At 41.3% G+C, this 144,179-nt stretch overlaps 1 protein-coding gene across 2 annotated transcripts; it reads right to left on the bottom strand.

The window, feature by feature from the left end:
• Nucleotides 1–30,567: 30,567 nt before the first annotated feature.
• On the bottom strand, nucleotides 30,568–118,082 carry SLC27A6 (solute carrier family 27 member 6). Of its 2 annotated transcripts, XM_075543097.1 has the most exons (11): nucleotides 117,872–118,082; nucleotides 117,111–117,713; nucleotides 90,515–90,718; nucleotides 83,459–83,617; nucleotides 78,645–78,769; nucleotides 45,786–45,980; nucleotides 39,829–39,919; nucleotides 38,037–38,232; nucleotides 36,960–37,057; nucleotides 34,793–34,923; nucleotides 30,568–30,996 (listed from the first exon to the last, which is right to left on the bottom strand). In XM_075543097.1, the coding sequence occupies exons 2-11, from the start codon at nucleotides 117,589–117,591 to the stop codon at nucleotides 30,820–30,822; spliced, it is 1,857 nt and encodes a 618-aa protein (XP_075399212.1). In that variant the 5' UTR covers nucleotides 117,592–117,713; nucleotides 117,872–118,082; the 3' UTR covers nucleotides 30,568–30,819. The 2 variants fall into 2 exon arrangements, with proteins under 2 accessions (XP_075399212.1, XP_075399213.1); XM_075543098.1 differs by lacking the exon at nucleotides 117,872–118,082 and having other exon boundaries at nucleotides 117,111–117,756.
• Between the last annotated feature and the right edge of the window lie 26,097 nt (nucleotides 118,083–144,179).

The raw sequence follows: 144,179 nt of genomic DNA, 5'->3' as shown, positions 1-144,179 counted from the left end.
TTCTCAGCTATATGCCACTTGTTTATTTTCAAGCCTTTAAGACCCGAGATGCTATATCTTTTGATAGCCGGGCACCATCAGCTTTCTTCACCACATTTGCTTATGCACACATTTTTCTTCAGCAATCACGTCGGGAAGGTGTACATCATGGAATGCCAATTTAATAGAACAACGTGTTCTTGCACTGAGTAAGTGCTTGAGTGGAGGCCCAATGTCCATCTGCTGCCTTAATACTAAACCTATAAATATATGCACAGAGATATGTTTCCCCACTCTCGTATAAAAATGTTTACATATATACATTACAGTCTTTAGACCTCTGTAAATACCCTCTGTCACCTAGTTCTTTCCTCTATTTCCTTTTACTTTCCTCTTGTCCCCCTATCATGCTCAGCCTTCATTTGGGTTTCAGTAATTTCTCTCGGTTACCTTGACCTTGCTGAATCTCTACTAGGCCTCTCACACCCTCCTTGGCACTGATTTTGGATCACTTGTTGCTCCCCTGTCCCTGGGTTGCTCAGCACCACCTCCTTCCCCCCCTCCTCCCCCTCTCCCATGCCCTCCCAGAACCATTGGTCCCATTGTTTTCTCCTCCAGACTATTCATCCAGTCTATCTTATCTAGATAGATCTGTAGAGATAATAATATGCACCAAAAATCAAGCCGTAGCAAGATAGCCGATGAGTGAGAACACAGTGATGACAACAAAAAAGGAAATCTATTACCCATAGAAGAATAAATTAATTAAAAGAAAAAATATTAAAAAGAAAGAAAAACCTGTAAATAGATCAAGGTCTGATTTTTGATCTCTAGGCATGTCCTCCAGTCAGGTCCAATGGGGCACCATGCTTTGGCCCCAGAGTCTGTTCTTTGTACTCCCTCAGGGGCTCCCTGCTCTGCTCCCATGGTTGCTCTGCCACATGCTTTTAGTGGTTTGCCTCGGTGTCACTGGGTCAGTCTGGGCCAGTCCCGACACTGAGTCTCCAGTGTTGTCCCCCTTAGGGCCCTGGGCCATCAAGGGACAGCGTGTCTCATAGTGGGATCACCCATATTGTCCACTCTGTCCACTGGATGTTCAGAGTGGGGATATCATCCTCCAGACCTGATGGGCCAGAATGTGCTCCACTCTCTCTTCCTCCCCATTCATTTGCTCCCATTGGCTCTGATGAGACATGCCCCTCTCCCCTAGCTGCAGCTTCAGTGCTGTCCTCTCAAGTAAATTCTTCTGGGGTGAGGGGCAGTTGCCCATGGTTGGTATTGGGGGCTGAGCCCTCAGGCCCCTCCACTGGCTCCCCACTCCTTTCTGGCACACTGCATTCGTCTGGCACTGGCTTTAAGTCTGGTCCCTCTTTCCCTGTAGAGACACAAACAATACCCTCCCCTTGGGTGGGTCAGTGCCCTAATTCCCCATCACACATCTTTTTTTTCCTTTCCCCTTTCCTCCCTCCACTCCCTTTTTAGTTGGCTACCATATGTATCCCTGGATTTAGTCTGGCCTCTGTCATACTACCTGGAACTCACCCCTGGAGAGTTTGTATACAGTAGCTTTTCCCCTGTGCCCCTTTTGCACTTTCCTTTCTGTTCTTTCATATATATATATAAATATAAATATAAACTTACCTTAGTGGAATCATATTATACTTATCCTTTTATGCATGGCTTACTTCACTTAGCATAATTTCCTCCAGTTCTTTCCATGAGGCGATATGCTTCAGGTGTTCATCACTGCTTTTTAGCAATGCATAGCACTCCATTTTATATATGTACCACAGTTTTTTAATCCATTCATCTATTGATGGGAATTTGGGTTGTTTCCAACTCCTTGTGATTGTGAACTGTGCCGCAATGAACATTGGAGCACAGGTGACTGGCCATGGTTTGTTTCTCGCCTCTTCTGGATATATGCCCAGTAGAGGGATTGCTGGGTCATATGGTAACTCAATTTCCATCTCTTTGAGAAATCGCCAAATTGATTTCCATAGTGGCTGTACATACCTACATGTCCACCAGCAGTGGATAAGAGTTCCTATCTCACCACAGCCCCTCCAACACTTGTTGAAAAAGCAGTACTTAACAGTGTCTGACAAAGTGATTTGTAATGCTTAATTATTTTTATTTTCAAACCTCTAACTTTATTTTAAATATTTTCTTTAATACTTCTTTTTCAGCATCAAATATCATTGCTTAAAAAATGTGTGTGTAGACAAGAAAATTTTCATTCAAATATTTAGATATCACTGCACATGTACACTCATTTAGATATCATTGCACATGTACACTGCACATGTGTATAAATATATAAAGTGTAAGATAGAGAAAATGTAGCCTTATTTACTTATGAAAAAACAGACTCAGAAGTTAAGTATAAGGTAATAAAACTTGTAAGTGGAAGTCTAGTTCCCTTGACCATAATCTCACATTATATTTAATAATGTTGAGGCTAAAATCTTTAAAAAAATAATTTTGATAGTGTTCCTTAATAAGTTTCAAATAAGAATCAGTTAGCAGCTTGAATGGTACGGTTTTTATGCTCCTGTGCTTGTGGCATCTTTAAACTGATCCATGACATGCTCATCTTGTGAACCCTTGGTGGTGCTGTTTGGTCAGGAACTGGACTCCTACCCATGAGGCCATCAATTGAAACTCACTCTCTACTGGTGGAAGAAAGAGTTCCCATAACATTTTGCAGCCTTGGAAACCCTGCATGGAGCTGCTATGAGTTGAAATAGATTTGATGCCAGTGAGTTGGTATACTATGTAATCCTATACAGAGGACACCTAATGGCTCCACTTTCAACCAAAGGCCAGTGGTTCAAATCTGCCAGCCTCTCCACAGGAAAAGATATGATAGTCTGCTTCTGTGAATATTTTCAGCCTTTGGAATTCCTACAAGGCAGTTCTGTTCTACCATTTAGGTTATCTATAGTGAGAATTTGGTGATAGTGTGTATTTTTAATGTTTTATAACCATGGATACCCTCTTTCTAGAAAGGAGATGAAACTTAATTTACACATACAGATTTCCACTCCAGGAAATTTTTATTTTACCTAAAGTTATGACAAAGTTTAAAAACTTGAAAGCCATTCTCATATTTGATTGTCTATAATCTACTACATTGTTATGATGGAAATCATAATATATATAACATGTGATTTTGCACACTCTTTTTACTAAAAGTCAGAATAACTGTAAAATCAATCATCAAAATTACATTTATTATTTATAAGTTGAGATTTCAATAAATTAAATTGATATTGTTCCAATATCAATTCCATCAATATTGAAATGACCAAAAGTCTCATGTAGGCATGATTAATGTAAACATCCCTTAACATAGCTATTTTGAAGAAACCACAGTAACAATAGATTTAATATTAGAGATACAGGGACTCCAAATGTTTGAAAAGAAGTGAGAAATCAAGGTAAGTATGTGCAGAGGACAGACTTTACCTTTTCAAGTTTTCTAGGATCTGCTAGAACTCTCTGGAGATGTTCTAGAGTAGCTGACAGTTTTCCTAGTATACAAATAATTTTGATTTGAGAAGCAAAGTGAATATTCTTCTTTACCCACTTCATAATTGTTATTCTTGATAATGAACACAGAATCATATGACCCAGCCAAGTTAGGGTCACTATGAATCAAAATCAACTTGATGGCAGAGGTTTGAGAGTGAAGAGCCAAAGACTAAAACTTAGGTGGGAAGTAGTCTTAAATATCTTAGAGACTTTCGACTGCTTTTGTGTGGACGTGAAAATGTGCAGCCATTTTTCGCTTACTTTATTTTGCCCCGTCAGGCAGTGTTTGATGCAGAAACTACTGACACAGGGAGGAATACTTCCTGGTGAAGACAAGGGTTCTGATTGCCCTTGAATAAGGACATATTTCAGAAAGGTACAAAAAAATCCATGAGTGGAGAGTAAATAAGATCAATATTTAGGAGATATATTTTAAGATCATATCATATGAGAAGGAGAGGTAGGACAGCAATTTCTGCCTTAAGTCAGATAAAAGGTTCTATTTGAGTAATTGGGTGGGCAAGTGATAGTGTTATTCAATGTCTCCAGAAATGAAATTGATTGGGAAACAAAAAGGGGGGGTGGTGGTGGTAAAGGATACTGAAACAAAACAAAGGAGAAAATTGTATTCTAGAAGTCAAGATATTAGAGAATTTCAAGAGTAGTTAGAGCAAAGAATCTGTCTTGGAAGAAGCACAGCCAGCATGTTCCTTAGAGGCAAAGATGGTGTGACTTCATCTCCCGTACGTTGTCAGGAGAGATCGGCACCTGGAGAATGACATCGCGTTTGGTACAGCTAGGGAAGTGCAAAAGAGGAAGGCCCTCCTTAAATTGGATTGACCCAGTGGCTGCAAAAATGGGCCCAACCTAAGAACAAATGTGGGGAAGGTGCAGGAGCAGGTAATATTTCATCTTGTTGTACTTAGAGTCCCTAGGAGTGGAACTGACTTGACAGCAACTGACAGCAACAAGAAGAAACGAGTGCTCAATGATGTCAGATCAAGCTTAGACATCTAAAAAACTACTGAAAAGCCATTGGATTTAGCAAACTATTCCTCATTAAAGACTTAAAGTAGTGGAGTGAAACACAAAGTAAGTAGAACGCTAAAAGCATAAAGGATGTAGAACATGAAATAACAAGAGCATCAAACGCAATCTCCCACTCACTGCCATTGAATCAATTCCAGCTCATAGCGACCCCGTGGGGCGGAGGGGAACTGCCTCTTTGGGTTTCAGACACTGTAAATCTTTCCGGCTCCTTCTCTACTCTGCTAACCAGGGCAGAGTAGACTTTTAGTCATATTGGTTCTAGAGAGATGAAATGTTTGCTATGAAGGGATGCAGAGCCCAAATGAGTTTTGGCTTGTTTTCTATAAAGGAGTTTAAACTTAGAAACTAATAAAAACCCAGGATGACTGGTAGGAAAATGTTGGAGAAAATGAACATAATTCATGAGAAAAGTATCTGGTAGGAATAAGGAATAGGGGTGGGAAAGAATGTGAAGTGTTTGACACAGTGGGGCATTTGAAACATCAGAGGCAAGCAACAGTTGGCTAACAAAGGTACATCTTCAATACGTTTGTAGAGCATTAGATGTGGACATGATCTAGTATCAGACCTGCTCTATGTAAGAAACACTGATTAAACTACACTGTTAACTGAATTGGAGCTGATTTTTACTGCAAATGTTATCATTTCTATTAGACACTTTGTAACAATAATCCACAAAGCAAAGCCTCTAAATAAGCTGAATTAATAATGAACAAGTCTAACAAGAATAATAAGAGATCCTTGAGTTCATGCCTGAACTTGAATTATGATTATCACAAGGAAGAATTTTGTTGATGTTTCACAACCTATTGATCAGCTTGCTTTTAGACTATTCCTCGGATATCCATTCTGTCAACCAATTAAATGGCAATAGTCAAGATAGGTTGAAGAATTGGGATGGCAGGCGATGGCAAAGAGAAGCATATACCTCCTATGCGACCATGTTTCAGAAATTGGTCAATGTAATTATGATACAAAATAGGAACCGAGAAAGGGGTTGATGCATTTTCAATAGTTTATTGTACCTCATATGTTTTGAAAATTTACATGGATCAAGATGCAGTTGTGTGAACAGAATAAGGGAGTACTGCACAGTTCAATATCAGGAGAGGTGTGTATCACAGTTATGTCTTATCATCATTCTAATTCAATCGGTAGGCTTAACAAATCATCAGAGAATCTGCATTATATGAAGAGGGATGTGGCATCAGGTTTGGAAGAAGGCTTATTAACAACCTGTGCTACGAAGATAACATAACTTTGAAAGTGAGGAGGACTTGAGGTATTTGCTGATGAAGATCAGGAATTTCAGCCTTCAGTCTGGATGCCAACTCAAAGTTAAGAAGATCAAAATCCTCCTGACTGGGCAGATAGGTAACATCATGGTAAATGGAGAAAATATTGAAGTTACGAAGAGTTTTGTCTTACTTGTATCCCCAATCAATGCTCATGGAAGCAGCAGTCAAGAGATCAGAGGATACATTGCACTGGGTAAATCTGCTGCACAGAGTTCTTTTAAAAGGGTTGAAAAACAAGGATATTACTTTACAGATCAAGCTGTGCCTGACCCAAGCCATGGATTTTCCATCGCCTTATATGCATGTGAAAATTGGACATTGAATAAAGAAGACTGAAGAAGAATTGATGCATTTGAATTATGGGGCTGACAAAGGATATTGAAAATACCATGGGCTGCCCAAGAAACAAATAAATCTGTCTTGAAAAAAGTACAGCCAATGTGCTATTCAGCCACAAAGATGGAGCGACTTTATTTCAAGTACTTTGGACGTGTTGTCAGAAGAAGGTCACCATGCTTGATAAAGAAGAGAGGCAGACAAATAGAGGAGGACCTCTGACAAGATGGATTGACACAGGGACTGCATCAGTGGCTCAGTCTTAAAAATTGTGTGAATGGCACAAAGCCAGGCAATGCTCAGTTCTGCTGTACACGGGGCTGCTCTGAACTAGAATGGACTTGACCGCACCTACAGACAATGATGACCATCTCCAATTGACCTTTAGATTTCAGATACAGATCATACTTTCCTGTTGGTCAGGTTTTCACAGCACTTGGGCCCATTTAGCATTTGATCTATGATGATTCCATGTTTCACCACTCCAGATTGAACATTAAACGGAGAAAGGCCATGCCAGAGTTTCAGTGGGTATGTCAAGTGATTATGGCTAAGAAATTTTATAATCAGAGTGATGTGCCCATTGGTGTTTGCCCTAAATTACTGCCTCGGGTGCACTTTGCTGTAATCTAATTTGACGATGATGAACATCCTCGGTATTGTAAGCTTAGCTGTTTAGACTACAGGTCATTAGCCAAGGCTGAACTATTGTTCCAATGGTTACCATCTAATCACAGGAAAACATGCTTAAGAGGCTCCTAATCCTCTGGAAGCTTTGTCAGACTTCCCCAGTGCTCCCTAGGTTAAGACCCAGGCCTTAGAAAGAAACCACTCTTAGACATCATGAGTGAGCTGCACAGGATTATACTAATTTTTTAAAAGAGAAGGCAAAACAAAAAAAATTACAATTAATTTCTCTCCCCCACCTCTGTCGATTTGTTTTCCTTTCCTTCCTTTACCTTTGTGTCCTTCTCGCATGGCAAACAGCCTAATTTATAATCTGAATATTGTTTCATGTGTACAGCATCAGTACCATACATTGTAGACAGATAAGTATTTCTCCCTTTTTGGCATCAGAACTACATGGACAGCTGATTAAAAGCCAGTTTACTGTGTCCTGCTGTCAGAGTTTCTAATTCCGTCGGTCTGGTGTGGAACGTACGGACTGCAGTTCTAACAAGTTCCCAGGTGATGCTGATGCAATGGGCTGGCAGCATATTTGAGGATCACTGCGGACCTGCAACATGGTTGTACAAGAAAGCCTCTTCTTTGTGTGGTGCTTAAGAAATCTCGATCCAGATAGCTTCCTAGACGCATGAAAATAATGGCTATCATTGAAACCCCAAGCTCACTCATTTGCCATGTGTCTCAGGAGACTCTGGCCCTCAGCAGACTTTTGTGAGAATTAAATGAGAACATAATAAGTTAAATGGACACTATAGAGCCTGATTACACATCCAAAAGCTTACTGTATACTAACATGGCTGACTCTGGGAGTCAGGAAAATAATGGAAGTGAGAGGATTCCCATTTGTCAGTGTGCACAGCCTGGACACCACAGAGGCTGAAACGAACTCATCTGCAATCTCAAATTGGAGGGCCTCCAGTTTTCCACCTGCAGATATGTTGTTAGATGCCATCAGGTCAATCTAAACCCATAATAACCCACGTGATAGACTACAATCGCCTTAGAGGGCTTGTTTTTCTAGGCTGTAATCTATACAGAAGCAATTCCCAGGCCTTTCTTCTGAGGCGCTGCTCAGAGGATTTGAACTGGAAACTTTCAAGTTAGCAGGCAGGCACTTAACCATTGTGCCAGGATGGCTTCATCTGGATACGTAAGCATATACTTCATTCTGTTTGTCACCGTAGCAAAAATTCCTATTTTTTGCATAAATTGCAATTGTCACTATAATATTCAATTCTACAGATTAATTTTTAAAAAGAAGTCCTGATGGCACAGTGGATTGTAGCAGATAAGTTAATGGTTTGAGCCCACCAGCCCTTCTGTGGGATAAAGATAAGATCAATCTAGTTCCGTAAAGATTTACAGTCCTGGAAACTCCGCCGAGCAATTCCACTCTTTCTACAGGGTTGCTATGAGTTAGAATTGACGGATAGGCAACTATTTAAAAAAAATAAGTAAACTGGGTATAAACCATCATCTTGATCTAACTTAAAGTTCTTTTAGATCACAGACTAACATTGGAAATCTGGCAACCCGTGATATTTCCCTTGGATAAAATGCACACAATTTATTGAAGGAACAGCTGTATGACTCAATTCAAGAACTCTCTGCTCTAGGTGCTTCATGTTGATTGCTTCCCGATAAGTGCAAAGCCACAATCTTAAAACAAAGGATTCCTTCTAGGGGGAAGGGACAACTAGCATGAGCAAAGGAACGCTTGACCTGACCCACCCTCTGTACTTGCCTAGCCTTCTTTCGTCCCGTCTGTCTATTCATTGCTGCTGTGTCAATGACAACACATGCGGTGGCGAAAAGCAACCTATTGTATTTTGGGAGGCCATGAGTTCAAAACGTCTCTCACTAAACTAAGATCAGCGTGTCAGCAAGACTGCATTCTCCCTACAGTCTCTAGGGGAGAAGGCCTTGCCATTTTCCGCTTCCGGAGACCGCTTGCAGTCCTTGACTTCTGCCCTCCTCATCCAGCCTCTGAAGCCTTCGGCCTAACATTTTCACATCTCTCTCTTGGTTTCCATCACCCTTTCAGGAGGTAGCAATGGGGCTGAATGGAGAAGTTTAAGCTACAGTGAAAGAATTAGCCCCAAACAAGGCTCCGGGAATTGATGAAATACCGATCCAAAAGTTTCAACAAGCTGACAAAGCACTGGAAGCACTTAATATGCCAGGAAATTTGGAAGAGAGCTACTTGGCCAACTGACTGGAAGACAGCTACACAGCCAAAACTATGGGCCCTATTTGTGCCCATTCCAAAGAACGATGACCCGGCAGAAGACACAGATTGGAAAACAACCTCATTGATCTAACATGCAAGTAAAATTTTGTTGAAGATCATCCAACGCTGGTTGTAGCAGTACCTTGAGAGGAAGCTGCCAGAGGTTCAGGCCCGATTCAGAAGAGGACATGGACAAGAGATGTCCTTGCTGATGTCACCCACAGTTCTCTAGCTTTCCTCTGAGGTTCAGGGGTCCAGCATGACCATCCTTGTGTGCTTCACGTTGTCTCTCATGACTTGGTTAGAGAGGTCATGGGCAGTGTGCCTCCTTTTCTCATTGTGCTATCATCATCTAAAGCAGCCTTTTCAAGATAAGGAGGCTATCCTGGAGTACTCAAGGGAACCCTATTTAATCTTAGTTTCCTTAGAGGTGAGTGAGCGTGGTAGGAGTGACAGAGTCACAGAAGGTGCTGCATTGTTGGAAGTGTTGCTTACTTTATACTCAATATGAACTTTATAGACACTGTAATTTTAAACTGCAAAAATAGCATAATATTAAGAAAAGAAAGTGATATTTTATTTTTTTAAAAACCTTGTTTTTGATAATGTGTTAGAGACTATGTTAGTCAATGAAGAAACTCTGCACTCTTTATTATTTCCTTCTGTGTCCTCGTTTTTAAGAAAATTTAGGTTCATGTGACCCTCAGGCAGGGAGAGGTTTCACTTTACTGTTTTAGATAAGCTTTTAATTCAATAAAACATTTGTACAGCAATTTTTGGAATTATTTTATCTGATTATGCAAATGTATTAGCAAAAATGTATTTTAAAAACTGGTTCATTACTATCATCTATTCTAGACCAGGCCTTTGAAGAAGAGTCAGAACCATCTACTCTTTAAAATGTTCAATGAAACATCACCTTTAATAACACTGAAAGTCATTTATTATCTTCTTTGAAATTTGCTTATATTCCTTCAGGATTTCTCTCATTAGGAATTATAATTATTCACAAAATTTGTGTACTGTTATTATGTTAAAATAACTACTCAAGACACTGATTTTAAGCTGCAGTAAGAGTAGCCGAAGCATTATTTAAAATAATTATTTGCTATGGAAATGATACTCTAAATTATCTTTAAAATTTCCACAAGGTAGACTGGGATCCCTGTTTCAGTATTATATTTTACATGTGTATATATGAGGGAGCATCAAAAAGTCCAAGGGAGATTTCCATTATCTTTTATATCTATCTTCCCATGAAATTTTAAGTCCTTTCATATTCCTAAAATCTTGCTCTACATACATAAACTGATGATATTCATATAAAAAGTTTTCTTGAAAATGCAGTAATGAATTCGTGTCCTTCAGCACAGTATGAGAGATGGTGGGGACACTGCGCTGTGGCTGGTGAGTACATCATTGACTCAGGCTAACAGGCCATTCAACATGGTCATCCTACGCCAGCACACCGAAAACTCACTGCTGTCAAGTAGATTCTGACTCACAGAGACCCTGCGTCGGTTTCCAAAGCTGTAACTCTTTACAGAAGCAGTTAGCCTGGTCCTTCTCCCACAGAGTGGCTCTTGATGCTGAACCACTGACGGCACAGTTAGCAAGCGATGCTTACTTGACAGTGCTGCCAGGCCTTTGCTGCAAAAACGATCAGTCTACAGTCATTCACTGCCAACTCATTCTCTGCAGTCTCAAAGCGTTTCTTGTTTCATTTCTTTTTTACCACCATGCCCCTCTAGATAGCTTGAAGAAGACTTGCCTTTGATCCCATGCTATGCCAGCACAAAGAACTCCCTCAGCTGGCTCAGACAGCCTGCAACATGCCTCAGTCCTTTACTACAGTCCCACCCCCACGTGACACCAGGCTGGTCCCAGGAGGTCCTGGGAACTTGCTTTTACCAGAACCCGATACTGTTCCAATTAGGGTTTCTCTTTCTCGGTATTTAGTCTCTGACATCAGCAAAGCTGGAACCCCCTTTCTGGAAATTATTCCACCAACTAACGCTTTGTATCTTCCGTAGAGTTTCGCAAACTCGCATGTTGTCTCCTGAGACAAGATCCAAAGCCTCTTAGTTTTGACTTTGCAGTTTAAGCTTCTGAAGCTCAGAAAGTAAGCTTGGGCCATTTCACTTGCATACAGCCTATAGTCACAAACTATAAGCCTATTATATTAATTTTTCAAGGCAAGTACAAAGCTTCTTAATAACAAATGCTACTTTGTGATGTGCATCCAAACTGGTAATAATAATATCACTGCATTATGATGTTAAAGGTATTTGGAGTGTATGTGGAAGCGTTTCATTGTTTTAGATAAAGATACACTGTATCCTAAATGCTTAGACTAACATTTGGCTAAGTGGTATTAGATACAAACAGCATCTAACTATTCCAATTTGCCATACATATTCAGTTTAAAGACCGATTTAGGAATGGCCTGCCTGTACTAATGTATTTGCTCTCTCTACTGCTGCAATTAACAAGCAGCATAATGATGTAATGAACGTCCCTTGTCTCAGCTAGCTACGACCGCATGGAAAGACACAGAGAGGGGAGTGGAAAGGATGGTTCCTTTGGGTCCCCGGGTTTCTCAAGTGCACGGTGCTAGTAGAGAAGAAATCCCACACGTGGGTTGCTTAATAAAAAGTAATTTATTTTCTCACAGATATGTGTAAGATTACATACAGACCACCTCTAATCTTATAATATGAACAGGTTCAAGAAGGGTCCCTATCTGCAATGAGAAAACTTATATACAAAAGGGATAGCCAGAAGTTAGGGTGCAGGGATCCCTGCAGGATAGACACTCCGGGGCCCTAAACTTTATTAGGGGTGGGCTGAAATGCATTCCCTGCACGCAGCCTGCAGCCAGGGACAGGGTTCCACACAAAGGGACAGTTCACATTTTGAAGGTTTGCAAAGAAGCACGAACACATCTGCCACGTTATTCACAGACAGGAGGGAAGGACGAGGCTGCAGACCATTGCCTTCTCCAGCCGCAGCCAGGACACTGAGGGCAAGTGTCCGTTTATTGCAGGCAGGGAGACAGGCCAGCCACTCCTTCCCCAGCTCCCGTGGTTGAGCCACCAGCATTCTCCCTCGGACCAGGAACCGTGGAAGCTGGTGGTCCCCTGCTGCTTGCCTAAGGAGGAAGCAGCTATTCCCCACACAGATATGGAGCTAAAAATCCTAATCAGGGTCTTATCTGTTCTTTTTAATGATTGTTGTTTGTTGGTTGCCATCCAGTTGATTTCAAGTCACTCTGACCCCCTTTGTGTAGAGGGTAGTGGCTCCACGAGGTTTTCAAGGCTGCGCTCTTTCAAAAACAAATTTTCCAAGCTGCCTGGAAAGGTTCCACTGAATAAGGTTGAACCGTCAACCTTTCTACTAGTAGTCTAGCACTAAACGATTATGCCACACAGTCCCTGTGACAGTCTGGATTGACTAGAGAAACAAATTCATAGATACTCATATGTGTATAAGAAAGAACTTTATATTAAAGAGTAATTGAATATTAACATCCCAGTCCAGATCAAGTCCATAAGTCTGATATTAGCCATGCATTTGATACCAGTGTATACATTTCTCTTCAGACTCATGCAACACATGCAATGATGCCCAATGCAGTACGATCACAGGCCAATGGGTGGAAAGTCTTGTGGCGCTAGTGGTGGTAGAAGCATCTCAGTGCTGGCAGGGGTCTCCATGTGGCTCCTCCAGCTCCAGGCCTCAGGCATGGCTCTATTAGCATAGCTACATGCGACTTGTCAACATGAATGTGAAGCAGAGAGTGTGTGTCCCACCTCCAGGGAGGAAGACAGGAGTTCCCAGAATCCTCTGGAGAAGGCCATGCCCACACGGAGGCAACATTGGCTATGACCTGATTGATGGGCTAGACTCCACCTCTTCCCTCGAGGTGACAGGAGAGTGTGTAACTGCCACAGCCCCTGTTCCTTGTTGGTAGTCTCAGGTGCTCTTTGGTTCCTTGACTGGTTGATCCTCACACGGCATCACTTTTCCTTGAGGTACATTCTCCTATCTGTGCTTCTCTTTTATAACTCAGCACGATGGCCTCCTTAACGTAATAAGAAAAACCCTATTTCCAAGCAGGAGCACATCCATAGTTACAAGGACCAGGAAGTCAACACATATTTGGGGGATTTCCGTTCAATCCGTAGCACTACGGGTGGAATGTGAACACACAATTGTAATCTTAATCTGATATAGACAAGAAAATGGACAAATATGAGCACAAATAATTGGAGGAGAAGCTCTTAAATTCTCATGTTGTGGAGTATAAATGCTCTATTTGGGAACAAATAGAATCAGAGAGTGAAATTAGTACCTTTGTCCTAATGAGTCCACTTAGGTGAGAGACGGAAATGTCATACCGTACATACTCATGTATAAGCCTAGTTTTTCAGCACATTGCTTATGCAGTTTTTGTGTAAAATTAGATGCCTCGGCTGATATTCGGGTTGGCTTATACTCCAGTATATACGGTTTTTAAATTTCTGATTCTTTTGTGTTTGTGTAGTTTTAGTGTTTGAGAGATCCTTGATATAAGTGAAAATTTAGATATTTTTATACTGCTCTGAGGAACAATCTTAGTTGGGACAGAAGAGAATTCATTCATTTTTAAAGTCTGTTCTCTTCCTGTCAGATATTGGTTGGAAAATTGTATCTCAGAAAAAAGTGAAAAAATCAAGATAGAAAATTCACCCTCATTACTCTCTATTCTTCTTGTTGAAGGCCTTCATCTTTCCACCACAGATGTGGCCAACTATTCTGAAAGGGCATTCTCTTGCTCTCAAATTTATATTTTTGCATTATAACTAAGGTAACATTTTTATTAAGCAATTGTAGTTTTAAAAGGGCAACATAAATATTATGCTACAAAGTAAAAGGGATATAACCTAGGCACAAACCAAGGAAGGTACTGTATCGATATAGTTTAAGTAAATAGTTTGCTAACTCTGTGGAAAATGAAATGCTAATATACTGTAAGGGAAAAATGTACTAACAGGGAAGAGCAGATATGGGATTCTGGTGCCCATCCCTATCAGAAGAAAAGGGAGCAATCTGAAACTGGATAACTGGGTTGTGATAGGTAGGTTTATTGTGCCAACCTGGCTAATAAGAACATATGGGATTAATAAGGTTTCAGTTTGATTGGAGGGCAAAGAGATAAATGGCTTGGCAAGCCCCACCTCTCCCTCTTTCTGTTGAGCAGACCAGCATGTGGCTGCCTTATTACTCTGCCTCAACTTGTGAGCTTCACTACCTGTGGAACAGCCAACTGGTGGATTGGGTTGCTAGAGCTTGAAGTTCCTTTGAGACCTGCTTCACCACGCTGCTGATATATACATCGCTTGAGCTTGAGACTGGCAGATCCTGTCATCTTGCATTGCTTAAATTCAATATCCCATCTGGGCCTGCTTTGCTAAGCTCCTGAGCTGTTGACTCTTGGTGACCTACCCTGCTGTTTGCTGCCAGTGAGCAGACTGCCTGCATTTCCTGAGGGAAGACTACGCTGTCTGCTTTCTTCACCTTTGACCCAGTAGCTCTCTTGAGTTGACAGACTTCCAGTATATTAACTGTTCCACAGAAGTGAATTTGAACTGAGCTCTCCGTACTTCTGTGTGAACTAATTGGTTGTTATATTCCTTCGTGCTGTATATATCTATCCATATATATATATAGTTATAAATGTCCTGGTTGTGTTTCTCTAGAGAACCCTGTCTAGCATGTGGGCATACTTATCTGGACCCCAGGATGACCCCTGCAGACACTGGGCACTGGAGTACTAGGTAGCCAGTGATTACCAGAGCAATATGAATTTATCCTGACAATGTCATATAATCAAGTCCATAAGAGTCTATTTAATCCAGTTTTACAAGAACTACTTAACAAAATATGCTAATAATGTTTTTTTTTAAATGCCTCCAGTTTTCAATGCAGTCTCCTTTGGGTGATGGCTTCGTACTTCTGACAATACTGCCCAGCTTTGTGCTTGTTTGAAGTATGAACCTGATTCAGCTGCTTTTCTTTGAAAGTCTTGGAACAGATCAAGGTACTTGCAATGACAAGTAACAGGGACACTTATCATTAAAAATATTTATTGGGAGACATCAGTGGGACACTGGTAGTCTTCCCTGACCTGGATTTGATTTCTGGCCAATCTCCCTCATGCACAGCTACCACTTGTCTGCCGGTGGAGGTTTATGTGTTGCTATAATGCGGAACAAGTTTCAGCAGAGCTCCACCAGACAAACAAGGACTAAGAAGTAAGGCTTTGTAATCGACCTTTGAAAGTCAGCTAGTGAAACTCTTTGAATCACAATAGACCCATCCCCAACTAATCATGGAGATAGTGCAGGAACCTGGCCCTGGGGGAAAAGGCAGCATTTTGTTCTATGGTGCATAGGATTGTCATGAGTACAATGGAGTTGACCAGGTGATGTCATTACTAACTTATAAACAGTGGACATTATTAGTGGTGAGGGCACAAGCCTGACTCAACAATGGTTTGAGTGAATAGCAGAGACATTATAGATAGATAGCAACTCTTTACGGCATTTTGTTTAAAATGGGGACAGAAAAATAAAGAACTTGAGGGATATCTGGTATGAAAGAATTATTAAAATATTTTTTGTCTGTTTTAAATGAAGTAAATGGAAATGATAAGCTGAGAAGTCTTGGTTGTATCCTATTCTCATCCCATCTCCTTGGACCACTTTTATTCTGTGTGTGTGTGTGTGTGTGTGTGTGTGTGAGAGAGAGAGAGAGAGAGAGAGAAAGCTGTCAGTATCTCTTTATGTGGGTAAAGCAATTATAAAGGTACTCTGATTCTCCCCTTTTCAATATATGAACTATATCATTCTGTACCACTTTTTAGTTTTTATTTTATCAATAATAGATCTGGACATTTTTGTACAGAAAAACTAGCATTCGGGAAGCTTTATAATTCATAGTTTATGTAAGTACCTTTGGGTGGCTTCTAATGTTGTGCCACTTCAGAAAATGCTGAGATCAATCACCTTTTAAATACTTCATCCTATATGTGTCCAGGGCAATCTGTTGGGTAAATTCCCAGAAATGAGATTTCAGGGTCACTTGATGGTTTGTTTGTTTTTTTATAATGCTATAGGATTGTGTAATTTTATAGTTATATCAACAGTATGTAAGAGGGCCCATTTTCGTATATGGCTTAACATCAGGAAAGGAGTATATCAGAGTTCTATCCTCTGCCCATACTTATTCAATCTGTATGCTGAGCAAATTACAAGAGAACTTGGGTTGCATGAAGAAGATCTCAGCACCAGGATTGAAGGAAAGCTTATTTGTGATCTTCGGTAGGCAGATGACACAACCTTACTTGCTGAAAGTGAGGAGGACTTGAAGCTCTTACTGATGAAGATCAAGGATTGCAGCCTTCAGCATGGATGACAACTAAATGGTAAGAAGACCAAAATCCTCACAACTGGACCAATAGGTAAAATCATGATAAGTAGAGAAAGGGTTGAATTTGCCAAGGATTTAATTTTGCTTGACTCCACAATCACTGCTCCTGGAAGCAGCAGTCAAGAGATCAAAAGACACCTGACATTAAGTAAATCCACTGCACAAGACTCTGTAGAGTGTTGAGAAGCAAAATGTCACCTTCACACCTTAGAAGTGCCTGACCTAAGCCATGGCATTTTCGATGGGCTCATATGCCTTTGGCAGTTGGGCATTGCAAAAGGAAGACCGAAAAAGAGTTGATGCATTTGAGTTGTGGTGCTGGAGCAGAATATTGAAAGTGCTGTGGACTGCTGAAAGGACAGACAGAGCTGTGATGGAAGGAAGACAGCCAGACTGCTCCTTAGAGGCCAGAATGGTGAGACTGTGTCTCACGTACTTGGGACATGTTGTCACTAGAGACCAGTCCCTGGAAAAGGACATCATGCTTGGTAAAGTGGAGGAGCAGCGAACAAGTGGAAGCCCTTCGACAAGAAGCGTGCCCACAGGTGCTGCAACAAGGGCTCCCAGCTGGCGGCAGGCCCGGGCCGACTCCTTCTGAGGTACCTCGGGTCGCTGGATGTGGGGACCAACTCAGTGGCACCTAACAATTTCCCTATAACCTGACCAAGTGTTATGTAACTTATGATGAGTGAAAACAGAATCTAAATGTATTCTCAAAGTGTGTGTGGGCGTGTTTACTAAAAGGGAGGCCAAACATTTATTTAAACTCTACAGGCAGGTACAATGGAATGTGTACCTCGTGTTCTATTTTTCATTCAAGGGATCTTTGTTTTCTTTTACTTGTCTGTTTATGACCTTTTTCTACTTCTCAACTGGATTGCGTACCCTTTTCTTACCAACAACTACGAGATCTTTTGATGAAGTTAGAGAGACAACCAGTAAGGGAAAGGCACAATGGGTGGGTTTGTATAAAGGGGGGCTGATATCAAAGAGTTCAAGAAGGAATAGGATGTTTTGAAAATGATTGTGGTCGAAATGGAATAATACTGATTGATGTGTGTCAGGGGAAGCCAGCCCCTAACACATCATTACGGGTCCGGTAGGCACAATTGTACAGCGATAATAAGTAAAGATAATAGTAAAGTTATAGAGAGCATGAGAAATAGAAGTATTGAACTAAATGGAGTCATATACAATTCATGGTAGTATGCTTACCTCAGCCCCACTCGATGGTCCACGTGGAGGGAGAGAGTGATCTTTAATGGTAGCCCAAGCTTTTTATATTCTCCAGGGACGTGCAAGCCCCCTAATTACAGTTGAGTCCATACATCACAGGGAGGGGTTGTGCCGTAGGTAATACAGTAATGAGAGTGGGTGGTCTAGGGACATACATGCAACAGTTAGAGGAGGAATTGGGGGTATACATGTGATAAGATGGGCGGATAACTTAACTTTGGATGTCACAGAGTCAGTTTGGCCTGTTCCCCGACTCAACTGATAGAGATCATTATTGGTAGTGTAAGAACGCTTGGTCGCAGGCCTCAAGGAGGAATAGTTTATTGTCCCCAGTAGCAGTGAGCGAGGCCTGCCATATAGTCTGGTGACTTATTGCCCTCAGGAGGATGTCTGTAAGCGTCCGACCTCTCCCTACAGATGTGATGTAAACATGGATGATATGATATCTGTATTAACTCCCAATAAAGATGATTGTTGGGGGGGAAAAAGGACCGGCCTTTTATCTGTACTGTGAGTTGCAGTTATTTTTTTCATTGGCCATTGTAATAAATCCAACCTCACTGCCTTCAAGTCAATGGCAACTTATCGTGAGCTCCTGTGGGTTTCTGAGACAATCACTGTTTGCAGGAGTAGAAAGCCCCATTTTTTTCTCCCTCGGAGCTGCTGCTTTTGAACTGCCAACCTTGAGGATAAGCAACCCAACATACAACCACTACGTCATAAGGGCTCCCTCTGCCATTGTAATAAACATCATGTTTATTACCTCATGGTAATCCCAGTTTAGTGAAACCTGTGAGAGGCAGAAAACTAGACTGCCTTGGTCTTCCAGGTCTTTTAAGTTTTTCACTTTTGGTAGGGTACAGCATTAGCATTTTTTTCTAAATTTGTTTGGGTTTTTTTTCTTATCACATTTCTATTATTCATTTTAGTGGGAAATATTTCAGTGTCCCTTCTCTCTCTGGTTTCTACTGTACACGGGGTCTGGATTCATAGAGTTTACTATATCAGTGTGTGGTATGGGTTTAGCTTTATTTTTCTCAAATTCCTTCATTGTTGTCTCAAGACTAATTATGTAAATCTTTATCTTTGTGTTATTGATGTCAGAATTCTATTTCAGAATTCATGTATATGATGGTTTTCTTCTGAATCTTCACTATGTCCATCTACCTAATTATTCTCATTGCTGCGTTACTATGTCTAATGCCCTTAATTAGCAGCTCTAGAGAGGGAGTGCGCATGCATTGGGTTCCCACGATCTGCCATGGAAAGATGAGGCTTTCTACTCCTGTGAAGAGCGCAGATTTAGGAAGCCGCAGGTGTAGTTCTACCCTGTCCTATAGGGTCGCGAAGAGTCAGAGTTGACTCAATAGCAGTGAGTTTGGATTTTGTTTGTTAATTTTAATTGCATGCATGAGATAATTTAAAACACCATGGCTTAGTAGTTCAGGTGTGCCTTAGTTCTCAAAATGGGATCTTTGGTTTTAATACTCTCCAGAGGTCTTTCACAGTGGACTTGACTAATATATTACATCCTCTCATTTGTTTACTATTGCTTCTCTAAGCACAGATTGCGGATCCATGTAAAATGAAATCCTGGAGAATTTCGATTCTTCTGAGATCATCGTGAAATTGCTTATTGGTCTAGTTGTGTGGATTTTTGTTTTTGTTATATTGAGGTGTAATTCATAGTGAAAACTCTAATAATTGATCCTCATTAATAAGTACTTCAACTGCACTTTCCACAAGTAAGGTTGTATTATCTGCATATCAGAGATTATCAAAAAAGTTTTCACCAATCCTGATACTATGTTCTTCATACATTCTCAGTTTATTAGTTTGACATACAAATTAAATAAGTATGGTGAAAGGATACAACCTCAATGCACATGTTTCCTGATTTTATACAATGCAGTAACCTTTTGTTCTGCTTAGAGGACTGTCTCTTGGTCTGTGGCTAGGTTCCACATGAGCACAACAAAATGTTCTGGAATCCCCATTCTTCCCAATGCCATGCACAGTCTGCTGAGACCCACACATGGTGGTGCCTTTGCATAGTCATTACAGCACACGTATCATCGGAATACAGCTGCGTGATGATTGCAATGTGCAGGCACCCCGGGGGCATAGTGGTTACCCATTGGGCTGTGTGGTAGTTATGTAATCATTTGTCGATTTGAGGATTAAGAGTGTCGGGGTGGAATCTACCCTGTCAATCAGATCATAGCCAATGATGTGTGTGGGCATGGCCTTCTCCTGAGAATTCTGGGAAATCTGGTGTTTGCTTTCTTGGAGGTGGGAATCACCTCTCTCTCTCTCGCTCTTGCTCTCTCTCTCTCTCTTTCTCTGCTACTCCCTGGGAGACATTGCAGCCAAGACACATAGAACTACACTAGTGCCCTGAGCTGGAGAAGCCATGTGGATCTACCCTGATGCACCCAGACATCTGAAGCCAGAGAAGCCACATAGTTAGATGCTTACACTGCCACTGGATCCAAAGACTTTCTACCCACTGGCCTGTGACTGGCCTGCATTATTGCATTCTGTGAATCTGAAGAGGACTTTTGGATTGGTATCGGACATGTGGGCTGGTAGCAGATTTATGGGGTTGGACTAGATTGGGTTGAAATGCTTTCTTAATATACAATTACCCCTTATATAAAACTCTCTCTTATACACATGAGTTTCTATGGATTAGTTTCTCTAGTCTACCCAGACTAACAGAGGCTGCTAACCATAAAATCAGCCATTCAAAACCACCAGCAGCTCTGTGGGAGAATGCTGAGGCTTTCTTTCTATTCATGCCAAGAGTTATAGTCTCAGAAACTCACGGTGTCAATTCTAGCCTGTCCCAGAGAGTCACTATGAATTCGTATGAAGTCAGTGGCAGTAAGTGAATGAGAATGATTGCTATGCACACTAGCCTTTGAGGACTACTTGCCTTTCCTGGAAGCTGGAAACTAAGGTAAAAGAGGCCTTCATGCAAGGATTTGATGGGAAAGAGGTAATTTCTGTTCACAAGGTTCGATGTACTGACTGAGAGATCCATCCTTGGAAGCCTCTTCTCGTTCACGCTGGTAATCGACCCAGTACACAGACGGCACGTGCACAGCCATCGTCCAATCTCCAAAGGGCAGCGAGTCAACCCGTTTACATAAATCAAATGGCAAGTAGATGAAATCAAGAAACCAATATTCAGACTAAAGAAAAGACAATATTTTCTAATTGTTTTTCTGTATATGAAACCCAGGATCTATATATAGGCACAGTAAATGGATTAACCATTTCTTAGGGTTACAACAGGGGAGCTTGGGAAGAAGTGGGAAGCTAAGAAGAAAGTGTTCTAAAGTTGATTGTGGTGATGATTATACAACTCTTTCTGATACGATGAAGCCATTGAGTTGTTACATAAGAAAAGAGTTTCATCAAGTACACTCCATCGACATTTTTAGTACTGCCTTTTAACTTTTAAGGCATATGTAAGCAATATATAACAATTGTAAAGACCCCAGACACTCTATCTTTTAATAGCTGGGCACCATCCGCTTTCTTCACCACATTTGCTTATAAAAGCCATTCATGTCATTGAATACTACACTTCTTAATGAGTTAACTAGTTAAAACACTTTAATAACTATCCTTCCAAATGTTTTTTTCTCAATTTATTCTTCACAAAATAAGTTGTTTCGAGCTCTTTCTTTTCTAGAAATACCCTTCCCCGCCCCAAATAAAAATAAAAAACCCTGCTAACTTCTGTTGAGTCGATTCTGATTCAGAGAAACCCGAAAGGACAGGGTAGAAGCGCCCTCTTAGGTTTCCAGGACTAACTCTTTTCAGGAGTGAAAAACCTCGTCTAGCTCTCAAAATGGCACTCACGGGCTTGAAGCCTGTACCCTTAGATTAAAAGTCTGATGCTCACTGACTGAGGTCTTGGGCTCACTTGAAACCTATAACATTATTCTGTTTCAGTAGAATAATCAGTAATCAATCTTATTATAAATTATAAATTTTTATCAAAGTATGGATATCAATATTTATTTTTCCTTAGTTTGTCTTTAATTAATATTATTAATAATGCTCCAAGTTCAGTGTCCTCTGACATAAATCTTTATTCATGATTGTGTTAGTTTTGGTACATTAGAGAAACAAATTTACAGAAACTCATATGCACAAGAGAGAGTTTTATATAAAGGGTAAGTGTACATTAAGAAAGCATCCCAACCAAGTGTTGCCGAAGCCCACAAGTCCAACATTAGCCCGTATGTCCAACACCAAACTAGAGTTCTTTTCCATCTCACAAAACACACACAATGATGCCAACTGCAGGAGGAGACGAGTCAGTGAATGTATAAGCATCTCAGCACTGGCAGGGGTCTCCACAGCTGCTCCAGCACCCAGGGTTGCATCAGGGTAGGTCCATGTGGCTTCTCCTCAGGGATGTCTCACAGGAAGTGAGCCTTGCCAGCTGCAGCAGGGAACTGCTAAGGCAGCTGCACCCTGAACTACTCAGGCAACCATCACAAAGCAAGAGACCTGAGAGCTACAAGGGTGAGGCTCACCGAGTCATTTATCTCTCTGCCCTTCTATGAACCCCAACTTGGCACAATAAACTCTATCTCAAGGATCAAAAGTATTTTTGTATGTGGGTGTGTAGAAATAGTTGCAGAGGCAAGTTCATGCACTTGAAAGATACTATTTTCTAGAAAGTTGCGTTCATTTATGCTCCCACCGATAGTGCCTGTAACACTCCTATTTCTAATACACATCCAGGTTTGTAGAAATACAATCTTTTTAGTTTTTCCAGTCGGATTGACAAAAGTTATCTTCTTTCTGTTTGAAACTGCAAGTTCCTAATTAGAAACCTGAAGGTTTGGACAGTTAAACACTTGGCTGCTAGCCAAAAAGTTGGATGTTGAAACCTACCCAGCTGTTCCTCACAAGGAAACATGAAGATCAACGTCTGTGACGATCACAGCCCAAGCAAGCCAGCAAGCCAACCTTATGGGGCAGTTCTACTCTATCGTGTAGGGTCTCTGTGAATTAATCAGCATGAACTCCACACTAGCAAACAACAATAACTATCTGAATTTTCCATTGGATTTCCTTTGGATTACCCTTTTCTTAGCTTGACAAGGTCTGTACATGTTTTTGATCGTAGGTGATCACCTCTACCAAATATGTTGAACTTCCTTTGGCTCATTGAAGCTGAGCATTTATCTGATTTTCTTTCATGTTCTCCCTGCATCTGGAAGCCTAGACATTGCATGATGAATCTCTGTATGGAAGGGGGAGGGAAGCAGAATCAGAAAGAGGGAGCAGAGGCTCTGTCAGATGTCCGTCTGGACAGCATCTAGCAGCTGGGTTCGATTGGATAAGGTTGCAGGGTATCTGCTTTAGCAGCAGTTTTCTGACTTTAATTCTCCTTTTGCTCCAACACTCAAAGACCAAGTCAATTGCCATAGAATCAATAGAGACTTGCAGTGGCTTTATAAGATGGAGTGTAAAGTCGGAGGCTGTAAATCTCTACAAGAGTTTAAAAGCTTCACCTTTCTTCCTCAGAGTGGCGGTGAGTTTGAATGACCGACTTTGAGGTTGGCAGACCATTTCACCACTCACTACACCCCCAGAGATCCTTTACCGCCCGTTTCCTGACCATAAACTGGTTCTGTACAGCTTACATGGCTTGTCCTAAAGGTGACTGATAACTTTATGTTTTCAGAGCTCATGATATCCGTAGGAAAGTATTTCTCATCAGACCACCACTTCCACCGAATTAATCCCGACTCAGCAATAACACCCAACGCTTCTGAAGCTGTGAGTATTTACTGGAGTAGACAGTCTCTTCTCTCTCTGGAGTAGTGGTGCAGTGAGCAGTCCAGTGCTTAGCCTAGTTCTGCCAGGGCTCCTGTTCTCAACGGAAGACTGCACATTCACCAGTATCTTTAAATGGGTTTATTAGCGTTTGATATAATTATTAATATTGTTGGATTTAGGTGTTCCTTTGAACTGTTTACTTTTTGTTTGACCTCATTGGTTTTTATTTTTCTGTGGCACATTTTCTAAAATTTAGTTGGTAATTATTAAATACTTTCATATTCCATTTTAATATATTGTAGACTTTTTAGAGGTGCTTGAGTTGTGGCCAATTAACATGGCCTTTCTAGTCACAATTTCTTATGTGATATACTATAATTCTGACTCCAAATGCCTATGACTGTAACATATAGTATAGTACTGTACTAATGGACAGGATTCAGGTGCCATCGAATCAATGTTGACTCATAGTGACCCCCTGTGGGTTTCCAGGAGTGAAAGTGTTGACCACAGTAGAAAGCCCAGTCCTTTTCTTGAGCAGGTGCTGCTGGTTTTGAACTGTCAACCACGCAGAATGCAGCCCAGCGCTTAACCGCTACACCACCAGGGTCTTTATACCGACACCATCTTAGATTGGCTAATGCAAATGGAAAAAATAATGAAGTCAAGAGATGAATAAAAATTTCCAAAGGGCGGCTCGAGAAGACAAAGTAAAATACTAGAGTGAAATATACAAAGTTCTAAAGTTGGAAAACCAAACAGGAAGCACAAGCTCAGCAAAGTTCTTGAAGGTTCTTGAGTTCTTTCAAGCCTCAAGTTAACCATGTTGGGGCCCACTATTGAGGGATGCAGGAAGCACCAACAGGAGAGGGAAGGAACACCTTTCCGGAGGTACACATGAGCAGGAACCCAGGGTGCTAGGGAAGAAGTTCTAGCTACACTGAAAGCACTAGCTGAAAACAAGACTCCAGGAATTGGCGGCGTAACAATTGAATTGTTTCGACAAGCTGATAAAGCACTGGAGGCACACACTTGTCTCAAAACCAAAGAAAAACAACCCCAACCCCACCCAGACTCACTGTCATCTAGTGCATTCGGACTCAGTGCAACCCTCCAGCACAGGGCAGACCTGCCCCTGTGGGTCTCTGAGACCGTAGCTTCCTCACTACCAGCCGGGGTGCTGACTCACAATGCTAAGGGAGTCGGAAGGCCGTCTCGGGAGTGTTTTCAAATTGTGGACCTCTGTAGATTGCAGCCCAAGGCATAACCACCAGGGCTCCTGCAACTCTTAAGGAAGTCGAAATCCTTCTCCTCGGAACAGCTTGTGGTTTCCAACCACTAACCTTGTGGTTAGAAGGCCTATTCATAACCCACTCTGCCGACAAGGCTTGCCTCTTTCGTTTGGGTTTCAGTTTTTGTAATACAAAAGCAGCTTAATATCACAAAACAGTGTTTTTCTCCCCTCATTAAAAAAAAAACATTGTGTGTGTATGTGTGTGCTTAATTTTAAGATTTTTTTTCCCATGTAAAAGTAAGAAACAACCATCTAAAAATACAAATATTTAAAATCCATTCAAATCTCTGGTGAGTAACGCATCATATTGAAAACAAATCAACTCCAACTTGCTCCTATGGGGTCCATTCCAACTCCCAGGACCCCTATAGGACAGGGTAGAACTGCTCCTGTGGGCTTCTGAGACTGTAACTTTTTACCTGGGTAAAAGCCTCATCTTTCTCCCATGGAGCTTGCTGGTGGTTTCAAACTGCAGAACTGGAGGTTAGCAGCCCAACGTGTAATCACCGCCACCAGGGATTCTCTACTTCGTATTATAATGAAGTAAAGGAAATTATTCTCAACAGCCATTTATGAATTTTTAATTATTCAGATTGATAGAGAAGGTCAAAGGGTTAGCCTGCTAGTAACCAAAATACTAGGAGGGGAAATCCATAATATGAGATTCAGTTGGTTAAAAATCCAAAATGCAACAGCACCTACCCTTGCAGTAAAGATTCCTTAAGCTTAATCAGCAGGGATGACCTGCCCCGAGACGTGTCCGTATAGACACTTTCCTAATGATCATCAAAAAACCGATCTTCTCACCATGCCCATTGCATCCCATGACATTGTAACAAGCCGCTAATCTCTTCCTGTCATCATTGTCAAACAACCTGCTTCTTGTGTATTAACTTGCAAGGTCAGGACTGAACTCTGAAACCGCTCAGAGGAGAAACCTGACTGATTTCGTTCTGCGAGTACTTGCAGGAATAGAACCAGAATTTCTCACATCAATCTGGTCTCTGTGTTTGGCTAATATAGTGACAGGCTTCCCAGACCCCTTGCAGCCTGCAACAAAGTCATCTAAATCTTCTTATAAAAAGACCACTAAAGTATCTGGAATTAAAAGCAAAATCTTATTTTATTTCCCACCATCTTTTCTGTAGCTCACAGCTGGGAGAGGGGTGCCCTGGAAACTTCCTGAGCTGCAGAGTTTGAGAACAAAGGTTTTAGCGCATTCTTTACTCTCTTTGTTTCTTGGGAGTCTCTGGGTGATGCAGTTACTGTGCTTGGCTATTAACTGCAAGCTTGGCAGTTCCTGCCAACCAACAGGTGCCTTAGCAGAAAGACCTGGCAGTGGACTTGTGAAAAACCAGTCACTGAAATTCTGATGGGGTGCAGTAGTACTCCGACATACATGGGGTCACCAGGAGGCTGAGTTGAACCCTTGGACAGCTACTAATACACACATATAAGATACTTGATTGGATTTTTAAATATTTACATTGCTAGATGATTGGTTTTCATACAGCAAAAAATGTGGGAGCCTGAACTAGGCAGATTACGTTGGTTTTATGGGTTCCACAAGTTTTCCACCTTTGACGGTGCAGGTTTAGCACTCTCTGTGAGGCTTAACACTCTCAATAGTGGAATATAGAGCTATGGATTGTTCAGCGTCCTTCAGGCAATGTCCACAATTCCATGAAGTTATAAGAGAGTTCAGAAATCCCGATCAGAGAACAGGACATAGCAGACCCACTTGCAGGGATATCTGTAGGTCTATTACCAGCTCTCAGGTCCCTTGATCCCCACAGCCCTGGGAGGCAAGGAGAGGAGGGAGTTTACGCCCTGGCTCCAGGCAGGGAGAACTCAGACACTGCAAAACCCACTGACCAGGAAGCTGAGCTGTGCCTGCTGCTCCATCAGCCCAGGAGCCTGTGTGGTGTCTGGCCTGATCCTTAGTGCTCCCTTCCGGGTGTGCTCCCCTCACCAGATACCCCAGGACGAGGCAGAGATGGGAGAAGGGATTGGAAAGGCAGCCTGGGGAAGGAGGTCAAGCGAGGGAGGGTGAGTAGGGCTGGAAGAGTTTAAAATCCATAAGTCCTGGTGGAGGCAATTCCAGCAGAATGGAAGGAAAGCAAATCCGCTGGGCGGTGGGAGGGGGCAACTGGACAACAGGTGCGTGGGGACGGGCGATTGCCGCTGTCACGCAGGACCACTGGCAACCAAGGTAAAGTTTTCGCAGTCTTGGGGCAGGCAGTGGTGGCGCAAGTTCTGGGCCTGATTGGTGACCGGTAGGACCGCTCATCCCTCCTGTATAAATAACATGGATTTCCTACAATGTCTAAAGCAAATCAGATCTTATTTAATGTCCGGATCATGGACAGTAAGGCCCACATGTCTGTATTTGAGTTTTCCATCTCCGACAGGTTTCTAAGGGACCTGTTCTTATTGGTTCCCTCCCCACTTTGAGTATTTATTTTATCTGCTAAGTATTTGCTATATGTTATAAATAATAGTGAACAATTTCCCTCTGCTTTAACGACTGTTTCTAGCTTTATAAATTTTTATTTTTAAAAAAATCACCTTTTGCCTTACAAGTTTTTAATTTGATGTGCTTTTCTTTTTGAATCTGTTGTTGTTATATACTTCACAACAAATAAAGTACTTTAATTTTCTGTTGAACTTTAGAAATTACATCTTAAAATGATATTCCCATTTAAAACACATACACACACAATGAGGACAAGAAAAGCACTGTGTGAACACTGCAGGAAGGGTTCAAGGTTATCCTCATCACCCCTGGGGTTAGTCAGGGCCAGTCCTGACGGACGGTGAACACCCGGTCTTCAGTGTCTCAGACACAGGAGACCCTGACTCCAGAGACCTCGATATTCCATTGTTACATCTACATGCAGTACAGTATTTTGAATTAGGAGGCAAGTACATGTGTAAAGGTGTTACTCTAACAAACAGAGAACGGTTCAAAGAAAGCAGCTCTATTACATGGTGGGGGAGGAAGGGGAGTAATAGCACTAGATTTGTGGTTCTATTTTATGGCTATAGCGCTGATTTTCGCTTATTTTTGTTTTTGTTTTGGTGATGCAAGTTTTCTATACAGAGAAGAAAAGGAACCTCCTGGCCTCAGTGTTCTATAAAGAATTACCTAATACTTACACAGGTGCCCCGCTGGGCTTTGCATGCGCCTGCTCTGCGGCTGGGACTAATGCTGCTGTGGAAGTCAGGTTCATCTGCATTCATTTGAAGCATTCCTTTCCCTCCTTCCTACATTTTTCTTTGCTCATTTAATTCCGCCTGCTTTCTATTTTCCAGTAAATTTTCATGTGCCGATGACACATTTTCCTTTTAAAAAATGAATTGTTCTCTTCATAAGATTTTGTTTTTAATTAGAATATAACTGGAAGGGTGGGTGGTATTTGTTTAGTTCACCAAAGTGACCCAATCTCCTCAATGTTTAAAGAGCCAGATACTGGGAGAAAAAAAAATCAAGATTTAGAATAGCTAGAGTGTCAGTCAAGCAACATGTATAGATATATAAAGAGATGCTTTCTTTTAAATGTAAAAAGTTAGGAAGAGCCCAATTATCAATATAAAAATGATGAATCAATTTATTCACTTAGTACTTTTAAGTGAAGGAAATAAATCATTTCAAATTTCATATAGTGATGGGTATGCTTTGACTTATTTATTTTTCTATTTATCATGTTTTCTTGTGTCTTTTTACCCCTTTCAAATTCATTTCCTGACTTTTACCAAATTTATTACATTACCTTTTTTAATTTCAACATCTGACCTATCTCTATGCAGTGCAACTGTATTGTTAAACTTCACCTTTAAATGTGCTTTAACATCATGATGTTCATTTTCAAAAGATAATAAACATGACCATCTTCTACTTCTTCAACCCAAAGAAACTCTTTATCATGGAGGATACAAGGGCACGACAGATTTTCCTCTTGGTTGTACAGGGAACTGGGTCGATGGGTACATAAGCTCCTTGTTGAGCATTTCTACATGTTTACCTTCTCAGTCCAGACCCCAAACTCCCTTCTACAGAAGACAGCTTACTGCACTGAGAGTCATACTGTCACCCTAGCTTTAAAGCACCACTTGAGCTAGGATAATTGACAAATACTCTGTTGTCAATTTTGAGACTTATGAGGGAAAGGGTCGAGGTTGGCCGGCCGATTGGGTCACAACTTGAGGACCTCATTTGGAGGCGCTAAGGAGATAAATAACTTGATGGAGGCCGGACAGATGCTCAGTGTCCACAAGACATTCTTCTTGACAAGCCACTTGGAGACAGGCTAATGACAGCCAGAGCCTCAAGCTGGAGAAACCACGTGGAGACCCTTGCCAATGCTGAGATGCTTACACCATCACTGGATCCACAAGACTTTCCACCCACTGGCCTATGATCATCCAGCATTTGGCATCATTGCATGTGTTTCGTGAGTCCAAAGAGGAATTTATAGATTGGTATTGGACACATGGGTTAATACCAGACTTATGGTCTTGATCTGCACTGGCCTGGGATGTGTTCTCAATATTCAATTGCTCTTGATTTTCAAGCTCTTTTTTATACACATATGAGCATCTATGAATTTGTTTCTCTTGTCTACCCAGCCTATTACACTCTTCCAGCTTGGGAGAAACACGATTGTTGATATTACAATATTCTTAGGAGTTTCCCATTTAGCTATTCACTAACCAGTTCAAAATCCCAGCCCTTTCTGACTCTGATCTTGGTATTGCTGCCAAGGACCTACCCTAGTCCACTCTTTCCTTCTGTTAGGTTTTATTGTCCATTTGATCCTATCATTTTCCAAATAAGCATACGTACTTCCGTCTTACAAGTTTTTTCTGCTTTATGGCTTCACAATTGATATTTAGCCTATCATTTTATACCATTTTAATGTGAGTTAAAAAAGAGGATATATGTATTTAACTTCCTGTGTTGGCAGACTGCCCCATATTAACCAAAAGCAGAGACCAGGTTGATTCCCACAATTCTAAGGGGATCCAAGCAGTGCTTGCCGGACGGAAAACAGGCAGGTCCCTCCTCTGATGTGTCGCAGAGTTCAGTGCTGACCCTCCAGGTTCATATACGAGAAGCAGCTTGGTTGCTTACAATGTATCTGGTTCTTACAATGTACCCAGGATGCAGTGGCTACTGTAAGACAGCAGGTTTTGCAATGATCATTCGGAAATTATCTCCACTAACATTTCTCCAGCGGCCATTTGAGCACCATCTCCTGAAGCCTCATATACCCTTGTTGATATAATTTGGGTTAATTCCTTTTGTTCCGGAGTTGGAACATCCTGCTGAGTAAGCTTAAAAGGACTTTTTTTTCTGTAAAGGAGAGAGTTGTTACATTATGTATTTTTAACAAATTATATCTTAAATTGTTATATTTCTAGTATCGATTACCAGCAGGCTAGTCCTTCCACTTCCCTACATCACTCTGACTACAAGTTTACCAGTAAAAACAAGAGAGAAAACCACCAAGCACATAAAACCATTGAATTTTTAAATTTAATTATAGGACACATAAAAATCAAATATTTGAGTAAAAGTCATTTATTCAAAATTAGAATTTTTCAATATTATAAAGTACAATCTTCGTGTCTAAGTTGGTAACTGTTAAATATTTACTTTAAAATCTTTATAAAATTAAGGCAAGTATTTAGGTATGTACTGAGTTCAAAAATGGGTTAAAATCTATTAAAATTCATACCACTTAAAGCTATTAAATTTCTTGCAGATTAACATAACATAATATATGCTAAGTTAATGTTTCTTTTCCCCATTTCATAATGAAAAAAATTACTTCCTCTCTCACTGCTTATACTGAAACAAATGAAAATCCTAAGTGTACAATACTTTAAAGTTTTACTTCCCCTAACATAATTTTTTCATAAAGTTCTTTGGTCAATGGAACATAAGATTTTTTCAAGTTGTCCATAAAGTAAAGTGGATCAGAAATTTTCAGGGCATTAAATCCTTCTTCTACCAGCCAAAACTTCTGTAGTTTAAAGGTGCCAGTTGTTTCCATTTTGTCCTAAAAGAACAACCATGAGGAATCCAATAATTTGATATTATCTGTGGTAGTTATAATACATTTATCAATATATTTAGATAACCTAGAAAATAATTTTATATATTTTATCACTTTTATATCTAATGAGCATACCTTTATTTACTAGCGATTTCTTTAATCATTAAAAAAATTCCCTCTAGAACATTTAACTATTCTGTTTGATTCATGTTAAGATTATCCATTACCCTATACCTATGTTCTTGACACAATAGATGTATGTATGGATTGTGATAAGAACTGTAGGAGCCCCCAATAAAATGATTTTAAAAAAAGATTATCCATTAGCATTGAAAGTGCTATTGAAATAAAAAGGTTGGGAATTTCTTTATAAAGAGTGTCATGGAGATAGAGAATACCTCTCTTTGAGATTCTAGGGAACAGAACAGCAATCTTGCTGTAACTGAGAGGCCATGCACATTTTTATGAGTCTCTTGGGCATCTTTGCCCATATGTGTAAATAAATCCAAGATTTAAGCTTCACAGAATTGGATGTGTCTTGGCAGCTAACTGCAAGGCCAGCAATTCAAAACCACCAGTTGCCCTGTAGGAGACAAAAGCTTTCTACTCCCATAAAAAGTTACACAACAGGCTCAGAACCTCACAAAGGCTGCTCTACCCTGTCCCATAGGATCACCATGAGATAGAATTGACTCCATAGAATGATTTCTTGGGGTTTCTTTTAAATTGTGCTAAATAGATTTCTCAAAAGTCATTGCTTTAGTCATTCATTTTGTCAGAAGTACCTTTCCCCCCTTTCACTGCCGACTCCAGGTGATTTATTTCACTTGGTTTGTCACCTTAATCTATGACTGTTGCTCAGCATCACTCGTGGTGGGAACCGGGTGAGCACACGATGAACAAGAGTCACCCTCTCTGCGCTTTCTAGGTGATTAGCATTCCTAAAATATTTTCAAAAAGTAATATTGTGTCAAAATATGTCTTCTGCTTAATGAAAGTGAACTTTCAATAAGTTACCCTAGGGGGAAATGTTTAAACTAGAGCAGTCAATCAATCAATTCTCTACTCCATCCAAATATATTCCTTGGTGGGAGGTCAGCTGGGCACATGGGAGTGTGAGGACAAAAAGCCAATAAAAGAGATATTTGTGTTCGAATTGTTGGATATCTTGACTGTGGTGGTGCATATATGAACCTTAATCAAGGACAACGTCACCGAGAGGAATTACTGAAACCCAAATGAAGGCTGAGCATGATAGTGGGAAGAGAGGAAAGTAAAAGGAAATAGAGGACAGAACTAGGAGGCAAAGGGCATTTATAGAGGTCTAAATACAGGCATGTACATATGTAAATATATTTATATATGATGATGGGGGAATAGATCTATGGGCATATATTTCTAGGTTTAGTATTAAAGTAGCAGATGGATATTGGGCCTCCACTCAAGTACTCCACTCAATCCAAGAACACTTTGTTCTATTAAACTGGCATTCCATGATGCTCACCTTCCTGACATGATCGCTGAAGATAAATGAGTGCATAAGCAAATGTGGTGAAGAAAGCTGATGGTGCCTGGGTATCAAAAGATATAACGTCTGGGGTCTTAAAGGCTTGAAGATAAATAAGCGGCCATCTAGCTGAGAAGCAACAAAGCCCACATGGAAGAAGCACATCAGGCGACCAAGGGGCGTGCCAGAGGAAAAAAAAAAAAAGAAGCACATCAGCCTGCGTGATCATGAGGTGTCGATAGGATCAGGTATCAGGCATCAAAGAACAAAAAATCATATCATTGTAAATGAGGGGGCATGCGGAGTGGGACCCAAAGCCCAACTGTGGGCAACTGGATATCCGCTTACAGAAGGGGCGTGGGGAGAAGAGCCAGTCAGGGTGCAGGGTAGCAACAATGAAACAAGTTTCCTCTAGTTCTTAAATGCTTTCTCTCCCTTCCCCTTGCCCCCGCCCACCACTATCATGAGCCCAATTCTACCTTACAAATCCGGCTAGACCAGAGGATGTACATTGGTACAGATAGGAACTGGAAATACAGGGAATCCAGGACAGATGATCCCTTCAGGACCAGTGGTGAGAGTGGTGATACCGGGGGTGGGGGGTAGTGGGGTGGGATGGGGGTGGAGGTGGAGGGAGTGTGGGCTGGAAAGGGGGAACTCATAACAAAGATCTACATATAACCCCCTTTCTAGGGGAAAGACAACAGAAAAGTGGGTGAAGGGAGACATCAGACAGTGTACGACATGACAAAATAATAATAATTTATATATTATCAAAGGTTTGTGAGGGAGGGGGTGCAGGGAGAAAGGGGAAAAAATGAGGAGCTGATACCAAGGGCTCAAGTAAAAAAATATTTTGAGAATGATGATGGAAACAAATGTACCAATGTGCTTGACCTGGATATATGTATAGATTGTGATAAGAGTTGTACGAGCCCCCAATAAAATGATTATAAAAATAAATAACTTAATTAAAAGTTTTTAAAAAGATATCAAAAGTGTATAGAAATTCTACTCACACACACACAGATGAGTGCAAGTAAAACTGGAGATATGGGTTGACTGTATCAATGAATCAGTATTAATATCCTGACTGTGAAAATAAAAGTTTTATAAAATGTTACCATTGGGGGAAATTGGGTAAAGTATACATAGGATGAATCTGTATTGTTTCTTACAATCACATGTGAATCAGCAGTTATCTTAATAAAATTCTTATTAAAATATATTGCTTCTGCTTTCATTCACTTACCTCTACTATGTCAGATGTTTGCTATAAGAATAATCTGAGACAATGCATATGAAAGCTCTCACAATGTGATGCGAATGAAATGTGTTTCTGGTTGTGTGTCCTATTGGCCATTCAATGATTTGCACATGACGATGACTCAGTAAATTCTTTAAAAATGAACATAAAGTCTTCTATTGCTCTTTTAGGCATCTCAACCCACTATCATGGCATCGATTCTGACTTAAAGTGAGCTGTTAGGACACAGTAGAAGTGCTAGTCTGGGTTTCTGAGACACTGCTTCTTTAAAGGAGTAGAAAATCTCATCTTTCTCCCATGGAGTAGCTAGGTGTTTTAAACTACTGATAAACACATGACCTACTACACCAACCAGGCTCCTTTTGAAGTACTGAGTAGCAATATAATATACTTAAAAAAAACCCTGCCATGGGATATTGTTAACAGATCATGAGTACTAGTTTTGAAAAATGATATTGGCAGCACAGGATTAAATAAATGAATGGCTACTAAATGGACAAGGAATATTAGTTCAGTAGCTGAGTAAATTGGCGTTCTAAGAGGAGAGAGCCTCATTGGGGGGGATGAGAGTGCAAACTAAAGCAAGAAAGCCTAGAGCCAATTGTACGTAGGTTGTGCACCTAACTTGAGATGCCTTGCTGTGTACTTGTGGTGGAAGCTAATTTTAGGCACAGCTCATCAACACCCTAAGACTGTTCATGTGAGAAGTGCCTTGGCTTTCCACCGTCACTGAAACCATCACTGTGCTGTGAGATTCTGCCTGAGCAGGAAGAGAGCATTCTATTATTGGGCCTCAGACAAAGATACCCTTGCATCTCATCATGCCCTCTTTTACAATAATGCTTCAAATATGGAATAAATTAGCATCAACTCTACATCCCATTGCTTTTTCGTGATTAGTTTTGAAAATTTCCCGTCTGAATAAAATGCACACATTATCTGAAGGGTGTCCTGATGCTTTGTAATTCAATCATCTCCTGGTATCCTGGCGTTACCTTTGATACATAAATTCAGAGTTAAATTACCTGAAGTCTTAAAAACCGTGGGCAGGCATAACCTGGAAGAAATGCTACAACGTGGGCATAAACTTTTTCCAAGTCTAATGACCTATTTGGTTTTAAAATAATTGAAGCCATTCCTGCTTTTCCTTCATAATCTGAAAAAAAAAGTTTAAAATAGTATCAATTTTTATGAATACTGCATTGAAACATTTAAAAAGCTGTCTTATTATACACTAATTTTCACTAATACCACCATCAAGTCCAGCGCAGTTAACTTGATTCTCGCCCATGGCAGCCATAGAGAGGTTTCTAAGGCTATAATTTTTTACAGGGGCAGACAGTTTTTCTTTCTCTCATGAAGCAGCTGGTGTTTGAACCATCAACCTTTTTGTTAGCAACCCACAGTCTAACTCATGGGCTCCTGAATCACCACAAATACAGACAGTAACTTGATCCATGCAGTAGCAACACAGGATCATATACACCAATGTCTGCGTCCTTCCCTGAAACTGTTACATAAAACCAGAACCAAGCCCACTATTATTCAGGTGATTTGGGTTCGCAGCTATCTTCTGAGTTACAGGACGGTGCAGCTAATCGGGGTTTTCTTGGGTATGAATTGTTATGGAAACAGATCACCACGCCGCTGTTGTGCTGCTCTGCAGCGTGGGTTCAAATGGCCTCTCTGTGGGCTCGTAAACAAAAAGCCGAACTCACTGCCATGGAGTCAATTTTGACTCATCGTGATCTTACAGGGCAGGGTAGCACAATCTTGTGGGTTTCCCTGCCTGTAACTCTTTATAGGGGTATAAAGCTTCATGTGTCTTGCAAGGAGCGCCTGGTGTTTTAGAACTGATAGCCTTTTGGTTAGTAGCCCAACTCAGAGCTCACCGTGCTAATAGGGCTCCTAGGTTAGTCAAACATAAATCATGCAAATCATACTCCCTCCAAATTTAGTAACAGAGAAGACAGGATTGCTTATTCTATAGAAATGAAATAAATGCAAGAGAAAATATTATAAATGACCTATAATTTATATCCTACCACCACAAATAAAGAACATTAAGACTATTTATTTAAAGGTAACCAAATTCCAACAAAAGAGCCCTGCTGGCATGGTGATTAAATTCTGTTATTAACTTCAAGGTTGGTGGTTCAAACACACCAGCTGCTCACGAGGCAGCAAGACGTGCCAGTCTGCTTGCACGAGGAGTACAGTCTTCACAGAGCCGTGGAGCCGTTTTCTCTGTCCTGTAGGGTTTCTATGAGCTGGAACAGACTTGGCAGCTGCCAGTTGGTTATATACACACACACAGAGTCTCACGTAAACATGCATGTTAAGCATTACTTTCAACAAATATGCTTTTTATTTAAGAACATGGCAACTGGTATTTCCATAACTAATTTCAAAGATTACTGCCCCCTTATCCTGTGACCAAGGACTCTTTCCAATGGGTCAGACCTCATGTGTTTTTCAAAAGTTGTAACACCCAGTGATTATTGAAATAGAATTCCCCTTTCTCCACCCATCCCCACCCCACCCCCCCACTTCCTGAATGTCTTCTGGACCATTTCAATTGTAAATAAGACAGTGAGAGGGAACAGCTGTCTTGTGACTTCAGAGTGGTCCCTCCTGGCATTCCACTTTCACTATCACGAACAAATCTTCACAACCATAATTATAAAGATAAATGAGGCCAAACAGATTAAAAATAATCTTTTAAAATAAATCAATTGTGAAACATCTGGAAAACTCACTGACTTTTGGGTCTTGGAACAAAGGCCTACCTTAAGTATAAGTGAGTGTGATCAGACATTTAAACTACAACATGTTCTTGTTTAGTGGGATGTATAAACACCAGTTATAAAGCGGAGGGGGGGGGCTAGACTATAGAAAAGGTGCGAAGCTATTTTAAAACTGTGAGCATTGACCTGAATTTTTAAGATTTACTAAAAAATGAAAACAAAAGCAAATCACATTAAAATTCTGGTTTTTTTTTTAACTTTTCTTTAATACTATTGGTAAATAGTATTTCCTGCAAAGATGAAGACTAAGACGTTGGTTGTCTTATGATTGGTTTATCTTAATATTTAAAATTAAAATGTTCTGTCAGTAAGATAGAGACAATATTAAAGAATGGTGGTATACTGTACTCTGAAAATCCTTTCAAAAACTGAAATATATTCATACCTGGCACTGCCACACCATACACATTTGTTTCCTGTATGAAATCCAACATTCCAATAACATCTCCCACCTCTGTGGTTGCAACATTTTCTCCTTTCCATCTAAATCAGAGCAAATGCCAATTACTGAGCTGTAGTTGAGGAGGTAGGTGCCCCATTTTACCTTTAGTCCTTCCATTTGGCTCTGTGCAAGGACCTAGTGGCCAAAGATAATGAGTGTTTTCAAAATAAAGGGCATTTCTAAAGAAGTGAGTGGTTGGTAATTCAACAAAATCAGTGTCTGCTTCTAGTTAAAATTACTTTTTCCATGTTTAGCTGGTGTAGATCGCCTATTACAAAATGCCGTGATATAAGGATAATACCCCATTATTTAGTGATGGAATAATTTAAATGCAAAACATTATTTATATCTAAATTAGGGATATAAAAACTGAAAAATGAAACTACAGTTGCATTTCAGTATATTGATTCCTTTTAAGTTCTAAATATTAATTAGCTCGGCTCCTCTAGTACATAGGAATTAATATTTTACTTTAAGTAGACTACCTTTCTATATCATGGATTTATAAGAGAATAAGAAGGTAGGAGCTAGGAAGTACTCAGATAATTCATTAATTCACTCAAATGTTTTCTGAATTTGGTTGCTCAATTCCAACTGTATGCCCCTTACTAGAACTTTACTAGTAAAGCAGCATAAGTGAACAAAGTATTTTTTAGGAATTAAAAAAAGAAAACTCTGCTATTTCAATTATTTTGTTTTTGCCAGTCGTTCAAGGATTAGACCACATTTGACCAAATTGAGTTTTCTGTTTAAATCCTGGTATTATAACCACCCACCTGTTATAGATTCTTCCAAAGTAGTTCACTGATTTGGACCACAGTGATTTCCTACAATGGTTATAAAAATTTGATTTGTGATTCAATCTAGACACACATGGGGGACAGATTTTGAATGGGGTGGAAACTGTGCAGAGAAAATGCCTGGAGGTCAAAGAGCGTGTGGCCTGCAGCATTCCCATAGGGCCCTGCACAGAGACTGGCTCCCAGTCATAGAATCACCAGTGCTTTCGGTGTTTCATACCTGAAAGTGTCCCCAGTCCGGTCCCAAAAGTAAAGGAAATCTTGATCTTCCACCATTAAGTCTCCCGTGTTAAAGTAAATATCGCCCTTTTTAAAAACATCACAGAGCAACTTCTTTTCTGTGTACTTCTTATTCCCAGCATAGCCAAAGAACGGGCTCTTGGCGTTCACCTGAGCAATTAGGAGGCCAGGTTCCCCTGTGGGAGACAAAGAAGGGAATTTTCCCACCATCTGATCCAGGCTGCTACCTGACGCAATCATCCACCTCAATTACATCTGGCCAACAGAACCCGCGCTGCCTATCTTACGTTGCCCTGAATGTACTTTTAATACACTTGACCTCACTTACTCAGGGGACAGTGCACCTCTTCACAGCTTGCCACAACCACAGATTATTTCTCAAACCAAAGGGGAATTGACTATTAAAAAAGATATATTACATTTCTTTTACATACTAGGTGGATAAATAAATAGCTATTTTTTTGTTTGGGGGATTGTGTAGATATCCATCCTAATCATAATGACAACTCTATAAAAAGCATCATAATAGTAATTTAGTGAAATGATGGTGGCTGTCGTGCTTGTTGGGCACATACTATCTGTCAAGTGCCATGTGCGGTTTACAGCTACCTTCTTTATTCTTCACAAAAAACCTCTAAATTTTGTAATCCCCATTTCATAGGAAGCATTAGGATGAAGTTGCTCCATCCCAACAGATAGAGAGAAATGAATCTCTAGAACTCAGTCAAGTCGCTATGATTTTTTCAAAAAAGGTTTTTATAGCATATTATTTCTCTTTCCTTTAAAATACTGTTATAATTTAAGAAAATGTTTTCTCCCTGTGCGATGTTATTCTGGAAATCCTCAGTTAGAGGATTTGACACGCACAAAAAAAAAACCAAATCAGCAGCCCTTGTTAGTTTTATTTATAGGTCGTCACATCTACTGAAATCATTTTCCAGCCAGGCTTCTCAAAAGTCACAGAGTGTTTGTCCAGTACTCTTCACAGTAGGCTTTGCTTGTAAAGACACAGTAGCCACGGGGTGGGTTCCAGCGAACTGCCAAGTGATACATGCCATTCCAACCCTCTAGTCAAGTCTCGCTGCTCCCCTCTTCTTGACATCGTGGCTTCCAAGGGCACACCTGCCACTGACCAAAACCAGCCTGCTCTGTTGGCTACAGCCAAGGCCCTGTCACCACTCACATCATTGTTAATGTCGCCTTTATTACTATGTAAGTACTCAATCTCTGTGCGTATATTTCTACTGGTCACTTCGTATTTGCCAGGAACTATTCTGAGAGCTTTATATGTGTCTAGTCTAAGCCTCGTGGAAAATCTTTAAGGTAGGGCCTTATCTTATCTTCATCTTACAGGTGACAAAACTGAGGCAGAGAAGTCACTTGTCGAATGTCCTTCATGCTACCCTGTAAGGCAGCTGGGACACAACCAGTTCCACCTGCCTTCAGAGCTCACCTCCATTTCAGTTTGCATTCATTTATAGCCGCTGGGGGGACAGGTGTTAAGGGTTGGTCACTAACCAAAATATTGGTCCTCTCATATTTTTCTTAAGGTACCACTTTTAGTTTTGTAAAGGTCACTTCAAATTTTACTAATTTACCACCTAAGTGGCCCACTTGAAGCTCATAGAATCTAATTATTAAACATTCCCATCTGCAGTACAATGCTAAACAAGTCAAATTACACAGTAGAAATAACCACCCATCCCCCCCTAGATTTAGTAGTGAAAAATGTGCTTTGCTTGAGGAAATATCTTCAAATACAAGAATCTTACCTTTTTTCACACTACTGCACCAGCCCTGCTCATTTCTAATGGGCGTGTCTTTCTGAAAATCATATTTTATCAAGTCAAAAGAGAAAAAAAGCTGCAAAAAAACCCACAAACAATCATTTAGTTATTTATGCAATGGTATTTGCTGATGGTAGAATCTGTCCTGTAAATTAAATTAAATAGATAGAATGTAGACTTAATAGAGTAACTTTATGAAAAATTAAATACATGAAGATGGAAATGGAAAGTGTTTTCATTTGCTTATGTTGTCCCTCACCTTAGCAAAACACTAGTAATTTTAATTATGAACGAATGATATCAATGCACCAAAACAATTCACATATATAACTGCATACCAGATCACTTTCAGGCCATACTTTATTTTTGGCAGCATTTTAAAACCAAAACCAAAATCGACTGCTGTTTAGTCGATGCTGATTGATATTGACCTCGTTCCCCGCTCTCGCCATGTAGTGTTAACTATGAATCACCTGTCCCTACAACTATCCCATACTTGATGTTCCACAAGCTATCAGGAGGAGTCAGTCACGCTTGGCCAGGAGAAAGGGGAATCCCTTCAACAAGAGGAATTGACACAGTGGCTGCAACCAGGGACTCAAACATACCAGTGGTGTGAGGACAGGCCATACCAGTGGTGCTCCAGGACAGGCCGTGTTTGGTTCCCTTGTTCAGAGCCATTGTGGATTAGAGCCAACTCCATGGCCCTTAAGAACAACACAAGATCAAATATTGAGTAATCTTCCCTAAACCTTCCCTAAAATCACAACGAAAAGTTCAGAAACAATAGCAAAATGAGAGCAATGAAAGAGGCAGCAAAAAATGAATATTTACTCTGGACATGAAGATGTCTTATTAACACGTAATCTTGCATCTCATCGGTCCACTTTCCAATGGCTAGTCATAACCAGGGTGTAACTAGAATCACAATCTATCTTTAGAACTAAAATACAAATGAGAGCAAAGTTTAGCCATTGAGCCCCTTACATTGGACCACACCAACCTCAGCCTGCATGGCCCAAAGCCAGAAAAACTCGGAGACGACCTGCTACCACTGCTGATTTCTCTAAAGGGTTTACAATAGAGAGTCCTGAATGGAGTGGGAGAAAAATGTGAAATAAAACTTAAAATCAGAAAAGAAACCAGGTTTTCAGGTCTGGCGGAGACTGAGAACTCCCAAGGCTTAGTCACCCTTCCAGCCTGAAAATTACTTCCACCCGTGGGTCAATTCTCAGCCAAACAACCGACTAGCCAATAGCACACTACCACCAGGGGGGTATGTCCTTAGAACAATCAACCATACAAAATCAAAAGGGCAGCATTTGCCCTGGGATAAACCTCAGAGGGCAAGAATGGACAGGCTAGAAGGGCAAACGGGAACAGTAAATTCACGAAAGCAGTGGGAAGAATGCTGTTACACTGTAGGGGTTGTAATCAGTGTTGCCGAACAAAAGGGGATGAATTGAAAAACCAGTGTGCTCTGTAAAGCTTAATTCAGATAGCAGTAAAAACACTGAAAACAATAACAGCAAACACACCATGAGGGAAATGAAAGGCAAAACATCAAAATATATTGTTATCTTGGACACAAACATGCGTTATTAACATGTAATCTTTGTCTATAACTGGCATGATGGGAGATTGGTCGTCTTCCAAAGGGCTCGTAGGAAGGCATTCCAGAAGTTCTGGATCTGCATTTGCCATCCTGACCGAACAAGGAGAGCTCTGTTCGTTATCTATTCCCTTTGCTCCTGTTTTAACATTTTACTTACTGAAAATTTGCCCAACTGGTAACATCAGCTCTCATGCTAGCTTCTGATCAATTTGAAATGATGCATGTGGCGAGATTCTCTTCAGACCACACTCCCGTGTTTGTTCTGAGATATAGTAGCTACACGTGATACTTACAAACTGGGGAGAGTATTGCATTTGTGTTAGTCCTGAAGCCTATCTAGTTCCCTACCAACGCTCGTAATTTGTTTAAGTCCTTTAATGTGGAGTTTGTTCTTCTCTGTAATATCTTTTCCCCCTTGGAGCTAAGCATGTTTACTTTTAACTCCTTCCACTGATTCTTATCGTTCCTGAATCTTTCTTCTCTTTAAGCTCCTATTGCTACAACAAATGCTGTTGCAATTTTAAAAGCCGGTGGGATCGTGTTTAACTTTCTTGGGGGCATTTTGGAATGTTTCCTCTTTTAATGTACATTCATATGTTTAGTTTCTCATTATTTTCAAGCTGTAGTCCCCTTGTAAATTCTGTTGTGGGATGACTTGTGTGCCTTTGAAAGATGGACTGAAGTTCCAATGTCCCAGTAACTGTGAATGGGATTTTATTTGGAAATCGAGTCTTTGCAGATGTAATTCAGTTAAGCTGAGGTTATACTGTCGGGGGAAGCCCTCAGGCAACATGAGTGGTGTTGTTAAAAGACAAGGAAAAGAGACAGGGACCCGCACGCCTCCAGGAACGCCAGATGAAAGTAGAGGCAGGAACTGGAGTGAGGCATGGGGAAGGCAAGGGAGCCCAGAAGCCAGGAGAAATGCCGAGAACGGATTCTCCAAGAGTCTCCAAGGAGCCAATCTGGCTAACAGCATGCCTTTGATGATCACCTAGCCGCCAGCACAGTGAGAAAATAAATTTCTATTGTTTTAAACAATTCTGTTTGTTGTAATTTGTTATGGTAACCCTAGGAAACCAATACACTTCCAGATTATTATCTCTAGATGAAGATTGTAAATAAAGGTGAAAGCAGTTCTAATTTTTACTTGGCCTTGTGTTCGCAAATACATTGCCACTCATTTTAATGTAGTGCTAACTTAGGGTACGCATGAGGAACCCATCCTTTGTATGGCTGTTAGGTGCCTTTGAGTCAGTTCTGACTCATGGCAACTCCTCTAGAACCAGACGAAAACTCTCTCTAGAACCAGACGAAAACTCTCTCTAGAACCAGACGAAAACAGTCCTCATTATCACTGTTGCCGCCACTATGTCAATCCATCTTGCTGAGGGTCTTCCTCTTTCATTGACCTTCACTTTGCCAAGCATGATGTCCTTCTTCAGGGACCGATCCCTCCTGATAACATGACCAAAGTGCGTGAGACGAAGTCTTTCCATCCTTGCTTCTATATTTAATATTAAATTTAAATGTAGCATACAGGAAGGATCTTTAAGACTCAGGAATTCTCATCTTTCTTGTCATTTGTGATGTTCTTTCTCTTCTGAGAGGCTGAGATAGTAAGTGGAAGTCTTCATTATATATATAATTATAATTTAATATACATTATATATATATATATATATATATATATATATATACTTATCAAACTATCAAAGCTCCTCACTTCATTGATGAAGGAAGATTCTTGGCTAAAAGATTTAAACTACCTGCTATGAATTGAATCAACATTCCAATGAAATCATGGCAGAAATGCTAAAATCTTTATAGGATTGGAAACATTTGTTTGCTTGTTTGTTTTCTAAACTAAAAAAGATGTGTGGATCAGAAACTTTTCAGTGGAATCGGAGCAATCATAACTTCTTGCGTGACTGTTGGTGTTTGTGGTCTGACAGGGAGCTTGAAACATTAGGGTCATAATGCAAGTCAAGCCTTTAATATAAAATATACATTTTCCTCACAGTACTGTTGGATAATTACTTAGGAATGACTCATCGTCACTAGGAAGGCTTAATCTGAATACTAAATTTGTCATGGAAACAGTGCAATAAATTGAGAAAATTAACCGCAAAAAATGTAAAACTCAGTAATATCACCACTTACATTGCCAAATACTTTTGCTCAGAATTTGCAGGTGCATTTCTGAGATGAAAACTAGACCCTCAAAATCCTAAATACCGAACAAATAGCTCACCTCTGGAAGTCATTACATTAGATCAGTTTCCACCAAATCTGAATAAGTTGCTTCACTAAGAAAGCAGTTGCACCTTGAAAAACATGGCAATGACTTCCAGCCACTGCAGAAAGAATCAGCACAGACACGAAACCCAAATACAGAAAACTTATTTTATAAAACTGTTAAAGAAGCTGGGAAGGTACATAACTTAGAATCACAAAGATTTGCACCATGGGATTCTTACAGACACTTTAGAAAGCAGTCTGCCAACGGAAGTTGTATCTCCTTGGGAGCACCCTATAGAAACTTCAATAGTAGCGCCATTCTGCTTTCAGAGACGACAGTAGGCCACAGATAAAACATAGCGCAAGAGAAAAATTAGTGGCCATGGAGACTTTCTCCCAATATGTATATCTATGCCTGGCATCAGGAGCCCTGATGGCACAGTGGTTATGGCTTGGGCTGCGATCTGTCTGCATGTTCGGGAGTTTGAAACCACCAGCAGATCCGCAGGAGAAAGACAGGGCTTCTTAACTCATGTAAACAGTTACAGTCTCAGTGGTCGCTGTGGGTCAGTTTTGACTCGATGGCAGCGAGTTTGATTCCTCAGTCTGTCTAATACCTGTCCTTGCAATTTTCATATGTAGGACGTCATAAAGGGAATTTAGATGTTGTTGTTTCTATTCCCCAGAAGTCTGTAACATTGAGATTATTTGCTCTTCAAATATTTCGCAAATTATGGAGAAAATTCTGGAATTAAAGGAAGATATTTAACTATTATTCATTTCAGTGTGATAAACAATTCTTTAATCGGATAAAATAATCCTTAGTGCAGGAGAAATCTTATATTAATTTGACTACTGTGTATTTTTTGAGAAATTTTCCCATTTTAACTTATAAATTTATGGCTATGAAATTATCCAGCATATTTGTTAATGATTGCCTTAATGTCTAAAGCTTCTGTAGCAATATCATTCCCAGCATCAGTTATTGGTGCCATTTCTCTCCCTATCAACCAATGTCAATTTTTAAATGAAAAAAAATCACACTTTAACTTTTTTGACCCTCATTACTAAATCTTCTTCTTCAGTTTCTTTTCAATGAACTTATTTATTTACTTAAAAATTAATTTCCAGGGATGGATACATAGCTCACTAATTTCAGCTGTCGTAGCTGAATCCACAAGTTCTGAAGTATAGTATTACTTTCTGACTTAGTTTGGAAAGCTCTCTAATTTCTGTTCTTCGATTATGAGACTTTGGAACTATTAACTTTCAAATACACAGGAAATAGTCTAGCTGTCTTTATCTTATTTTTTCCTTAATTGAATTGTTGAGAGAAAACAATTCATAGGTATTAAATCTTTTGATTATTTAAGAATTCCTCAAGGGGCCTAGGGAATTTTTAAAATATTATATATGAGCTTGAAATGACTATGTTCTCTTTAGCTTAGATACAGTGTATTATATAGGTCCATTACATAAAGTGGTTTTCTTACTATAGAATTCATTCTATATCAGTCAGGGATTTTTTACAGTTTGATTCATCAAATACTGAAGAAACTGTTATGACATGTGCTATTGTGTTTTGAATTTACTTATTCTCCCATGAGATTTATTGGTTTTTCTTTATATATTTTTGAAAAATATTTTTGTTGAGTATAAATTCTAATTTGACTTTCCCCACCTCTGAGCAGCGTAAAGACAAGTTGACCACTCTTTTTATCTTCTATTTTTGCTGTTGAAAGATCAACTGTGAGCCTTTATAACAGAATTGTCATTGGTTATTTTGAAGATTTCAATAGCTTGTTGTTGTTACATGCTATAGTGTTGCTTCAAACCCATTGCAGCCATATGCACAACAGAACAAAACACTGCCCAGTCCTGGACCGTCCTCACAATTGCTCCTCTGCCTGAGCCCATGGCTGCAGCCATGGTGTCAATCCACCGCAGACGGGCCTTTCCCTTTCCCTTGTCCCTCCACCTTCCTAAGTATGAGGACTCCCAAGGACTTCCCAAGGATTCTCCTGACAGTATGCCCAAGGTATGCAAGACAATGTGTATTTCTTTTGTAAAGTAAAATAACTGTACTTACTTTGTAAAACCAATTTGTTCTCCCAACAGATCCGATTTTCCCAGTGTGGTTCATGAAACAAATGTTTCCTTCAGTTGCTCCATAAAATTCACACATCTTAATATTTCCAAATCTGTCCAAAAATTCTCTCCATACATCACTCCGCAAACCATTTCCAATTGCTATACGCACCCTGTGGTCCTTTTCACCTTCTCTCTGTTAGGAGGAAACATTTCATTTGCAATTGATCAAATTCAATTCTAGATGCCTTTGTTATTGTCATTGCTGCCACTATTACCACCATCCAAATGGGAAATAGCCTGGAAATAACTCACGTGTATGCACTAAGTGAAGGAAAGTAAAAAGAAGGGGAAATCCAGGAAGTCAGTGCAGAGCTGGGTTTACAAACACAATTCTAAACCAGAGTTATACGGATTTTTTGTTTCTTTGTTTTCTAATATCTCAATATCTGGGGAAAACTTCCTAAATTTTAGATTAAGGTTTTTGTTTAGTGGGAGAGGGGTCATGTAGAGATCTGGTGAGGAATACATCATACTTTAGGAAAAAGCATTATTTTAAAAATTTATAGAGACTCGCCTTTTTACATCCAGCTCTATCCATAAATGCAGGTCATATGACAATCATATGTATCTATATTAGAATGTGATTATTCCATTATTATTTCTAGTTCATAGTTTAGAGTTAAAATCAAATTAAAAAAAAAACAAAAAACAAACAAGTTAATTCCAACTCATGTCTACCCCATGTGTATCAGACTCGGGCAGATCTTCAGGTGCTTCGATGGTGGCTTGTTAGGAAGGGGATTGCCAGGACTTTCTTCCAAGTTGTCTTTGGGGGAACTCAAACCACCAACTCTTTTGGCTAGCAGTGAGGGTGGTCATTGTATGCACCACCCAGGAATTCCAAGGAAAATGTTACTATGTCTTATTCTATTTTCAAAACACACTGTGCTAATTGCCTGAGTTATACTTTACCCTCAAATTAAACTATGTTACCAGTGTGGTCATGATGAATTCATGACTCCCGATAGTCTATCTATATACTCATTAAGAAGCACACCAGCCTGTGTGATCATGAGGTTTTGAAGAGACCAGGTAACAAGCACCAAAGAACAAAAAATCATGTCGTCGTGAATGAGGGACAGTAAGGGATGGGGACCCAGTACCCATCTGTAGACAACTGGACATCCCTTGCAGAGGGGTAGTGGGGAGGAGATGAGTCATTCAGGGTGCAGTGTAGCATCGATGAAACACACAACTTTCCTCTAGTTCTTAAATGCTTCCTCCCCCCACTATCATGATCCCAATTCTACCTTACAAATCTGGCTAGACTAGAGGATGTACACTGGTACAGATAGGAACTGGGAACACAGGGAACCAAGGACAGAGGACCCCCTCAGGACCAGCGATGAGAGTGGTGATACCAAGAGTATGGAGGGAAGAAGGGGGTAAAAGGAGGAACCGATTACAAGGATTTACATCTAACCTCCTCCCTGGGGGATGGACAACAGAAAAGTGGGTGAAGGGAGACATTGGGCAGTGTAAGATATGACAAAATAATCATTTATAAATTATCAAGGGTTCATGAGGGAGGTGTGACCAGGGAGGGAGTTGGGGGAAAGAAAAGAAACATGAGGAGTTGATTCCAAGAGTCCAAGGGGAAAGCAAATGTTTTGAGAATGATGAGGGCAACAAATGTATAAGTGTGCTTTACACAATTGACGTATGTTTTTTTTAAAAAAGAGTGATAACAAAAGTAATAATACTAAATCAACAAAAACAAATTTCAAAAAACTCAATGGCTCGGACCCTTGCAATTAAGGATGTAACTTACATGAACACGATTAAATTTTGGCTCTAAAGAAAATAGGACTTTAAACTATGAATTCTCAAGAATGAGAGAATAGGAATAAGGGGTTTCTCTTCAAACTGCAAAGTGGCCACACCAGAGGCATCTGACTGAGTAGAGTAGATATGAGGTGGAGCCTGCAGGACGAAAGCCAGCAGATGTCTCTGAAAGCAGAGGCAGAAGCCGCTGGCGAGTCTCCTTTGACCTTAATTAAGGGATACGGTTAGCCTTGCATTCAGCCAGAAAGAATTGTATAATTGATTATGGTAGCTATAGTTAGGCTAAAATGTGCTATCTTCTCATTTGATCTCCCCTTTGACCCATAAGTGGCGGGGGGGGGGGGGGAATCCGCACGGATTAAGCCTCTATCCATTAGAGTCTAGTGAATTCCCTCAGCCCATGGACCAGGGATGGGGACTACCTTTGCTGCGATGCAGAGTGCACTGGATTACTGCAAATGTATTTAGGTTAAAATCTAACACTTTATTACTTAATTTCCTTTTTGAAGCAGTATAACTTTGTGTTAGTATTTAATGTTGCTACTTTCTTTACAATTGTGGGTTTTCTCTGTTTTACTTTGTTATTATTATTAGTGTTGTTGATTTGGGGGGGTATGTTTTTCTGTATATAAAATCCAGGTCAGGTCAAGCTATAGAGAGAATAACTGGATTAATGGTTCTTTGGGAGGATGGCAGGGGACATTAGGGGGAAATGGAGAGCTAATAACAAGGATGACAACAAAAGAGGAAAATGTGCTCAAATTGATTGTGGTAATGATTGTACAAGTCTCTTGTTGTGATTGAACTATTGAATTGTGTGGTATGTGGATTATAAACCAATATATACCTGTTTTTTGTTTTGTTTTGTTTTAAGAATGAAGATGGAGGAGCTGGCTGGAAGTTAAAAAGCCGTGTGGCCCTGGCTCTCCAATATAATGTAATCAGGAATCTGTTCGTGCTATCTACTGACCAAAGAGTAATCCTTATTCTCTAGGAAAGTCCAGAGAGGCAGACATCAGTTTAATCTACTGAAACAAGGAGAGGTCATTGAAAGTTTATGTACTCAACTATTAAATTGCTAAACTCTCTATTGCTTGAATCCTACAACTCTGTTGCTCTAATCCTAGAACGCTAACAGCCAGACTTCATTTAATCAGAAGACATGGGAGTTAATATCAGGGAAAGCGATCTCAGCCATCTGCACTCCAATTTTTAGATCCTCATTCTAACATGTGACAATAAAAGCACATATATAAAAACATATAAAAGATGCATAGACATAATGGAAGTTTCCTAAGTAAACATGAGTAGAATCAAAGAGTAAACAGAGTGCAGAAGTGATAACTGAAGAGATTTTAAATGAGATGTCCATAAAGTGCTGGGAAAATATTAAACAATAAATGCAATATGTTACAATCCTAAACAGACACATGCAAGGAAAAAGTCTTGGTCGTTTACTTAAACCACATTTTCTTAAAAGAATAACAAACAACAACAAAAAATTAGGAAAAATTGTAGAATGTTCAGAAAGATGTGCCTGCCAATGAATGTACACATGTACTTTACATGATTGATGTAGGCATGTATTGTGGTAAGAGTCGTATGAGCCCCTAATAAAATGATTTTTTAAAAGATGTGCCTGCATTATTTTAAACGATGCTGCACACATATTTATGTCAGACTTTTCTATGAGTTGAAATTTACTCAATGGTAGTGAGTTTGGTTTTTGGGTTTTTCAACCATAACTAAAGAACCAAAAAGAAAACAAAGAAAGATCTTTAAGCTATTAAAATAGCTTAACATAGCAGCAGGTTTGGGTGTGTGTGTTCACCTAGTAATATACACTCAATGAAAACATTTTTCAGAATTAAAGGAAAAGTAATTTTTAAATAAAAGCTAGAAATTATGTTTATAATAGAACCATACTAAATGAAAACTCAAGGCAGTTCTTTACACACACATGCATACACATGTAGGCAATCCCATACAGAGACAAAGATAAATAAATAAAAAGGATGGAATGAAAGCACCAGACTAGGTAAGCATATTAATATATGTAAATGAACATTGACACTTCAAATAATATTAACAATACCTTTAAGATTAAAGCAGAATTAGATGATGACAAAAACATAAGATTAAGGGTAGATATAGAAGTTTAAATATAATGCCCTTCCACTGTCAAAGGAACACATAATGTACAACTTTAAGATAGAATGTCATCAAGGATGAATCTGTAGCCACAATGGTAATCAAAATATATAAAGAAATAAAAGTAAATTTAAAGTCAATATTTAAATAGATGATGAAAGTATGATTGTTCAAAAATGTGATAAAAAAAGAGTAAGGGCAGGAAAGGAGACAAACATAAAACAAATAGCAAGATAGAACATTTAAACTTAAAGAGATTAAAAATGCATTACATTTCAATGGAGGAACACCCATGCAACAGATTAAGTCCATCAGAACACATACAAATGGAAAATCCAACTCTTCAGTAACTATATGAAATACACTTCATTGGATTACACAACCGTTTGAAGTACTTGGTGGAAAAAAACATGCCAAGTGAATATCAGCCAGAAGAAAGACAATATAACTACACTAGATTACAAAATACTGTGATAGAAGTGGACTTTCCAAAAAATAAAACCCAGACCCAAAAGGACCTTTAGTAATTAGAAAAGAAATCCAGCAGTGCTTTATAGCAACTACAAACTGATTCACCTAATAACATAAGCCAAGGAGCCCTGGTGGTGGAAGGGATTTACACACCAGGCTGCTAACAGCTAGGTCAGCAGTTCAAATGGACCCGTGGCTCCATGGGATAACAATGAGGCTTTCTGCTCCTTTCAAGTATTACAACATATAGGGTTCCTGGCATCAGAATCAATAGGATAGCAGTAGGTTTGTGTGTGTGTGTGTGTGTGTGTGTGTTTAATAACATAATCAAAATATATTTAAAAACTGTTGGTGTTAAAAGATCAAATATACAAATATAATTTTCACTTCTCTTTTTGACTATTGATTTCAGAAGGCTTTATCTTTTATATAAGAATATATAAATTGAAAGGAGATAATTAATCATGATTATATATAACTATTTACTTAAGAATACACATTAGTTTTAAGTGCCCATGATGCATTTGCCAAATTAAGTCATTGTATCATTTTATATCAACTTCAAAGCATCAAATTTATTCTGATTACCAAAAATTAACCATAAATAAATAACACAAATATCCAAATATTTCAATAATAATTACTACAACTTTAAACAATACATAAAGTTTTTAAATTTAAAAGAAAAAATTTATAATGGGAATTAGGAAATAATTTGAACAAAATGATAAGGAAAATAAGACAACAAAAATTATGGTTTTTAAGTGTGCAGCTTAAGCAAAATTAGGAGGAGACATTAGAGTGGTAAAAAGGAATGTAAAAAGCAATGATTATATGCTGATGCATATGTATATGATATACAACCCATACAATGTATATGTTTGGACAGTTTATTTATAGTATAGTCACAGTATAACTTTACCAAATAAATGCCACTAAATTACTCAGACTTATACAGACAAAAGGAAGGAAAATATGCAAAAGTAGATTGAGAGACAGCTTTACACCGTATTTCTTCATTAAGCATCTTTTCTAGAATGTCTGTATAGCAAGTACCTCGTATGCTAGAGATTGTTTTGGATCACACAGCAGATTCATTTGTGTGATGGAAACCTCCCTCCTCTAGCAGGTGGCTTGCTTTCATTCAAGGGTCAATAAAGATAATGTGTTGAAGGTAAAAGGAAGGACACATTGCTATCAGTCCTTAATTGACTGGGAGGTTCTTAAGGAGTATCCCACCTGGACCCACCTCTGCACTGTTTCTGTGGCATGTAGAGGGAGGGGAACCGTGGGGCTAAGCCTTCCACACTGTGAGTAATAAACTGTATATCCTTCTTTAAGGTTCACTGCTCCTGCATTTCCTATGGCCGCAAGATATTTCAGCAGAGGTGCAACAGGGACATTGACACCCACGAAGCTTTACTGTCTGACCCTTAAAAGATAAAGTTTTCTGATCGCTGGCCTAAATAGCAAACACAATTTAATAAAACAAAATATTAATAAACTGATATTTAAAAATATTTACACATATAAAAGCACCACCTGGTTAATCAGACAGCAAAATGGTGCTACAGATATTGGCACAGTACGCTTCTTTATCCCAATTCCTAGGTGTCTACATTTAATCTTTTGTTCTTAAGCCCCCAAACCAAATTGTCTTCAAGTCGGTTCTGACTTATAGGGACCCTATAGGAAAGGGAAGAACTGCATTTGTGGGTTTCTGAGGCTGTCAATCTGTGGGGGAGCAAAAAGGCTCATCCTTTCTCCGCGAAGCAGCCTTGTGGCTAGCAAACCAACTGGTAACCCATTACGCTACCAGGGCTCATCTTTCTTCTTAGGAAGGGCTTTGTATCATTGGAACGAATGGGAGTTGGTTGGGTTTGTAAAGCAGAGTGAGCCTGGTGAAGCTATCAAAGATTTGGCATCTTATGCACCATGGGGTGTTGGTACGAACCCAAAGCAGCCCACTGCAGTTGGTTCATTCTGATTCAAAGCAACCCTACAGGACAGGGGAGAACTGCTCAAAAGCTAACTGTGCTATCAATGTGATGCTCTCTTGGTGGTCCCTAGAAGATGACCGAAAGAAAGCCCGAGGAGGGTATCAGGCTGGTGAAACAATGTTAGCCTGGTCTCAACGGGCATGATGGACTTGGAGGCTAGCCGGGCCCAGGTTTCCAGCAGAAGCAACTTAGAAGGGAGGAGACAAGGGCAGGAACCTAGGTTGTGGTCATGGAAACAGAAAATGAGGCTCTGCAGAAGTGAGGAAAAACAAATCATCAGGATTTAGGAAAGGGGCTTAGAAATTAACCCCGGGCTATCTGGACACTGAGAGGAGGATCATTCAGTGACTCTATAATTAATTTTATATTGTTCCCACCTGCAGGCGAGAGTGAGAAAATGCACCATACAGAGGAAGGGATAGAGAGTAACACAGACACACAGAATCATAACTAGAATGACACCCTCACACAGAGATCAACTCTGAGAAAGAGAGACACTCAGAAACCCATACATCCATCTAGACATAATGAGATATTTACACACAAATACAGAGAGAGGTCCACACTCATAGGGACTCAGAGACATGGACATAGGCGCACAGATCCATAAACAGAAGGAAACAGAGAGAGGGAGGAGGGAGAAAAAGAGAAGGGAAGGAGGAAGAGAGGAGGAGAGATGGACAGAGACAGACAGACAGACCCTCAGAATGGGGTCCAGACAGAGAGAGTGGGACAGGGATCAAAGTCACAGCTTTGGGTGCAGCCAAGCAAAGAGAGTGAATAAACTTGAATCCCCATGTCCAGGGTGCTGCATTGTCTCAATTTAATGATCACAATAACATAAAATTAGAGCATTATTTCATTTTCATATTGGGATCCTAAAGTTCATACACCACAAAAGGGAAGAAGATCTATATTTGAACTCAATAAAATGTGAGTTCTGTTCTGCAGCCCTGTCTGAAATAGGATCTGGTGCCTAAGAGGCGCTCACAGAATATTTGAGGGAGGAAGAGGTGGGGGAGGGAGGAAGGGAGGAAGAAGGGATACCAGAGATGAAAAGAACTACTAGAAACCTCCAAAGTCATGCTCCCTTTTGCCGAGCCCGTCCCCACAGTTTCAAAAGGACTCCTTCAAAACATGCGTTTCCAATTCAGAAGTTCTGAGAGTTACTCAACTGATCTCCAAGAATATACACGCGAGTTTAATGCAGTACTTGTTGAGTGAGTAAATACTTTTATGCACACCAACACATGCACACAAATAGAGCAATCAATTTTACAATAGATGAAAGTAACTCATTTCTTCTTCAGACATTTAAGTATTTTAAATTTTAAAAGATAATTTACAGAATGGGACAGAGCTTTTTAACTCAGAGAAGTCAAGCTCTTGGATTTCCGTTTTGTTTTGTTAGCATTTTATTGGGGGCTCGTACAACTCTTCTCACAAGGTCTTGGATTTCAACAGGCAAGACTTTGCCCCTACCTTTCTATACCTGTATCAAATTGATGTGCTGGTACCGGGAAGGAGCTATATAAATTTGAGCTAAGGCCTGGGGTTTTTCAGAAGGTTGCTAGCTAAGTGTTTTCTTACCTGTGTCATTTTTAAAGTTGTAGTACATGTGACGATGGTGACTGAACTGTCGTTACCTAGGTTACAGAATTATTCATTCATGGGCTGGAATATTCAGACCTCTAACAATGTACTTTTATAAACCAAGACTATTTTTTCATCCCCAGAACAGGTGCTTAATTCTACTCAAAGAATCCCTAACCCCTAAGCTGAACAGCCCTGTATATGCCCAGGAAAAGTGAAACTCTGGCAATTAAGTATAAATACAGGCAATGTTTATGTCAATCTTAATTTATAAGTAAAGAAAAGAAATGCTTGTTCAGAGAATGAGAAATATAAATTCACAACGGAAATAAACGGAGACCATCTGTGCCTTCAGAACTGCCCACCTAGCTGCTTAATAACCAAAAACAAGAGTCTGGACTAATTCCAAAAGGATCACTAAAATGCATAGCAACATATGCTAGTGATTCTGGTTCTGTATTTTCATTCAATCTGACATAAAACTTCATTTTTCCTAATACCCATTGATATTATATGGACCCACGTATTCACACCAATACACCGCATTCAACTGTAAGAATGGTTTAGACATTGCATGGCTGGTGCTTCCCTAGAGATGTAACACCAACATTTGCCGAGACAGGAGAATTTGTAAACCATGTGGGGTAGGTTTGGATTTTAGGCTCTGTGACTTCATGGAAAATGAAGCTAGTGAGTGGCCCAATGTCATCTTCCCATTAGGAATAAAATTATGTACACTGAAAAATTCTAGTTGCTTATCATTTCGGTATTTGCTGGTGAGACAGTTATTCAGCACATACCAGAATAAGCTCTCTTTATAGGACAAAAATTGATTCTTTCTTACTTTGAACTGTACATATCCAAGGTAAAGATGTGAGAAGTTGACATACTAAAAGAATAAGTAAGGTGAAAAATAGCAGATAAGTAACTTTGAATATAAATTTTGAAATGCTCTATGGAATGTATGACTCAAATAGGACATGCACAATTATCAACAAGGTGTAAGGATAACCCAAGAGAGGGCAGGTATGATTTTTTTAGTTTCTGATTTTATATTTTTAGTTTCATTCTTTGTGATGAGTCTACATAAAATGGTTAGTGTTTTTGAAATTTTGTAAAAACTACCATAATCTACCTAATTCATTTATAATCACTGTGATTTTTATTAGCCCAAAAGAGCATTTTTCAACATTCACAGAAATTCATCTAATTTTTGTATATAAAAAGATTGTTAAATTATATTTTACAGCAAAATTTTCTATTTGTAATGTTGATTCTGGTTCACATATAGCTTACCTCTCGATTATGGGAATTAAGATGAATCAGGAGAAGTAGGTAGTCGTACCTGCTTCACATATTGTACAGGAAGTTCAGGTCAAAAAGAAGAGCATCAGCTTGTATAACAAGTGCTTGAAATTAAGCCCGTTTCTTTTGTTCCACATCCAACCCATTACTTTGGCAAATTGTATTGGAAACTTTTATAAATAAGAGGTATGCATATTCCTTATGAAAAGGACAGCTTGTATAGTGTAAGCAGAGCAATGAAAAAGATGTTTATATTTTATATGCACCACTAACCAAGAAATGTGAACAATTAAATATTAAATTTAGTACTAATAACATGATTTAAAAATACCCCCAAATGTTCACAGATCTTCATCCAATGCCTCTAACATGTAGGGTGCTAATAGGAATCCTCTTATTTCATTTTATGTTGTTATGCTTGTTAGGTGCTGTCCAGCCAGTGTCAATTTATAGCAACCCTAGGTAAACAGGACAAATCACTGCCAAGTTCTATTCCAACCTCACAGTTATTGCTAACATTGAGGCCACTGTTGTAAGCACTGGGTTACTGTATCTCACTGAGGGTCTTTCTCATTTCCATGGACCCTCTACATTACCAAGCATAATATCTTTCTCCAAGGATGGTCCCTCCTGAAACATCACCAAAGTGCCTGTCTTGCCATTTGTACGTCTAAGGAGCAATCTAACTGCTCTTCTTCCAAGACCCGCTTATTTGTTCTTCTGGAAAACTCAAAAGCTTGGGCTTCTTCCTTTAATGCCACTGTTTCTTGATCATATGATCAAGAGGTGAAATGGTTGAGTATTGATTGATTCTTTCTGATATGGTGGTTCTGTATGTCATTTCTATCTGCTCTGATGATTCCTGCAATGGGATTTTGCTCATAGAATCCTTCAATATTGCACCTACCTGCTTGAATTTTTTTTTCGGCTTGAATTTTACCATCAGTTCTTACAGATTAGTAGATGTCCTTTCTTTATGGTCTTCTAACTTCTGGTCTTTGCATATTTCATTATGCTACTTTATTTTCTAAAGCCAGCTTTTGAAATCTTCTGTCCAACTCTTCTACGTCATCATTTCTTCCAGTCACATTAGCTGCTCTTTATTTAAAACTAAGGCTCAGCGTTTCTTCTGACATCCGTTCTTAGTATTTTCTTTCCTTTCAAAACATTTTTAATGACCCTTTGCTCTCTTTATGTATGATATTCTGATGTCATCCCACAACTGGTCTTCAGTCGTTAGTATTCAATGCATCAAATCTGTTCTAGAAATGGTTTCTAAATCCAGCGGGATATGCCCATGGTTATAAACCTTGAGACGTCCTTTGGATGACGAATGTGATGCCATTCCTCTTCATTGGCTCACTCCCAGCCAGCAGACCATTCAATCAAGCTGGCCAAATGCTGTCCATTTTGACTCCTTGATGTCTAAGATATCAATCTTCACGTATTACATTTCAATTTTGATGACTTCTGACTTTTCCAAGGATCCACAGTGGGGCAGTGGGTTACTTGTTGGGCTGCCAACAGGAAGGTCAGCAGTTTGAAACCACCAGCAACTCTGTGGGGGGAAGATTTCCAGTCTAGGAAACTCAGAAGGGCAGCTCCACTCTGCCTAAAAGGGTCCCTGTGAGTTGGAGCCGACTAGCTGGCAGGGTGTTTCTGAGTTTTCTATTGTTTTCTTCTAGATTTCTACTTTAATTATTCCACATTCTGATTACTAACGGATCTTGCAACGTTTTTTCTTTCAATGAGCTATTCTGTATCACCACTGAAGGCCCGACAAGCTTTACTCCAGCCACGTCATCACGATTGACTTTACTTTGAGAAAGCAGCTCTTTTAGTTATATTCTGCGTGCCCTCCGATCTTACGGTCTTATCTTCTGGTACCGTATCAGGCAATGATCTGCTGCTCTTCAGAGAGTATGGACTGGCCAAGGAGTTCCGAAGTAGATTGCCTTTTAACCTAGAAGTCCTTCTTCCCACAGTCTTGGTTTAGAGCAGTGATTCTCAACCTGTGGGGCGTGACTCCTTTGCGGGTCGAACAACCCTTTCACAGGGGTCGCCTGGTTCATAACAGTAGCAAAATGACAGTGATGAAATAGCAATAAAAATAACTTTATGCTTGGGGGGGTCACCACAACATGAGAAACTATGAAAGGGTGGCAGCACTAGGAAGGTTGAGAACCACTGGTTTAGAAGTTCTGCTGAAATCTGTCAACCATGAGTGATCCTGCAGATATTTGAAAGACCACTGGACCTTGTTTCCAGCATCTCAGAAATAAGCAAGTCACCACCTAATGACAAACTGACAAACAAGTGGTAGTTCCTCATCTCTGTACGTCGCATTTCTACATTTGTAGTTTCTGCACTGAAAGAAGGGTCTGGGAGCTTGCCATCTTCCCTAAAAGCTTCCCGGGCTGTTATGAGACTACATATGTCCCTCGGGCCTCTCTAAATATGATAAGGGAGTCTTAAAAACTTGAAGCGCAAAAGGAATGATGAACTCTCTTCAGAGGAAATAAAGTAAATATCCTCATATCATTTCATTCTGGCCACTCAACTTTCCCACTTCCTTATCTTTCAAGAAAAGAGAAAACAGTTGGGGGACACTATTGTTTTTTGGGTTTTTTAAAAATCTTTTTATTGGGGCTCATAAGGCTTTTATCACAATCTGTACATACATCAATTGAGCAAAGCACCCTTATACATTCGTTGCATTCGTCACTCTCATAATTCACCTTCCACTTGGGTTCCTGGAATCAGCTCGGTTTCCCTTTTTTCCCCCTCCCCCTCCCTCCCCGATCCCACCCCTGGTCCCTTGATAGTTTATAAATAATTATTATATCTTATCTTACACTCCCCAGCGTCTCCCCTCACCCGCCTCCCCATTGCCCATCTCTCAGAGAGGAGGTTACACATAGATCTCCGAGATCGGTTCTCCCTTTCTACACGCCCTTCCCTCCTGGTGTCGCCACTCCCACCGCTGGTGTTGAGGGGTTCGTCTGTCCTAGATTCCCTGTGCCTCCAGATCCCCACTGCACCGCTGTACATCCTCTGGTATAACCAGGTCCGCAAGGCAAGGTAAAATTGGGGTCATGATGATTGGGAGGGGAGGAAGCGTTCAGGAACTAGAGGAAGGTTTTGAGTTTCATTGTTGCTACACTGAACCCTGAGTGGCCCATCTCCTCCTCACTACCCCTCTGGAAGGGGTGTCCAGCTGTCTACAGGTGGGCATTGGGTCCCCATCATGCACTCCCCCTCTTTCACGGTGATGTGATTCTCACCACCACCCCACATTTGTTGTTGGAGAACTGGTCTCCTCTGTCCTTCATGGTCACCTATGATGGTGTGCTGCTTCCGTGTGGGCTCGGTTGCTTCTGGGCTAGATGGTCGCTTGTTTGCTTTCAAGCCTTTAAGTCCCCAGATGCTATATCTCTCAGTACCCGGGCACCATCAGCCTTCTTCACCACACCTGCTTATGCACACTTTCGTCTTCAGCAATTATGTGAGGAAGGTGATCACACAATGATTGTTTTTGTTCCTTTGTATCTGCTACATGGTCCATTCAACACCTTGTATTCGCTTAGGCCATGTGCTTCTTCTCTGTGGGCTTTGTTGCTTCTGAGCTAGATGGCCGCTTATTTGCCTTCAAGCCTTTAAGACCCCAGACGCTATATCTTTTTGATAGCTGGGCACCATCAGCTTTCTTCACCACATTTGCTTGCACAAACGTCTGTCTTCAGTGATCATGTCGGGAAGATGGGTATCCTGTAATGGCTGTTTAGCAGGGTGAGGTGCTATTGTATTGGGGGATTATGTATGAGGAGGCCCAATGTCCGTCTGCTACCCTACAACTGAACCTATAAATATATGCATATAAATCTATTGCCCCCATAATCATAAATATATTTACATATGTACATGTCTGTATTTAGGCTTCTCTGTATGCACTTTGCCTCCTACTCCTTTCCTCTATTTCCTTTCGCTTTCCTCCCGACCCATTACCATGTTTAGCCTTCATTCTGGATTCAGTAATTCCTCTCAGTTACCTTGCTCTTGGTCACTCCCTTCCAGTCCTCCCCTCCCTCCTCTGGTTTTGAACCACTCACTTTTCCCTTGTCCCTGTGTTGGGCGACACCTCCTCCCTTCCCCTACCTCTCACGCTCTCATGTCCCTCCAGGACCATTGGTCCTGTTGTTTTCTTCTCTCATTATTTGTCCAGCCTATCTTGTCTAGGTGGACCTGCTGACATAGTAATATGTGCATACAAATGGATATGACTTTGTGCCCAAGTGGCCCATAAGAACATGGCTTTGACAGAAGCAACATCGACACGCTGATAAGCAGAAAATCCACTAACATACAAAATTTACAAGGTAAAAAACAAAACAAATTAAAAAAAGACTAAACAAAAAGATAGCAAATATTAAAAGAAAAATTGCTAGTAGTTCAAGGTCAGTTCGTTGGCCTTTAGGAGTGTTTTCTAGGTGTAGCTTGTGAGGCACCACGTCCTGGCCCGGAAGACCATCCTTTATACTCCCTCGGGATCCCTTTGCTCTGCTTCCTCCACTGCTCCATTGCATGCCCTCGGTGTTTGCCTCAGTGTGGCGGGGTCAGCTCAGTCGCCCATCCCCCATTGTGTCTCAGGTGCTGTCCTGTGTAGGGCCATGTGTTGGTGCAGGATGTCGCATCTCGTGGTGTGGTCAGCTGAATGGTCCTCTCTGTATGATGGGCCCTTCTAGCTGGTCTATCGACCTTGGGCTTGGTGGACCCAGGTGTACTCCACTATGTCCTTTCTCCTTCTTTTGTTTCAGCTTCTTTCTGAATGTGGTGTGGTGGGTCAGTTCCTTTCCCACTCCAGATGAGCTATTTTTGTTTTCTGTGGTATTCCCTTCGAGTGTGGGGGTCGGCCTAATTCTGGTTTGGGCCGGCTTGTCGTCCAGCCTCTTTGTGTAGACCTCTGTACTTTGCGTTGCCCTCCTTGTTTGGTGTGTCGTGTTGGGGTCCGTATGCATGTTCTAGATATGTGGTGACACAACCGATACTCTCCCCCGAGTGGGTTAGTACCCTGCGCCCCCACCCCCATACCATCCATTCGGATTCTCCCCCTCCCTGTTCTCCCTCTCCCTACCCCACTACTCCTTTATGCTGGGCTCTCATGTACCTCCCTAGGTGTGGCCTGCCCTGCCTCCAACTATCTATGCTTCCTCCCGTTTATTGTGGGATGGATATTTATTCTTCTATTTCTGTCATGCTGATTGTACTTACCTCAGGGGACTCATGTTGTACCTGTCCCTTTGGGTCTGGCTTACCTCGCTTAACATAATTCCTTCCAGCTCTTCCCATGAAATAACGTGTTTCATGTGCTCATCGGTGCTTTTCAGTGCTGCATAATACTCCATTGTGTGTATGTGCCAAAGTTTGCTAATCCACTCGTCTATCGATGGAAACTTAGGCTGTTTCCAAGTCTTTGCTATTGTGAATTGTGCCGCAATAAACATTGGAGCGCATATGACTGGTCGTGTTTTATTTGCTGCTTCAACCGGGTATATGCCCAGTAGAGGGATGGCTGGGTCATAAGGTAGATCAATTTCCATTTTCTTTAGGTATCGCCAGATTGCTTTCCACAGTGGCTGTACAAATCAGCACGACCACCAGCAGTGGAGGAGGGTTCCTACTTCACCACAGCCCCTCCAACACTTGTTGCTCTCTGATTTATTGATCTAGGCTAGCCTCAGGTGTGTTAGGTGGTATCTCATGGTTGTTTTGATTTGCATTTCTCTTATGGCAAGGGACTTCGAGCACTTTCTCATATGTTTATTGGCCATATTGATCTCCTCTCTAGTGAAAGTTCTTCTCATTTCTTTTGCCCACTTCCTTAGGGGGTTAACTGTTTTCCTCTTTTTGCAGGTCACGATGGTGTTGTAGATTTTAGTAATGAGCCCTTTGTCTGACGTGTCATTACTAAAAATCTTCTCCCAGTCTGTGGGTTGCCTTGTCACCCTCTTGGCGAAGTCTTTCGAGGTGCACAGGTGTTTTATTCTTATTAGATCCCATTTGTCAATTTCCAGTTCACCTGTGTGTGTCCCCTTCCCTGTTGCAGTGAGCCTATGTGCTCCCTGGGCCAGTGCTCTGAGATTAGTCCTGATTCCCTCCTTAATGGTCCTGATGGTTTGGGGTTTGACTTCTAGATCTGTGATCCACCTTGAGTGTATTCTTGTGCATGGGGTAAGGTAGACGTCTTGCTTCAACTTTCTACATGTGGATATCCATTGTTTCCAGCACCACTTATTAAAGAGGGCATCTGCTTCCCACTTGACGTTTTTGGGACCCTTGTCGAAGATCAGTTGTCTATATGCTGATGATTTTACTCCTGGGCTTTCTATTCTTTTGCACTGGTCTGAGTGTCTATCATTGTGCCAGTACCATGCTGTTTTGACCACTGTAGCTGTGTAGTAGGCATTAAAATCAGGTAGGGCGAGTCCTCCAATTGTGTCCTTCTTCTTGAGGAGTTCTCTGCTAATTCTGGGTTTATTCCCTCTCCATATGAAGTTGGTGGTCAGTTTTTCCAATTCTTTGAAGAAGGTTGATGGTAATTGGATTGGTATAGCATTGAACTTGTAGAGTGCTTTAGGAAGTACTGTCATCTTTACTATGTTCAGCCTACCTAACCATGAGCAGGGGAGGGTCATCCATTTGTGAAGGTCACTTTTGGTTTCCTGTAATAGGGTTTTATAGTTATGCTTATAAAGGTCTTTAGTATTTTTTTAAAAATATATTCCTAGGTATTTCAGTTTGTTCTTGGCTACTGTGAAGGGTACTTCCCTCGTAATCGCCTCTTCCATGGCCCTGTCCGATGTGTATAGAAACCCTACCGACTTCTGTTTATTGATCTTGTATCCTGCTACTCTTCCGTATTCCTCTATTGCTGTAAGTATTCCAACTGTGGAGTTTTGGGGGTCTTCAATGTATAGGATCATGTCATCTGCAAATAACGATAGTTTCACCTCCTCCTCTCCCAACTGGATCCCTTTGATGTCCTTCCGCTGTCTTATGTTGTTAGCCAGAACCTCCAAAATGATATTGAATAGAAGAGGGGACAGGGGGCATCCTTGTCTTGTACCCTTTTTCAGTGGGATTGTTCTTGTCTTTTCTCCATTGACTATGATGTTGGCTGTTGTTCTTTCATAGATAGCTTGTATGAGCTTGAGGAACTTACCTTCCAATCCTATCTTCATGAGTGTTTTGATTAGGAATGGGTGCTGGATGTTGTCAAATGCTTTTTCTGCATCTATGGATATTATCATATGGTTTTTATCCTTTTTCTTCTCGATGTGGTGTATGATATTGATGGATTTTCGGATGTTAAACCATCCCGGCATCGCTGGGATGAATCCTATTTGGTCGTGGTGGATGATATGTTTGATGTTCCTTTGTATTCTATTGGCCAATATTTTGTTAAGGATTTTTGCATCTACGTTCATTAGAGATATTGGTCTATAATTCTCTACACCTGTGGGGTCTTTTCCCTGTTTGGGTATCAAAGTAATGCTGGCTTCGTAAAATGAGTTTGGGAGCTTGCCGTTCTTTTCTATGTTATGGAGCACTTTGTGGAGGATCGGTGTCAGCTCTTCCCTGAATGTTTGGTAAAATTCTGCTGTGTAGCCATCTGGCCCTGGGGCCTTTTTCCTTGGTAGGTTTTTGATGACACTCTCTATTTCTTCCTTCTCTATGGGTTTGTTGAGGTTCTTGATCTCTATCTCAGATAATCTAGGGATAGATTGTTTTTCTAAATATTTATCCATGTCTTCCAGGTTTCTGAATTCATTAGAATACAAACCTTCATAGTACTTTGTGATTATCCTTTTTATCTCATTGGGGTCTGTTGTTATTGCCCCCGATTCATTCCTCATCCTGGCTATTGATGTTTGCTCCTTTCTATCTTTGATAAGCTTTGCCAGAGGAGTGTCAATTTTATTAATTCGTTCATAAAACCAGCTTCTAGTTGTTAATCCTTTGCATTGTTCTTTTGTCTTCCCACTGGTTTAACTCCGCCCTGATTTTTATTATTTCTTTTCTCTTGCTATTGGAGGGGTAGTTCTATTGACTCTGTTCTAGTTGGAGGTTTTGTGTTAACATATCTGTCATACGCCTTTCTTCTTTTTTCATATATGCATTCAGTGATATCAAGCTACCTCTGATAACTACCTTTGCAGTGTCCCATAAGTTTTGATATGTTGTATGCTCGTTCTCATTAGTTTCTAGAAACTTCCTGATATCCTCTCTGATCTGGACCTTAACCTATTCATGTTGCAGGAGATCGTTGTTTATTCTCCAATTGGTGGCCCTTGCTTTTCTGGGTGCCCTCCTATTAATCTCCAGCTTTATGGCATGGTGGTCTGAGAAAGAAGTCTGGATAATATCTATGTGTTTGAATTTACTCAGGCTGGCCTTGTGTCCCAGCATGTGATCTATTCTTGAGAAAGATCTGTGTAGATTGGAGAAGAATGTGAAACCTTTTGCTTTTGGATGAAAGGCTCTATAAATGTCTATCATGAGGGCAACAAATGTGCTTTACACAATTGATGTATGTATGGACTGTGATAAAAGATGTATGAGCCCCCAATAAAATGATTTAAAACAAAAAAAAATGTCTATCAGGCCCTGTTGCCTAATTACATTGTTTAGCTCTCTGGCCTCTTTGCTGAGCTTCTTTCCCTGTCACCTGTCTTTCTCTGATAGTGGAGTGTTGAAGTCCCCCACTATTATTATTGTTTCCGTGATTTCTTCTGTCATTTTTTTAATAGTTTGTTTGACGAAATTTGCCGCGCCATTATTAGGTGCATAAATATTCAGTATGCTAAGTGCTTCCTGGATTACTGAGCCTTTGAGCATTATGTAGTGTCCCTCTTTGTCGCTTTTTATGTTTTGGATCTTGAAATCCATTTTGTCGGAGATTAAGATAGCCACTCCTGCCTTCTTGGAGTTACCATTTGCTTGGTAAACTTTCTGCCAGCCCTTTATTCTCAGCATATGCTTGTCTGCTTGCTTAAGGTGTGTCTCTTGCAGGCAGCAGATTGATGGGTTATGTTTTCTAATCCAGTCCTCCAGCCTCTTTCTTTTAATGTATGAATTGAGCCCATTTGTATTCAGAGTGATTATTACTATCTCTGGCTTCATGGTTGCCATATTCTGTTTTGTGTTTGGGGTCTTTGCCTATCTTCCTTCATATCAGTGTGCTGCCTTTGAGTGGAAGGTTTCTATCCTGTCCTCTTTTCCATCTGAGACCCTGTTGTCCTGGTACGTGTTGTTGGCATGTTGGCTTCTAGATGGAGATGGGCTATATGGTGGTCTCCTGGTGGTTCTAGTTGGAGCTTGATCTTCTGGCCATAGTGAGTCAGCCAGTATGTTCTGCAGGGTCGGGTGACTTGCAGTATATTTTTTGAGTTCTTCCTAGTCCTGGAAGACCCTTATCTTACCCTCTATCTTAATGGATAACTTGGCAGGGTATAGGATTCTGGGGGAGGCATTTTTATCTTTCATTTTTTGGAAGATGTTGCTCCATTCTCTCCTCCTCTTCATGGTTTCAGCTGATAAGTCTGAGCATATTCTTACCTGCGCTCCTTTGTAAGTGACTGTCTTCCTTTCTCTTGATGCTCGTAAAATTTTCTCTTTTTCCTCTAAGTTGGATAATTTTACAATTATATGTCTTGGCGTGTTCTTCTTGGTGTTTAGCTTAGCCGGCGTCCTCTCTGCTTCCTGTATGAGAGTTGGATACTCCTTTGTTAGGTTGGGAAACTTTTCTTCCAGAAATTCCTTTGCTATCTTGGCAGTCGATTTGTGTGTTATGTTGTGTTCCGGTAGACCGATTATTCGAATATTATTCCTCTTCTTAGCATCTGTCATTGATCTCAGGCTGTCTTCTGTTTCTTTAATTTTCCTATCTGATTGTTTTTCTCGCTTGCTTCGTTTGGTTTGAGCGTCCTCGAGTTCACTGATACGGTTCTCAGCCTCCTCAAGCCTAGATGTAGCTTCTGTGACCTTTTGTGTGGCCTCTGCTACCTCCTCTGTTAGTTTCTGCAGTTCCTTTTGGTGGGTAGAATTCATCCCCTCTATTGTGGACTTCATCCCCTCTATTGTGCATTTCATCCCCTCTATTGTTGCATCCTTATTTTGGTTTGCTTCTCTTAGCTCCTGTATTACTGCAAGCAGAGTTCTGAAGATTTCCTTTTGTGACTGATCTATATCTGTTTCTTCTATGAGTGACGTTAGGTCTGTTAAAGTGCCTCATTTCTCTGATTTTTTTGTTGGGAGTGATGTGGTCTGTTGATTTTTCCTTGATCCTTTCATAGGCCCCATGCTTCTGGGAGACAGGAGTAACTTTATCTATGTTGTTGTTAAGGATTCTTTCAGGCGATTGCCTATGACCTACTGTAAGGGTGGGTCAGACTGCTGTGTAGACCGAGTTCCCCGTCGGGCTGGTGACCCGCAGTGCCGAGATGTTTCAGCAGCTGGAGTGGGGCCTGGGGCCTCAGTGAGTGCCCTCAGGCTGCTTTGACCAGGTGTGACAAGGTACCCTTAGCAGCCCCCTTTATGAGGAAGGGGGTTAGTAATAAAAAGGATGTAAAAGGTTAATGATATAAAAATAGTTTTTAACATAATATTGGGCAGAGGAAGAAAAAATTGGGGGGAGAGGGAAGAGAATCTATAATAGAAGAGGCACAAGCTGTGATACTAGTAGAGGTGGAAGGAGAAGAAAGAAAAGAGAGAGAAAGAGAATCTATAGAAAAGGGGCAGAAGAGAAGTACAAGCATTAATGAAAAAGTAGGAAGGAAGGTGAGAGAGAATACAGCACAGAAAGTAAAAGAAAGGGAAGAAGGAGTAAAAAACAAAACAAACAAAAAACACAAAAAAAGCAACAACAACAAAAAAAGAAAAAAAACCAACAGAAAAAAACCTATGCTAGAAGGAGGATGTGTAGATGTGAATGTCTGAAAATTTCCCCCTTTCCCTCTAAGCGCTGGTGATGCCTAATAGAGCGCAGAGGTGGCTGAGTTCGTATTGTCCCACGATGTGGTGCTGATCTATGTGTTGTTGGGAATGCTCTTCAGCTCAGCAAGCCCTCCCAGGTCCGGCTGCTCCCCACTGGCGGTCCTCGTGCTCTAGTTGGGAAGTGCTAGGGCAGCTAAGGGTACTGTGTGGAGGCTCAGGCCACTGTGCTGTCTCCTGGGGTGGCTGGGGTGGGCTGCGGCAGGCTTAGGGCTGGCACTGGGGACCCCACAGGGCCCCCAGGTGGTGAGAGCTGGCTGGAGCTCACCGACGGCTCCTCAGGGGCTGCAAAGCTGAGTCCCAGGCTCTGCTGCAGGTGGAATGTTTGATCTTCCCGGGCTGTGAGCGGGCGCGGGGAGGCCCCTCAGACAGCTGCGCAGACAGCGGTGTGACACTGCAGGGGACAATGGTGCTCGCCCTCTGCCTCGCTCTGAGCTCAGAACCGAGCGGACAGTAGCGGCTTGGCGCGAAACCGCAGGGGGCAATGGCGCCCGTCCTCCGCTCAGGCTCAGAGTCGCGGCCGCCGGGGTCCCCGCAGCACCCTGTGGAGGGCACCTACTCTTGTGCCTGGCGCCGGGAGGGGCCCTTGGCGGTCAGACTCAGCAGGGTCCAGGACAGGCACGGGTTGGGCTATGGCTCCCGTTGGCGGGAAGTGATCAGCGCAGGGTCCCGGCTGGGAGTGGAGCTGGCGCTAGGCTGCCGGGGGTGGGCGGGTGTGAGCGGCCGGCGCATGGAGGGCCGGTGGAGAGGTCCGCGGCAGCGGTGCGGGTGGATGGTCCCCCGTGGGGGTCGCCAGACAACCCGCGGGTCCGCTCCCTGATGCTTGGATGAATGGAGGGAGGGACGCGGGCCCGAGGGCAGATCGCTGCCCTGCGGGGAGAGGGGAACTGCGGGAGAGGAAAGCCTCTCTCCTAGTGGGGATCCGCGAGTGGGCCGCTGGAGTAGGGGAGCGTGTGACCTGCTGCGCCTGTCTAGACAGGGCAGGCAAGAGACTCTGGGCTGGGGCCCGGTTTGGGGATGGAGCCTAGGCCAGTCGCCAGTGAGCTCGTGGCAGCTTAGTGACCAGAGATGTCCCACGAGTCCGGTCCTCTTTCACCTAGACCCCTGCTCAGGACAAATATGTGGGGTGGGACTGAGGTGCTGTCCCAGGTGGATATTTCACTCACCAGACTCCTACTGTTCAGCTACCTGGTCACCAAACCCGCTTTGTTTGGAGGAGCTCTCAGAGTATGCGGGTGTCCCCGTCAGCCATCTTCATGGACCCCCTGGGGGACACTTTAAAACGGTCTAGATTTCTCAAGGGAACAATGTGGTCCAATTTTTAGGATATCTGATTAATAACGTGTAATGAATAGTGGCAACGTCCCCAGGTGCTTTGAAAAGTCTTTTATAATGGGAACCTAGTGTAACCACCCTTTTTCTCAGCCCCCCACAGAACATAGACTAGGCCTTGAGCATGTCAAAATGTTAGTATTCTGCCATTTATCACATATATCCATCATGTAAGTTGCTACCTTATTAACTGGGTAGCATGTTTTGTGCTCTAGATTTTTTAAGCTCTGGATTTCTCCATAAAATTATATACTCGAATGTTTTTACTTGAATGTCTCATTCACATTACCAAGTCAATCATTTCGGCAAATTTAATGTTCATTTCTCAAACCTCAGTGTTCCTTATATCATAAATGTTTCCTAATTTACGCTGATGTTAGAAGCTCCATGATGGACGAACGTTCTCCTCCAGGGCCCAACAAGACCCTGTTCTATGCACTAGCATAACCACTACCCCCTTTTCTTCCCATCACCAGGCTTTGCAATCCCTCAGACCCTCGGTTTGCAGTTTCTTTTGTCTGAACTACAAGCTACATTTCTTTGGTGGCTCACTCCCCCTGCTCTTTCAGCTTGTCAGCTCCCTGACCATTGGTCCAGGGAGCTCTTCATGACTGCTCAGTGACAACAGAGTTCCACTTCCACTAGCCATCACTTTCCACCAAAGCACCTGGATTGTTTCTTCAGAACACATACTACCTTTAATGACTTTTCTCTGTATGTTCTTATTTTCCTTTTTCTTATCTAGAATGCAAAGGTTATGAATAGAGGGGTCTGATTTCTTTTCTCTGGCCTTGTATACCCATCACCTCCAAGAGTATTTGAATTAGTGACATAATTCAATCCTGTTCCTACACAGACTAGAAGGATGGCTAATTGGTGGCTTTTGCTCAGTTATTGTTGTTGTGGGTGCTACTGAGTGGGTTCTGACTCATAAGTGACACCCATGAAAGAACAGAACACTGCCAGGTCTGTGCCATTGTCACAGTGGCTGCATGCTTGAGCCCATTGCTGTGGCCTCTGTTTTACATCGAGATATTTAAAGGAAAGAAGCTCTCCAGCAGAAGCCCGTCAGAGGGCCTCTGACGCTCTTTTCCCATTTGCTTCGCCGATCCACATAGTACAACATCACATCAAAGAACTGCAGAACCATATCCAACCAGCAATAGCATGATGTGCTTCAGCAACGTCAAACATTGGAGAGGACAGGAAGTCAGGAATCGCCACTTCCTTCATTTCCCAAGAAGGGAACTATTGCCCCATCTCTTGGGATTAGGGTACTTTTTTTAGGACAGTGTAGCTGTGAGCAGTTTCTAGAGGCACATCCAGTCTGTTTGCCAAGGCACATTTTGCCATTGGACGTCAGAAAAAAGAGAAGACAGGGGAAAGAAAGGGATGGAGTGTATGTTTAAGTAGGCAAAGATACTGCTAGGTGGATTTTATTTAACCTAACATAAACATTCAATTCAGACAGGACTTTTTGCCTATCGGTAAGTCTCCTTTAGATTGGCATACTACTTACTGTGACATTAACACATATCTGGCTTTGCTTAGGAAACATGTGGTTTTGTTTTCCCTTTTTTTTTTTTAAGACTTCTTTCCATAAATGTTGACGGGACATCCAATCACGTCCTATGAGACACTAAATTTTAATTCTTTGAGGGTGAGGACTCTGGCCTTGTTCTACGGTTGGCTGCCATGGAGCCCAGCCCTGTACTGTCTGTCCAGAAGACATCTCCCCTCAAGGGAAGTTCACTGGAAGGAATACAGGCTTTCAAAAAAGTAAGATGGCCTTGAAGAAGTAGATAATGTAGCAGAACTACTTCTTTATCTTTTTTCTAATCTCTGAAGCCAGGACGGTTTATCTTGGTTTTGTACAAAATCAACAAGGAGAGTATATAACATAATGTATCTTTGCATTAAAAACAAAAACAGAGAGAACAACATGGCTGGCCCCACTATGAGAAATTATGCCAATCAGTGACTAAGGGCAATACAGGGGACTGCACCGGAGAAACAGTGTGGGAATTGCACCTGACCTGATCCCACCACACCAAGGCAAATCACTGGGGGAGTGCAGCAGAACAGCAAGGGAATGGAGTGGCAAGGTCCCCAGGGAATGCTGAAAGTGGACTTTGAGGCCAGGGCATGGTGCCCCAACAGACTGGACTGGAAAACACTCCTAAGGGCCAGCAAACGATCCCTGAACTAACTATAAGCTTTTCTCTTGTGAACTGTTTTGTTCTGTTCTTTGTCAATGGTTTGTTTTTGTTGTTTTGTTGTCTGGTTGTATACTGTTGCTTTGTTTTCCTCTGTCTTGTTTTCGTGCATGTTAGTGTGTCCACAGGTCTGTCTGAATAGGACAGGCGGGATGAACTATCTGGAGGAAAAACAATGGGACCGACAGTTCCGGGGGGACTTGGGGTGGGGGATAAGGGGGGTAAGGAAGTGGTGTTAACAAGCACAGGGACAAGGGAAAAACATGGGACCCAAAATGGTTGAGAGGGGGGAGTGGCAGGCCTGGTGGGGAATGTTCAAGGGTAAGGTTGCTTAGAGAAGAGGTATACTCTAGCCCAGGTGGCGACGAAGCATGGTAGTAGGGCAGGAGGAAAGTCAAGGGAGATGGAGGAAAGGGCTAGGAGTCAAAGGGCATTCATGGAGGTCTAGACAAAGACATGTACATGCAAATATATATAGGAGGATGGAGAAATAGATCTATGTGTCTATATTTATAGGTTAAGTATTAAGGTGGCGGAAGGACCTTGGGCCTCTACTCAAACACTCCCTCAATGCATGAATACTTTCTTTTATTAAATTGGAACTCTATGATGCTCACTCTCCCGACACAACTGCTGGAGCCAAAGGCGGTGTACAAGTAAATGCGGTGAAGAAAGCTGATGGTGCCCGGCTATCAAAAGCGATAGTGTCTGGGGTCTTAAAGGCTTGAAGGTGAACAAGCGGCCATCTAGCTCAGAAGCAAAGAAGCCCACATGGAAGAAGCACACTGGACAGTGTGATCACGAGGTGCCAAGGGGCCAGGTATAAGGCATCATGCAAAAAAAAAAAAAAAAGATATATGTGTGTGAGTATGTATGTGTATATATGTGTATATGTATGTATGTATGTGTACATATATATACCATATTAAATGAAGGGGGAAGTGCAGAGTGGAGACCCAAGGCCCAAGTGTCGGCCAATGGAGATCCCCTCATAGAGGGGTTTAGGAGAGGAGATGGGTTAATTAGGGTGTGAGGTAGTACCGATGAAGAACACAGCTTTCCCCCAGATCCTGGATGCTTCCTCCCCCCAACTACCATGATCCGAATTCTACCTTGCAGGGCTGGATAGGGCAGAGGCTGTACACTGGTACATATGAGGGCTGGAGAAACAGGGAATCCAGGGTGGATGATACCTTCAGGACCAAGGGTGTGAGGGACGATGCTGGGAGAGTGGAGGGTGAGTGGGTTGGAAAGGGGGAACTGATTACAAGGATCCACATGTGACCTCTTCCCTGAGAGAGGGACAGCAGAGAAGGGGTGGGAGGGGATACTCCGGATAGGGCAAGATATGACAAAATAACTATGTATAAATTACCAAGGGCACGTGAGGGAGGTGGGAGAGGGGTGGGAGGGGAAAAAAAAGAGGACCTGATGCAAAGGGCTTAAGTGGAGAGCAAATGCTTTGAGAATGATTGGGGCAGGGAATGTATGGATGTGCTTTATACAATTGATGTGATAAGAGTTGTATGAGTCCCTAATAAAATGTAAAAAAAGAAGAGAGGAGAAAAAAAAGTGATTAGGGCAAAGAATGTACAGATGTGCTTTATACAATTGATGTATGTATATGTATGGACTGTGATAAGAATTGTATGAGCCCCTAATAAATTGTTTTAAAAAAACAGACAAGGAAACTATTTCCCTCTCCCCTCCTCGATTTGCCTCAAGGCAAATACTTAGAGATTATCTCACAAACCATTTTTTTCCCCTTAAGAAGAATTAGCTAAGAGCTTAAGTGTTTGCAGTTATCTTGATTAACAAAAGCAGTCAGGAATTCTATTTTCAATTCTCAGGTCTCAGATTCACTGCACCCTTACTCCCCCAAAGTAGCGCAAACCCAAGACAGTGAGGTGGAAAGGAAAGCATTCATAGAAAACATAACTGGTTGGGAGAAGGGAGACAGTGGTTGGTAAAAGATAGGAAAATGATAATAATTTTTATAATTTATCAAGGGGTCACAAGGGTGGGAGGTGGGCAGGGAGGGGAGAAAAGACCAAGGGCTCAAATAGGAAATGTTTAGAAAATGATGATGACAACATAGGTACGAATATGCTTCATACAATTGATGTATGGAATGCTATAAGAGCTGTAAGATCCCCAATAAATTGATCATATATGTATACACATATATAGCTATTATATATATATATAGTTGTTAATAGTTTTAATTTAGAAGGTGAGAGTTCCAACAGAGAAGGTACTAAGTCCCCAGAGGTTGAGTAAAAGACACAGAACAGAAATATTTCCAGGGGAATACAGCTAGAAAATTACCCAAATTTGCCAGCAGTCTCAACAAAGCAAATTAAAAGGATACATTTGTTTCTACTCTTTAAAAAAAGACATGAAGTCAAGGTTTTCCCATGTAAACAAACAAACAAACAGATGTCCTTTATTCAAACAAAATATGAAAGGATTTTAAAAAGTTCATGGAAAAATAAAAGAAAAAGAAAATGGATTTTTCCAAGAACCGTTTAAAGCATCTTTGTATGATTAAGAGACCTGGGCCATATTTGACTGTCCCAAGAGCTGCATGTGTGTTTTCCGGCACTCTCTTCAGGGAGCTGGATGGAAGTTCTGTTGTGTTAGGTGCTGTTCCGTCTATGCACAGTGACACTCTGTCCAACAGCACGGTGCTGGGCCCATGCCCTTCTCACAACTACTCTTGCATCTGAGCCCACTGCTGCAGTCACCGCGTCAGGGGCCTTCCTGGTTGTCATGAGCCCGCCGCATTGCCAACCTGATGTCCTCCGGCCAGGCCTGGCCTGGCCGGACATGTTCCCAGTACACGAGACACAGCCTCCCCATCCTTGCCTCTAAGGGGCATTCTGGCTGTACTTTTTGTTCTTTGGTTTCTTCTTTTGGAAGTCCATGGTGCTCTCAATATTCTTTGTTAACATCATAGTTAAATAGCATAATTTTTTTTGATATTCCTTATTCAATTTCCAACTTTCATTACCTCAATTGAAAATATCATGACTTGGGTGAAGCACACCCTAGGCCTCAAAGTGACATCTTTGCTTTTCAACACTCTCACAAGGCCTTCGGCAGCAGATTAACCCCGTGCAAACTGTCTTTTAATCCCAAGTGCTGCTTCCATGAGTATTGACTGTGGAGCCAAACAAGACAAAATCCTTCGTGACTTCAATCATTTCTCCGTTTATCATGACTGGTCTAGTTGTGTAATCTTGGTCTTCTTTACATGAGTTGGAATCGATACTGAAGCCTGCAATCCTTGATCTTCATCAGTAGGTTCATAGGGTCTTCCTCACTTTCAGCAAGCCAAGTTGTGTCATCTGTATATTGGTTGTTGCTAATTAGCCTTTCGCCAACCCTGATGCCACATTCTGCTTTATACAATCCAGCTTCTCTGATGATTTGCTCCGCATGCACACTGAATAAGTATGGTAACAGGATACAACCCTGAGGCACAACTTGTCTGATTTTAAACCACCCAGTGTACCCTTGTTCTGTTCATACAACTGAATCTTTGTGTTAGTCTGGGTTGACTAGAGAAACAAATTCACAGATATTCATATGGGTAAAAGAAAGAGCTTTATACAAAGAGTAATTGTATGTTATGAAAACATCCCAGCCCACTTCAGATCAAGTCCATAAGTGCGACATTACACTATATGTTTGATACCAGTCTATAAAATCCTCTTCAGACTCATGCAACACATGCAATGACTCCGAATTCCGGAAGATCACAGGCCAGTGAGTGCAGTCTTCTGGATCCAGTGGTGGTGGAAGCATCTCTGTGCTAATTTTGGTCTCCATGTGGCTCCTCCAGTTCCAGGACTCTGGCTCCATCAGCATAGCTCCACGTGGATTGTCAACAGGAATGTCTCACAGGGAGAGTCTGTGTTCAGCCTCCTGGGAGGAAGTTGTGGGTTCCCAGAATCCTCAGGAGAAAGACATGCCCACAAAAAGGCAAGGTTGGCTATGATTTGATTGACAGGCTAGACTGAACCCCTTCCCTCATGTTGACAGGAGATTACGTAACTGCCACAGTCTTGATCCATATGAGCGCAACATAGTGTTCTGAATTTTCCATTCTTCTCCCAGTTTAATGGCTTCTTAAAATCTAACAAACACAAGTAAACTGCTTTCTGGTATTCTCTGCTTTTGGCCAAGATTCATCTGACCTCCGCAAGGATAGTTCTTTTCTGCATTCTTTTCTGAACCTCTGGGAATTTCCTGTCAAACCATTGTTGGGTGATCTTCAGTAAAATTTTATTTGCATGTGATATCAATGATATTGTTCAATAATTTGAGCGTTCGGTTGGGTCCTCTTTCTTTGAAATGGGCACACAGATGGATCTCAAGTCAGCTTGCCAAATAACTATCTTACAGATTTCTTGGCATAGATGTGAGAGTGCTTCCAGTGCTTCATCAGCTTGTTGAAACATCTCAATGACTAGTCCATCAATTCCTGAAGCCTTGTTATTGGCTAATGCATTCAGTACAGCTTCGGTGTCTTTCTTCAGTACCATTGGTTGGTGTTCTTATGCTACCTCTTGAAATGGCTGAAAGCGCATTAGGTTTTTTTTGATACAGTGATTCTGGATTCTTTCCATCTTCTTTTGATGCGTCTTGCATTGTCCAATACTTTGCCCATAGAATCTTTCAATATTTAAATTCTAGGCTTTAATTTTTCCCTGGGTTCTTTCAGTTTAAGACATGCGAAGAATGTTCTTCTTTTTTGATTTTCTCACTCTGGTTCTTTGCAAATTTCATTACAATATTTGACTTTGTCTTCTCAAATTTTCTACTCAGCTCGTTGACTTCATCATTTCTTCCATTTGACTTAGCTACTCTATGATCAAAAGCAAGTATCAGAACCCTTTCTTACTTTCCTGTCTTTTTCATGACCGTTTGCTTTCTTCACGTGCTCTTGATGTCCTCCCACAGCTCACCAGTCTTCTGTCAGTGCTCAGTTCATTGAACCTATTTTTGAAATGAAGGTGGGATATCCTCATGGTTGTATTTTGGCTCTTTACTGCTTGTTTTGATCATCTTTAACTCCAACCTGAATTTACATAAGAGAAATCGATGGTCTGGGCCCCAGTAGGCTTCTGGGCTGGTTTTACTTGCTGATACTGAGATTTCCCATCATGTCTTTCCACACATGTAGTCCATTTGTGTATTCCATCTGGAGAAATCCATATGTATAGTTGCCACTTATTTTGTTGAAAAAAGCTCTGTGTGAAGAAGGTACTGATCTAGTGAGTTTCCATCGCGTGATCTCCAGTTTCTTTTCTATCAAAGACCATATTCTGCAGCAACTCTTCCTTCCCCTTTGCGTCCAACTTTTGCATTCCCACCACCGACAATTACCAATGCATCTTGATTCCATGTTGGATCCTTTCAGACTGAGGACTGTGGCAGAAATCTCCCCTTCTGCATCACTCACTTTAGCACTTGGTGAACAAATGTGACTCACAATTGTTTTGACCAAATTTCCTTCTATGGGGATGGACATCCTCTCACAGACAACACTGCACTTCAAGATAAATCCTGAAATGTCCGTTTGACTATGAATGGAATGCCATCCTCTTGATTGTGTAATCAGTGGCATAATAAGCCATATGATTTCCTGGATCAAAATGGCCAGTATCAGTCCATTTCAGCTCAGTAATGCCTAGACTATCACCTGTTATATCTTCCATTTTTAATGACTTCTAATTTTCCTAGATTCATATTTCACACCTTCTAAGTTCTGGTTAGTAATTGTTTGAAGCTGTTTCTTCTCATTTTGAAATGCCCAGAAGCAAATAAAGCTTCAAAAGCTTTCCTCCCACCGACTAGACTCCCTTGTCCTCATTACGGTCAACTCTACTTTGAGAAGGTAGCTCTTCCTCAGTCACGTTTTGAGTGTCTCCTGGCCTGGAGGGCTCATCTTCAGGCGCTATCGTCCCTGACAATGTTCTGCTTTGATTCGTGAGGTTTCTCATGAATGGAAAGTGTTTCAATGTTATTTATAGGGTGATCAGCTGCTAATTTCTCAGAAATAGACAGTATATTCCTTCTTCTTTGTCTGCTTTTAGTCTGAGATATCTGCTAAACTTGTTTACTTTATGTGACCCTGCTACTATTTGAAACATCAGTGACATACATCCAACATCACAGCAACACAGAAGCAAACTGACAGGAAAATGGGGGGGAAGGAAGTTCCAGAGCTCCATGAAGTATCATTGGAAGCCAGTATGCTTAAAGGACAGAGTACTGATAAGTGGCTCGTGATAGGAACATTCTAACATTGCTGATGTGTTGCTTAAGCCAATTTGGAGAACAATCTGGAAATAGGCCATACAAAATAAAAAAAGATATTCATATCTTTTGAATATTTACAACCATGTCTGAGACCTTCCTTGGCTACCACACATAAGGATAATGTGGATGCATTTTTAAGTTATACAATTTTAGAAAAATAACCTATGCATTCAGGCATGGTATTTTCTGATCAAATTACTTTGTAAGAGCTGATATAGCTAGTGAAGGATAAGAAGAAATAGATATAGAATGGTGAAATATGTTATTAACAAGTATCTATGATGCCTGTAATGAGCTCTGGTGGGGTAATGGGTTACATGTTGGGCAGCTGCCTGCAAGATCAACAGTTTGAACCCACCAGCAGCTCTGTAAGAGAAAGAGGAGGCTTTCTGTTCCCATAAAGATTTACAGCCGTGAAACCCATAGCAGAAGTTCCAGTCTCTTTTATAGGGTAGCTAAGAGTCAGAATTGACTTGATGGCAGTGAGTTTGGATTTGGGGGGGCTCTTTTTGTACTATGTCTTTAGGGTCCCTTTTGGTACAAAGGGAAGCATCCATTGAAATCCCCAGGGTGCACAGTTCGACTTTCCCACACATAATGCTGCCATGAGTCAGAGGCAACTCTACGGTACTGCTATTGGCACTGACATTTTGCCCTAGACCAAACTACTATGGTCATGAAACTTTTTCTGAAGGTGGCTTTTGCTTTATCAGAGAGGATGTTCCCATGCAAACTTAGTCCAGATTACTAAATAATATGATGAAATCTAGCAGGGGAAATATGCGAAACTGTAGCATTATAATGGTTCTTCTAGGGCTCTTCAGTAAGACTACAAGCTTTAATATTGGGCCAAGTCTCCCTGAAGAGGTGATTAAATGTCCTGTCTTGGCTAAGGTCTCGGGAACCCTCAGTGATTTGAACCATTCCGGATGCAAAAGGTACCCAAATGGCTTTTGGCACAAGGCAGTGAGTCAGGACCCGCATGGAGGTCTTTCCACACTAAACTCCGCGTTCAAAGTACACGAAAGCATATTATCCGCCTGATCATGCAATGTCCTCTTTCTTAGAGCATGCGCATTCTCTCTACAATATCAGATATTTCATAGCTTCCCATGTAAATGTAGAGTTATGCATTGGGCTGTGATCCCAAAGGTTGACAGTTTGAAACCACCAGCCAGGTCCATGGGAGCCTGGAGGGGCTTTCTACTCCTGTAAATAGTTCCAGTCTCGGAAACTCATGGAGGCAGTTCTACCTGTCCTTTAGGGTCGCTATGAGTCTGCATGGACTCAATGGAATCGAGAGGTTATTCTTAGAACTGCCACTGGTAATCCCAGGGGTGTCACTAACAGAAAGGTAGGTGACTGGAACCCGACAAGTGGCCCTTGGAAGAAATGCCTAATAATTTGCTTCTAAAAGTCACAACTCTGAAAAATAGATTGTACTGACCCACGAAGTCAGCATGGACAGAATGGAAAAGATTTTTGTTTTATGTTTATTTAGTGCTGTGGGTTACTAAAAGAAGGTTGCGTGTGTAGAGGGACTTTTTGACAGTGGACAAAAGAATCTATACCCCAAGCTGGAATTTTACTGCCACTGAGTAGATGCCGACTCACGGCAACTCATAGGACATTGGAGCACTGCCTGGTGAGTACCAAGACGGCTCCTCTTTGTGGGTGTGAAAAGTCCATCTTTCTCTCGGTAGAGCTACCGGTGCTTTGAATGGCGGAGGGTGAGGACTGAAGCACAGTGTGGAACCATTACACCACCAGGGCCCCCCTACACTGCACCTGTGCTGACACAGATGATGCCTGAGGCCCAGGGGAAGGTGAGTCACATCACATCCCGCTGCCCTGCCCCAGTGGGATGCACCTTCTGTGTCCACGCTAGAAGGGCTTGATGGTGATTTTGTTAAAGAAAGACAAGCATTTGGAGAGACACAGGCGACCAGGGAAAGGAAAATAACTGCAGCAAAATACAGACGTGAACACAGAGCAAGTTCGGAGAGTTCCAACTCCTGCTGCCTGTCTGCTTTACAGAGGGAGGCAATCTATCAAAAGTCGATGAAAGCCACAGTTTGGGGCCAGCAAACAAGGGAAGATCAAAGTCACATTTCATTTTGAGTTTGTAAAACAAAACAAAAGGCTATCTAATGTAATCCTTATTTTGTTTAAAAGACAAAGCAAAAGCACAATAAATGTCACATATCCCTTTCTAAGTGTTTAGAGACACTTTGCTCTAGCCTAGAGTAGAGAGCCTAATAGGTATCTATTTCCTCATCGGAGGTTTTTCATTCCTCTCAAGGGGAAGTGGACGAAGCGTTGGTTCTGGTCCGCATCGCCGCAAAACAAATCACAGTGGTACATGCCCCGCTACCTCCCTCTCATTTTCTCTGACTGGGTTCATACTGATTTTGAATTGTGGTATTTCATACCTCCCTCGAATCCAGGTTTAAGCTGTTTTCAGGAAAAAGTTGAGTCTAAGCACATGAATAAAACTGATTTTTTTCTTTCGCAAGATATTTTTCTCTCTGAAACATCCTTTTCTCTGGTACTGGTCACTCTTACCTTCGGTTGTTTACACAGGTAGCGACAAAGCTCTCCAATATACTGAAATGCAGTCACGTTATACTTCTTGCAGTCCACCCAAAACTGGCTTGCTGAGAATTTCTTCTTTAACACACAAGTGGCACCTATAAAAAACAGAAACGTAGACACTGGGGAAAAATTCAAAGGCAGAAAAGATCTGCAAGAAAGAACAGCAAATAACTGACCAAACAGCCCACAGAATTACAAGAAAAGATTTACCATGTTCCTAAATCACTAAACAACAGATAACTAACACTGATGTGTAATTTAATTTGGTGAAAATGTATCCTTTAAATTGAATAAACCTCTCATTTATTTCCTTTGGGGCCAATACAGTGACCTTTCTTGCTAAATGTACTTGCCTTTAATCCAACAAATAATTATTTTAATTTCCATGGTGGCTTAAAGGCACATAATTCTTCCAACACTTCTAAGACAATTTCTAAGACTGATTATTAGAATGAGTTAAAATGAATCAGATACTAAATATTTAGGGTTGCTATTTTCACGATCCATTTAATTTTTATAAATTTCGACCAGACCACATGTGCTGACCAATTAGTTTCATTATTTCACATAAACCTGCAAAGAGACAGTTTCTAATTCTCTCCAATGCCATAACAAGTGCTGTTGTCTGCTGTTAAGTTGCTTCCAATTCACAAAGATCTTAAAGGACAGACTAAAGTTTCCCCATATGGTTTCTTAGGCTAAAATCTTTATGGGAACGCAGTGTCACCTCTTCTCTCCTGTGAAAGCCGGAGTGGCCACTGGGTTAGACATGCTGTTCTTTCAGTTAGTAGCTGCGCACACGCGACCCTGACCCACCGCACATAGGCTGTGCTCCTTGGCAGAGCAACCAGTCACTGATTCTACAGTTTCACGTGTTCAGTCAATGTATTACAAGGAATATAGTGACTACTGTGTGCCAAATACTGCTTTGCAAGCTTTACAAGGCAGTGTTTTAGCTCGTCATTTCCCTGTCCACAATGAAGAGGAGGGACGGCTCATTTTCCTTGCTTAGTTATGAAACTGTCGGTAGAATAGTCCTTCTTTGATTAGGTCATGAACCTCTTAAGAAAAAACTAAAGAAATCATCTCACTTAGCTTAAGAATACTATCTGAGTTGCTTTGACCTAATTTTGTTCAAATTTATATACTATAATTCTACTTGATGTGTGTGGGAGGGTTATCAAATTCTAAAATTTAAAGCAGCCCTTGGAAATGTTTCCATATGTGAAATGTTGACTCACATGAAATATTATTTCTACTACATCTAGATGTCATTTATATGCCAGAACATATAAATGTCACCTCACAATTAGCATTTTGTAATTTTGGTCCACTCTATAGTAGTGTCTACGCTATATGCAGAAAAGATAACTAAATATCCTTTAGAATAGTAGACCCAATTTTCCCCCAATACTTCTTGTAATATTTGGCTACTATTCTCCGTGGTGAGCAATAAACCCAGGTTGCTGTGCCAATGGCTTATTCCAAGTTGTTGTAATCATATATCTAACAGGGCACTTGCAGGCCCCACACTATCACCTTCTAGAAGAGTTTGTAAGAATACTAAGATTGCTTGTTGTTTTCAACATGTTTAATACAATTGGGGGGTATTCCACACTGAAAAAGAGAATTGGAGATAAGTATACTTCTAAAGGCTGATTATATTCCCTTTTCTTTTCACTTCTGGAAATAAAAATGGTGCCAATAGAAAACTTATCTTGGAGTTTATTTTCAAGCAAACAAAGAAAAGCCTAATATTATCTGAATATTATCTGAATTTCTAATGTGAAAACAATTCTTTCTGACAAAGATTCTAAATGAATTATGTCCACGTTATAGAGCTTGATTTATTTACTTCGAAGACATGCAGTTGTCAATGAATATATCCCTGGACGTGTATCCAACACAAAGTATGCTGCTCAAAAAGGAGTGTGTCTTTGAAGCTGAGTGTTGATGCCCTCTTTACAGAGACCCGGGCAACAATCTATCTTCACCTCATGAAGATAGCGAGTGAGGAACGAGACATATAATTGATGTTCATGCACCAGCTATGTTCTTTGACATGATAAAGCCACTCTGCTCATATTACCTTCGTGGTCCACTTTAATATGGCAATGAAAGACCAACTATTGATGCTAATGAATTGGTTAAGTATTTAATTTCCATTAACAACAAAAATAACAAAACTTAGGGATTCCCTCCCTCTATCGTCGTGACATAAACACTGCCAGGGAATGCCTTTCAAGAAGACACATCTGCCACAGTTTGGGATGCTTTCCTATCAACAGCCAGGCGGAGTCTTTGGATCTGTAATTATATCCACATGCTATATGCCCTCTCCTGTGTGTGCACATCTCTCTGTTTACTATGTTCTCTTTAGCTCAGATGTGATTACATTTAGAATCCATAGTACTTGGGTATAATCTTTTTTTTCCCCCTGGCTTTAACAAACAGAAATTTATTTTCTTTTTCTTCTTTTTAAAAAAATCATTTTATTAGGGGCTCATACAGCTCATCACAATCCATACATACATCCATTGTGTCAAACACATTGTACATATGTTGTCATCATCATTTTCAAAACATTTTCTTTCTACTTCAGTCCTTGGTATCAGCTCATTTTCTCCCTCCCTCGTGAACCCATGATAACTTTTTTTTTTCAATAGCTTACACTGACCGATGGCTCCTCTCACCCACTTTTTGGTTGTCCCTCCTCCTGGGAGGAGGTTATATGTAGATCATTGTGATCAGTTCCCCTTTTCTGCTCCCACCTTCCCCTTACCCTCCTGCTATTGATAATCTCATTATTAGTCCTGAGGGGTTTATCTGTCCTGGAATCCCTGTGTTTCCAGCTCTTATTTGTACCTGTGTGCATCTGTGTGTATGCTCTTGTCTAGCTGGATTTGTAAGGTAGAATTGAGGTCATGATTGGGGGTGGGGGGGAGGAAGCATTAAAGAACTAGAGGAGATTTGTAGGCTTCATCAGTGCTATACTGCACCCTGACTGCCTCATCTCTTCCTTGTGACCCTTCTCTAAGGGGATGTCCAATTGTCTACAGATGGCCACTGGGTCTTCACTCTGCACTCCCCTTCATTCACATTGATGTGATTTTTTTTATTCTGGGTGGGTGTGATCTTATTAACCTAAAAATTAAACCCTATTTGCAAACAAGATCATATCTAAAGATATAGGAGTTAGAATTTCAAGAAATATTTGTCAGGGGTGGTGGTGGTGGGGATGACAATTTAATCCATAATGCCAACTAAGTCAAGAAATAATTCTGAAGATCTTATGTGCCAGATGTTCTACTTACTAATGATATATATTAAGGAAAGTTTCCTCATGCCTGAGAAATGATGATCATATCAGTGGCCTATTGTGACCTAAAATGGACAGCAAATGATACCATTTGTCATGCCCTTGTCAGAGAACATCACCTTGTGTCCCTCCGCCCTTATGAGATGAGTTGGATAGCCAGTGATGGGTAAGACTGGGTGCCCCTGACACCAACCTAAGACAGGCCTTTGTTCGCCTCCACCTAAGGTGGATAAGATGCGTTCACAGAAGCCAAAGACGGGTAAGGGTCAGAGCTGCACCTGGCAACCTAAGACAGGCACAACTCCCTAAGGGTATCTCTCATTTCCTAAATACATAAAACAAAAAAGGAGGACCTGTTGGGAGCCGATAGCCAGTAAGACCTTGGCCTCAGACACGTAGCAGAAACTTGACCGCTTTCTAACAGCAAGGCTTTGTTTCCTGCCCAACTCCGCCCCCACATTCCAAGCTACGTGCTCAGTAGCATGGGCAGTTGCGATAACTGACCTTGTTGCCATTAGTCAAAGTACTGAGCACCTATTGAACTGCAGATATACCATATTAGGAACATAGTGATAAGTCCACCTGGTATGCCTTAATTTGCATGCGGACGTCACCACGATTTCTTTGAGTACTGTTGCTCAGCCTTTGTACCTTATTAGGAACATGTGGCTGATTGGTTGTTGTACAGTAAAAAATGTGCCTCCCACTTCCTTCTCTGTTGGCGAAATAAACGGGCTTGATCAGCACTTGTCTTGCCCCACGTCTCTGTGTCTTTTTTCCATGCAGGTTCGTTGCCCCTCCGGGTCACCGCGTGAGTATCTCGCTGGATGAGAGCCACACAGGGCACCTGACTTTTGTGGAGGATTGTATAAAAGGAACGAAATAATACATTCTTAAAAGTGCCCCAAAGCTCTGTCTTGGAATAAATGGAATTATCAGAAATCTCTTTTTTTTTTTTCTGCATCACTGGAGAAATTCTGTCACTGAGCTGCACTGTCAGTGAAGGGTATTATAAGCAATAGCCTGTTGGAGTTCATTTGTTTTATGAGTTTGGGGGATAAAGTTGCACACATTGTTCTGCATACATATGAATGCTGCACATTAGGAATTTTATTCTCCTAAGCAACTGTACTTCCTAAAGTACAAAAATAAGAATTAAGTAAGAAAATTATGTAAAATTATGCAGAAAAAATTAGCAGGGGTAGGAAAATGAAAAATCCACACGTGAGGCATAGATTATTCACAATAACCGCATTGCTAACATCCCAGGGAACTGCTCTTTCCACTCCAGGAGCACACTGACTATGCCGGGAAATGGTCTCCTTTGAATACCTAGTATGTTACAAGGATCTAATATGCATATGATCACCGTGACTTCTATTTGGAAGGGGTCAAATTTTAAGTGAACACAAGTTGTAATCATTTGACATTTTGAAAATTTATCACACAGAAAATGAAAACTTACCTAATTCAATACATCCACTAATGCCCAGGAGAGATCCTGCACTGTGATACAGAGGCAGCGTTATATAAATGATATCGTCAGAAGTACAACCAAAAGCCCACAAGCCAGCGGCGCCCCTGATAGACTGCATCTGAGTGATCACAGCCGCCTTGGGCAGACCTGGAAAGAAAGGGAGGGGGAAAAATGTGAGTGGGTGTGTGTGAAAGAGCCCTAGTGACTCTGTGGGGTAAGTGTTAGACTGCTAATCTCACATTTGGCAGTTCAAACCCATCAGTGGCTCCGTGGAAGAAAAGCGAGGTTGGCTATACTCATAAAGATTTAAAGTCTCAAAAACCCCGGTGAAGGTTGCTATGAGTTGGAACTGACTCCATAGCAATGGGTTTTTATATGTGTGTGCAAATAATAGAAATAACCAACATAACTCCAAACTCACTGCCATCAAATCAGTGCTGACTCATAGCGGCCCACTGTGGATTCCCAAAACTTTAACTATTCACAGGTATAGAAAACGCAGTCTTTCTCCCAAGGAGCTGCTGGTGGTTTTGAATAGCCACCCATGAAGATCATGTGCCAGTGCATAACCACGACACCACCGGGGGCTCTCAATGGAAAGAAATGTTATGTTAATATCATGTACAATACAGCAAATGAGATAGGATATAGTCAATTATTCTGGATCCTTTGTAAAAGGGGTCACGCATGTGTGAACTACTATTATTATAATTTCTCCAATCCAAGCTCCATCCCAAAAGATGAAAACTAAGAAATGTGTAGCATTTGAGATACTGCAAGTTTCAAAGAGCTTTTCTGCTCTGGGAATGAGCCCCCAAATGCCCTAAACTTGGAGGTGACTCCCCAAACAAGGAAAATCATAACATAAGCCCTATGTGGTTATGACTTAGGCTGCTAACTGCAAGGTAAGACGTTCTAAACCACCTGCTGCTCAGCAACGAGAACGAACTTTCTACTCCCCTAAAAGGTTACTGTCCTTGAAACTCACAAGGCAGTAATGATCAAAAAATGTATCACCTCGACATTTATCCTAACTAAAATTCACTGATGTACATTTATCTATTTTCTCAAAAGATGTGTCCAAGGCTATTTCTGAAAGACAAACACTCCTGAACGAGTTCATTGTCATCCATGTTCATGACAATTTCTCCAATCTTTCTCATCAACGTCATGTATTAAAATGTTGAGTAAAAGCATCAATTATTTTTCTTACATTCAGAGGTACTAACTTCTCTACTTTGTTTTGCTTTAGAGAAAGTCGTTACCTGTACAAATATTGTCTACTACTTAAAATGCTCCTGTAGTTCATCCTAACTCAATTTTAACTTTTCTTTCAAGTGGAATCTTGTCTGAAAAAGGGTGAGGTGGAGGAGGAGTATGCTCTATCTGGTTAGTTCCCACCTACATGCTTATGCAACCCCTTCAAACACTTTAAGGAATTAATTTGGCATGTCTTCCTCCCTAATTTGGTAATCTCTTAGTGAATAATGATCTCATTAACTTATATACTACCATATGAACTCAGTTGACTTCTTAAAAATAAGAATACCACAAATATGAATGAGTCATTTGACAAAGAAAATTGTCCAAAGATTAGTGGGAGTCTGGCTTTGAAAGAAGGATATATGCATTAACACTGTATTTTAGCTTTTTCTCTTAGAGACTTAGGAAGCACGTTAAGGTATTAAAGGTACTAAGAGGCCCAGCAGTGCAAAAGCATTAGCTTCTATGTCGCTGGTGCTTCTCAAACTTACATAGCTATAGAACCCCTTCTCAATGTTTAATTTTCTTCTAAGGCAGGAAGGAGCATTCTATGGAATTCCTTTGGAGAAATGCTACTTGAGATGATCTCTGAAGTCTTTTGTTTCCTAAATGTTCACAATTCCATGCCATTGGCACTCTGGCATGTGCCCACATCTGAGTAGGCCACAGGGATCCAGTCCAGACGAACAGATGGGAGTGAGGGTATGTAGTTGAGGACTGGAAGGAAAAGCGGGTAGCGCCACGGTCAGTGGCCCCAGCCAGAGAGAAAACAATATCTAGAATAAGAATTATAAGGAGCAGCGGATAGAATCAAGAGGGAAAAATAGTCAAAGAGAAAAAAAAATCACATTAGAAAGTGGGACAATTTTAAGGTGATAAAGAATCCGTAAGTTCATGAACTTATGGTAGCTTGTACATTGCTGGAATGCTGGAAGCTAGGGACGCCTTTTGTGGAAGACATGCATCCAGATTGTTCCTTAGAGACAAGGATGGCAAGACTTCATCTTGCCTACGTTGGACATGTTCTCAGGAGAGGACATTATTTTTGATACAGTAGAGGGGCAGCAAAAAAAAAAAAAGGAGAAAAGCCCACAGCAAGACAGATTGACACCGGTGTCAACAACAGACTCAGGTATAGCAGCGATTGTGAAGAAGGCGCAGGACCAGGCAGTGTTTCATTCTGTTGTGCACAGTGTTGCTACGCAGAAGGGACTCACTTGCTGGCACCTACCAACAACAGGTGGATGGAGAACAAGAACTGAAAGGAAATGGACATGTAGAACAGATGGTCGTGGTAACAGGCTCCCTGGTGTTTTCATTCACCATTACTTGAAAGGGAGTCCCTGGGTCGTGCAAATCATGAATGTGCTGGCTGATAACCAAAAACGTGGAGAGTCCTCCACTCAGAAGAAACATTTGGTTATCTTCTTTGGGGGGGGGGGGCTTCAAAGCCCTAAGAGCACAGTTCAAGTCTGACACAGATGGGAGCACCCTGAGTTGGAACTGATTCTCTGGAAATTAGTGGGCCACTCGTACAGGGGTGCGTCAATGAGTGGCTATTTTGCCCAATGTTATAGGACTTTTCATATAGATTTTTGAGATAGTCTAATCAAGTCCAAAGAGTACTAACAGAAGGTGAAGTTGGTAGACAAAAATAATGGGATTGGAAATGGCCCCAGCAAACTTTTAGAAAAGTAGATGGCTTAGTGTAGTGACAAAGAGCAAATCCAAGAAGATGAAATTCAAGGTGATTCTCCTAAGAAAACTTATCAGAAGAAAACTGATTTGACCCCTCAGAATGCCAGAAAGGCTCAGAAACTGGGGTACTGGGCATCCAGAAAGCCTACGTTCTATTAATGTAGAACGATAAATAGCATAATTGGTATAAATTCTACATACGAAGAAGTATTCAGAGTCTTAGATTGCTTCCTTCACCCACATAAAGACTCGACATTTACTTTATGAAGAAGATGAACCTCTGGAAGCAACAGGAACCATAGAGTGAAAAACTCAGAGATTGAGGGAAAGGCTATATCACGCTCCACCTGCTCTGTAACACTGACTACAGAGACATTGTAAGCAGGCTGCTACTCTTCACAATTCTTGCTGCAGGAGCCCTAGTGGTGCAGTGGATTAAGAGCTTTGCTGCTGACTACAAGGTCAGCAGTTTGAATCTACCAGTGGCTCCGAGGGGGAAAAAAAATGAAGCTTTCTGTTTCCATAAATATTTACAGTCTCAGAAGCCCCAAAGGACGGTTTTACTCTGCTCTATAGGATCACTATGAATCAGAAATAACTCAATGACAGTGAGTTGGAGTTGGTTTGAAAACTGAAAGATACTGATAATCACAGATCCCTTGCCAGGCAAGGAAGACAATCAGCCAGCACATTTCTAGTCATTGTTTGATCTGCTCTTTGGCTCTTGAACTTTTCAATATGAAGTGACAGTCAAAAGTCATCCTATATTTGAATAAATTCTCAAGAATAAAATATACAGATCCATATAGGAGGGGGTACTCCTCCCCCACAAAATGGAAAAAAGCTCCCTTGGGCAGAGCTTTTGTTGTACGCATTTCTCACACTAGGCAAGATCCACAAATTCACTGAGGTAGTGCACCCAGTGGCGTGGCCTGGGAAAGTTCTCTCTAGTGACACTGAATTTCTTTTCATAAAAGCAGTTTTGCCCGAGCTTCATTTTAGTGATGGCCAATTTCAGAGAACAGTATGCAGCTGTGAATTTTTATTTCCTGCTCAGGACAAATGTCACAGAAATTGTACTAATATTGCACCCAGCTTATAAGGACAGTGCTTTGAGAAAAACTCAAGTGTATAAGTGATTTTCTCATTTCCAAAAAGGTGAAGTGTTGATTAATGACAAACCTCATTCTGGGTATCCTTCAGCTTCCCGAATGGATGAAAATGTCCACTCAGAGTGCATTTGGAGTTCATTCCACCAGGTCAGACGATTAATCAAGCTTTCTATTTAAGAAAGGCCTGATTTGTGGCAGACAGGGGACTGGTTTTGCCACCACGACAATGTACCTGCTCACACTGCCATCTCAGTGCGACAGTTTTTGATGAAAACAGCATTCCTCTTTTGCCCCATGCACCTGACTCATCTGACCTCATTCCATGTGACTTCTTTTTGTTTCCTCAAAGGAAGAGGGACATGAAAGGAGAGTGATTTGATGACGTAGAAGAGGTGAAGAAAAAAAAATGAGGGAGGGGCTATCAGCCATCCAAACAGATGATGTTTGGAAAACAGAACGTTTCCAAGAATGGAACCAAAGGTTAGACAACTGTATTAAGCGTAATGGTGAGTACTTTGAAGGTGATAAAGTTGTTTTGTAAAAAAATTTTTTTAAATACATAGCTTTGAAAAAATAATTCTGGTTGTTTTGGCATCCCCTCATAGTCTTATGCTGACTCTATTCTTTTCACTTATTGGCTCATAGTACTTGTTGACTTACAAGTATATTATCAGCCAACAAGTGAAAAAAGGTTGAAGAAAACAGACAATACAGGTGGAAGATATTTTCAACAGTAATTACCCTGATGGTGTAATTGGCTACATATTGGTCTGCTAACCTTGAGATCCACAGTTCAAAACCACTCGCTGCTCCAGGGGAGAAAGCTGAGCCTTTCTACTTTTGTAAAGAGTTCTCATCTCAGAAATCCAGAGATATTGTTCTGTTCTGTCTTCTGGGGTTGCTGTGGGTGCAGACCAGCTCTATGGCAGTAAGTTTGGGATTTGGGGTTTGTTTGTTTTCTGTAACTATGAAATAATTCAAGAATAATGGATTTAAAAGGAATATTCAGAGAGCACACGGATAGGAAACTAAGTATCTTCAAAAGTAAACAAAAAGAGAGAAAGAAAATGAGACAGAATGGGTTGGGGCTCACACTAAATCCTAGTTCCAATTTAAGAACAATTAGTTCTTACATCATAGTCCTGCTTTGGAGGGGAACACAGAAGATATGGGTACAATAGCAAAATGTGATGAAAAAGTCAGATGGTGCCCAGCTATCAGATAAAATAGTGTCTGGGGTCTTAAAGGCTGGTTTCCAAACAAGCAGCTATCAAATAAGATGTCCATGTGGAAGAAGCACTCCAACATCAGTGACCCAAGGACTGTAAATCATAGAATCTGAAGCTGACGGAAGAAATAGTACCAGAGCCTAAACTGGGAGATTCCGGTTTGCAGAAGGCTGTGCATGACAGTGGAAACCCGAGAGACACTTGTGAGATCGACACAGGAAAGAAGCCTCCAGTGATTCTGTGCTTACAGTGCTGGGAAATAAATCAGTCTCATACAAAATAGTAGCAGTGCTATTGCTTTTCCTGAAAAGGCCTAAAATACTTTGGTGTTAATACTAAAGAATCAAACATGGTTACAAGTTCTAGTCTGTTCTTTGGTAGAGATGGACCCTAATAGAAGACCAGGGTCAAGTGTGGCTTTTCATAAGGAAACTAACATAAACATATTAACTACTTTTGATGGTAAGTTTTCCAACTTATCATTTTCAAGAATGTACTCTCCCTTTCAAAGTTCAGTGTCAGACTGACTTGATGCTGATAGAAGGCCTGCTAGCGTTTTCCAGTTAGCCGATCAAAGCTGTTCTAATCAGAGGCAAACATCTAGCCCACTCTCCAGTCCAAAATAACTCGCTGTCACCCTCCAATCAATGAAAACAATTTTTAAAAATTAATTGAAGAAAAAATTTACTTCAGTAATACAAGTAATATTATTTCAAACACTATTTGTACACAAGAAATTAGTAACAGATATCTTAATGCAGTTGAGTCAGACTTAACCACCTTCAATCTGATTACAGAAGTCTGTTGAGTTTAACACAGAGACTGCTCATTTTTTCCCCTAAGGAATCGCTTATGTTTAACAGTTTTGTTTTGTTTTTCAATTCTCAGGCCATATATCTATTCCTTTTAGTTACCTAAAATAAATAAAATCTATTTACATGATTTTATCTTGTATCTTTTCCAAAACTTAAAATGCTCCCAAGTTTTGCTGTTTTTCCTGTTAAAATTACCCTATGGAAAAAGGGGAGCAGGTAAGGGGGCTTCATTATAATTCTACTTGGATTATGTTTAGCATTTAAGATTTGACACAACTGACGCAGAATTGTTTTAAAGATTATTATTTACATACTTCTAAATCCAGAAGGATAATTGGTAATTATTCCAAGTAATCTCTTCAATTTTTTTTTTTCTACCAGAATCTGAGAGCCAGAGAAGCTGATGTCTTGGTCAAAGATCACACACTGAGTAACTGAGCTGAAAGGATCTAACTCTTCAAACATCTCAGTAACCTTTGAGCTGAACCAAGCCAAACAGGTTGCTGTGGACTCTGCTCGGCCCCATAGAAAACTGGAGGGTAGAAGTACCCTCCCTGCAGTTTTCAAAACTGCAGTTTTCAAAAGAGCTGTGCCCTTTGGGAAATAGATTGCCAGGCCTTCCTGCAATGTGTCTCTGGTGTGGATTTAAAGCACCAAGCTTTCTGTTAGTAGCCCGGAGCCATTTTGGGCACACAGGGACTCTGGCCCATTATTCTAACATAACAAACCCTTTAAGGATATCTTATCCAATGAGATAAAACCTCTCTGAACATGGTGACTTGCCAAGTCAAAGCAAATCTCATTTCATGGACATTTGAAATGTCTGTGATGTGAGCAGCTTAGGTCTTTGGCATGCACGCTTTCTCCTATGCTTTCAAATGACAGAAACCTGCCAGAGGCAGTTTTTCAGGGAGAGGTTGCTCGTACCTGTTGTTCCCGAGGTGAAAATATACAGATACTTTGCTTTAAGCATAGAGGTGGCATGGTGTCTGGGCGGTACCGGCTCCTCGGACGCTGTGCGCAATTTTTCCTTGAGTGAAATCACACCTTGTGGGACAGACTCTTTCATCCCCCAGACAGTGATGTCTTCTGGGACACTTGGCAGGATTTCTTCTACAGTCCCAAGCAAATCTGAAAATCAGAGGTTTGGGGACAAGTCAATAAAACACTTAAGTCTTACTTAGTTCCTTGTGTATTTGCGATAAAGGCCAGTTGGCACAGGGAGAACATGTAAATACGCTGATTCCCCATGTTTAATGAGTAATGGCAGAGTCATCTCATGGTTTTGTTTTAACCTGCTGCAAATGAAATCTGTTTATCACCTGTTAAATCAATGTGGAAAGGTCAAGTAAGAGAGAACTTTGAAAACTCCATTAGCTAGAATATATATATATTCTATTTTTATTTACTTATTTATTTTAAACTCTGGATTGAAAATCAGGCATTCGGGAGGAAGAGGGCCACTGCTTTGGCAAAGCCCTTCTGCAGACTAAGCAGCGAAAGCTCTCGCGACCAGGCAGCTAACGTGGGCCGCTGACCCAGAGCTCCACGTGAGCAGTCATGAGGCAGACAGCAAACCACTGTCCGCTTAGGAGCAGAGTCACAGCAGGGCAGAGGGAGTTCAAGGCTGCGGCTTTTGAAACTCTAGCACCTGGAGGAAGAACTATTAAATATTAAGGCACCCAGCAAACTAAGGAACACAAACAAAACAGAGCATCCACATTTTTCTAGAGTTATTTGTCCAAGGGAGTAAGGCATCATTCTTTCCCCCCAGAGAGACATACCATGATTTATGTGCTTGTTTTCCATTTAATAGGTATACTATTTCATACTTGAATGTTCATGTGCACGTGAATGTGATCCTTTGAATCTAAAGTAGGTATGGGATTTTTTTTTCTTTGTTGTTGTTGTTGTTAAGATAAAACTTTAAAAATGATGACAAGGTTTATTCTGCTTTGAATCCAAATTCAGACTAATGTATTAAATGTTTCCCTGGAAAGATGACTCATTATCTAATTTTCTCAAAAAGGCATCTGCCAGTCACTGCTTAGTTCCACTATAATGTGATATTTGCAACACGCATGATTTACTTCCTCAAACTCTATGACTCAAATGGATCTCTGAGAAACAGGCAAACAGGAAGTAGGCAGTTTACAAATAAAACCTGGGAGGCGATGACAGTTAGTTGGCATCTCAAGGTGGGGGCAAGGGAACTTGATTTGGAACTTTTAATGTTTTATTAAACTGAACTTCTGTGACAAATCAAAATAAAATCAAATGTGAAAGCACAGACAAAATACTTTGGCAAAAAGGAGAAGTGAGAAGCCATAAGGCATGCTGGGAAAAGCTAGCCATCGTGGGGAAAAGGCCAGACATGCAAACTCTATTGATTTTCCCTTTTAAAAACTTTCAGTTATACATTTTATTTTCATGACTCTTGTGAACATATAAGCATAAGACACTGAACTGAATCATGTTACTACATTAACTTCAAATCCCTAGTCTCAAATTATAAATTAACAGCACAGACTTTTAGATGTTCCTCATGGTATTATATCTAAATAGGGAAAATGAGTAAAGAAAATTACAATGTGATTATAAGTGACTCAAATCTTTGTTGGATCCCCCCAATTACCATGATCTGAATTCTACCTTGCAGGACTGGATACGGCAGAGGTTGTACACTGGTGCATATGGGGGCTGGAGGCACAGGGAATCCAGGGTGGATGATACCTTCAGGACCAGGGGTGTGAGGGGCGATGCTGGCAGAGTGGAGGATGAGTGGGTTGGAAAGGGGGAACTGATTACAAGGATCCACATGTGACCTCCTCCCTGGGAGATGGATGGCAGAGAAGGGGGGGGGGAGACTCCGGATAGGACAAGATATGACAAAATAACAATGTATAAATTACCAAGGGCACATGAGGGAGGGGGAGCGGGGAGGGAGGGGGAAAAAAAGAGGACCTGATGCAAAGGGCTTAAGTGGAGAGCAAATGCTTTGAGAATGATTGGGGCAGGGAATGTGCGGATGTGCTTTATACAATTGATGTATGTATATGTATGGATTGTGATAAGAGTTGTATGAGCCCCTAATAAAATGTTAAAAAAAAGGGAAAAAAATCTTTGTTGGAATAGTAGTTTGGAGAAACCGAGTATTAAGGAGAGTGATGATTTTTAAAATGGACAAATGGAAATGATCAGATTTTTAGAACCAGTGGAGGGAATTGTAGTAACCCACCACAATTCACCCCAATGTAACCATACTATGTTAATTCACTCAAGTGCAGTCATTTGGTCTTGACCCATGTGTGGCCACATTGCAACTACTGTCCTTCCTTCTGTAACCACTGGTGTCTGTAACTGCTGACGCACTGCCGTTTAATGTTGCTGGTAAACCCCTACCTGTTTTATTTTTATAAATTCCTATATTTCCATATATCATGATGCCACCTGCCCTTGTGCCGTGTTCATCCCACAGTATAAAAACTCCCCTCTTTAAGAATTTGGGGTTCAGGGAAAATTAGGTTCTTGCAGCCCCTTGTCCACCAGCTAATACAGGCTTATTAAAGTTGTGTGGGCTAATTGATCTCGCTCCAGTACTACATCATAATTTCTTTTCCTGGATATAAAATTAAATTTATTTGCCCTAAGATATTTAGAAGAGTCCTGGTAGGGCAGTGGTTAGGCATTTGGCTGTAATCCACAGGGTGGGCATTTTGAAACTACCAGCAGCCCCGAGGAAGAAAGACTGGGCTTTCTGCTCCTGTAAATGGTTAGAGCCTCGGTAAGCCACAGGGCAGTGGCTATGAGTCAGCTTTGACTCGTTGGCAGGGAGGTGACACTTAGAATTCCTAGGAAGATTTTTTTCCCCTAAGCACATTATTTACATCTTCAGTGGTAGCAGGAAAGAGTGGGTGACCAGTATGAAGGTTGTTATTAGTTTCCCTTGAGTCTCTTCTGACACATAGCACACAACAGACCGAACCACTGCCCAGTCCTGCGCCATTCTCGCGATTGCTTCTATGCAGGAGCCCATTGCTGCAGCCTCTGTGTCAATCTGTCTTGTTGAGGACATTCCTCTTTTTTACTGCCCCTCCACTTTACCAAGCATGATGGTCTCCAGGGATCGGTCTCTCCTGATACCACGTCTCCAAAGTTACTGACTTTAGAGAAAGATGGAAATTGAACTAAAGAAAATGAAAAGTCAAAAAGAAGTGAAAGAGTACTGATTCATCTGAATCTCTGTTCATAATAAAATGAAGTTTCCATGTCCTTTAAAAAGTAATAAGTCCTTAAGACCCCAGATGCTATATCTTTTGATGGCCGAGCACCATCAGTTTTCTTCACCACATTTGCTTATGTACACTTTTGTCTTCAGTGATCATGTCAGGAAAGTGTGCATCACGGAATGCCAATTTAACGGAACAAAGTGTTCTAGCATTGAGTAAGTACTTTAGTGGAGGCCCAATGTCCATCGGCTGCCTTAATAGTAAACCTATAAATATATACACATAGATCTATTTCCCCACCATCCTATATAAATATATTTACATATATACATGCCTGTATATGTACCTCTATAAAAGTCCTTTGCCTCCTAGTTATTTCCTCTATTTCCTTTTACTCTCCTCTTGTCTCACTTCACCCAAATGCTCAACCTTCATTTGGGTTTCAGTAATTTCTCTTGGTTACATTGCCCTTGATGAGTCCCTATCAGGCCACTCACACCCCCCTTGCCACAAATTTTGGATCACTTGTTGCTCCCTTGTCCCTGGGTTGGTCAACACCACCTCTTCTTCCCCACCTTCCCCTCTCCCGTGTCACCCCAGAACCATTGGTCCCATTGTTTGCTCTTCCAGACTGTTCATCCAGCCTATCTTATCTAGATAGATCTGCAGAGATAATAATATGCACCAAAAAACAAGGCATAGCAAGAAAAAGCAACAAAAGAGAAAACAATGATGACAACAACAAAGAAAACCAATAACCAAGAAAAGAATAAATAAATTTAAAATAGCAATAAATAAAAAGGAAAAAAACACCTTTAAATAGATCAAGGTCTGATTTTTGACCTCTAGGCAAGTCCTCCAGTTAAGTCTGATGGGGTGCCATGCGCTGGCCCCAAAGTCTATCCTTTGCACTCCCTCAGGAGCTCCCTCCCTGTTTTGCCTCCCCCATTGCTCTGCTGCACGCCCTTAGTGTTCTGTCTTGGTGTGGTGGGGCCAGATTGGGCAGATCCCGGTCTTGCAGGTAAACAAGCAGCCATCTAGCTCAGAAGCAACTAAGCCCACATGGAAGAAGCACATCAGCCTGTGTGACCACGAGGTGTCAAAGGGATCAAGTATCAGACATCAAAGAACAAAAAAAACTTATCATTGTAAATGAGCGGGAGTGCAGCGTGAAGACCCAAAGCCCATCTGTAGGCAACTGGACATCCCCTTACAGAAGGGTCGTGGGGATGCAGGGTGGCAACGATGAAACACACAACTTTTCTCTAGTTCTTAAATGTTTCCTACTGCCCACTGTCATGACCCCAACTCTACCTTACAAATCTGACTAGACCAGAGGATGGACACTGGTACAGATAGGAACTGGAAGCACAGGGAATCCAGGACAGATGATTCCTTCAGGACCAGTGCTGAGAGTGGCAATACCGGGAGAGTGGAGCGAAGGTGGGGTAGAAAGGGGGAACCGATCATAAGGATCTACATATAACCTCCTCCCAGGGGGATGGACAACAGAAAAGTGGGTGAAGGGTGGCATTGGACAGTGTAAGATATAAAATAATAATTATCAAGGGTTCATGAGGGAGGAGTGAGTGGGCAGGGAGGGGGGAAATGAGGAGCTGATACCAAGGGCTCAAGTAGAAAGCAAATGTCTTGAGAATGATGATGGCAACAGATGTACAAATATGCTTGATGCAATGGATGTATGTATGGATTGTGATAAGAGCTGTACAAGCCCCCTATAAAATGATTTAAAAATAAATAAATAAAGTATTAAGTCTTGACACAACCTTAAGCAGGTAGTCTCATCTTACTCCTTTATAGAGACCAGTGGGTTCCAACTGCTGAAATTGCAGTTAGTAGCCTGACTCATATCCAATTACACCACCAGGGCTCCCTGACATAGCATGTGTTTAACTACTTCAATTGCAGTTAGTAGCCAGACTTGTATCCAATTACACCACCAGGGCTCCCTGACACAATATAGCGTTTGTTTAAATACTTGTCCCATGGACTGCCTCAAGAATCAACAGATCTGTCTTGGAAGAAACACAGCCCGAAGAATGCTCCTTAGAGGCAAGGAAGGCGAGACTTCCTCTCACATACCTCGGACATGTTGTCAGGAGAGAACACTCCCTGGAAAAGGACACTCTGCTTGGTAAAGCCGAGGGCGGGACGAGGAGGAAGGCCGTGGGACAAGATGGAGAGATACATACAGTGGCTTCCCCAAGGGGCTCAAACATACCAATAATTATGAGGATGACGAAGGAGCAAGTGGTGTTTCGTTCTGTGTACACAGGGCTGCTGTGAGCTGGAACCTCCTTGGCCACACCTGACAACAAGTGATGTTGTTTTTGTTATGTGGCGCCATCGAGTCAGTTCTGACCCACAGTAACCCTGTGCACAACAAAACAAAATAGTGTCCAGACCTGCGCCCCGGTCACAATTGTTCCTATTGCCTGAGCCTATTGTTGCCGCCGCTCATTTGCTCCTTTGCTGCCCCCTCCACGTTATCAAGCAGCAAGCTCTTCTCTGGAAGCTGGTCTCCCCTGACATGTCCAAAATATGTAAGACAAAATTCTGCCGTCCTTGCTTCTAAGACACACTCTGGCCATACTTCTTCCAATACACATTGGCTTGTCCTTTCAGCAGTCCATGGTACTTTCCATAGTCTCCTCCAGCACCACACCAATTCAGATGCGTGCATTTTTTTCAGTCGTCCTGATTCAATGTCTAACTTTCTTTTTCTTTGGGGAGGGGGGGTTTAACCTATGTTTTTTTAAAAAAACATTTTATTAGGGGCTCATACAGCTCTTATCACAATCCATACATATATATACATCAATTGTATAAAGCACATCTGTACATTCTTTGCCCTAATCATTTTCAAAGCATTTGCTCTCCACTTAAGCCCTTTGCATCAGGTTCTCTTTTTTTCCCCCTCCCTACCCGCTCCCCCCTCCCTCATGAGCCCTTGATAATTTATAGATTGTTATTTTGTCATATCTTGCCCTATCCGGAGTCTCCCTTCCCCCTCCCTTCTCTGACTTCCATCTCCCAGGGAGGAGGTCACATGTGGATCTTTGTAATCAGTTCCCCCTTTCCAACCCACTCACCCTCCACTCTCCCAGCATCGCTTTCACAAGCACATGAGGCAATGGAAAATACATGGCTTGGGTCAGGCACACCTTAGTCCTCAAAGTAACATCCTTGCTTTCCAATATCCTGAAAGCTATCTCATGCAGCACATTTGCCTAATGCCACATGTCTTTTGAGCTCTTGACGCTGCTTCCATGGGCACTGATTGTGGAGCCATGCAAAACAAAACCCTTGACAACTTGAATTGTTCCTCCATTTGTCATGATAGTTACCTACTGGTCCATAGGTGAGGAATCTGGTCTTCTTTATATTGAGCTATAATCTAGACTTGAAGCAAATGCTTCAAGTCGTCTTCACTTTCAGCAAGCAAAGTTGTGTCATCTGCATATATCAGGTTGGTAATGTCTTCCTCCATTCCCGATGCCACACATCTTTCCTGATTTTAAACCATACAGTGTTCACCCAAAGAACTTCTAAGAAACCTGACAGTGTTTCATGGAAATTTACTCTTTCATGAAGTCTAATGCCATCAGAATCGGTAGAACTGCCAGCACCCCAAAAGAAGCATTTGGAAAACCGTAAGCACCTTTGTTTGTGCTTCTGGCATGCACACCGCAGGTACTAAATCGATGTCTGCTTGCCAAAATTAACCCTGCTCTGTGGAGTCCACCATCGTTTCAGGTCTTTATACAGGAAAGTAAGGCAGTTTGAATTTCTCATTTCAAACACTGCATTCTTTTAAGAAGCGCATATTTCTTTTCCCATATGCAAGATAAATCTGCAAGCACAGAAATGGATGAAAATAGGATTTCAGCCCTAAGATCCTTTAGGAATTTGCATATAAAGTGACTCCTTACTTCTTTAGGACTATTTTTGAGATTAGAAAATCAGTGCAGTTAAAAACAACATATCCCTCTAACAACATTGATGTAAATGATAATATTTGTAGTATACTAAAAGTACATTAAATGATCTATTCTACACAATGTTATTGTTGTTGGGCGTCTTTGTGCTGCCTCTAACTCATGATAGACTCGAACTACTCTGCTACATGCAAACTACATGTAATAGAACGACATGCGAGAGAGCAGAGCTACTCTGCTACATGCGAACTACATGTAGTAGAACTAACTACATGTGAGAGCAGAACTACTCTGCTACATGTGAACTACATGTAATAGAATGACATGCGAGAGAGCAGAACTACTCTGCTACATGTGAACTACATGTAGTAGCACTAACTACATGCGAGAGAGTAGAACGACTCTGCTACATGTGAACTACATGTAGTAAAATGACATGTGAGAGAGTAGGACTACTCTGCTACATGTGAACTACATGTAGCACTAACTACATGCGAGAGAGAACTACTCTGCTACATGTGAACTACATGTATTAGAACTACATGCGAAAGAGTATAATTACTCTGCTACATGTGAACTACATGTAGCACTAACTACATGCGAAAGGGTAGAATTACTCTGCTACATGTGAACTACATGTAGCACTAACTACATGCGAGAGAGCAAAACTACTCTGCTACATGTGAACTACATGTATTAGAACTACATGCGAAAGAGTAGAACTACTCTGCTACATGTGAACTACATGTAGTAGAACTAACTACGAGAGAACAGGACAACTCCAGAAGTCTTAGGCTTTAATCCTCAAGGAATCAGATTGCCAGGTCTTTTTCCTGCAGAGTCACTAGATGGATTTGAACTGCCAACCTTTTGATTAGCAGCCAAGTGCTTAAACATTGTGCCACCAAAGTGTCCTTTACATAAAGCAGGATAATATTTTCAAGGATACGGGTGGGTGGGGTGTTTCTGTGGCTTATAACTCTGAATTCACTGAGATTGACAACTCTTTCAACTTTGTCTTATTATATTAATATATTTATATAAAATTTAGTTACAAACTTTTAAGCATTTCATGTTGCAAAACAACATTCACAAATAATGGGAAGGAAACTTCTACATCTCACAACTTGCGACAAACTGTCCCACTGCTGACAGGTCTGCCTGACAGGCCTGTCATTGAAACCAAAGGTGGGCTGTGCTTTCTAAGAATACAGATGCTTCCAGAAACAATGACCTAAAGCAATTCTTATCAAGATAGTGCTATTACTGCCTCGTATTAGGACAAGACACTGGTTTCATTATGAATGTACTGCCAGGTATTTTTATAAATAATATCTTATTAAGAATAAGTCTAGAAAATATGTATGACCTTCAGTTTAAGATAGGACCAACCAAATTGGGAGGAAATTGAAAAATTGACAAAAGGTACTCTGAGTTATTCTGGTACACTAATTTTTGTCTAGTTTCATGTTTATGGCATATTTTATTTATTTATTTTATTGGGAACTCTTACAGAGCTCCTAACTTTCCATGGTTCAATCACATCAAGAAGTATTGCATGATTGCTTCTACAATCGGTTTCAAAATATTTTCTTTCTTCTTGAACTCCTTGATATCAGCTCCCCTTTATCCCATGACTTTCCCCGCTACCCCAAGGAACCTTTATTATTATATTTTTCCTATAATAGTCAATATACCCATTCACATACAATTTTGTTGTTTGATCCATCATGTGGGGGTTATACAGTCATCAGTGCTATCTGCTTGCTAATCCCACCCCCCACCCATCCCTTTCCTGCCCTCAGGGAACCATTACTCCTCTTTCTGTTTCTGAAGGCTTCTCTATCTTGACGTTCATGTACCGAATTGCCTTAAATATACAAATGAACATATGTAAATCTAACATGATTAATAAGGTAAAAGAAATAAAACCATAATAGTAAGGGGAAGAAATATTAAAGAACTAGAGGATAGTTATATGGTTCATCAGTATTATATCTCCCCCTGGATTTATCCTCTCTTTGTGTGGCCTTTCTGAGAGGAACTGTATGATATACTTTTTAGTTATGATAACTTTATCACATTGTTTTAGCGGTGATTATGCTAGAAACCCCTCTTTTTTATCATTTGAATGGTAATATTTTATTGATTTCGGTCTTCTTTAATTATTTTTTAACAATTTATTGGGGCTCATACAATTCTTATCACAGTTCATACATATATATACATCAATTGTATAAAGCACATCTATACAGTCTTTGCGCTAATCATTTTTTTTCTCCTCTTTTCCTTTTTTACATTTTATTAGGGACTCATACAACTCTTATCACAATCCATACATATACATACATCAATTGTATAAAGCACATCCATACATTCCCTGCCCCAATCATTCTCAAAGCATTTGCTCTCCACTTAAGCCCTTTGCATCAGGTCCTCTTTTTTTTTTCCCCTCCCTCCCCTCTCCCCCCTCCCTCATGTACCCTTGGTAATTTATACATTGTTATTTTGTCACATCTTGCCCTATCCGGAGTCTCCCCTCCCCCCCTTCTCTGCTGTCCCTCTCCCAGGGAAGAGGTCACAAGTGGATCCTTGTAATCAGTTCCCCCTTTCCAACCCACTCACCCTCCACTCTCCCAGCATCGCCCCTCACACCCTTGGTCCTGAAGGTATCATCCACCCTGGATTCCCTGTTTCTCCAGCCCTCATACGTACCAGTGTACAGCCTCTGCCCTATCGAGCCCTGCAAGGTAGAATTCGGATCATGGTAGTTGTGGGGAGGAAGCATCCAGGATCTGGGGGAAAGCTGTGTTCTTCATCAGTACTACCTCGCACCCTAATTAACCCATCTCCTCTCCTAAACCCCTCTATGAGGGGATCTCCATTGGCCGACACTTGGGCCTTGGGTCTCCACTCTGCATTTCCCCCTTCATTTAATATGGTATATATATATATATATATATATATATATATATATATATATATATACACACACACACACACACACACACACACATATATATACACATACATACACACACACATATATCTTTTTTTTTTTTGCATGATGCCTTATACCTGGTTCCTTGGCACCTCGTGATCGCACTGGCCGGTGTGCTTCTTCCATGTGGGCTTTTTTGCTTCTGAGCTAGATAGCCGCTTATTCACCTTCAAGCCTTTAAGACCCCAGACACTATCTCTTTTGATAACCGGGCACCATCAGCTTTCTTCACCACATTTGCTTATGCACACATTTGTCTTCAGCGATCCTATCATGGAGGTGTGCAGTCAATGATATGATTTTTTGTTCTTTGATGCCTGGTAACTGATCCCTTCGGGACCACTCGATCACACAGGCTGGTGTGTTCTTCCATGTGGACTTTGTTGCTTCTGAGCTAGATGACCGCTTGTTTATCTTCAAGCCTTTAAGACCCCAGTCACTATCTCTTTTGATAGTCGGGCACCATCAGCTTTCTTCACCACATTTACTTGTTCATCCCCTTTGGCTCCAGCAGTTGTGTCAGGAGAGTGAGCATCATAGAGTTCCAATTTAATAAAAGAAAGTATTCATGCATTGAGGGAGTGTTTGAGTAGAGGCCCAAGGTCCTTCCGCCACCTTAATACTTAACCTTTAAATATAGACATATAGATCTATTTCCCCATCCTCCTATATACATATTTGCATGTACATGTCTTTGTCTAGACCTCCATAAATGCCCTTTGACTCCTAGCTCTTTCCTCCATCTCCCTTGACTTTCCTCCTGCCCTACTACCATGCTTCGTCGCCACCTGGGCTAGAGTATACCTCTTCTCTAAGCAACCTTACCCTTGATCATTTCCCACCAGGCCTGCCACTCCCCCTTCTCTACCATTTGGGGTCTCATGTTTTCCCCTTGTCCCTGTGCTTGTTAACACCACTTCCTTACCCCCCTTACCTCCCATCCCAAGTCCCCCCGGAACTGTCGGTCCCGTTGTTTTTCATCCAGATAGTTCATCCAGCCTGTCCTATTCAGACAGACCTGTGGAGACACTAACATGCACGAAAACAAGACAGAGGAAAACAAAGCAACAGTATTCAACCAGACAACAAAACAACAAAAACAAACCACTGACAAAGAACAGAACAAAACAGTTCACAAGAGAAAAGCTTGTAGTTAGTTCAGGGATCTTTGCTGGCCCTTAGGAGCGTTTTCCAGTCCAGTCTGTTGGGGCACCACGCCCTGGCCCCAAAGTCCACTTTCAGCATTCCCTGGGGACCTTGCCACTCCATTCCCTTGCTGTTCCGCTGCACTCCCCCAGTGATTTGCCTCGGTGTGGTGGGATCAGGTCAGGTGCAATTCCCACACTGTGTCTCCGGTGCAGTCCCCTGTATCGCCCTTAGTCACTGAGGGGCATCGTGTCTCATAGTGGGGCCAGAAACCCCTCATTAACCATAATTATTTCAACTTTTTTTGGGTGCTTGCTATTTTTACCCATTCTTCAAGATACTTATAATCAGATTTTCTAAAACCAAAAAAAAACCCCAAAATACACTCTTCTAGAAATTAAGTGAGCCCTTGTCCCTTGCAGTAGGTATTACACAAGTTTTAAGAAGACCCACTTTAAAAACATAGTTCACTAGGCATGATTTATAACTGCATTAGCTTATGAATTTTCTATTTATTAAAGCTATAATTTCAAGTTGCTTTTGTTATCTTGTGTCTTTTCTATTAGTATTAAATACAATTTAATGATATTATTAGACAAAACTATAGACCAGAATGTATACTTGGACAACCTGTAACTCTGATATCAATGAAGGTATCTGAAAGCCCAACCCAATCCTGTAACCCAAGTTATTTTACTTAATTACTTTTTTACAGTCTCCTTTACAAAATGCAGTTATCCTGAGGTGCTTAGTGCAGCCTTCATGAAATTTTTTCTAACTGACTACCTTGCTGCAAAGTAGATGGGTTGGATGCAGGTGTCATCTAAAAGGTCTAGTTAATGCAGAGAGTCTTCTCTCTTTTTTCCTGGTTTCTAGTGAAGAAAAACTAGGCTCTACTTCCTAGTTAGTTAACAAAGACATCCCAAGACTGACCCAAGACATAATGAATCATATTGTTCTGGTCTCTTGCTCATGGTCCACAGTTGTGTCCCATGGTTACCACGGTTAATGTAAAACATCCAATAGGAGACTTTCCAAAGTGTAAAATTCCCAAACAAAAGGCATATATATTCTCTATGTACTCTGATTGCAAACAGCACACCACAAAGACAGTCTGCTTCACACTGATGTGGCCTCCTCACTGGTGAAATGTCTAAATCAAAACTTTCATTTCTTCCTCTGACTTGGAGTGGGTGAATTGGCATCACTGATTTAGGGCAAAACACTTACATTTCAGGTGGCAACCCTGACAAAAAGTTTTAAAATGGTAAAAGGTCCATCAAACTCATTTCCTCTTAAATTTTTCATGTGTTTCTTCCCAAGTTAAAGATTTATAAATCAAAATCCTTAAGCATGTAGCAGGTTATTTTGAGGCATGTTATTGTTTCTTTTTCCTTAAAAAGAATGACTCAACATAAAGTACTAGCATTATTTGTGTCCCTGGGAGCAAGCCTCTGAGACTGCAAGATGTAAATGGAGATACATGGTGAGTCAGCATGGAGGGGAGACACTGGGTTGCTGACTGCAGGTCAGCAGTTTGAAACCACCCGCTCCTCTGGAGGAGAAGGACGGGGTTTTCTACTCCTGTAAAGAGTTGCCGTCTCAGTACCTCACACGGGCAGTTCTGCCCTGTCCTTAGGGGCTTTGAGCAGTGAATGTGTTTTCTTTTCATATGAATGCACTGAAGTATATGAACTAGAGAGCTAAGGGCTGAGCAAAGACACCGGGAGGGAGTGGAGCCTGACCCTAAGATAGACAGGATCCGGGTTCCTGGCTAGGTAGAATGCTCCCAGGGATTCTGGTCGGTTCTGTTCTAAAGCCAGGCCACTGCTTTCTTCCCCTCCTATTTAGACCTAGGCAGGTGTGGGCTGGGCCTGCATGCCTCACTGACCAGAGAGTTTCAACGTTGTTGAGCAAAGGGAAGCAGATATAAACTTGATGTCTGAGAGAAGCACCCAGCTTTCGATTACGATCACCTGGGCTTCCCTGCACTGATGGTGTTTGCCACCCTGACTGCTTGCACACACGCTTGCACACACGTGTTTCCAATCTCAGCTGTCCTTAGATCTCCGAGGGAGCAGACTGGGTATTCACAATACCTCAAATTGTGCAAGTAAAACAAGAAGGCATGGAACGCTTCACGTGACATTCTCACTTCCACCAGCTCTCCTAGTACCAAGAAGTGTGTGTCCTCACATGGAGCCCCACGGCATGAAGCGGGACGCAGGAGGGTAAGGCTGGAACACAGCCTTCTATACAAAGACGCTCTTTACATCGACTCGCCAGGAAGTGATAGATGTATATGAGTAATCTATCTATCTGTCTGTCTGTCTATTCTCATTTCTAATGGTTGGCTAGTTTTCTTATCTTCTTCTAGATAAAAATGCACAAAGAGCCCCCTTTTCCTCTAGCAAGGAAGGCCCTGACCACCTAAATCTTCACTTCAAGGCGCCAGCATTCCAGTCTTGCCTCTGGGGCTTGAGAAGTACATGTGTCACTGCTGCCTCGCCACTGGGAAGCACGGGGCAGTTGTTACAGTCAGTTCATTCAGGCGTTTAACATCTGCGAGACCTCCCTCTTGGTATCCCAGCTCTGAGTATCAGAAATACCACAAGTAGGTGGCTCGCAAGAAGAAAAGTCTATCTTCTCCGAGTTGTGGAGGGTCAAAGTGCACATCAGGAAGTTCCTTGCTTAACAGTAGCCCAAACATTCCTTGATTCCCTGGCAATCCCCACACGGCGTCTCTGTGTCGAATCTGCTCTTTCCATATTTAGGAAGTGATTAGATTTATCACACATCCTAACCAAGATCTAATTAATAAAAAGAAACCTTTATTTCTAAATGAGATTATATTTAGAGGTACAACTCACTGCCATCCAGATGATTCTAACTCATGGTGATCCTGTAGGACAGAGCAGACTGTTTCCTTGGTGTTTCCATGGCTATAAATCTTTATGGGAGCAGACACCCTCATCTCTCACCTGCAGTGTAACTTGGGGTTTTGATCCGCTGACCTTGCGGTTAGTAGTCTGACACATAGCTCACTAAACCACTGGCGATCCTAAAACCACGTGTTAAAAAACATACTGTAGTTCAGTCAATTCCAACTCATAGGGACCCTATAGAATGGGGTAGAGCTGCCCCTGTGGGTTTCTGCAACTTTTTATGGAGGTAGAAACCATTGTTTTTCTCCTGCTGAGTGGCTGAGCATTTCAAACTACTGACTTTCCAGTTAATAACCCCACCCCTGATATAGGGATTAAGATGTCAACACATATTTTGAGGGGACAAAATTCACTTGATAGCACCTTCCCTGCATGGAGCACAGTGCCCACATCAAAGAAGCCTACTACAAAGACTGGTCTCCTATTAGCTGTCTTGCGATGAAAAATAACAGTGGCTATCATTTATTGAGTCTAGACAAGAGTCCATGGGTCCTATGTGGTCCTTTACATCTAATTCACACACAAAGTCAAACCAAACCCACTGCAATCAAGTTGATTCCAACTCTTAGTGACTCCACAAGACAGAGGTACATTGCTTCATAGGGTTTCCACTGCTGTAATTTTTTTAAGCAAATTAAAAAAATTATTTTATTGAGAGCTCTTACAACTCTTCTAACAGTCCATACATCCATTGTGCTACTAAGCACACTTGCACATATGCTACGCTGTATATTTTTATAGATGTGCATGGCCTCATCTTTCTCCTATGGAGCATCTGCTGGGTTCAAACCACTGGCCCCTGGGTTAGCAGCCCACTGCTAAATGAAACGCGCCCCTGGGGGTCTTTTCATTCATGCGAGGCCTGATGATATTGGAGTAGCTGCTATGGGCTTGCAGTTAACTGACATCAGAGTTAGGAAGACAAGCACCTGTTTTGCTGACTCAAAAATGCATATGGATTGCTCCCATTCGGGCTTGTCACATTTCTGAGAAGACACAGCGTCCTTTTAAATAACTTTTACTGGTATTCCAGCAGTATCCTCTGACAGTAAACATACGCTCATCAGTAAGAACACAGGATCCCCATAAAGAGTCAAGAATACATGCATGCGCTGAATGAATGGTTCCCCGAGGGCATGGCAGGGAGCTTGTGGGGAAGTGGGGAACTGATAGTGATATTCGCAAGAATGAAGGAGACAATGTTCGAAAACGGATGGTGGTGGTGACTGCAATGCTTACTGTGACTGAACTGTTGAATTGTGTGATATGTGAACAATATGCCAATAAAACTGTTGAGGGGGGAAAGGTTTAAAAGGTGCATGCATGCATCGGTGTTTAGAACATTGCCTTTCTGGACAGTAAATCGTGAAACCAAAAATGTTCCTTATCAAGTTAATTGGTGATTCATTTTTTAAAAAAAATTTATTGGGTCTCATACAATTCTTATCACAGTTCATACATATACATACATCAATTGTATAAAGCACATCCATACATTCCCTGCCCCAATCATTCTCAAAGCATTTGCTCTCCACTTAAGCCCCTTGCATCAGGCCCTCTTTTTTTTTCCCCCTCCCTCCCCTGGTGATTCATTTTTGTTACTGTTTTGCTGCTGTAAGATACCATCAGGTCTGGTCCAAACCTGATACACAACAAAACAAAGCACTGCCCAACTGCCCAAACCTATACTTGTAATTATCGCTATATTTGAACCCATTGCTGCAGCCACTGCGCCAGTCTATCTTGTTAAGAGCCTGCCTTTTTCCTGCTGCCCCTCTACCAAACATCATGTACTTCTCCAGGGATTGGTCTCTCCTGACTCCGTGTTCAAAGTACGTGAGATGAAGTCTCACCATCCTGACTTCTAAGGAGCACTCTGGACCTACTTCTTTCCAGACAGATTTGTTTGTCCTTTGGGCAGTTCCATGGGACTTTCCGTATTCTTTACAGCACCAGCATTCTTGAACCTTCTTTATTCAATATCCTACCTCCCCTTGCTCATGAGGGAATTGAAAATACCATGGCATGGGTTACATACACCTTAGTCCTCAAAGGAACATCCTGGCCTTCAGCATTTTAAAGAGGTCTCATGGAGCAGACTTATCCAGTGCAAGGTGTCCTTTGAGCTCTTGACTCTGCTTCTATGAGCATTGATGGTAGATGCAAGCAAGACGAAAATCTCTTAACAATTTCAACCTTTTTTCCATTTTATCAAGTTAACTGTTGGTCCAATTGTGAGGATTTTAGTCTTCTTGACATTGACTTGTCATCCATACAGAAGGTGGCAGTCCTTGATCTTCATCAGCAAATGCTTCAAGTCCTCCTCACTTTTAGCAAGCAAGGTTGTATCATCTGCATCACAGGTTGTTGATAAGCCTCTCTCTAAGCCCAGTGCCACACTCTTGTTCATATAAACTAGCTTCTCTGACGATTTGCTCAGTATAGAGATCAAATACTTATGCTGAGAGGATGCAACCCTGACACACACCTTTCCTCGTTTTAAAACATCTGTTTTCCCTTGTTCTATTCACATACCCATGTATAAATTCCATACCATCACAAGTTGTCTATGATCCACAGAGTTGAATGACTTGGTAGAGTCAATAAAACACAAGTAAACATCTTTTTTGAGTTCTCTGCTTTAAGCCAAGGTCCATCTGACATCAGCAAAGATAAACCTTTTCCACATTCTCTACTGAAATCCATCCTCTGGCATCTCCCTGTCAATGTACTGCCGCAAATGCTGGATGCTCCTCAGCAAAATTTTGCTTGCATGTGTTATCAATGATAGCGTTCTATTTAAGCTTTCTGTTGGGCCACCTTTCTTTGGGATATCTTCCAGTCAGTTGGCCAAGTAGCTCTCTTCCAAATTTCCTGCCATAGATGTGTGAGTGCTTCTAGTGATTCATTAGCTTGTTGAAACATTTCGATTAGTATTCCAGCAATTCCTGGAGCCTTTTTTTTTGGCTAAAGCTTTCAATGCAGTTTGAATTGCTTCTGCATTAGGTAGGCCAGGTTGACTAGAGAAACAAATTCACTGACACTCATATATGTATAAGAAAAAGCTCTTATCAAAGAGCAATTGCATATTGAGAAAACATCCCAGCCCAGTCCAGATCACGTCCATATGTCCGATAGCCCATGTGTCTGCTACTAGTCCTTAAATTCCTCTTTAGATTCATGCAGCACATGCAATGGCTTGTCAACAGGAAGGTGAAGCAGAGCGAGAATACACCCTGACTCCAGGGAGAAAGAGAGGAGATTCCCAGCGCCCTCATTGGGAGGCCACGCCCACAGGAGGAACCAGGCTGCGACCTGATTGACAGGCTAGAATCCACCCCTTCACCCTAATGTCCTCAAGTTGACACGAGATTATGTAACTACCATAGCTTCCTTCAGCACAACTGGTGTTGTTAAATACCACGGAGTCCGTTCTGACCCGCAGTAACCCTCTACGTATAACATAGCGACGCATGTCCAGTCCTGCACCGCCCTTACAACCGCCCCTATGCTCAAGCCCTTGCCAATGCATGTCATTGAGGGCCTGCCCCTCTCCTTTACAAGGAGGATGACCTTCACCAAAGATTGGTCTCTCTTGATAAAATGTGCAGACCATATCAGATAAAAGCTTGTCATCCTTGTTTCCAAGGAACACTCTGGTCATACTGATTCCAAAATCGATCAGTCTGTCCATTTAGCAGTGCATGGTTCTTTCAATAGTCTTCTCCAGCACCACCATCAAATGCATTGATTCTTCTTCAGTCTTCCTTATTCAATCGCTAACATTCACATGCAGATAAGCAGTTAAAAATATCCTTGGGTTCTTGTTCATATGCTCTGCCTGACATGGGTGGATGCCCACTACTACTCTGGGACGGGGGATTGTACAATTTTCCATCTTCTCTCAGTGCCTTTTGCATCCATCAATAATTTGCTCATAGAATCTTTCAATATTGCAGCCCAGGCCTTGAACTTTTTAGTGCTTTCAGTGTGAGATAGGCTGAATGTAGTCTCCCTTTTTGTTTTTCCAACTCTAGTCTTTGTACATTTCATTAGAGTATTTTATTTTGTCTTCTCGGGTTGCCCTTTGAAATGTTCTTTTCAGCTCTTTGGTTGCATCCGCTCTGTAACTTGCTTTCGCTGCTCTATGACCAAGCGCAAATTGCAGAGTCATTGCTGGCATCCACTTAGATCATGTCTTTCTTTCCTGTCTTTTAAATGACCCTTGGTTTGCTTCACGGGTGATGTTCTTGATGTCCCTCAACAGCCCACCAGGTCTTGTGCCATTAGTGTTCAATGAGTCAAATCTAGTCTTGAGATGTTCTTGAAATTCAGGTGAGATGGACTCAAGGTCGTTGTTTGGCTTTAGTGGATGTCTTTTAATTTTCTTCAGCTTCAACCTGAACTTACATATGAGCAATTGATTATCTGTTCAGCAGTCAGCCCCTCGCCTGGCTTTAACTGTTGGTATTTCACTTCTCCATCATCTCTTCTTACAGATGTAGTCAATTTCATTTCTGTGTATCCTATAAGGAAAAGTCTGTTTGTACAGTCGTGATTTGTATTGTTAAAAAGAGAGAGATTTTCAATGGAGAGTCATTGGTCTTGCCAAATATTATGATGCAATCTCCAGTTTAATTTCTGTCACCAGACCATGTTCTGTTTCCATTCATTCAGCCTTCAATATGTGGCCATGTTTCCATGCTATAAATAAGGTTTTTAGCAGCTATTTCCTTCAAAGTGGGCAGCTAATCAGTTTTTGTTGTCTGTTCTTAGTCTGGAAGCTACACAGAAACCTGTTCCCTCTGGGTGACCCTGCTGACATTTGAAATAGCTTCCAGCATCCCAGCAATGTACAATACACCAGTGTGACAAATTGACAGACAAGTGGTGGTGATTAATTGTAAGTGACTAAAAGTAATAAGTATTTTCTTTTGGAACGGAGTTGATCTAGTTAAATTTTGAATAGAAAAAAACCCACATATATATAACAACCATTCTACTAAATGCAAGCAAAACTCTTGTAAATCCTTGAGTACTAAATGGTTATCAGGTAAGGAGCTCATACAGGGAGAAGACACTAAAAGTTCATGCAAGTATTCAGGATGCTATTTGAGTGCATAATACTGGCTATAAAGTTTAACGGTCTTTATTTTTCTCCTAATTTTTTCACTTGGTTTTGAGAAAGAATATCCCTTTATCAATAAAAGCCATTTGGATAACTACAACGGACCCTTTGTCACCAGAACATTGTCCCTACACAGTCAGGCCGCACACACATTGCTGTAGAGCTGGAGAGCTCATGTAGACTCTTTACTCCTGATGAATAGCAACCACAAAGCCTTCAAGCATGCTAAGATATAAAACATTATCAGATATAAAACATTAAATTTTAAAGCTCAAGAGTTCAGGATCATATGAATAATCTTTTCAAGTATCTAGTTGTATCAAGGGTTCTGAACCGATTTCAAACAGTTCCACCAGGGTTGACAGCAAAAGTGAAACAAGGGAGAATTTTTAAAGGATGAGTGTATTGGAATGATAACTGGAATGGGGAGGAAAAGAGATTGTAAATCAAAGTTATAGAGTAGGTGACTCATGAGGAGCAGAGGGAGCCTTTTCAGGAGAGTGCTGCAGGAGACTGGATTCATGCCATCATGATGGAAAGGGACACGGATTTAAAGAGGCAAGGTTGTCGCCATGTGTAGCAGGGCACTTCTGTTTACACTTCTGACATTTGCTCTACAAAACACACTTGTTTTGTTTTCTAAGGAGATAATATTTCTAGTACAGCGTGGATCCATACGTTTTCCCATTTCCAGTTTCATTCCCATCCCCTCAGTCCCCACAGCCCAGAGGCCAGGAAAACTACATGGTACCTAGCTATCATGGTGGACCTCTCTGAAAGGGATTGTAATAGGAAGTCCTGGATAGAATGGAAGAAAAATATAGACCAAAACTAAAAAATCAGGGGAGACAAAACAAAAACCAGGCTTTGTGATCAGAGACTGGTAGATCCTCCGAGGATCTGTGACCATTCACAGCTGAAACGGAAGTCAACCCCATGGTTCAACTCCAGCCAAAGGGGCAGGCCTATCAGCTGCACAATAGTACCAGGGACTTACAAACTCCCTGCAACGATCAACCATGCCAGACAATAAAGTCAACTTTTGTCCAAGGAAGGCAGGAAGGGAAAGCAAAGACAGACCACAAAAATAGTAAGTTTCAGGGAACTGAGAAGAGGGGTTTGCAAGCTAGCAATTGTAAGCAGGTTGCAAAACATAAATGTGTATAAATTGCTGAATGGAAAATCAGTCTGCTCTGCAAATATTTCCCAAATTTAAATGTGCAAAACCAAGCACATGCTTCCCTCTTCCTTATTTTCCCTGCCTCCTTCCACCCATTTTATCACCCAGAGAGGCTTCAAAAAGTTCACAGAAATGTTTCATTGTTTTTCAATTCCATGCACAAGTAATACACACACACACACACACACACACACACACACACCTCCAAGTAAATGTGAAAAGCTGTGGATATCTAGTATTTGTAGAGCACTTTGTATTTTTAGGGTGTCGTGATTCTAACCTGGCAGCATTGACATAGAACTGATAGAAAATAAATTCCACAAAATGTGGTGAACAAATTAGATGGTGCCCGGTTATCAGATAAAATGTCTCCAAACAAGCAGCCATCTAAGTGAGACGTTAACTCAGTCCACATGAAAGGAGCACACCATGGTCAGTCAGTGAAGGGTTGTAAATCATGTCATCTGAAGTTGAAGGAGGAAACAGTACCAGAGCCTACATTGTGAGAATCCAGGTTGCAGAAGGCTGTGGATGGCAGTGGGAGCCCAAGATATGTTTGTGGGAACAACACAGGAAATAATCCAAGATAATAAAGAAATTCCAGTGGTATCGGTACTCTCAAAAAGTTACAAAATGGATAGTAGAATGGAAAAATAGGCTTGTCTATAGTTTTGTCGGCAGAAAAAAATACATGTAAATAGCAGTTACCAAGTGTACATAAGAACCTCATTTTTTCAAACTAGGCCATTCATTCATCCAGGCAAGACATACATTGGGCACCTCTTTTGTGCTCCACCCTGGGAATTTACCAGGGACCAAAACAAATGTCCTCAGCAACAAGGGCCATATTCTAGTTCTAGGCATTTTCCTCAAGGCTACACAGGTATGTCTGTAAGGCACCTCATGAAACTCCACCATCCCACTGGGTCACTGTGGATGGCCCTAGCACACCTGAGTGACAGGCTCAATGGAAAAAGCAGTGAGAACAAGTAAATGGAAGGCAATGGGAGAGATGAAAGGAGGCAAGAAAAAAAAGGAAGGGAAAATTAAGGGAGAGAAGCAGAGGGAATGGCACACAATGGAAATTAGGGAAAAAATAGGAGCAAAAGGCAGGACAAAGATAAGGTAGAACTAGACAAGTGATAAGCTGTAGTTAGAAAATCTGAACGCCAGTCCCCAAGCTTCCTCTTCTTATGAAAGCCCGAGTTTGGGAAGAAGACATCCATTCTACAGCATGCTTCCTCCCTGTGAAATAAGGCTAATATCGACCTCCCGCAGCCGTGGTGAGGATCCCATTAGATGATGCTTGTTCAACACTTTGTTGTCTACAAGATTCTCTAGAAAAGGAAGGGCGTGCTGTCGTTTGGAAGATCACGACGGTAGCGATGATTGCGCATGTCAGACCACAGAGGGATACACAATTTCAAAAGTAACACACTGGTATCCCAACACTGTTGGTGCTGTTCCAAGTAACCAGACAGATATGAACAGGTAAGAGATCTTGGAAGCAGATACCACTGGTAGCAGCCTAGTTGCAGGATCAGGGGACAGGCAGATGGGAGAAAGACTAAGTTGGATCTTAATCTACAAAATGTTCTGTAAACACGGAAGTTTGTGAGGCCACTTGACACATCTTTTAAACCAAACTGCCTACACATAAGACTTCTTTGTAAATATTTTTGAGACTTCAATTTATAAGAGGAGGAAATACTAATTTTATAAAAATGTTAAGGTGTTCTATCTGTATATGAAAATTTTAATGACTTAAATAGTAACTTAATTTTTGTTTATTATTTTATATAACCTGAAAGTAAATCCACCCCTGCCCCCACCCAAATTTTATCAGAATAGGATCGATGGCGTCAAAGGTCTCAGATATGTAGTATGGGTGTGCATGCCTACCTCACAGATTTGTGGGCTCAGTGTTAGACCACTGCAGCAAAGCAAATAGCTCAATAAAGCAAGTCGCGTGCATTTGGGACTTCCCATTGCATGGGGAAGTTCTGTTTACTCTCTCCTGTAGATTATTAAGTGTGAGACAGCATCGTGAAGATGTTAGAATGTGAGAATTAATGAGGTGTGACGCAGAAACAGGAACGGAGCACATGCTGTTGGGAAAATGGCACTGACAGACCTTGCATTTTTTAATAAAGTTTCAGTTCGCTAATACCTGAAAGACCTGTGAAGCTCAACAAAGCAAAGTACGATAAAATGCAGTATTTCTGCCTAGCACTGAAGAACACATACTAGAGACGAGGGCTTGAGTCATTGCCCCGCAACCCACTAACTGTGTTACCTCGGGCAAGTTACTTCATTTCTTTCTCCTTCACTTTGAAAATATAGATATTTTTAACATCCCCATCAGAATCCCTCCACCAGCCTTTGAGTAAATGGCCACTGTTTATATTATAGTCCGAAAGACAAAACAAGAGTAGCATTCCGTCAAGTGGCTGAGCTGATACGGACCCTTACCCCTGAAAGCAGAATAAGCAGACATCTGCCACGACTGAAACTTTATTGATCACCACAGAGGTTATCTGGCCTGGCTGTAAAACCTGTGTGAAACTGATTTATATCACTTCTGAAAAATATAATTTTGCTCTAGCATCCTAGAGTGTGTCATGTCCTCTTCTAAACAAACTGCGTACTAATCTTTCTTATATGCAATACTAAATTAACTTTGAGCAACAAAATCCAAATGAAATTCCCTATTAATAGCCCCAGGATAATTACTCTATAACAATAATAGCAATTATTTCAATTCACCAAGGATCTAGTTAGTACATACCAGTCACTAGACCAGCCACTTTTTAGAAGCTCTCTCTTTTAACCTTCTGAATTAGTCTATGAAATATTTGATATTGTCAACATTTTAGAAATGAAATGGCTGACGGTTTTGCTTTTATCACACCTGGCTAAGAAGTGGTAGATTCCACATAAAATCCTGGTCTGGTTGCTTTAACGCTCTTGAAACCATTTGACTCTTCTTTCCACCTCAGCGCATTCTCTCTGGGGAGCTCATGATTTAATAATGCTCAAATAGAATGAGAGTTTCAAAGACCGAAAAAGTAATCTGGGAGGTTGGCCATATCTCACCAAAAGAAAACAACATACAATCGTTCCGTCTTTGTGAAGCATATGTGATCAGTCTAAGAGCAGTGAAAAGAGTGGCGAGAAAGACTGCGTGTGATTTCTCCAGTTACCTACTTACCGTGCAACCGGGTTAAAAAGTTTGGGCTTAAAAATCCAGCCTCCCAAAGTGGCCCTTTGAGCAAACGCAAGCACTTGGAGTTAAAAACGTAAACAAGGGAACAATGCAATTAGTATTTGGCAGGCAAAGTAAGATCTGGCTGAAGTAAAACTGCAAAAGTAATTGGTTCTAATTAAGCAACAATTCCGTCAACAGCAAAACTGAGTGCTCTATTTTGAGAGGTAACTAGCTAGATACACTCGGAGGAGACTCCCTCAGGAAACTGGTTATGGGACGCTTCACCAGTTGGCTTGAACATTGTGACCACAGAAATATTTTCAGGGAGTGCCGTAGCTCTTTTCATTTGCTCTTTAAAGGGAATTTGTTGCTGAATCAACTTTTGAGCATCATTTGGGTTTACAATTATTCCAGGTCAGCCATCAATATTAGATTGAGCAAGCATATATGCAAACCACAACCAAACGTCCTTGTGGGTTTCTGAGACTATGTAACTCTATGGGGGCAGAAAGCTTTGCCTTTCTCCTAATGATTTTGAACTGCTGACCTTGCACTTAGCAGCCCAATGCATAACCACTACACCACTAGGGCTCTTCAATCCTGTAAGAAGTGAGGAAAAGATGTCCAAGTAGATCTGGACATGACCAGTGAAACTCTTTCCTGATGCAGTCCCACTTCGCTTTCCTCTAACAGAGGGTTCACTAAGCTATAAAGATTGTTGGACTGATTTTGTTCTGCTCCTTGCTACCGTGCACTGCCACTTCGCCACATCCCTCAGCCTCTTTCCGAAGTGAGAGGATGCCATTCAGCCTTGAAAGACACAACTGCTGAGCGAGAGACTGAACGGAAAGTACACAATGGGGGCTCTCTGGCTCCTCCATCCCTGTATCTCAAAGATGACCGAGTCAGGGCTGGAAAGAGTGAGAGCTCTGAACAAGGAGTCCTTTTCTCTATCTTCCTTAACTCATTTTTAGGTACATAGTATCTGACGCTATCTAGAATGGCCTATATTTTAGGAATCACTGGTTTACAAAAGGGACCATTTTTCCATATTCTGGTTCTGTACACGGAAAATCTCCATGCTAGGGAAGTATCTATTGAGAAGCCACACCAGGATTCCTCAGTAGATGCATGGATACTAACTCAAAGAATACTAACTCAAAGGTTGGCTGTTCAAACCCATCAGCTGTTCCTTTAGAGAAAGTCTGTCTCTGTAAAGACTGACAGTCTTAGAGACCTTGGCAGACAGGTCTTACTCTGTCCTACTAGGCTGCTAAGAGTTGGAAATGACCAAAACTCAAAACAAACAACAAACAAACCAACCCCAGGCACTGCTATTAAGTCAACTCTAACTCCTAGCTACCCATCATAGGATTTTCCAACATTTAAAAGGTCAACCTTTTAGCGGCAGTTCAACACTTATCGCCCAGCACCTCCAGGACTCCTCCCTGCATCTATTACACCAAAATACTTCAAATTTGCACTTGAGTGCCTGCCTTGTCCACATAACAAGAAGAATACACCCAAACCATTTGGGTTTCACCAATACATTTTTCGCAATTAAATTCCATTTTTAAGTAACTTATTTTCCTAGGTTCTTTAAAAAATGTTAAGCTAAAGAATTCTCATCATAATGGATATAAACACATGACTCCAAAGCCATCCTCACTCCATGGAGAGGCAGGGAAAAATGAAGGAGGATGCACATTGACAGAAAACTGCAGAAACAAGGGAGAAAGAAGAGAGAGCGTGTCCAAGGTCCTCCCACGGGCTAGAGGTGGGAGGCCAGTCTTGTTAAGCAAATCCTACTTTGCAGGTCTTTTGAAGTAAGAGCAGCTATAAAACTAGGAATTCATTCACTTCAGATCAAGTGTGTTTGTTCCGCAAATGAAGTCAACTTTCTTACGAATAAAGCCATGTAGCCATTCCACAAAGACGTCAAGATAACGTGTCTTTGAGCGCCCCCCTCCCCACCACACCTTGTTAATCATCTTCAATATGGGTAGTGCAATCACGGTCTGTTCTATTGCTCACCCCACTCTCAAAATCCACTTCTGAAATACCCTTTCCTTCTCCCCACCCCCACCCCCCCACCCCCGTCCCCGCCCCTGCATCCCCTCTAACACCTTGTATCAGTCATTATCATCCTATGGCCACTCCTGTGTTTCACAGGAAACAGAATTCAACAGAAAGCAATGAAAAGCAGATCTGCACTAAGGTGGTAAGGATGCGATCATATTAGTGTAAAGACAAAACTTAAAACAATGCATGAGAGGACAAGAACACGCCCCTCTCCCAAATCAACATTCAAAAGGGAAGAAATTTGTCACGGAACAACGAAGAGATCCTTGGGCCCAGACAATTTCAGATCCTTTCTTAAGGAGGTTAACTGGCCAAGTATCCGTGTTCGATTCACCATAAGCGAGATTACAATGGTCGCGGCCTTATAGCAAAGCTGTTCGCGCGGCGACTCTTGGGCTTGATTAGAGGATCTTCCAGCAGCACCGGTTGGAAAAATTGCCCCTTCCCATGAGTAGGAAGCAGGTGATTTATGAACGTGTCCTGAACCAATCTCGATATTTTATCCATCTAAACGCCGAAATGAAATCTTCACACCATTCTCTACCCTCAACAGGCACTCTCCCCACCCGACCCTCCCGCCCCCCACCCAGAGCCTCCACGGAGGGCCGGCAGGAAGGTGCCCACTCAACACACCCCAGACCATACCTGCGCCCACCACGAGGGCCCTGGGCTGGCAGCTGCTCAGGCAGTGCAGGAGCGATTTGGAGCGGATGTTGGAGTTGAGGAAGGCCACCACGAAGCCCAGCTTGGCCAGGCCGAACCACACGTGGACAAAGTCGGGCTCATTGCTCATCATCAGGGCCACCGTGTCCCCCTTTGTCAGCGTGGAATGGGTCAAGAAGACGTTGGCCACTTGGCTGCTCCTTCGGTCCACATCCTGATAGGTGTGGACGTCTCCCTCGTAGATGATGAAGGGTTTGTGGGGCTGCGCTTTAGCGTGGCTCAAGAACTTATCCAGCACGGTCACCAGCTTCCCTCTTCTCCTGAAGATCTCCAACCGAATTCCGTAGCCTACCACCTTCAGCAGGTAGCAGACGTCCTGCCAGAAGTAGGGGAACAGGAATTTCTGCACCACGTGCAGGAAGACCACCGTGGCCCCCAGTCCTGTTAGCCATGACAGAAGCATGGGTGCAGCGCCACAGGGCACCTCTCACCCCACGTGGAGCAGCGACCTCCTTCTCCGCGCGCAGCTCTCGGGGACCGCGGGTCCTTACTGCTCTGGCCGGGCACCTGCAGCGGAGCGGGAGCCTGCAGGAGAGAAGCGCACGTTTGCCCGGGGAAGGACGCGCCAGGGGCGTGGGAGAAAGCGACTCGGGGCACCCGGCCAACCGGCGGCTGGAGACGCAGAGCGAGCACTGGGCTCCTGCCCGCAACCCACGCAGCCCCGCCGACGCCGCAGCGCTTACCCGCGGCAGCGGCTTCCTGGAGCTCTGTCGGCGGCGGTGCCCAGTCCTGGTGCTGGCGAGCTGCCCGGTGTGCCCGCCCTGCGCTCCGGCCGCCTGGGTCCGGCCCCCCGCTCCTCCCTTCTTCCCTCCTTCCCTCCGAGAAGCACGTTCGGCAGATGCCGGCCTCCCTCGGGAGAGCCGTGCCAGCAGCTGCCACGTGGAGGCTGACCGGCAGCTGGAGCCGCTGAGAAGAAAAAGGCTAGGGCTTCTGGGTGGGCCATACCGCGCAGGGTCCCAGGGCCACGGCCCGCCCACGGCCCGCCCAGGGTGCCCCCCCCCGCCCCCCCCACGACCCAGGCAGCAGAAGACCCGGTGCCGCGCCCGGCCCCGCCGCGTCCCACCCATCCCAACCCAACCCCGCCCCGCGGCGCTCAGCCCAAAGTCCAGGAGGCGCTGGGGACCCACGCTGCCCGGCGACCCACGCTGCCCGGCGAGCTGCCCCTGCTGGCCCGCCGCCCCCGCGGGGAGGCGCGGCCGCCCACTCCACTCGCAGTGCCCCCCTTCTCCACCGCGGGCTGGGGGTCACGCTCTCCCACGTCGCCCCCCCCCACCCCCCAACCCCGGGCTGTGCTCAACTTCAGCCCCTGCAGCAGGACCGAGGGAGGCGCCTGAGCCTCTAGCTGGCTGCTCCTTAAACGCTGGTCCCGACCCCGGGCACCTGTGCCCCCTGACTGGTAGTCCTCTCTCTCCTCTACGGGGCAGCGGGAAAGTGGCTCCTAGGGAATGCCTGTGGGCCTCGCCTGTGGCCAGGGAGGCGGAGAGGAGGGAGCCAGCTGCAGGAATGGGCAGGAGGCTGTGGTGGGGACCTCGCTGTGACTGGGAATATGGACGGTTGCTTCTTAAGAGTACATCGATTAATCACCAACCAAAGGAACCAAGTTAGGTCCTCCAAATGGAGATTAAAACCAGTCCATCAAACAAACAAACAAAACTGTCTCAAATGTGTACCTGAGAGAGACAGTTAAAAACTAGGATATTTATGAACTGGAGAGATCCAATAGCAAAATGTTACAAGGGACAAAGGAATATAAACTCATTGTTCATAAAGCATGATAGTATTTGTTTATTCCAAAAAGGAGTTTTGAAATCATGTGTTGTATGTTTGTAGTGAGAATTCTATAGGTCTCGCCGTTGTCCTTGTTAGGTGCTGCCTAGTTGGCCCTGCCTGACTCAACCAACCTATTTGTCCAACAGAAACTCAATCAGCTCCCGGAACATCCTCACAAGTATTGCACTGCTTAGACCCATTGTTGTAGCCGCTATGTCAATCCATCTCCTTAGGAGCTTTCTTCTTCTCCTTCTCCACCTCCTTCTTCGACCCTTTACTTTTCCAAGCATAATGTCCTTTTGCAGAGACTAGTCTCACCGGATAATAGGTCCAAAATACGTGAGACAAGATTTGTCATTTTCACTTCTAAGGAGCTTTCTGACTATACTTCTTCCAAGACAGATTTGTTTGTTCTTGTAGCAGTTACTGGAACTTTCATTATTCTTTGCCAACACCATTCATTCAAATATACAAATTCATCTCCATTCTTCCTTATTCCTTGTACAACATTACCATACTTACAAGGTAGTTGAAAATACCCTGGCTTGAGCCAGGTGCACCTTCGTCTGATAGCTCTGCTCTTAGACATGTTAAAGAGGACATGTGCACAGAGCTGCCCGATGCTATAGATCTTTGGAGTTCTTGGTGACTGCTTTCACTAGTATTGATTGTGGATGTGAGCAAAATGAAATCTTTGACCACTTCAGTGTTTTTCTCCATGATGTTGTCCATTGTTGTCCAAAAGTCCAGTTGTGAAGATTTTTGTTGGATTTGTTGGATTGGGGAAAGGAACGCGGTCTCACCTTGTGCATACGGAAGAATTATGACCAGTTGAGATGCAAACACAGAAAAAGGAGTTTATTTCTGTTCTAGCTCAAGCTAGGGCTTTCTTCCCTCCACTGTCCAGCGCAGTGGGATCCAGCGTCCAAAAGGGAATCAGCCCCGAGTTCTTTGTTCCCTGGGTTTTTATGGGGCTAGGGACAGGGGGCAGTCCAGTGTTGCTGCTCTTTAAACTTATTGGAGAAAACTTCTGGCATCAGCGTTGTCCAGTGGTGGTTGGCAAGCAACTTCACTCATATTCTCTTGACTGGTCAATTGGGGATGGTGGTCGCTGCTCCCTACTGGTCAGTCTGGGACAGGTGATGCCTTCTCAGACAGAATTACCTCAGTGTCCAGAAATCTGAAATTAGAGCTTAAGCCTGCCCCAGACTTTGGTTTTATACAGCTTGTCATGGTGCTGGTGCTGGCAGTTGTAAACCAGGACCCCACAGATTCACACTGAATTGTAATCAGTGGTGAAGGCTGCAATCTTCAATTTTCACCAAGTACTTCAAGTCTTCCTTGATTTCAGCAAGGAAGATTATGTGCATATAACAGGTTGCTAATAAACCTGCCTCCAATTCTGATGCTTCCATCTTCCTCGTATTGTCTAGTTTCTCCAATTAGTTCCTCAGCATACAAATTGAGTAAGCGTGGTTCAAGGACATAACTCTGACGCACACCTTTCCTAACTTAAACCGTGCAGTATTCCCTTGTTCAGTTTGATCAGCTGCCTCTTGGCCATTTTATAGGTTCCACATGAGCACGATTTAGAGTCCTGAAATTCCCATTCTTTGGAATATTTTCCTTTGTTGTTGTTAAGCACTGCTGAGTAAGCTCCAGCTCACGATGAGCCTGTGTACAACAGAATGAGACACTACCTGGTCTTGCGCCATGCTTGCAATTAGTGGTGAGCCCATTGCTTTAGCAATGGTGTCAATCCATGTCGTTGAGGGTCTTCCTCCATTTTGCTGCTCCTCTAGTTGACCAAGCATGATGGCCTTCCCCAAGGATTGGTCTCTCCTGACAACATGTCCAGAGAACATGAGATGAAGTCTTGCCACCCTTGCTTCGAAAGAGCATTTGGGCTGCACTTCTACCAAGACAGATTTGTTTATTCTTTTGGCAGTTCATGGCACTTCCAATATTCTTCACCAGCACTGAAGTTCAAATGCAACAATTCTTCTTTCTTTGGTCTTCTTTTGCCCATTTCCAAATTTCACATGCATATGAGGCCATTGAAAATACTGTGGCTGGAGGCAGGCATGCCTACGTTCTCAAGACAACAACCTTGCTTTTCAAGACTTTCTAAAGGCCTTGGGCAGTCCATTTACCCAATGCGATATTATCACAGTTTGTTATAATCCACATATTGCGTAGTCAGTAAAACCCAAGTCAACATCTTTCTGATATTTTTTCCTTTCAGCCAAATTCTATCTGACATCAGCCATATCCCATATGCTGAATCCAGCCTGAATTTCTGGCTACTATTCCTTATATCACCAGCCACCCGATCCCCTGCCACTGAGTCAATTCCTACTCATAGCAGAACAGAATAGAACTGCCACATTGGATCTCCAAGACTGTAAGTCTTTACAGGTCAGAAAGACTCACCTTTCTCCTTTGGAGCTGCTGGTGGGTTTGAACTGATGACCAACAAATAATCCACTACCTCATCAGAACTTCCTCCCCAAATCAAACCTTTGCATCCATTTGATCCATAGTGTAGGAAACAACATGGATCCCTTTGACTCAGAGTGACCCTATAGGCTTCAAAGACTGGAAATGTCTAAGGAAGCTGATCAATGTCTTTCTCTCACTGAGCCGTGGGTGGGTTCCTCAGCACCCAGTGGTTTACTCAGCACCCCACCAGGGTTTCTCCTAGGATCCTCATGCTTTTTACAAAGTACATTCTCTGAAACTGTTGATTGATTGAGGACCTGAAGTTTGCATTCACACATGTTTAATAATAAAAATGAAATTTTAAATGCTAATCATTTTGTCCCTTAAAATAACCAGAGTTTTTTCAAGTTGAATCATTGAAGGAATTATCAGAACTTCAAACTCAGGATTCTAGGAAGTGAAAGGAAACAGGTCACCATGGAAAGAGAACCGATCAAATGTTCTACAAAGATGGGTAATAAACTAAGTGTCTGACACATATTTCTTTTTTTTAATCGTTTTATTAGGGGCTCATACAACTCTTATCACAATCCATAATACATCAATTGTGTAAAGCACATCTGTACATTCATTGCCCTCATCATTCTCAAAACATATGCTCTCCACCTAAGCCCCTGACATCAACTCCTCATTTTCCCCCTCCTTCCCCCCTCCCTCTCCCTCATAAACCCTTGATAATTTATAAATTATTATTTGTCATATCTTGCCCTGTCCAATGTCTCCCTTCACCCGCTTTTCTGCTGTCCGTCCCCCAGGGAGGAGGTCACATGTAGATCCTTGTAATAGATTCCCTCTTATTTCATGCCCAGTGTCATCATCTGAATCCCTTGCTGCGTGTGTAAATGGCTAATTTCACAAACTGAAATCATTAAGCATTGCTTCACAGTGTCAGGCTCCTCCTCCATTTCTGTTTATGTTCGCAGCTGACTTCTAGCTAACTTCTGGTTTCCTAATGAAAGAAACAATTATTCTAAAGACAGAAGAGTTCATTAATTGCAATGGTTACTTTGAAGTGACAGCAAAGATGACAAAACGTTTCTTAGAACCCTTTGTATAATTGAAGAAACGTTTTCTAAATTTACTCAGACTCTGATCTGTTCCATTCAAAAATCTTTTCTATTTCTGAAAGGAAGTGTTCCCGTGAAGAAATAACGTGATGCCCTGAATCAGAGGCCATCATTATGGAGCAGTGTAAGCGTCTCTGGCAGGGGCTGGTTCTGGTGTGTCCACATTTTACTGGAGGATGACAATATGACAGCTTGAGAGCCTGCTGTGGCTCTCTGGGGCAATGACCTAGAGGCACTGCTGTGATGAGGTCACAGAATAATAAGCAATCTGTTTGGAAATGCCTGCGTCAATCTGGAATAAAAGTAGAAATGTAGATGGAGGTAGATGTGGGCTTCATGTGTCATCAATAACCGTGCTGCCAGTCATGCTCCTGGGAATGACACCAGCAGCCATGTTGATGACATCAACCAAGAGTCTATCCCCAGTTGATTTTCTGAGAACTGTCGTATCTCTTACAATCTTATTGTACTTCACCTCAGGGAAAAAAACGGAGGATGAATTGAAAAATAAAATAGGAGTGAACTTGAAGGTCATTGAATTAGAAATGAACTCTGAAGAGGAGCTTAGAAATAGGGTGTCATCGAGAAAAATCATTTGTCTGCTCACTCTTTAAGATCGTGTGCTTATTGTGCACATCAGGGGCATGGCTGGGTAACTGTTGAGCTCAAAACTGAAACATCTGCAGTTCAATCCACTAGTCATTCAGCAAGAGAAAGATGAGACTATATGCGTCCATGAAGATGGACAGCCTCAGAAACCCTTTACAGGGTGCCCATGAGTGGGTTTTGTGGGTATAAATGCAAACAGAAAGGCTCTACAGATGGAAGTGAGAGCCTCAAGAGGACCCCTGGTTGGTAGTTAGGCCTAAATGCTTGCAGAAGATTGAGTGGCCCTCTGCAAATTAGAGGGAAACTCGAGAAAGACGGTTCCTTTCAATACATAAGAACTAGACGGGAGTCTACAGGACATAGAAAAAAGAAACCAACATACAAGGAGACACATCTTTGAAATTCCACCCTTTCTCTGCTAGCTTTAGCTTGTTTCAGTCATTTGGAAAATTTGAAGCAAACAATACATTATGAAGCAGTCAGCCTCAGACTTTGGGGTTTTCAGTATGAGTAATATCTGTCTTCCCAGTGTGTGTGTGTGGTGGGGGGACGGGGGGCATTACAGAAAAGCAACATAAGTTTGTAAAACACTGCAACTGCCATCTACTGTAATTGTTGTTTTTTATTAAAAGAAAGGATTTATTTCTCTATTAGAAAGAAGGAAGGGCATGCCATTATAATAAAGCACGCATCGCAGAGAGTCTATCTCAATCCATAGCAATGCTAAAGGCCCGAGGAGAACAGCTCCCAGGGGTTTTGAAGGCTGTACATTTTTATAGGAACACTCTGCTGCATCCTTCACCAATTTGCTTAGGAGTGGCTGGTGACTGTAAATCACCGATTTTATTGTGAGCAGCCTAACTCATGTTATGTCATGAGGTCTCCTTATCATAAAGGATAGTATTTTAAAAGCATACCATTGAATTCGTGGAAAACTCATTGTGTTGCTTTTTTAATTGTTTGTTTGTTTTCAATCAGGCACCTTCTAAAATCATCACAACTCATGTAAACTCTCCACGCCCCCTCAAATACTGATAGGAATAAATCTAGAGTAAGTATTTGGCACCATAAATGTGAGATTGTCTGAGTTATTAAGAAAAAATGAAAGTATATGTTGCCCAAATTTGTACTGGCCAAAACCAACCTTGCATGTGAAATCTCACCATAAAAAGGATAATCAGTGAAAATCTCGGGACACTTAGCAGCATTTTGTGTTTCCTTGTCTAGACCATATATTTCTTCCTTTTTCTCCCTTAGAAAAGTTGTATATGACTATCCAATAGGACCAGAAATGGCTAGATACAGTGAATATATTTATGGTTACAGAAGGTGATTATTATGAAATGGGGGGTGGGGAAAACTAGAAAACTTTAATTGTGAGAAGATGTATCATTATAAGAAAAAAGATGTACAAAAAAAGAAAAAGATGCATATAGTCTAGATCATTCCATTATTTTTACTTTTAATCAGGAGCAGAGCAATCTTTAAGTTCCCCTGTAAGAATGATATGAATTCATGCTACTTGAAAATAAAAAGATTGCAGTGATTTGTAAAACAAGTCAAAGGAAAAGGCTTGCTTTATTTTAAATCTAATTATGCTGCTCTTGATGCTTTCCTCGTTTATGATTTGAGGCTCCTCTTTAACCCACTCCAGCCCCTCTGCAATCTGAGCTCTGTTGAGCACGCGTCGCCTGATGAGTGTGATGGACACTGGCCGTCTTTCTGCCATTGTCGCTGAATTAGTCTCTAAACTGAATTTGTCACTGACTGAAGAATCCTGCCTCCATGAAGTTAAATCAGTTCTCATCAGAAATCTTATGATAGAATTCTGTTGAATATCTTTATTCTGGATTATGGGAGGTGTAGATGCTAACAGACGTTCAGATAGGTCCTAACTAATGCTAACATTGCTCTCAGTGCATCACTATGAGTGTTTCCAGCGGGCTAGGAAGCTCCGGTACCTAGATGCAGCTGGGCCTTAGGATGGAGTTTGGAATATCTTTGAGGGATAACCCAGCCCAACCCAAGGCCATGGAGGTGATTCCAATAGAATGAACTAGAACTACCCCATAAGGCCTTCAAAGCTATACTCTGTATGGAGGCAGAGGGCCACAACTTTCTTTGGGGAGTGGCTGGTTCACACTTTAAGTTTTCAGTTACTAGCTTAAGACTTAACCACTGTAACCCCACACCTCCCAAGGGAGGTGGATAGCTAGGCCTGGGGCTGGCGATGTTCTGAAAGCAAGATTGACCCCTTTTACAATCTGTACAGGAACAGGCTCCTCTCATTTTTAATCACTGCCTTTCGTCTCTGATCATAGCTTGCTCTTCTTAGGTAGCTTAAAGCTTGTTTGTATTGATATTCCACCAAAGGACTCACTCATGAGGCAACCTTGACATTAAAGATGAAGACTGCTGTTAGAGCGTTGGGAGGTCGGGGCATTACCACATGTGTTGTCTTAGTCACATCAAACACTTCTTAATGTATAAAATATTTATAGCATCAAATAAGTGACCCTATAATAATAGTCTTGGAAACTTTTTCAAACAAATTAAATACATAGCTATAATTTTTGGCACACATTACAAGTTATGTCTAGAAATCTATGCCAATCAAGGCATAGATGCTTTATGAGTGTATTTTATTTATGACTTTTAAAAAGTGTTCTTATATTCAGATATTTCTAGTGATAACAATATCTCCTTGCTTATAATTGGTGATAACAACTCTTCGGAAGAAGATTATTTATGTAAAGTTTGATTGCTAGCTGAATCTGAGGGAAGCTTCATTTTTTGTGACCATCGAAACAAGTCACTTGATCATTAGTGAGATAAATCAAAGAAACTCTTTAATAACTTTTATCAGGAACTACAACTGCCTGGCAGGTTGCAGCAAATTGCTCCACGGCGCCACTCTGGAACATTCCAGGAGGAGAAGGAAGGTTGCGTTTCCATGGGGAGACGGGAGAGTTGGAGTTTAGAGGCTTAGAGGACGTGGTCCTTTGCTTGAGACATCCCACATGTTTACAACACTCAAAATTGTTTCGACACTGTTTTCCCATGACTTCGTTATGAAAGTTTATTACTACCTGGGCAAAGAGGTGATCCAGTGTAGGCGTGACTTTGGGGATCTCAACTAGATTCCATTTGTGAATTCGGGGCAACAACTTCAGCTCTCATTGTTCACCTCCTATCGAAAAGGGCATCCAGGGAATCACGCCTATGGGTGGTTCTTTGTCTTGGTTTCATTTTTCCTAACTGGAAAATTCAAAGCTGAATTAAATAATGCTCACTCCCCATGTACTCACCATCTATATTTAATGATTATTACCCTTTGCCCTGTTGGTATCATCTATTATTTTTCCTAAAGTAGCTTTAAAAAGCATGCTATTATTTCTCCTATTAAATATTCAGGACACTTTCCTATTTAATTACAATGCGATCATCACATCTGATAAAATTAACAACGATTCTTTGATCTCATCTAATGACCCTTTCCATAATTTTAGGTTAAAAGTTCAAGATGTCTTTCATATAAAATAATCCCTCGGAGGGAGGGGTAAAAAAAGAGGACCTGATGCAAAGGGCTTAAGTGGAGAGCGAATGCTTTGAGAATGATTGGGGCGGGGAATGTATGGATGTGCTTTATACAATTGATGTATGTATGTGTATGGATTGTGATAAGAGTTGTATGAGCCCCTAATAAAATGTAAAAAAAAGAAAAGAAAAAAAATTAAAGAAAATGATTAGGGCAAAGAATGTACAGATGTGCTTTATACAATTGATGTATGTATATGTATGGACTGTGATAAGAGTTGTATGAGCCCCTAATAAAATGTTTAAAAAATAATAATCCCTCTTCCAAACTTTTGCTAAGACATTGACTTGTAAAAGAGGCCAGTGGTCTTGTACAGTGTCCAGCCTTCTGCCTTTATGTGATTGCTTCTCCCTGTGGTTCTTTAACTCGTTCCTATCACCCTGTACTTCCTGAAAATGAAAACTTAGACCTGAAGACTCAAATTTCTGCTTAAACATTGTGGGAACGAACACTTCATACTTCATAGACGAGGCTATGTGCTCTACGCTGCATTTCATTCAAATATAATATCTCATTAATGTGAATAAGACACATCACTATTGACGATGATAAAACTGACCAGTTTTCACATGATAATGTCAAGCAAAGTTTCCCCCTGCTGCAGCGGAATGCCTTCTAGCAAGGAAAGCAAGTGGTGGTGTTCACTAGTTTCAGCATCAACTGACATTCCTAAAGAGACCTGATTGTAATGGCTAAGAGCTTCCCTGCTAACTGAAAGGCTGGTGGTTCGAACCAACCCATTGCTCCTCAGAAGAATGACCTTAGTGACTTATTTCTGTAAAGATTTGAGCCGAGAGAATCTTTTGGGCAGTCCTACTCTGTCCCAAGGGGTGCCACGAGGAGCCATAAATTGAATAATTGACACCCAACAGCACAAAAACGTTCCTTTCCTTAAACAACTTAGAAGGGAGAAGAGGTGATGATTCTTTAATCTATCCATTCAACATTAATGTAAGATATTTTCTATAAAGAACTTTCTTTTATGAGCTATATCGTTACATTGAATGAGTGTTTGGATGGAAGAAAAGAAATTATCAAGCTGTTATATGTTTAACTGTTAGAAAGGATGGATACATGTTTGCTTTCTTCCTTTCAATAACCAACTGCCAAGAAAGAGTTCATGCAATAACCACCATTGTTACTGTCGAGATGTTTTGAAACTTTACTACATGTTGTATGAAGAGGTTTTTAAAAAGTTGGTGGAAACAGAGAAGAAGCACACAAGCCTGTGTGAACATGAGGTGTTGAAGAGATCAGGTAGCAGACAACAAAGAACAAAGACCATCATTGTGTGATCACCTTCCCCACATAAATGCTGAAGATGAATGTGTGCATAAGTAAGTGTGCTGAAGAAGGCTGATGATGCCCTGCTATTGAGAGATATAGCGTCTGGGGACTTAAAGGCTTGAAAGCAAACAAGCAGCTATCTAGCCCAGAAGCAACAAAGCCCACATGGAAGCAGCACACCAACATGTGTGATCATGAAGGGTCGAGGGGACAAGGTGTCAAGTACCAAAGGTGGGGGGCGGGGAGGGAATCATATCATCGTGAATGGAATGAAAGGGGTGCGTGATGGGGATCCAATGCCCATCAGTAGGCAACTGGACATCCCTTGCAGAGGGGTAGTGGGGAGGAGATGAGTTGCTCAGGGTTCAGTGTAGCAATAATGAAACTAACAATCTTCCTCTAATTCTTAAACGCTTCCTCCTCCAACTACCATGATCCCAATTTTCTACCTTGCAAATCTGGTTAGACCAGAGGATACACAGCTGTACAGATAGGAACTGGAAACACAGGGAATCTAGGACAGATGAACCCTTCAGGACCAGCAGGGAGAGGGGCGATACTAGGAGGGAAGGGCAGATGGAAAGAGGGAATCGATCACAAGGACCTACATATAACCACCTCTCTAGGGGATGGGCAACAGAAAAGTGGGTGAAGGGAGATGCTGGGAAGTGTGAGATAAGATAAAATAATAATTTATAAATTATTAAGGGTTCATGAAGGAGGGGGAGAGTGAAAGGAGAGAGAGGGGGAAAAGGAAAACGAGGAGCTGATTCCAGGAACCCAAGCAGAAAGCAAATATTGAGAATGATGAGGGCAACGAATGTATAAGTGTGTTTTACACAATTGATGTATGTATGGATTGTGATAAGAGTTGTATAAGCCCCAATAAAATGACTTTTAAAAAGTTGGTGGAAAATAGAATTAAAAGATAATTGAATTTTCCAACCACTTTTTAGTTATATTTTAAATGCATAAGATATTGCCATGACTTAAAAATCAGAACACTATACCAAGAGACACTCTGACAACTCTTGTTTTCCCCTGATCCCATCCCTTGCCCTCACAAGTGCTTTTATCGTAGTTGTTTTTATATTTCGTTCATGTTTTCTAATGTTTCTTTCTGTAAATAATTTATCCTGAATTTTATTTTAGAAGATGTGCAGTCAGCTACACATTGATTTGAACCTTGCTTGATTCACTGAAGGCAGCAGTTCTCAACCTGTGAGTCGCGACCCCTTTGGAGGGTCAAACAACCCTTTCACAGGGTTATCATAACCTATCACTGTGGACAGATTTCCTCACTTCATTTTACACTTGCATATATTCTATTGTGTGGTGATATCAGAACTTACTTCTCTGCATTGAGACGTGTTTTCAGTCTTTTGCTATTACAAACAGTGTTGCAGTGAATGAGTCTATGAAAATGTCTAACATATTTTTGCAGGCATAGCTTTAGGATAGGTTCTCAGAAATAGATTGCGGTATTAAAGGCTAGACACATCAGTAATTTCTCAGGATGTCACCAATCCTCTAACCTTCATATGGCTCTGTCATTAATATATACATGACAACTGTATAGGAATTTTGGGAAGTGTATAATAAATGTTTAATGATACTAGTTTTGATAAAGATTTAAATACCAGAACTGTATGTAGTTTTACCACAAATACAAATATGAACATCTTAATCTATATCATCTATGGTACAGTTTAGTCCTGTCATTGCAATGCAAGGAATCATTTAAATGGCTTTTCTATCAATAAAGCTTGTTACACCAAACCACCATCATTCTCCTGATGGGGTTGGTAAATTGGTGGGAGAAGGTTCTTCCTGGATTACATGATTCAGCTGCGAATGATTGTTAACAAGCTTCCTTGTGCTTGTCATCCTGCATGGTATGTAATTAGCCATCTCAGAAGCAGTTGGGGGGATTTCACTACCAGTAGCAAAGAAGGGCCAGATAGGGAGCACCTAGTTTGGACCCAAGGCACCTGTGCATTGTGCTTCCTTAATGTAAGGGACAATTGTCAGAGCAGAGGAGCAGCAACAGCAAAATCAGGATCCAGAGCAGGAGACTGAATGCTGGACTCCCCAGCCTACCAAGTAAGTAAAGCTGAGTGCTTTGGGGCAGGAGGCTGGCTTGTGGAGTGGTATGCCTTTGGGCACTTAATTAGGGGAGTTGAATTTGCTGATGGCAGGGAGCTGGAGGTGAGTGCTTTCCTGCTGAGGCAAATAGAGTGATGTGCCCTCTGGCCATTGATCAGTAGCCCTAAAAGGGCTCTTAACTTCCTTAATGAATTCCACAATCATGTGTATAGTCTGTGAGCTCTGTGCTGCCATTGCAAAGAGCTGTGGAAGCCAGAAACAGGAGTCCTGGTGGTGTAGTGGCTAGTTGTTGGGCTGTAATCCACATGGTTGGCAGTTCAAAAACACCAGGAGTTCTGCAGGAAGAAAACTGAGCTTTCTACTCACATAAAGAGTTACAGTCTCAGAAACCCCACGGGGGTGGGAAGTGGAGCAGTCATAAAGTTTCTCATGCCTTTTAACCTTTTTTTATATTAAAGTGTATAACTAAATCTACATCTGTTTCATGATTTCTATGAAAGGGAATTCCCAGTTTATATTATATAGTAAGGAGTCCTGGTGGCATAGTGGATTCTTCATTGGGCGGCTAACCACAAGGTCAACAGTTTGAAACTGCTAGTCACTGCAGGAAAAATAGACTTTCTACTCTAAGAAATAGTTTTGTAAACCCACAGGGGCAGTTCTACTCTGTCGTATAAGGTTGCTATGAGTCAGAATCGACCCGATGGCAATGAGTTTGGTTAAACTTTTAATATATCAAGTTAGAAATATATGTTTAGAACCCCTCACTGACCCACAACACTGAAGTGGACAGCATTGGAGACACAGAGCAGGAATTGTTTCAGTCTGACTCCTCACCCTACCCCCATCTACCCCACCACTGGGGTGAAACACGAAGGGAGTGCAACAAAGCAGCAAGGAGAGCAAATCAACAACGTCCGCAAGGAATCCCGAAAGTGGACCAGACTCGGAAGGCAGGGCTTGGCACCTAATCAGACTTGGTCGGAAAACATACATAAGGGTCAGCAGACAAACCTGGAATTAATTATAGGCCCTTTTCTTTCTTCTTCTTCTCCTTTTTTTCCCTCCCAGGTCTATCTATATAAGATGGGCAAGATAAGCAATCCCAAAGAGAAAATAGTAAGACCGATGGTTTTGAGGGGGCAGGAGAGAGGGGAACTTGAGGGAAAGGGAGGGGGACCCAACAAACCCAGGCACAAGGGAACAACAAGAGATCAAAAATCGATGGTGAGAAGGGCGGAGAATACGTGATGGGGTTTGATCAAGGGCAATGTAGCCAAGGGGAGTTACTGAGAACTGAATGAAGGTTGAACATGATAGTGGGACAGGAAGAAAACATAAGAAAATAGAAGAAAGTACTAGGAGGCAAAAGGCATATATCGAGGTATAAATATAGGCATGTACAAATGAAAATATATTAATATATAACAATAGGGATATAGGCCAGTGTATATATATTCATGTGTTAATTTTTAAGGAAATAAATGTACATTGGGTCTCTACTGGCATCATCTCTGCTGGCAGAGCCACGTTGAGACATGTTGTGCTTGGCACAGACCTTGCTGTGTGACCTGGAACCGTTTATAACAGTCCTTTTTGACTGTCCCCATTTCTTTCCTCTCACTGCGTCAGGAGAGACAGAGGATAAATTTACAATGTATTGACGCTCCATTTGGAGCTAGCATAATGGATGATTATTAAGTTGTTATGAGTTTTTTTCCTAAAATCCTCTTAATTACTTGAGAATGCATTTGATGATTATAAAGTGATTTCAATAAGTTTTGGAAGACAGACTAAAAAATCTGGAATATATAAGTTAATGATTGGTAGTTTTTTGCTAGGAATTGCAACTAAAAGTGCTATGCTAAGGTGAACCTACTCACCCACTGTTCTGCTTCTTCCATTAGCTCTTCTGCTCTTAGCAAGCCAAGAGATTGTTTTCTGATATGCTTTCATGAAATGTTTGGCTTCTGAATGGACTTGAATTTCAGGAGATTTTACAGAAAAAAATATGTGTTCATTCACTAGAATAAAAGTAGAGATTCGTCAATACCCTGTAAGTATGGGTCTACATAAAGAAACCTATTTCTGAAACACTCTAAGTAGTATATTACAGAAATGACATGGGGACACACATGACCTCTTCCTGCTCCAGGGGCTGACTGTCACAAGACAGAGGTCAGACATGCTTCTACTCTCCACCCCTTTTTACCCGACCCTGACATCTCATGGCACTCTTACTTCCCCCACACTCTACTGACAATTCATTGCAATGGCCAGAGGAAACTCATAGAGGAGGCGCATGATCATGGAGTTTTTAATCGGGAAGTTACCAGGTTACAATTCATATGAGAAATGCTCTGGATACAGTTGTTCTATCAGGACAGTGTCTTCTCTGCCATGCCAACCAGCAGGTTTCTCGCTGGTCCTCGGTCTCATGGCCTGGTCTTTGTCCTGCTCAGACAACGGTACGAAGCTCTTTCAGGGTGGCTGATAATTGTCCAAAAGGCACTTCACTCTGCCATAAGCCTCGCAGGAGGACACTCAGCTCCAGGACTGTGGATTAGCAAATTCAGCGCCCCCAAGTAACTGCCCAGAGGCACCCAATTCCACAAGCCAGCCTCCTGCCATGCAGCACACGGCTTTACTTGCTCCGTGGGCTGGGAAGCGCAGCACCCTGTCTCTAGCTCTGAATCCCGGGTTTTCTGTTGCTGCTTCTTTGCCACTCTTGTTGTGTCACAGCTGTCACTGGATCGAGGTGGTTCAGTAGACAGGGATCTTGGAGTTCAAAGAACATGCTCTTCTCTTTTGCTGGTTGTAAGATCCACTTTACTTGCTGTTAGCATAGCTGAGTTTATACCCAGAAGAACAGGCAATCACAATTAATCCTGTTAACAATCATTCACAGCTGAATTCTTTCAGTGTCTTCCCCATTTTCTCTTACTCAGCCCTATTATCAGGAATATCAGAGACTACATCTAGAAGAGCCACATTAAATAATTCACTATCCTGCATGTAAGAGTCTTGGTTTATTTTACTTTATAGCCATATGAAAAATAAACAATGCAGAATTGGCCTATGTATGTATGTATATGTTTAAATGTATAATATTAATGGTAAGAGATGTCATTAGTAATCTAAATTAAATGTATTGAAGCAAACTGAATTTCTTGTAGATGTTTCCTTTTATACAGCTTTATTTAAGCCTAACTCATATATCCCAACTCTTTAGGGGAGTAAAATGCCCCATCTTTCTCCTGTAGCTCCACTGGTGGTTTCCAACTTCTGACCTTGAAGTAAGCAACCCAACCAAGATTGCAGTCTTGGAAATCCTATGGGAGCTTACATGGTCACTGTGAGTTGGCATTGACCTAGAAGCAATGGGTTAAGTTTGTTTTAGGTTTATGCCTATCTATGTGCATAATATCATCACAGTAAAGATAATTAACATATTGATCACCCCAATATACCCATTTTTCATTTCTCCATTCTTCCACTCTCCACTACACCTGCTCCACCCCTCTACCCAAACAGATATCTAAAGTAAAGGAGATTGGAAGCAATTAATGGAAATCACAAACTATAATCTTCAGTAGGGACTACCGTTTAAAGGAGATAAAAATCGTTACAAATGGACCAATAGCCAACATCGTGATAAACCGAGAAGATATTAGAATTGTCAAGGATTTAATCTTATTTGGATCTACAATCAATGTTCATGAAAGTAACAAACAAGAAATTAAAAGACACACTGCCTTGGCCAAATCTCGAGTTGGTTACTTTAAAGTGTTAAAAAGCAAAAATGCCCTTTGAGATGATGTCACAGGAACATGCAAGTTACTAGATAGAATACAGCACACTGCCAGACAAATGGTGGTCTTCTTGAAGAAAAAAAAACACAACCAAAACTTTTATTTGCACATAATCCACATATTATACAATTCAATAGTTCAATCATATTAGGAAGAGTTGTATGAACATAACCATATTACATTCAGAATATTTTCTCCTTTTGGTATTCATTGTAATTAACTCCCCAATTCCTTACAGCTTCTCCTTCCATGTTTTGCCCCAAACATTAATCAAATTGTTGTCTATAGATTCACCCATCCTGGATTTCTTATGCAGAAAAACAGAGCTAAACAAAACCAAAGAAACAGAAAATTAACAACAGCACCAAATAATATAGAGGAAAAATCCCAATCAAACAAAAAATAGAAAATACTAAAAACTAGGACAAGTTGAAAATGGGTCAAAGGGATATCAAATGACAAGGTATTAAATTTTAACCTACTGTATATACTCGAATATCGACCTTACCATATACACTCAAATATAAGCCAACTAGAATATAAGCCAGGGTACCTAATTATTACCTGGGAAACCAGAAAAACGGATTGACTCGAGTATAAGCCTAGGGTGGAAAATGCAGAAGCTATTGCTGAGTTTCAATCATCAAAACAAATGAAAATAAAATTACTAAAAATTGAGACATCAGTGGGGTAATGTATTTAAATATTTATTTTAAATAAAAACATAAATAAAAGGAAAACAAGTCATTTAACATTAGTAAACCAGCACAGTATGTGGAAAATAGGTTCAACAAAAACAATAAGGTATCAACAATGATACCTTAAGATTACTATTCCCTGAGCTCAATCAGCAACCAAGCTAAAATGTAGAGTTAAAATCCTTCAAAACTGGATTCCTCATCATCATCCGTATCCCGATGCAGAGCTTCAGCTGGTGTGAGGTCATCATAGATGCTGTCCTCACTGAGATCGCAGTCATCACCATCACTGCTGTCATTTTCATACAAAGCGCAGTCTTCACTGCCATCCGTAGCATTACTAATACTACATTTCTGGAAGGCGCGTTGCACCATGTCTTCTGGAATGTCTTCGCATGTGTCTCGAACCCACTTTGTAATTAACTCTATGTCAGGTTTCATGAGATTTCCTCCTTTTGTTAGTTGGGCTTGACCAGATGACATCCATTCATGCCACATCCTTCGCACATAGTCTTTAAAAGGCGTATTCAAAGATACATCCAGTGGTTGCCGTACAGATGTAAGCCCACCTGGAATAACGGCTAAAGTAACTTTACTAGATTTTGCCAATTTTTTATGTCATTCGATAGGTGGGCTCCGAACATATCCCAAACAAGTAATGATGGCTTTTTCTTTAAGGCTGCTCCTGGTCGTCGGTTCCAAATTTTTCCAACTATTTGTTTGTTCCGTCTTCATCCATGCAGCCTTTAACATGTGCACGCACAGTAATTCTTGGTGGGAAATTGATCTTTTTAGGCAAGGTCTTTCTTTTAAAAATAATGACAGGACACAGCTTAGTTCTATTAGCCAAACATGATAGAACAACTGTAAAGTGTGGTCTTTTTTTCCATTTCCTGTGGTTTTGAGAAAAATGTTTTTTTTTCTCCTAAACTTGTCACAGTTCTGTTGCTTGGAAGATCAAAAGTCATGGCAGTTTCATCCATATTCCCAATATCTGCTAGGTCATAATTATAAATCCTTCTTTATTTTATAATAAGTGACTGGAATGACATATGGTAATTTTTTCTTCAAGGTCTTGTGGCAATTTCTGGGAAATCTTTTTCTTTGTCTCAAACATAGTAGGCCAAACCTATTCATGAAGCAGGTACACCATCCTGCTGATGCAGCAAATTTTTCAATGTCTGGTGCTTTATATTTGTCATCCTTAGCCATTTGTAGAGCACGTATGTGGATTCCCATGCGTGTTACACAGTAACCATTTTAATGACACTCCATAACCTATTTATGCAATTCACTCTCTAGAGCTCCATAAAAAGACATTAAACCATGATGAGCTTTTTTAGATTTTGGAATCTGTTCCAAGTCAGCCTTCATTTTCCCACCACTCCCTCACTTGCTTTTCATCAACACAGAATTCCCTACTTGTAATACTGTTATTGCTCTCTTCTGCTCTTGACACAAAACCAGCTTCATATGAGCGGTGTTTTTGTTTTGGTTCAAGAGTATCCACTTCTAATAGGACAAAACAACAAGACTTTAAAAAAGAATTTTCATGGTAATGCCCACCCCCACCCCGCAATGTATTAGCCGGGAGGAAGTGGGGGAGTCCCTGTGGGTGGGGGATGCAGGATGTGAATTAACACAGAGACCAGAGGGGAGAGACAGAGAGCAGAGTGCAGCCACAGACTCATCCTTACCAATTGAACTGCCAGCATAAGTGAATCACAACGGGTGCTTCTGTGAATTGGAACCTTCCATGTCATAGGACGGCTCTGATTGGTTAGATGTGAGTAAACAAACATTCAAAGCCCTGCAGTGTCAGCAGGGCTTTGAATGAACAGCAGAAAAATGGCAATCACCCGCAAGATAACGGGTGCTCGTCCCGTTACCTCCCTGGGGTACCATTGACCCGTGTATAAGCCAAACCCCAGTTTTTCAGCACATTTTTTGTGCTGAAAAACTTGGCTTATACACGAGTATATACGGTACTTATTATGTCTGGTTCTTAGGTAAGATGTACCAATTAAACTTGAATGGCCTATATAAATTAAATGAATGACTTCCTAGTACAAATCAATAGACTTAACTAATACAATAGTTTTCTAAAGAAAGATTGTTTTAATCAGATTCTATTATGTGATAAAGTCCCCATAACTAAGAGAGAGGTAATTTAGCTCTATGCGATTATGAAAAGGAAAAATCTACTAGGCTGGGGGGAATACCAGGTATGTTTGATTTTAATCTTAAATCATTAGTTGCCTTTTTTCCTTCTTGAGAGAAAATAATCTTTCATATATTGAAATATATAATTAGTGTTTTGTTTACTTTTTAAAATATATGGTATGTAAATTATATTTGCATTTTTATATCTGAATTATTTTTACTGATTTGGATTATGTTTTAATTTGCAGTCCTCAGCATTAGTTAGCTGCTCTAATTTCAAACTACTAATTTTCTAATGTTTTCCAATTACATAAGTAAAAAATGTAAATACTAGAACAGAAGCACTCAACTAAATTCAATGGTGCAGCACTATACATAGAGTCATTTATATTTTAAGATAAAAGGGAAGGAGATGTAACCATATAGGAGTTAATGACTGAGGCTGTACTTCATTTTTTTCTTCTATTAATTTTATTAACTAGATAAATGTAAAGGAGAGAGTATAAAGATTTCTTTATTATTGTTCAACGTGTCAATAAATCCCATCTATCTTTATTGTTCAGTGGCAAAAAAAAACCTTGTCAGTTGATTTCCCCTCTGACACACACCGATCTGGTTTTCTTCGTTTTCTGTGTTGTTGTATTTTGTTTTGTTTGATTTTTCATATTGGGGTTTACCTCTATGTATTTTGTCATTGGGGTAGCCCTCTTGAATTTTTGTTATATGCTTTTTCTGTTTCTCAGTATATGAAACCCAGGCTTGATGAACCTATAGATAGAGATAACAAGTAGAATAAGGATTCTTGAGGTAAACAGTGGAGGGAGGGGTGGGTAATGGGGAGCAGATAAGAAGAAGGTCAAGAAGGAAGAGAATATATTGAAACTGATTGTGGTAGTAATAGTACAATACTGCTTGTTATGATTGAACTGTGGAATGCTATGCCATCTTCTGTATTAGCTCCCAATACAATAGAGAGAGGGAAAGAGAGAGAGAGAGAGAGCAATTGAGCTGAGCAATTCAAGCTATGAACTCTATCCGCCTTTGTAGGTTGCTATACCAGGTTAGCTTTTTAGAAGCTGTGGAATTTTGGGCACTTTTAAACCTTTCCCCACTTCTCATTTGCAGAGTGCTGATAGTTATAATATTCATAGAACGTGGGTGGTGCGAGGATTAAACTAGAGAAGCATATAAAACTCTAGCCGTGCCAGGTTCGCAGTAAGTGCCCAGAAAACGTTGCAGAGAAATGTGGCTATCGTGTTCAAGATGCTTTCTTTTAAGTTGTGTGTTGAGGTCTATTCTCAATCAACAAAGAAAGAGTTAAATAAATTATGTTCTTAACACGGGCAGTCCCGAGGTGGTGCAAAGGTTTACGTGCTAAATTAATAGCCCATATTTCTGTGTTTTGTTCCTACCTAGAAGCGTCTCGGGTGACCGAGTGGTTGGGAGTTGTGCTGTGAACTATGAGGTTAGAAGTTTGAACCTACCCGTCACACTTCTAGAGAAAGATGAGGCTTTCTGCTCCCACAAAGACTTACATAAAGATGTTGGGAAACGAAGAGGGCCATTCAATTCTGTCTTTATGATGGCTGAGAGTCAGAATTGACTTGACACCGTGTGGGGGAGGCTGAGAGACACCTCTGAGGATCACCCTGGTGACCTGTTTCTGGAAGGTTATGGCCACGAAACCTTCAGGGACGGTTCTGCTCTGTGGACCGGAGGGTGCCGAGAGCTGCAATTTTCATGACAGCAACCTCCACCACCAACCCTTAAAAAATTCATAATCTAGTAGTTCGTGGGGAAAAATATAATTGCATCTGAGTGATGACTTGCTTGTAGCCTTACATCATCTGGACCATCCCACACGGGGCACGTCTGATTACAGAGCAGCCTTTAGTCAGCAGGTAATTTCACAGTTTAATGCACTCTCCCGTGATAAGAAGATATCCCCTGGCGTGTTATGTAGGAAGATCAATGTAATAATGAGAATCTCATGAAAATAAAAATGTCTCCCACATGAGAATTCATGTCATGAGAATTTCTCCCACAAAAAGAAAAATACAGACTGGCTCTCAATGGCTTCGAGGTAATGACAACCCAGCTTTAGAGAGATTGAGAATGAATAACAGAGCATAGCCATGGTAAAGATGTTAATACTATTGAATTTGTACAAATGTCAAAATATATTTTATATGTGTTTAGAAAGAATTGCTACACTCTGGAAAAATATGAGTAAGCCACTTCTAAACAGCTTCTACAGCCCATTCATATGTTTATATTGAGAGGGACTGCAATTACTGTTCTTGTGACTTTTCACTAGCCCCAGTTCAACTTAGACATATTAAAGGGAATTATGAAACTCTGAAAAACGTGTGGGTCTTTGAAAATGGAAAATATTTTCTATATAAAAAGAAAGAAAAGGAAATCTTTGAAATGTAGCCAACCTAACCTAGTCGTATACGTCAATATAGTTAGGTTGTGTCAAGTTAGCTGGGTCAGGATTCTCAGTAGTTTGTCAATTAACACCCAGTAATTCTCAATGATATGAAGTAACACAGTTTAATCCACTCCAAAATGGGATCTGCTATAAGTAACCAATTGGTTATAAGAAGATTAGGGTGATGAACAACCCCCTTTCTCAGGTTATAGCCCTGATGCAATTGAAAGGAATTTTCCATGGCAGTGGTGATAGTGGTAGGGTGCGGGGGTGACATACTTCCTAAATAAATAGTTGCTGTGAGAAAGAATGTTTGGTTTTTGCTGGGTCTGGACACTGCATCTGGCCAATCTGGTTCTTTGGATTTTAGCCAAGGGTTTGCCATATTGCCTGACAATAACAGGAGCCATCATCAACCTGCCATCTGAGTACTCACTTTGGATTCATTTGTCTGTTCAGTATAAGACTGACCTATTGACCTTGGATTCATCTACTTTTGGAGCCATCAGCCTGTGGAGGCTCCTCGGTCTGAACTTACCCACTTCTACAACTATGTAAACCATTTTCTTGATAATTCATTTGTGTGTGTGTGTGCGCGTGCATGCACTTTGCTGGCTTTGCTTCTTTAGATGACCCAAGCTAACACAAGCACTAATTGTATGGTATACATTAATACTGCTCTTTAAGCTCTCCTCTCTTTGGAAAAATATATAGTGTTTTAACCTGAGATGAATAAAGTCATGTTCTGTTACATTAACACTTTCAATTCACTCTCCGCCATTGTTGTGGCCTGGGTACAGCCACCTGACACTTGAGTGAAGAACTATAGAGAAATATGAGGGCAATTTAAAAGTCTTTGGTCTGCATCAGCTCCTACATATCTTTGTTTATAGGCTCCCTATGGCCTCCATATATTCCATTCTGTTATCATTACTTGTTGCTTATTCCCAGGACTTGTCTTCTCTCCAAGGCCAACACCATTTAAATAGAAAATTACCCCTAATATCTAATCCTTAAATCAAGGGCACTGCCCTTTGAGCAGAGGTTTTCAATATATATTTTAAAACTCTTAGTGTTTAGGGTTGAAGGAGCCCTGGTAGGCAGTGATTGTGTGTTGGGCTGCTAGAGTCAGTAGTTTAAGCTAGCAGACATTCTGTGGGGAAAAGATGAGGCTTCCACTTCCTTAAGGAGTTACACTCTTGGGGCTATGAGTGATAGCCAGGGTCAGTGAGTTTGGTTTGGGTTAGGGTCTGCTTTGTGCCCCCTCTCCAAATATATTGAAGCTAATGATACATTTTTACACCAATACTCATTCAATATTCATTATTCACAATAGTCAAAAGATGGAAACAACTCAAGTAACCTTCAACATAAAATGGATAAGTTAAGTGCAATATGTGTACATAAATATGTGTACATACATATGAAATTGGAATATTATCACACTATAAAAAAGGAATGAAGTTCTGATTCATTCAATTATATGGACGAACCTTGAAAATATGATTGCTCTCAGGAAAAGAAACCAGACACAAAAGGACTATTGTATGATCTAATTTATATAACATAGCCCTCTGCTGTCAAGTCAATTCCAACTCATGGCATCGCTCTTGGATAGAGTACAGCTGTTTCCAAGGGTTTCCAAGTCTGTAAATCTTTGTGGGAGTCGAAAGCTCTTTTTTTCTCCTACATAAAATGTCTAGAATAATCAATTCATAGAGACAAAAGCTAAATAGTGGTTACCAAGATCCAGGAAGAACAGGGTATATAGAACTGTAGCTTAATGGGTAAAGTGTTTTCGTGGGGCATAGATACAGGTGGTGAGGAAAGAGCCCAAGATACGACATGATCCACGTGGACTTTGTGTGTCACTGGGTTAAATGGTACATTTTACTACAATTAAAAGATCAAAACTATGCTGAGGTTCTAACCACTATCACTTGTGAATGTAACCTTCTTGGTAATGAGAAGCCTTTTTAAATGTAATTTACTTAAAACACAGTCATATTGGATGTGGGTGCTGGCCACATACATAAAGAGGGCAATTGGCCTTGTGAAGGCAGACGTAGAGATCGGCATGTGTCGCTAGAGGCAAAGGAACCCCAAGGCTTGCTGATGGAAGTCAGATGAGGCTGAGTGTGGCCTGTAGAAATCTTGATTTGGGACATCTAGCTTCCAGATTGTGAGAATGGCATAGGGCCAGCAGTGTTTCATTCTATTGTGCAAGCTTCATTATGAGTCAGAAACATCTCAACAGTCCTTAAAATAACTATAGCCTCCAGAAGTGTGAAAGAATACGTTTTCGTTTTAAGCCACCAGTTTGTAGTAGTTCATTACAGCAGTATTTTGCTAGTAGTAGAAACTAATAGATTGACTCACAGCAAGAAAGACTTTCTGCATCATAATCTAATGTATACATGCCTAAATATGTATATCCTTAGTTGAAGCAAAAGAGTAAAGAAACAAAATTTATTCTGTTATAGTAGGTTGTTGTTTGTTGCCCTCAAATTGAATCCATAAGTCATGGTGACTTCGTGTGATCTACTACCAACAACTGCCAGAGATTCCATTCTTACTCATAGCGACCCTCGGGTTTCCAATGCTGTACGTCTTTCTCCCATAGTGTGTTCAAACTGCTGGCCTTGCTGTTAACAGACCAACATGTAATCCACTACACCACCAGTGTTCCTTACATGATATGCATATTAGTATTTCTTAGTCCATTCTATTATGGTTTTAAAAAGTGTTTTCTATATCCTTCTAAATTGATTTCATGACCAGGTTACATATTGAAGCTTTTTTTCCCTAATAATAAAAGTAAATAAAGGTACTGAGTTAGTTTATTGTGCCAACCTGCCCGATAAACACATGTGGGGTTAATTGAAGGGCGGAGGGATAAATGGCTCCAGGAGCCTCGCCTTTCGAGTTCTTGCATCTCTTGCTTTGTGATGGTCGCACCAGGGTGCAGCTGCCTTAGCAGTTCCTGCTTTACCTTGCAAGGCTGACTTCCTGCAAGACATTCCCAAGGAGAAGCCACATGGACCTACCCTGGTGCAGCCCTGGGTGCTAGAGCAACCCTGTGGAAACCCCTGCCAGTGCTGAGATGCTTATACATTCACTGACTCCTGCAGTTGGCATCATTGCGTGTGTTTTGTGAGATGGAGGAGGACTTTGTGGATTGGTGTTGGACATATGGATTCATGTTGGACTTGTGGGCTTGGGCAGCACTGGGTTGTGATGTTTCCTTGATGCTCACTTAACCTTTATATAAAACTCTCCCTTATACATGAGTTTCTGTGGATTTGTTTCTCTCAAGTACCCAGACTATTACAAGTACTAACAGCATTTACCCAGTGAGAAAGTTCAAAGGCCCAGGGAAGGAGGACTGGAAACGGTAAACCCACAGAGGACACCTGATCAGTGGTTTTGCAATAGATATCTTGAGGGAATTACAATAGATGAGTTGAAACAAACTGTGTATGAATTGTTGAATGTGATACTGATGATTCACTCTGTAAGGCTTCACGTAATTCACATTAAAAATAGGAAATTAAATAAAATCAGGGAGTACTGTCTGTATTATCTTTTTATTCTTTTTTCTTCTCACTGCTTCCAAAATCAGCATTTGGGGCCCTGTTTTTAAGTCCGAAAGGAGCCTTGGGTGCCTAGTGGTTATGTGTTGGGTTGCTAACCAAGGGTCAGCAGCTTGAAACCATCAGCCACTCCGAGGGAGAAAGATGAAGCTCTCTGCTCCCATAAGGAGTACAGTCTCAGAAACTCACAGTGGCAGGTCTACCCTGTCCTATAGGGCTGCTATGAGTAGTCATCAATTCAATGGAAGTGAGTTTGCTTTCCATTTAACTTAGAAGCCATCTGTTTTGTAATGTAGCTTAGAAAAAAATCAAGCTAATTTTTTCACTGCAATTTTTAAAAAGAGTAAATCATTTGCCTTTTTATTCTTTTAAAACAATTTTTAATAGTAAATTGGGTCCGGGTTTACATTTCGTAACATCAACTTAGTATTCAACAGTGTCTCTTTCCTCTTCCTCACTTTCCCTCTTCCTCAGCAAAATTCCCTCTTCAAAATTCACCATCTGTATCTATCAATTCCTCTCCACTATCTATGCACTGTGCCACACTGACAATAGAAAAATCTACACTTAGCATTCTTGTCCTATAGCTGATTTCCCTACCAGTTTCTCTGGTCATCTTGATAATGGGGATAGTAGAGTTGGCCTGCTGTTAATCAGTACTGGAAATGTGACATGGTTTGAGACCGTGTTTGTTTTAAACTTGGTTTGCAGAAAAACCCAAACGCCACAGTCAACCCTCCTTGAAGTAAAATTCCCTTTTAAACTTTCAGCAAATTTGGGCAAACCAAAACAACAAAACATCTGGGCAAGCAAGGGCTTTCAGATAAGCAATAGAGCCTGAAACCTCTAAGGAGTAACAGGACACACCTCCTTTGTCCCATGCTGAAGCCTTTCTGTTCATTGTAACAAGCCCGTGAAACCTCCCCTCGGCTTGTCACATACTTGAGGCTGTATCAGCTGCTTATCCTTCATGGAATTCTTGAAGCAATTTTGGAGGCTTCGACTCTGCAGCTTCCTTCTGTCAAGTGCTTGCAGGAATAAACTTAGAATTTCTTAAATGAACCTGGTCTCTGTATTTGGCTTAATCAGTGACAGACATCCCAGACTTTATGAGATGTCTCAATATCATCATGGTCAAGTGCCTTGAGCATGATCATGTAAATTAGCAGATTTTTCATATTCCCTGTAAGCATGTTCCTGTAATTAATTCCCCCTTTCCCCCCTCCCCGAAAGATGCACAAACGATACAATGCTAGAAAGCAGAAATAAATAGATCAAAGAACGGTCATAGGGAAGTTTGTTCATTGTAACTTGAATATGACAAAGTTGAGAACTGCCTGTGCCTTGACTGC

The sequence above is a fragment of the Tenrec ecaudatus genome, chromosome 2 (assembly GCF_050624435.1).
Source record: "Tenrec ecaudatus isolate mTenEca1 chromosome 2, mTenEca1.hap1, whole genome shotgun sequence".
Classification (NCBI taxonomy): domain Eukaryota; kingdom Metazoa; phylum Chordata; class Mammalia; order Afrosoricida; family Tenrecidae; genus Tenrec; species Tenrec ecaudatus.
Note: the sequence above shows the minus strand (reverse complement) of the source record. Positions and strands in the feature narration are given on the sequence as shown.

Excerpts from the sequence above, each read along its gene's own strand:
- SLC27A6 (XM_075543097.1), bottom strand. The coding sequence starts at position 117,591 with ATGCTTCTGTCATGGCTAACAGGACTGGGGGCCACGGTGGTCTTCCTG. Across the intron at positions 90,719-117,110 it reads GGCCCTCGTGGTGGGCGCAG|ATTTGCTTGGGACTGTAGAA; the intron begins GTATGGTCTGGG and ends TCTGATTTTCAG. Across the intron at positions 83,618-90,514 it reads TTTCACCTCGGGAACAACAG|GTCTGCCCAAGGCGGCTGTG; the intron begins GTACGAGCAACC and ends CTTTCTTTCCAG.